At 40.4% G+C, this 144,179-nt stretch overlaps 2 protein-coding genes across 3 annotated transcripts; both read left to right on the forward strand.

Moving 5' to 3' along the window:
- The first annotated feature begins 37,731 nt into the window (after window positions 1-37,731).
- LOC132988374 (CXADR-like membrane protein) lies at window positions 37,732-103,461 on the forward strand. 2 transcript variants are annotated; one of them, XR_009675803.1, is made up of 8 exons: window positions 37,732-38,117; window positions 90,789-90,946; window positions 95,296-95,494; window positions 95,688-95,855; window positions 97,447-97,569; window positions 98,756-98,897; window positions 99,411-102,584; window positions 103,070-103,461. XR_009675803.1 is itself a non-coding variant. In XM_061055740.1 (7 exons), the coding sequence occupies exons 1-7, from the start codon at window positions 38,084-38,086 to the stop codon at window positions 99,784-99,786; spliced, it is 1,200 nt and encodes a 399-aa protein (XP_060911723.1). In that variant the 5' UTR covers window positions 37,732-38,083; the 3' UTR covers window positions 99,787-103,461. The 2 variants fall into 2 exon arrangements, 1 of the variants encoding a protein (XP_060911723.1); XM_061055740.1 differs by having other exon boundaries at window positions 99,411-103,461.
- A 12,921-nt stretch (window positions 103,462-116,382) lies between these two features.
- LOC132988364 (dapper homolog 3-like) lies at window positions 116,383-142,637 on the forward strand. The gene is made up of 3 exons (XM_061055725.1): window positions 116,383-117,000; window positions 130,523-130,649; window positions 135,346-142,637. Exons 1-3 carry the CDS (start codon window positions 116,761-116,763, stop codon window positions 136,995-136,997), a joined length of 2,019 nt encoding a protein of 672 aa, XP_060911708.1. The 5' UTR covers window positions 116,383-116,760; the 3' UTR covers window positions 136,998-142,637.
- The last annotated feature ends 1,542 nt before the right edge of the window (window positions 142,638-144,179 follow it).

Raw genomic sequence — 144,179 nt, forward strand, 5'->3', positions numbered from 1 at the left:
ATAGATCAATCTCTCCTGAGTGAGGGGGATCAGATGAGTGTGGGGTACTGCATGATCACCTCTATGATCATGCAGGCAGACTCCACCTCAGTCTTTATGATTAATGTAGCAAATATTTCGCTGGTTATTTCCAAAGCTGCTGGACATTAATAATTCAAACAGTACGAGCCTCAGGTCATTAGGCCAGTAATCATACCCAGCTGACTTCGCTGTGTTCATCCCTTAAAGGCAACGTTCTGAAGTGAGGCACTGGAGAAGTTCTGCTCATTAGCAGCTGAAAATAAATAAATTGTGTCTTTTCTTTGCCTTCATCTTTATCTTCTGAGGCTAGAGGAGGGACACTGTGTTTTAAATATATCATGGTGGATACATAATTATTTTGTGCACTTTTGAACATTCAAACTGTACTTGTAATGCATCCCTGTAGAGGACAGTTTTACAGACACAACTCACTACAGAGCTTATTATTGGTACAAATATTTCATCGTCTCCTCTGTGATAAGGGGAGGGGGACGGACACACATACTGAGTTTGAGTCAAGGGGCAACCTCCGGTCTTGAAAAATGAAGCCAATGCAGAAGTGCAAAATCCTGCAGTTCGTTGAGTGTCTGCTTGAGGCTGGCTCCAGGAACACTGGAAGTCACATACACACCACAGTTATTAGAGTAGAAATTAACATGTTTGCAGCCTGGTACAAAAAAACGAAATGGGTCTGATTAGATATTATCATCATGGGCACACACTGTACAGGGGGGGAATTAAAAAAATAAAAACTCAGTTCTGATTTGATGAACGGTATGTGTTATCCATAGTTAGGCGCATAGCTGGCCTGATTGACAGGTGGGTGCGATGTAACGGTTCATCAAGAAGCTTAAAAGCCGCCTCAGCTCCAGCTCTCAGACTGCCGTTAGGTTGAGACAGCATTTCCAGGATGGATGGCTGCTGCCGATGAGCCCCCGGTGCAACAGATGGCTGACGTCACTGACCCCCAATCCCCACATACTTAGTGTGTGCTGCGGTCCATCAGCGCCGCACACTAAGCAGTAGTTCGCTGCGACTCTACATTTAGAGTCGCAGCGAACTACGCTGCAAGAAAACGTCAAGCTGGACAGAATATAACAACCCGGACAGGAAGTCAGACAAGGAAACGTCCGTTCAATTTAAAAATAAAACACAATACACAGATTCCTGGTCGTATATTCCATCACTTTATCAACATAACATCAAAACACCAAATGGACAACAAATCATCATCAGAAAGACAGAACAGCATGTTTCCTCTTTATTCCTATGTATTCTTGTAGTTCTGCTGCTCATGGCTGCGCTCATGTTCCTTAAGTGGATCCAGTGGGGCAGGGTGCGCGGCGTCCGACAGAGCAAAACCATTGCGCAGACGGACCGCGCCGCCCGAGTATGTGGTGATTGGGCATCAGGCTTCGTCCATTTGTATTTACAGTCTATGGTTTGAGTCCATAATTGCCTCAATGCAGGCAGTGCTGGACTGGGAAGAAAGTTTGGCCCTGGCTTTTTTGGCTCAAACTGGTCAAACACGACATAACTTTGGACCATCATCGTGTTCCCTTTAACAGTTCTGCCACATTATTTCCCCAATCAATTTGTTCATGTTTCCACCCTGAGGCAAGGCCAACGATTGATTAATGTGTTGATCCAGACATTCAGGATTATCTACAGCAGGCTGTGGAGACATTGGAAGACAGCCTCAGAACGCATTACTATGAAGGAAATAGCTGGGCTTTCGAAATGGACTACTGGAGCCCTTATTTCTATTTTTTACATTATTTTTATGGAGACTTATACGTACATATTTTTTATATTATAAAAGCAGCTCTGAAGCAAACTGTCTCTTGATCTCTTGCTCCCACTTGTTTATTTGGCTGAAGTCATGTCTAAGAGAGAGAAAGTATTAGCCTCTAGACCAGTGTTTTCAAGAAATAGAGCGAGTGTGTCTCCAGTTTCTCAATCTCTAACTTCACCTTCTTTATTAAAAGCCTTCTGTATTCAATCGTTAGCTTCTGCCTTTCAATAGCAAGGAGTATTTTCTTTTATAGATGTTCCGGACATCCTGTGACAGAGGTAATTTGTCACCAAGTATTCAAATATTTTATTGTTAATAGTGAGTAGTAACTGAACTTGCTCCTTGCTAATGGGGAACTTGTTCTGGTGACATCCTGCAGTAAGATGTACAGTTAATAATATGAAATTCTTAAGACTGAAGATACATCCACTGATTTTTATATTTGAGCTTACCTCTGGCATTTCGGTGTCTGCTGACCATGTTTCCTCATCAATGGCTCTGGATGTACTGGGTCCATTGAACTTCAAAAAGAGGAACACTGAATTTGTTGAGGCAAGAGAACTGTATGACATACACAGATATTTTTCTTTAAACCAAAAATAATGTTTACTTACACATGGGTCAGACTGTGGTTGGGGTCTCACTGATAGACATAGGCATACAATTAGTCATTACAATTGAGAGATGGAGACCTCTAAGTAGCGGACAATACCTTTTACACATGTCTCCTGGGCACATGGGGGAATCATTTCTGTGGCAATCCCCCCCTCTACTCCTTCAACCTGAGGCCGTCCTCTGATTGTGTGAGCTCCTCAGGTGGAGGCCCCCCACCAGTAGCACTGGCCTGGGTCTTATTTTTGGTGGCTACAATTCATTCAGTTCATATTTATACATTTAGACAAATAGTGTGACAATAAAATGTACATTTCATTATAGGACACTTACCACTGTGGAAGATATTTTTGTTTTTTATTTTTACCTGTTGCCACGTTCTTTTTTGGCTTCTGAGATTGTTTCTGTTAAGATTTAATAGGGGAGGATGAATAAGTAGGTCAAAGGTCATTATGTCAGTAGGGTACATACCTATAATTAACAGCTTAAATGCACTGTAGTTATGTCGGTTACATGTTGTCCAACAAGTCTTTTGAACATACATATAATCTTGACTTCTGTACTGATAATGAAGTCACACAGTCTACTTGTCTGAAAGTGCATTTATTCTTGAATTGGCGAGGTTACACTATTCGTGCAGCACATCTTATACAGAGGCAATTCAAAGTCGGCGACTTTACGGATGGTAAGTGAATGAAATGGACTGATAATGAAACAATTGTGACAGTTGAATAAATGCATTTATTCTGTCTGCTATTTTTTGCCATGCCATCTCCCTGGCCTTATTAATTGTCGCAGTATTTCCTTTTTTATTAATCACGCTTCTAAATTCTTCATAAACCTCTATCAGCAGCGTTTGTTCCACTGGCGTTAGTTTTAGTCTGACTTTTTCAGCTGAGCTTGGCTTTCTTTAGCTACGTTGATGGAATACCCCCCAGGACTGCACAACATAAACAATACTCTCTCAATTAACAACAAACACATTTTTCTCAAATGTTTCTCTGCGTCTCTTTTGTAGGTGAGAAAAAAGGAGGGCAGTGTTCAGCTTCTGCCGATCTTTTTTAAAATCGGTCGCCCTCAGGTATCCTCCAAAAAGGACGCAGCACCAGCTTCCCTCCAATCACCTGCAGCACAGCAGAGAGACAGACACAGAACACAATAATAACAAAACATTTCAATACACCCCCCAACTAAGATCAAGCATTTCTTCCCCTAAAGAAATTATTGATCCTAGCTCCACGCTCTAGATAGGGCATCGGCAACAATGTTGTCGGCACCTTTAATGTGCCGTACCTCAATGTTAAAGTCCTGCAGCAGCAACGACCACTGTATAAGACGCTGGTTGTTGTTGTGCATGCGTGACAAAAACATGAGGGGGCTGTGGTCAGAATAGACCTGAACTGGTTCAGAGCTGGAACCTTCATACATCTGAAAGTGTTGCAAGGGCCAAAGCAACGCAAGGGCCTGGTGCCTAGTACAGGAGAATCGAGGAATGCCTGAACCTTGGCCGACAGAGGGCGCACTTCCCCCTGGCCGACCTGTTTTCCAAGGTAAGTGTAAACAGCCTTGCCAAATTCAAACTCCACGGATTGGAGATGGGCACAACAAACCCGTTCTCCAGGAGATAATCAACCTCCTTCTGCATAGCGGCATGCTTCACCAGCTTCCCTCCAATCACCTGCAGCACAGCACAGAGACAGACGCACAAACAAGATACACAATAATAACAAAACATTTAAATACACCTGACTCACAGTCATAACACTGTCTCAGAAAGAGCACTAACTTGAGCTCATACTCAAAAACTAGCTAATTTTTGAATGACATTTACTTATTCTGTTTAATATGTGAAACGTTATTAAAGTAAAGTACAACCACAAGCCTGTTGCACCTGGAAATCACTTGTTCGAATTATGTGATTACATTTTCACTTCTCGGCCGAAGGACTACACTTAAATGAAAATGTTATATTATAAGTTTGATTAAAGTTAAATAAATAAAATACATTCAAACTTGCAGCATTTTTTCTCTCATTCCAAATCTCTCTCCTTTGTTACTGCAGTAGTTTTACAAATTTATTTTCAAACTCTCCATCTTTTCACCAGAATTTCTCATTCAAAAGTAGAAAAGTAGGCAGACCTCCTTTTTTCAGCTGTTGCCATGGTGAATCGTAGGCTCCACTGATGTTGCCTTTTTTTTTTCTTTTCTTTTTTAAAGATTTATTTTTGGGCGTTTTTTGTGCCTTTATTGTAGAGATAGGACAGTGAATAGAGTCAGAAATCAGGGAGAGAGAGTGGGGAATGACATGCGGGAAAGGAGACACAAGTCGGATATGAACCTGGGCCGCCCGCTTGGAGGACTACAGCCTCCACACATGGGGTGCAAACTAACCACTGTGCCACCAGCGCCCCTTGATGTTGGCTTTTTAACACAGAAGTGATTGAACCAACTTTAATCCACTGTACTGAGATTGGACATTGAAAGGCTTACATTTCTGCGTAGATATACTCAGAGACTTGTCTTTTCTGGAACTGGCCCCTGAGATCACTGACTGATGGACACGAACTTATACCAGTACAGAAAGTCAAATAAGCTTTGCACTGGATACTGACTAGGCCACAACATCACAACTTACTTTCTTCAAAGGTCATCCATTGATATGACTTGCCTATTTCTGCCTTATATTCCTGTAGAATAAATGGTCTTTGTGTCCAAGGGATATTAATGACTTGAGAGCCATCTGGATACAGAAAGATTAAAGGTCCTTCATCCTAGTGTTTGATTGAGTCCCTACTTTTTTTTTTTTTTTTTACAGCTTGATTAAGCAGACTTGGATCAGTGGTGTCTGTTGGGGTATTGTTAGAGAAATTGTTTTCCCATGTTGTGGCTTGAGACCACCAGTTTGAGTGGCCATAAAGCCACCATTTATCTGAAAACACATGGACCGGTGGGGAGCTATGTTTAATTAAAAATGTTCGTTTGTGCTATGACATTTCCAAATGTTGGGTCCAAAATTGATCACTATTAACTCAAAATGTCACTCAAAGGATGATATCATTGCATAACCAAGTGATTGTTTTGACACTCACATTGTATATCCTCTGGACACTTACTTTATGAGTATAAGCAAACAGAGTGAGAGCCGTGGAGACGGCCTGTGGGAGGCAAACTTTGGCCAGCCAACTGTAATTATAAAGAAGAAAACAACAAATGGGCCACTGCCCCTACTATGTGGCCGGTTACTGGCAAAAAAAAAAAAAAGAAAGATCAAAGATGAATAATACTGGCCCCAAAGTGCATAGGCACACCAGGAAAATACCCAGCATGCCAGATTACCAGTCCAGCCCTGAATGCAGCTGAGCTCGGCACATAATGCTCAGAGTCTGTCAGGTTTCCTGTTTGTCTTTTTAGATTGACATCCCTTCAGTGTTTGGATTCCTGTTTGTCTGTCTCTCTTGGGCTCTGCATCATCTTAATACTTTTACATATGGTATATTTCATTTGTATATTTCAGTGCCATAATATCTTGGTTATAGTGTGTTAGCATGTGATTAAAGGCTCTGATATGCCAACATATTGAAGTGTTACAGAAGTTTTGTAAAGAATACATTTCGATCATTCATTTTTTTTTTTTTTTAAAGACAAGGAAACGCTATTTTTTCCACAAATCTGAATCACGGAGGCAGCTAGAGAGAGACAGGTAAGAGTTCATAGAGATACAGTCAGGATCCCTGTTGTTGTGAATTGATGACCAAAACACTCACTGCTCATTTGCTAACAGTTTCACGAAAGAAAGAGAAAACAACATTGCTAAAGCACAGCTTGTTGTAATGTGGTTTGGAATGGGGATAGAGCATTGGCCAGAGTCTGCACCTCCAGCAGAAACTGTTTAGAAAGCATCCCTGAATCTTTCAGTAGGAATGTACCCGAAGGACTGAACCACAGGGAACAGTTCATCTTTCTGTAAATGTTCCGTTTGTCTAAATATAAGCTCTTTCCTGATGAATCAAGCCAGAATCTGTGCAGTCTGCTGCTCTTCAGATCACGCCCAATTTGACATCAACAGAGCTGAGCTGGGCTGGTGGGTATTCAGTGTGTAACGCTTCACTGACTGAGAGCTATAATGAAGACTTCGTACTGTGTGTGTCCAGGTGGGAATGGGACCAAATATAGCATGGCATATATTTAAAAACAAAGTGAGATGTGAGAGACCCCACTGTTGAGCACTAGGGGTCCATGTGATCATGAGCTATACTTTTCAGGAAGTCAAGTCAAATTATCAAGAAGCACTGAAACATTAAACACTGAATTAACACCTGTCATTATAAAAATAACAAAACATGTCTTATAGCACCAGTTGATTTAGAAACTCAGACGCACATGTTCCTGGATTGAACCCCGGTTTCAATTTTGTTTTAAAAGAAGTTAGGGACTAGAACAGTGTTGAAGTAAAAGGTACTCTCTTTCACTATGAGGACTGGCATAAATATATTTCTTTGTCATACCGAAATGCATAATGTTCAAAATATTTGTCATTTAAAGTGACAGCCAATCTGTCTCAGAACAGAACAACTCCAGAGAACACTATCATTGTTTTATTGTGGGCTGCTTTGCATCTATTTTTTAAAGTGACCTATTATCTGATTCCCCAGTGTTTATCTTCTGAAAAGAGCCCATGAATACATGCATAAGAATCAGATATAGACTCTATTGAGGAGACAGCACTAATAAAAAATGAAGCCAGCTGCAGTCCAGGTTCAGAGTGTGTGAACAGAGCTTGACGGTCTAACAATCTAAGAATTTCTTCACAATCAGCTTGAACAAACCCTTCCCCCCCCCCCAAAAAAAAACATGAGGCATAATGTATGTGTACTTTGAGACTCGATAAGGGTAATTTTAGCTATACATCCGATACGTATGAGGATACAGACAAAGCCTTCTGCTCTTACTTTTAAGTTCAATTCGTATGTAATTCTGTAAGTTTTTTTTTTGTAGATATAACTGGACAATATCAATATTGTATATCACTGGAAGGCCACATCGAGCAATGTAACCAATAGTTCAAGCCACACCAACAAGACACAATGAAGAGGAATACTTTGGGAAAATGGTGGAACTTTTTGAGTAAGGATTGATAAGATAAACAACATGCTGTAAGGAGACCCGGGTTGGACTTGAACCCAGGCTGACCTCTCTCGAGGACTTCAGCACGTGTAGAAATCGTTTTTTATCAGCCATTAATAAGCAAACGGTTAACTGATGTGAAAAAAGTAGATGTTCACTGTCTATCTGTGTTGCCTGTATAAAATTCTTACTCGGGTCGTGTTTTTCCGCAAAAGCTCCAGGAAGTGATGTTATATGCACGTTCTCAACGTCATCCTCACTCCGCTCCGCTTACAGAGATCAACAGTTCAAACTCATCACACACTCCCACTCTTCACCTCCACAGCCAGAGGCCGCCTTCCACTCACTTCTATCCGCCCTAAAAGCTCTGAAAGGCGGACAAACTCATCACACACTGCCACTTTCAGCCAGTGCCTGCCGAGACTGTAGTTTGTAGGATGCAGAATGAATCTTCATATCATAAATGTATCAGTGGTTTGGAATTAGTGCGATGCTTCCTTGCAGACCGTTCAGGCTGTAGCTAGACATCCTGACACTCTGACAGAACTGGAAGGCTGCAGAGAAACAACATTACAGCTCTGCGGTTAAGACTTTTCTCTGACAAAAGCTCTGGCTTTGACTTATGCATTGCTATATTTGATTGTTCAGTTATGTTTTATTCATTCTTTTTTAAATGAGTCCCGACATCACCTACCAGAGAGAACCACAGTCTGGATTAAACATTAAACAGAGCCCCGGATGGTTTGATAAAGGATAATGTATTACAAACACAAATAAAAACTTCAGGGAAAGCTGTGTCGGCACCAGCAGAAGCTGTCTCTTCTTATTTTTAAACACTCAGCTCAAACTTTTTCTCCTTGTGTGGATCAGAACATTTATTCCTGACCTGCAACATTTTCCTCTGTGTGCTTCGTCTTTGGTTTTTATCAAGAAGCCATTGGCTCTTACTGGTTTGTCTACTGGGGTGACCTAAATCCTTTTTTACATCAGAGCCTCAGGGTGGATTCGGATTCTCCCCCCATCCCCTTTCACTATCCACTTTACCTTAACCCCGGGGAAAACGTCATGAGGTTAAGAAAAGATGATAGGAGAATTCATAAAGAACTTAGGGAAAGGCAACCGCGTTGCTCTGAGAATCCAACCGCATTTCCACGAGGCGACTTAACTGTGTGACAGCGGAGGTTAATATGATTGTATGAAGTTAATAGTTCACGTGAACGGTCGGACGCGCAAGTCGCGTTAAATGTTGCAGCCGCAAAGAATTGTGGGACAGCATTATCTCCTGTCCTTTCGCAAAGGATGGTTAAGTGTATCCTATGCTAAAGGAGGTTATAAAGGAAGCACTGAAGCATCTTTCCTTAACTTTTAGAGAATTCGAACGGCTCTTATCATGGCCGCCACTTTTTTTTTTTGATAAGCAAAAAGACTTCAAATGCACCCTCAGTCAACTGCCAATCTCACATTCGAACACATTTCAGCCTTTTTCCTCCAAATAATTCATGGCATAAAAATCACCTTATTAATGTTTAAATGCAATTCTGAAAACTACTCATACCTTGAATCAATCTTCTGAGTGTGTGCATGAAGAAATCACCCCAAAGTTGCAGACTTTTTGGGTGATTGCTGCGGCCTAAAATGCCTGACTTCACGGCAGCTTTTCAAAAGAATGGCAATGCATGTTGCAATGTTTTTAGACGTTTTATTTTTGCAATTAAATTGCGGCCGCAAGCGTAAATTGCAGAACTAGTTGCGATTTTTTTAATGTAAAAAAAAAAATCAAGACTTTTTATTCTTAAACTATTTTCTTACACATACTTCGATGTGATTGAGTGATGCCTATATTTTTAAACTGAACAGAGCCATTAGCTTTGTAAAGTTACATATTCCTCTGCCTCACTCAGTGACGTCTCTCTCTCACACACACACACTCACACCCTTCGTCTGATTTTATCAGAAACGCCCACTGGACTTTAAAGAGGTCATATTATTCCCTTTTTGGGGTTCGTATATTTAATCTATGTACCTACTAAAGTATGTTCACAATAGCTAAAGTTTGTTTTCATGTACTGCCGCTCCATGCACCGGCTCACTTCTGACTCTCTCTCTAAGGCTCTGAAGTGCCCACGTTCAGAGTCCCCACGTCTGCCAAGTCTGATCTGATTGGTCAGCCTGTCGGCTCTGCCGTAATTGGTCAGTCGCTCAGCACGGTTTGTTTCCCGATCAAACAAGCTCTACCCATGCTTATTTATTTTAGTCGCCTGGCTTCTTTCAGCACTTGCTATCGATCTGGATGCAGCAGCCTCTGTCACTGTGATTTGTCTTGTATGTTGTCCGTGCGTTTCAGTCATTCTCCTGGTGTGTGTTTTGCAGTAGATCGATGACTTTCGTTTGTGTCCCACCACAACGTTGCACGGGGTGCAAAAAAGTTTACCCCATATTCCGAGCAGCACATCGGGGAATTGCCTTGCACAGTCCTTAGCTGTCATTTCTGTAGGTAAATGTGCAGCGTTTGTGTCGGACATGTCTGCATCTGCATGTAAAGGAAGTGAGTTTGGTCAATGGTCACCAGACTGTCGTGATGTATGGCTCGCCGTTTTCGCGGGGGACTGCTGTGATTGGTGAAACTTGCAGGGGAAACTGTAATGTTTATGTTTTATGCATGTGATGTTGTAGTTTGGTAATGTTCTGTTTGGCCCACAAGGGGGCCCTCTGTGTTCATGTTGAGAGATGTGTTGGAAAACGAAGAAGAATAACGAGGCTATGCAAGCTGTTACAGGTTAATGTGATGCTACCTGAAAGCTAACTAAAGAACCTTAAAATCATACTCCGCTGTGTGGAATCTTATTCAGAAATTTAACAGAAACTATTTTGATTGGTCAAATTTGCAGAAAGGTTGCGGTGATTGGACAAAATTGCAAGGTTGCCCAGAATTCACGGGGATTGGTTGAACGTGAGAAAATTTTTGCGATTGCGACTTCCTGGAGGGACTGCTCTATGTTCTAGTGTTTTATTGCTGTTACATTCTTGAGTTCTCTGTGTCATAGTGTTCCCTGATTCATGTTGTAGTTCTTGTCATGTTTCTAGTCTTGTATTTCTTCCTGCCTCTGTGTGTGTTTTTCCTCCATTGCCGATTGCCCTCATTACCCTCACCTGTGTTTGATTAACTGTCTATTTAGTCTCAGTGTTCCATCCCTCTTTTGTCAGTTCATTGTTGAATGTGAGTCTACGTCAGTGTCAGATTATCCCCGTGGTCTTACCAGTGGTTTCCTTAGGGCTCCGTGTTTCATCTTTTGGACTTCGATTGGATAGTAAATTTGTTTTGCCTTTTTGTTTAAAAGAAATAGTTTTCTTTAGTTCTGCACTTGGGTCTTCTTTGTTTTCCAACATTCCTCGAACTATGATTTATTAATGGACAAAGCCTGAGGCATGTCACCCGTCTGTTCCTGCAGGTGGCTTTGGAGTCCCATCGATGGCTGTCGCCATGCTGGAAATGCCGTCTCACCCTAACATTCAGTCAACGTAACGACAGGCCAACAGTTGAGGCAGGTTTTAAGCCTCTTAACAGACTGTTACATTGCACCCACCTGCCAATCAGGTAATCTACGCTCCTTATTGTGAAAGACACTTCTAGGTGTTCCCCTCTCTGATGAAAAGACGATCGGCCTGGCCTCTCTCCTCCAGTTTTTAGGCATTACACTCGACTCAGAAGAGAGGAAAGAGAACACATTCGAGAGATCAAAGTCTTTTATTGGTTCAAAAGAAGTCAAAAAACAGAAAAGTGCTCTCTCTACTCGGCCACTGAAATTTTCTCGCTTACTTCAAGGCTGCTGACCATGGCTTTGTCCGTGGCCAATTTGCATGACGTCATTCTGGTAGATGAAGAGTGCAGCTCTGAACTGAGATTCTGGTCTAGTTTACTGACCCATTGGACCGGAGTGACGTTCTTTTATGACGATCTGGTTAATTCCTCTGATGCCAAGTTTTTAACGGACCCAACAGTAGGTTATAGAAGTATTATCCAGGTCAGTGGTTGTCATGAGTTGGTCTGTTTAAGTTTTGTATTTCAGAGTTCTTTGTCTTGTTTTAGTTTTCATTCTTCGCTGGTGTTTGATTCCCTTGTGTGCTTCCTAGTTTAGTTTTTCCTATGTAATTTTGTGTCCTTGTGTCCCTCTATGTTCTAGTGTGTATTGTTACATTCTTAAGTTTTCTGTGTCTTTAGTGTTTCATGATTTACATTGTAGTTCTTGTCCCCAGGGTTTCTTGTCTTGTGTTCATTCCTGCCTCTGTGTGTTTCCCTCCAGTCTCGGTTGCCCTGATTGTCTTCACCTGTGTTTGATTACCCTGTCTATTTTGGGTGCGTTCGAATTGTCCCTCCTATCTCCTTTCACTATCCACTTTACCTTAACCCCGGAAGCATTTAAGTGGCGGCCATGATAAGAGCCGTTCAAATTCTCTAAAAGTTAAGGAAAGGTGGGTCAGTGCTTCCTTTATAACATCCTTTAGCATAGGATACACTGGACCATCCTTTACGAAAGGAGATGAGATATGCCGCCCCACAATTCCTTGCGGCCACAACATTTAAAGCTAGTCGAGCATCCGACCGTTCACGAACATTAACGATGATCGTAAAGTGACACAGATCAAGAGATAAAAAGACATTTTTATCCAGATTAAGTTTTATTCAACATATTTAATTCACTGAAGAATGTTTTGTGCAGTTGTACATTTGTATGCTTAAAACATTATGTGTAGGTTATATCTTACAGAAATGTAACAATTCATTTCATATTTATTTTTGATGTTGATTTCTGAGTGGACAGGAAGGTGATGGTTTCACTTTTCTTACTTGTAGCCTTGTAGTCTATATTGCTTTTATTTCAATCCCAACCTTGTGGTAAATCGGATTATTTCACCGGTAAGAAGACACAGGGGCAAGTTTTTTTAGATGGGTTTTTTGTAGTCCATTTTCTGAACATTGTAGTTTCAACACGGCAGACTCGCGTCATTAACCTCCGCCGGCCCGTCGCATTTAATGATGTGGCCTAGTGGAAAATGTGGTCGGATTGTCAGAGCAACGAGATCTCCTTTCCCTAAGTCCTTTATGAATTCGCCTAACATCTTTCTTAACCTCATGACGTTTTCCCCGGGGTTAAGGTAAAGTGGATAGTGAAAGGAGATAGGAGGGACAATTCGAGCGCACCCTTAGTCTCTGTGTTTCTTCCTTCTGTGTCAGATCATTGTTGGTTGTATGTCAGTTCATGTTAGTTGTTTCCCAGTGTCTTGCTACTTACCTGTGCTTACCAGTTTTGGACCTCATGGCTCCTTTTTGTTAGAAAGTATGTTTTTGTTTGCCTTCTGCCTTTTTCTTTAAAATAAATAGTTTTGTTTTTCTGCAATTGGGTCCACCTCCTCTTGTCTTCCTGAATCCTGACAGAATGATCTGACCAAGTATGAACCCAGCAGGATTTTTTGATTTTTACTGTGATCCTTTTCCCAGACTGGGACAAGGCTCACAATTATTCCCTGTTCCCGTGGCAGGAGGAGAAAAAGGTCAACGGGGCTCACAAAGATGTCCAGACTCGATTGCACTCGAGTGCTCTCGTAGATTTTCTGCTGGACCTCTACTTAGAGCTCAACGGAGCCTCAGTCGCAGCAGCTGCTGAACCAGCTCAAGCCTCAGCCCAGGCCTCATCTGGCCGTCCGCCTGAAGGTCCGGCGTTGTAGCAGTTGTAGGAATTATAAAGGTTGCTGCCATTCATGAGATGCATAGGCTATCTGTACAGTAAAACGTTCTCATCTCAGCCCGTCATGTGCCAGGTCACTTTAACACCATAGCTGATTCTGTATCCCATTTTAATTTTCATGTATTCAGGAGTCTTCCTGGGGTCTTTACATACTAGCAGGTTTTACATGAGGAATCGTCTGGCTGCCTCAACCATTAAGTTAAATGACTTTGCCTCAAAAATGTTTGCAATATTTCTATGAATGTGCCACTAAATCTCATTCCAGTTAATGTTGTTTGTGCTTTTATTTGTCATTGTATGGGTGTGCGCCATTTCAAGCCTCAGTATATAAAGAGGTCTTGTTGTAGACATTCAGTTTAATGCTAGATGCTCTGATCCATCGTTCCCCAGCCTATTAACCAATCCAGCCATCAAACTGATGCTAAAAAGGCATTTCAAAAGTTTCCCCTTCTAACTATCCTCACAGTCCGTCCGCGCCACGGTCGGGCAACGTGCACCCTGCACCACTGGATACGTTTCTGGAACCTCAGAGCATCGGAGACCAGCCATGATCAGCTGTACACACATCACAGGAGAACTACAAGATCATGCGGGAATATAGAGAGAACCGTGTCTTTCTCAGGATGATTTGTTTGTTTGGTGCCGGTTTTGACGCAATGTTGACAAAGTGATGAAAAACAAAATCACAAGTCCGCATATTGAGTCTTGAGTCTCTGAAACAGAGCAGAGCGTAGTGGCACGCTCCAGGCGCTCACTGTGGAAACACAAGTATTGACTAGAGTGGGAGCGAACTACGGCGTAGGGCCCTGTGTGTGGAAATTGGGGGTCAACCTTAAGACAGGGTTGTTTTATTTTTACGTTAATTTCCTCTTGGGTTGTTCTTTTTCTCTTTTTTAGCTTTTTACGGCTTTTGTAAGGATCGGGGGATTTAGCACTCCTTCAATATCTTTTGATCCATCAAATGATGTCACACTCTCAGATACACCTAAGTTTAAACCCACATTTTTTGGTTTGTTTCTGAAACACTCTAAAGCAGACGGTACCTGCTCCGTAATCATTGCTCGCACTGATTCTGAGTTTTGTCCCTTTAAATCCTCGTGTAAATATTTAAAAAACAGACCTCCTTTTCATTCTTTGTGTTACAAGTCGGCACGAGAGTACGGACCAAAAAGCACGACTCCAAACACAGAAGCACAATCCAAACAGTTCTTTAATTGTGCAGCAACTGTGAGGAGTGTCCAAAAATCCTCTTGGAGAGACGGTCGAGCGAGCGGGCCAGTGATCAGGCAGGCAGGCATGAAACACAGGACACTGAGGCAGAGAGACACAGAGGTTAGAATCTGAGCAACAAGCAACACACTAAACTGTAACAAATATGAAGAGCCAAACGAGAATAATACCACAGAGAGATATTGTATACTCAGGCGATGAGTGGTGAAAAACGGGAGTAGATATACTGATGATGATGAGGTAGATTGTCTGCACCTGGGCTGCCTGTTCAGATAACCACACCCACCTGCACTCACACACACAGGGGAGGAGAAACAGAGGGTTGAGACAGACAAGGGAAAACTAACAACATACATGAGGAAGGGAGGGGCTGCTATGGGTGAACCACAACACTTTGGCTCACCTTTTTCTTACTCCGGATAATAATCCTGTGTTAAAATCTTGGTTTGTTGTAATTTAAAGCACTCTTCCAAAATGTAACGTATCATCAAAACATTATTCAGGCCATTTATTTAGAATAGGTGCTGCAACATCTGCAGCAGTACAAAGCCTGTCTACAGCTTCTCAGCAGACAGCTGGGCCGTTGGTCTTCTGCATTCACCTCCGATGTACAGTCAAAACAACCGCCATCATTGAAGCTCAAAGATCTCTAAAATGTATTTAAAAAAGCATGTGGTAAGCAAATGCAAATAACTGATGTTTGGTGTGTTTCATTTCACTATCTGTTTAATCCCATTCCAAAATTCTCTGTGATTCTCTGATTTTTTTGTCAATCACAGCCGATTCAATCCTGCTTGGTAAGTAATCCTTTTTTGGGGGACTCTATGGGCTGTGCTGTCTTGGCTTGCACCCCATTCCTTTAGGGGAATTTATTCTGTGGAAGCTCAGAATTTCCATTCTTAAAACACTTCAACCACCCCATAGAGTCCAAGCACCAAAGTCTTTCTGTCAAATCACATTTCCATGTTATTCATTGTTATAAATAACTTATTCACTTGTCTGTCCTGATTGAAATGAAGGTCTAGCGTAAGTTCAGTCAGGAAGACTAAATAATTGCTTTCATGATCGGGTCTATCGCTCATTCCTCACTCTTCGCACGCTCCCTCACATTTCCACTCTCATTCTAGAGCTCGGTTTATTCTGTCGACGCTCAGAATTGCCGTTCTTTAAACACATCAACCACCCCATAGAGTCCAAGCGCCGAAGTCTTTCTGTCCAGTCACATTTCAATGTTATTGATTGTAATAAATAATAAGTGTCTTTATTCACTAGTCTCTCCTGATTGAAATGTAATTCCTACATCAGGGGAAAATTCTGTCTCGTGTATTTCCATATAAGGAGAGCATTCTAATGTTTAAATATTGTAGGAAATTAATTTATAATGAAATGGATTGGATTAAATTTAAGTTCTAAAATGTCTTCTTTTTCCTCTTCTAATGTAGAATTAAAATATATTTTGCAATATCCAAAAGACAGGGCTAATTTGTTCATGCGTTTTAGTGACCATAGCTTCAAACATCATGGAAAGGTCTTGAACATCTTCCAAAACTTTTGATGCCTTAAATCAACACTGGTAATAGAAATCAATACCCAGCCCTTCCAATAGACAAATAATGAACTTCTTTTAAGACAATAAGCATTTTCCCCATATAAAATTCCATACCAACGTTATGACAACAAGCTTATTGACCCAATTGCAGAAAACCAAAAAATATTTATTTTAAAACAAAAAGGCAAAACAAACTAATTTCAAAAATGTCCAAACTGAAAACTCCAGAGAAGATCTAAAACCCAAGCAGCCACGAGAAATCACAGGGAGCAGGAAAAGTCTGACGACTGACATGGACGGACAACGAATAAACGACAACGATCTGACACAGAAGGGAAGAAACACAGAGACTAAATAGACACAGGGGTAATCAAACACAGGTGAGACTAACGACACAGGTGTAGACAATGAGAGCAATCAAAACTGGAGGGAAACACAGAGAGGCAGGAAGTAAGACAAGAAACACTGATAGTAGAGGAATTAAAAGTTGAGATACCCCTACCCGAGGTAGAACAAAGCACAACCATATTTTTTCATAACTTGAACATGTCTAGTTTATGAAACGGATGGTTGTATAAAAATATTTTACTGCAAAATAACTTTTTTTGGATGTTTTATGCGTCTTACCAAAAAACGAAAATAGGTCAAATTAGGGCTTCTCCAAAAGGGACAGCTAGCCTTATCACATGTATCTCTGGGAATCAGAATCAGAATTACACCAAATTTGGACAGTATGTTCACAGATAGTTATTAGTTACAATTATGCAAAGTTTTTATCAATACCATTTTCAATTTTTCACACTTAAACACACATGTAGTTTAGGCGGAAATTTAAAATTGAAACAAAAATTAAAAAGGTATGTATATCAAAGTCTATAATTTTTTAAGTAAGTACACCAAACATTAAAATATGTCATTTGTATCTTCTTTAGACTGTTATCTCAACATAAAAGCAAGTTATTTGACTTTTCACTTGACCCTATGCTGTCACCAGCCCCTAACAGGAAACTAGTGCAGCCAGGATTTCAGGGCGACCTGCTACAATGGGGCCCTATGGATGTGTATGTGGGAGGAGGTGGCCACAAACAATAGATTAAGACTCAACAACAAGACACAATATAATTGTATTCTGTAATATATATACATAATTAAACATTTTATAGTTATTCCTAATACATTTTGTCTCACATTTTCTATCTTACATATGATTTATATGATGACACTCAGAGTCAACCAGCTGCTTTCAACAATATTGTCACCTATGACATTGTTTCTATTTCATTCTAAAAAATTAAAACATTGTCTTGATATCAGTTGTGAAATATTAATGAACTAAAAAACACTATTGATATATATAACCTTGAGTTCTTAAAAATTAAATATACTTCATATAGTCTATTTGTATATCGCCCATACGGCCTGTTGTAGTTTTTTAAATGTATTTCAGTCATATAAAGATGGTGTGTAGTCACCATATCTCCTGCTTTTAAGAAGAACCCTAGTTACTCCAGAGGATACACTGGATGAAGGGATAGTTTTTATAATACCCTAAGTATGATAAGTTAAAAAAAGCTACAATAGCTATTTTTGTTGAATGATTTATCAGGCAACCAATGGAGCTGGGATACAAAACAATTCTTATGATGGCGTAAATGTGTGTGAGGTGAATTAGGATAACAATCATGCAGACATATTTATAAGAAACTTCTTAATACACTTATTTTACCTCATTATATATAATGACATTTGATTTTAAATGCTAATTACAAAGGATGATTTCCACGTTTAGACAAAATGACTGCGAACCTGAGAGCTTAACACCTTGCATCTAAAAACCTTTGTGTCACACTAAGCATCCCCTGAGAACAAAGTTTTACCTCTTACCTCACAGGAGCTTTAAGAAAAAAAATTTCTGCAATTGCTGCAGAAAATAACCATCAACAAAGTCAACCAACCAAACATCACAAACAAATCAAGACACCATAACTACATCAAGACATCACAACTAAATGAACACACCATAACCAAATCAATCAAGACACCACAACCAAATCAAGACATCACAACCAAATCAAAACACCATAACTAGATCATCAATAGAAAAGATTGCAGATGGCAAAACCTTACGCAGGCATCAAAATCAATTGTACACCCGCTGGCTTTAATCTGATGAGCATTTAGCGTCTGATCAACATTGCCCTGCCTCCAAAGATAATAGCGCCCTTCGGATTCTCCATTCATATAATCTATTCTACGACAAATGACAACATATAACCAAACACACAACTTTTTTGTTTAAAAATACATTTAGCTATGTTCTATTGTCTGTGGCTGGATTGCCTGTAGATGGTAATGCCTTTTCCTTGCATTTTGATGTATTTTTTTGTTGCCTTGTCTTTATTTGGCTGTGTTTGATTGTGGTGAATGCATTTCTACAATTCTACAATTTATTTAGCAGACACTTTTATCCAAAGCAACTTACATCAGAGAATAAGTAAAACAAAAGCGAGGATCTAGAGAGGAGGAAAACGATGTCAGTAAGTGCAAATGAACAGCTTTAAGTCAGATTGGACACTAATGCTGACAGGCAGTGCACAGAGGCAAAGCACAACATTGACAGCTGTTCTTGGGAGCTCAATCAGTATAGAAACCACCTTAAAATCATGGTTATCAAACAAAACCATCGTCATTACCATCATCATCAATAATAATTTGGTTATGTTGTCTTTGGTTGTGGTGTCTTGATTTGGTTATGTTGTCTTGATTTGGTTATGTTGTCCTGATTTGGTTGTGTTGTCCTGATTTAGTTATGGTGTCTTGATTTGGTTATGTTGTCCTGATTTGGTTGTGTTGTCCTGATTTAGTTATGGTGTCTTGATTTGGTTATGTTGTCCTGATTTGGTTGTGTTGTCCTGATTTAGTTATGGTGTCTTGATTTGGTTATGTTGTCCTGATTTGGTTGTGGTGTCTTGATTTGGTTGTGTTGTCTTTGGTTATGTTGTCCTGATTTGGTTGTGTTGTCCTGATTTGGTTGTGTTGTCCTGATTTGGTTATGTTGTCTTGATTTGGTTATGTTGTCCTGATTTGGTTGTGTTGTCCTGATTTGGTTGTGTTATCTTTGTTTGGTTGGTTGACTTTGTTGATGGTTATTTTCTGCAGCAGTTGTTTTCTTAAAGCTCCTGGGAGGATTGTTTTTGTTGGTTATGGAGTGCACTTAAACTTATACTGATATCGTTAAATGGTTTACAAAAGCAAACAAGACCTTAAGATAGAAGATATTTTCTTCTGTGAAGTTATTCTTATTTGTTACTGCTTTCAGCGGGTTTGTGTCATTTTCTACAGCCAAGATTCAGAGTTAGGGATATATTTGATGGTTCAAACTTGGCAGAAGAAGATTTTTCATCAGTAAACACAACTTACACAAGTACAGGACAAGATCAGCGAAGAGGTAAGAGGTAAAACGTTGTTCTCAGGGGATGCTTAAGTGTGACACAAAGGTTTTTAGATGCAAGGTGTTAAGCTCTCAGGTTCGCAGTCATTTTGTCTAAACGTGGAAATCATCCTTTGTAATTAGCACTTAAAATCAAATGTCATTATATATAATGAGGTAAAAATAAGTGTATAAAGAAGTTTCTTATAAATATATTTGCATGATTGTTATCCTAATTCACCTCACACACATTTACGCCATCATACGAATTGTTTTGTATCCCAGCTCCATTGGTTGCCTGATAAATCATTCAACAAAAACAGCTATTGTAGCTTTTTTTTAACACTTTATCATACTTAGGGTATTATAAAAACTATCCCTTCATCCAGTGTATCCTCTGGAGTAACTAGGGTTCTTCTTAAAAGCAGGAGATATGGTGACTACACACCATCTTTATATGACTGAAATACATTTAAAAAACTACAACAGGCTGTATGGGCGATATACAAATAGACTATATGAAGTATATTTAATTTTTAAGAACTCAAGGTTAAATATATCAATAGTGTTTTTTAGTTCATTAATATTTCACAACTGATATCAAGACAATGCTTTAATTTTTTTGAATGAAATAGAAACAATGTCATAGGTGACAATATTGTTGAAAGCAGCTGGTTGACTCTGAGTGTCATCATATAAATCATATGTAAGATAGAAAATGTGAGACAAAATGTATTAGGAATAACTATAAAATGTTTAATTATATATATATTTTACAGAATACAATTATATTGTGTCTTGTTAAGTCTTAATCTATTGTTTGTGGCCACCTCCTCCCACATACACATCCATAGGGCCCCATTGTACCAGGTCGCCCTGAAATCCTGGCTGCACTAGTTTCCTGTTAGGGGCTGGTGACAGCATAGGGTCAAGTGAAAAGTCAAATAACTTGCTTTTATGTTGAGATAACAATCTAAAGAAGATACAAATGACATATTTTAATGTTTGGTGTACTTACTTAAAAAATGACAGACTTTGATATACATACCTTTTAAATTTTTGTTTCAATTTTCAATTTCCGCCTAAACTACATGTGTGTTTAAGTGTGAAAAATTGAAAATGGTATTGGTAAAAACTTTGCATAATTGTAACTAATAACTATCTGTGAACATCCTGTCCAAATTTGTTGAAATTCTGATTCTGATTCCCAGAGATACATGTGATAAGGCTGGAGCTGTACCTTTTGGAGAAGCCCTAATTTGACCTATTTTCGTTTTTTGGTAAGACACATAAAACATCCAAAAAAAGTTATTTTGCAGTAAAATATTTTTATACAACCATCCGTTTCATAAACTAGACATGTTCAAGTTATGAAAAAAATATGGTTGTGTTTTGTTCTACCTCGGGTAGGGGTATCTCGAAAACTAAAGCCTTTTTGGAGGGTTTATTCCTATACTATGAGGAAAACTAACCTAAATGATGAAACACTGAAGACACACAGAGAACTCAAGAATGTAACAAAACACACTAGAACATAGAGAGACACAAGAATAACAAATGAAATCATCACAACAGGAAACACTAAAGACTAAACTAGGACCCACACAAGGGAAACAAACACCAGGGAAGAATGAAACAAAATACAAGAAGATCCAACCTCTGAAAATCTACAAAATAAGACACCAAATCAGACCAAATCATGACACTTATTGTGAACAATTCCTTATTCAGCTTTTCCCCCCTTAAAAACAAATTGACTTTTAATCCTAAAAAAAATAAACAAACATTGAAATAGTTGTAATCAGCTGCTATTATATCGCAATCCACATCTGAACTCATAAAGTTACACACCATTGCATTACAACAAATGATTGCAAAACCAAGAAAATAAGTCAGCCAAATTATTTCAAGGTTGATGTTGACTAAGACTGTATACTAAGAAAGGGGAAATTTAAATTTGAGAAAAAAAAAATGTTGATCTTAAATTCAGAATTCATCTGTAATGTGAGACTATAGTGATAGTCCCTTTATAACTTAATTCAAACACTGGTCAAGTTTTGTGTGTGTGCCCCAATGCTCTTTAAACAATGTTCATAGTGAAGGAGTTACAAGCAAGGGTTACACAACCTTGTCATTTGTGCGTGTGTTACAGCCTAGTTTTTATGTCTGTGTGTGTGTGTGTATGTGTGCCCCTTGCTCTCTAAATAATGTCCATAGTAAAGGAGTTACTGGCCAGTATTTTCTCCATTTCCACACGTAGCTCTGTGGAAAGCCGTTGTGAGGGCAAATCTAAAACTTACATACAGTAGCCTACACCTTAAATTATTTGTGCTTAGTTTTCTCTTCAGTGCTTATTGTGTGATCAAGTTCAGTCACACTGAACCTAATGTCCTGACTCTGGACTTAGACCAAATACTTTAGACTTACTTGTGACTTGAAAAACAATGACTTTGTCCCACCTCTGATTTAAAGAGACCAGCTCCTCCAGACACAAACAAGAATACACGAGGAGGGTTAACTGGTTGCTGATGGTGGTCAAAGAAGATGAGAAATTGTAAAAAAAAAAAAGAAGTGTGTTAGGTGCCTTGGAAAACGGTGAAAACACTACAGGCGGGGAAACAAGGCACTGACAAACAACATTTGTGGTTATTTTTATAGTGCAAATCCATTACAAGTGTTATCTCGAGACGCTTTACAAAAGAGCATATGGGATAATATGCAGGAACGATTTCTTCTTTATTCCTCACGTTCCTGTTGTCCACACTTCCTTGCAACTGAGGTGGAGGTCGGAGCAGGAATGAGGACAGTTGTGGTTGTGGGGACGACACAGTTCGATGGTGGTGGCTGGGTGTCAGGCGGTGGTTGAGGGACGACACAGGTGGTAGTAGTGCCAGATCACCTCGCTGAAGGTTGGGGGAGCTCCGTCCACTCAAGAGCCTGGCTTCTGCTGCAAGGGCAGGGCCTCCTGGGCTTCTGGCACAGAAGGGGGAGGGGGGGTCCTCACCAACAATCCTGAGGAACCTACAAGGCCTGAGAGCTCAGGAGCTCCCAGGAAAATATGTGGTCAGTAACTAAGATTTATAGATAGTGACATGCAGTAATATGATGTGGATGCACAGAGAGGGAGAGGTAGAAGCTCAAGGTGCCAGGTCCCCCGGTAGTCTAAGCCTATAGAAGCGTAACTAGGAGCTGGTCCAGACCTGCGCCAGCTCTCACTATAAGCTTTATCAGGATTTTTTATTTCTATTCTTAAAAGTACAGAGTGTGTCTGCTGCCCGGCGCCTGACTAGTAGATGATTCCAGATGAGAGGAGCCTGATAACTGAGGTTCTACCTCCCAAAGTACATTTACAGACTATAGTTACCACGATCATTCTGGGAGCGTCATGTTCTTGAAGGGTGATACGGCACTATTAGCTCTTTAAGCTCTATATTTCAACACCTATATCTCAACTACAGCCATGGTACAGTAGGCAGTCACATGAATCAAAGAAATAGAACATGGGTGAAAGTCTTCAAAAACAATGATGGTGTTGTCGCACCTATATATAAACTACAGCCAATGAGAAACAGTCACATGAACCAAAGAAAAACAAGACAGGTGAAGCAATTTGAACAGCAATCAGCAGCAAATTGACACAAAAATCTGGTAAATGAATACATATGTCAACAATACAATAAACACACAGAAAGATCCAATTGCCTTTGTATAGGTTTGTTAGAACAACGAAGAAACCCACTGAAGGCATGAACAATAAATTACACAAAGCATGAAAAATCCAAATCCTCATTTTAATCAGGATACTTTAAATCATCCAGTCGAAGTATCCAGAAAGCTTCACTTATGATTGAGTCTCTGGATTCTGTCAGCCCCTCTGATGTGTTCAATGCCCTCTATGCATAATTCTTTTAAAAAATGTATTTAATTTTCCATTTATTTTACCAGGAAAATATTCTCATTGCTAGAGAGAGAGTCCTGGCCAATACAGCAGCAAAAAAAGTTTCAGACATTGAACAAATAACTAACAAATCATTGGCATTGTATGATATACTAAAGTCTCTTGCCATGGGGTAATCCTGATTCCTGGTTTGAATTGGATACTTTTGCTCAGCCAGACGATCCCTCACTTGTCTTTTTGTCCTGTGTGGAAAAAACTTTCTTACTTTGACAAACAAGCGGTATAGATCAAAAATGGTCTTACATGAAGTCTTACAGTGAGGACAATGCATACATTAAAATCACCCACTGGAGGAGAGAAGGTCTGAGGAAGATAACACCAAGATGTTATCAGCTGAAATAAATCTTTCTGATGTTCAATTGATCAAAGAACACTTGTCAGTTTTATCAAAGGGTTTACTTTTACCCCTATACAAACTTATGTTATCAGTGAACTATCCTCAGTAGCATCTGACTGAGGTATTTGTCTTAAATGTGTAATGCTTACTTGGTCTTTTAATATCAAGGTATCTTATTTTTTTATTTGTATTACCTTCTTTACTTAATGTATATCTGAAGTGGTACATTTATTTCTGGTATTGATTTAGTTACATTTGCTCATTTTAAGTTTATTTATGCCTATGTTGTATGTTTATGATTGAGTGATTGTCCTGACTGAAACTTTCAATCTACTGCAACAGGAGTTACGCCTAAATACACTTTCATCGCATTTATACTGCATATAGTACTCTACATTTGATATACATAAATGTAGTGAATTTTGGTGTTTTTTTCTCTAGGCAAAACACTCAAGAAGTGGGACTTAACTTTTCCCGCTGTGTGGCCAGTAATGATGATGCAAATGCAGTTATGTCCTCGGGACCAAAATTGAAGACCAAATGAAATCCAAATACTACAATTCCTCTGTGAGGGTTAGCACCTCCAAGTCCAAGGCCATGGTTCTCTGCCTGAAAACAGTAGATTGCTCTCTCCGGGTGGGGAGTGAGTCTTTGCCCCAAGTGAAGGAGTTCAAGTATCTCGGGGTCTTGTTCACGAGTGAGTGTAGGATGGAACGTGAGATTGACAGACGGATTGGCTCGGCGTCAGCAGTAATGAGCCTGAAGGCAAAGCTCTCGATTTACCGGTCGATCTACGTTCCAACACTCACCTATGGTCATGACCTATGGGGTAGTGACCGAAAGAATAAGATTGCGGATACAAGCGGCCGAAATGAGTTTAGGGTGAGGAGCTCGGACATTCGGGGGGGAGCTCGGAGTAGACCCACTGCTCCTTCGCTTTAAAAGGAGCCAGTTAAGGTGGGGTCCAGGAGGCATCTGTTAAGGATGCCTCCTGGACGCCTCCCTTCAGCAGTTTTCCAGGCACGGCCAACTGGGAGGAGACCCTGGGACAGACCAAGAATACGCTGGAGGGATTATATAGCCCATCTAGCCTGGGAACGCTGTTGCTTGGGAGAGGGAAGTCTGGGTTGACTTGCAGCGCCTGCTACCACCGCGACCCGACCTCGGATAAGCGGAAGAAAATGGATGGGTGGATGGACAGTTCCTCTAACCACCACTGGGGTAAGTTCCCAAAGTGAGTCCTGCCACCATATTTATTGCATGTTTGAGCCAGCGTTGTTTTCTGTGGCAATTTTTTGTGCAATTTTTCTTTACCCTGCTGGTTCCTGCTGTGGACCCTGACGTGGACTCGATGTGCTGCAGTCTGCCACTCACTACAAAGCTTTAATCAGGTCATGATAATAAGTTGCAAACTCCCTCATGTGCCTCTCTTTCCACAAGAAGACCTTCATGAATAATTTGTGGGGGGAGTTGGGGTTGGAGGGGGGCAGGCCAAAGCAGCCAAGCTTTTGAAGTTGTCCATTTCATAAGACAGAGAAAATAATGTAAGCTGAGGATAGAGAGAGTCCCTGGGCGAGCTGGATGAAGATGGCTGTCTGCAGGAATAAAACATTGCATGTCTGAGGACCAGATTTCTGCAGAAGACAAACTCGGTGTCTGGAACTAATGTGTTTGTTTGTGTGCTGCTCAGAAATAACAACCTGTGTCAGTCAGATGTTACACTAAAAAACCTATAATGAGTCATGTAACAGTTGTGTGCTCCCATGATGCATAGTGAGCGACAGATTTAGAGATAAACATTGAGGGATTTTAATGTAAAGAAGCTTTTTCTCTGAATGAAGAGGCTTTTTTTCATGCTCTTGAAGCTTTCAGCTCCCTGCAACTTTTAGTTCTGTTGTGTATCTTATGCAAAATAAAAAAAAAAGGACCATGTCAAATATTTTACAAAAACCTTCCAGTAGTGAAAGTAGTTTTCAACACTTTAGGTACAAATTATTTATTTTTAATCGTCCATTTTCCGCTAGTTTATACATTATTCTTTTTTACAGTCTATGGTTTATACCTCTGCTTCACGACATCTAACAGGGCCATCATGTATTTTTATTCAACCATGTCACTGTGTAAATCTGAAAACAGTATTTGCTTTCACATTCAGATCAATAATACTAAATATCATAACAAAATAGGTAACACTTTACAATAAGGTACACACATTTTGCATTGTTAGTGAGAATGTCACAGTTCTGCTCCTCTGCTCACCTGTCTGCATTCAGTCACTTTTCCACTCACCCTGCCTCTGCTCCACTCTGCCTGCCAGCCACACCCACCTATCAGCCAACTCAACTCACCTGTGCACACAGCTGCCTCTCATCTGCAATCAAGCCAGTATTTTAGCCTCTCCTGTTCACCCACACACTGCCAAATCGTTCTTTACCTCATGCTAGAGTTTCCAGCAACTCTTCTTGGATGGATTACCCGGTTTTGACTCTGCCTGCCTCTGACCCGTCTTCTGCCTTCGCCCTCTTGGAAAGTTTGCTTTTTTGGACTGCTTACCTGTTGCCAACCTTGCTGCTTTCTCGTTTACGTCCTAAGCCTACTGTTACACGGTACTGTTCGCAGAGTTTGAACTGTTGTGTGTGTGTGTGTCAAACTCACACATTAATTTTTGTTTGTTCCTGACTGTTCAGGATTCTGGACTTTTAGGGCTTCTGGTCTCATTGCTGAAATTAACTGTGTTTCTTCTGTATCACTCTGCCAAAGAAGAAAGTAAAGACTTCTGCTATATTTTTGTGTGCTGCTTCTTGGTTCATAACACAACCTGTTACAGAAACTATTCAACCACTAAGTAATGGGTAGATATGGTACACATGTTTTGCATAGTTAGTGGGAAACAAATGTGGAACTAACTATTAAGTACCCATTAGTTAACCCCTAAGTATCAAAGGGTTTAATAACCAACATTAAGAGTCCATCCTTTTTTTTTCTTTTTTTTGATTACTCCTAGGAGGTTTTTAAGTTGAAACATTGAAAAGGTTATTTTTCTTGGTAAAAAAAAAAAACCTGGTACAATTTGTTAATAAAAGCTTTCAAATTTACAATTGTTACTTCTACGCTTGTGTCAGGAATGTTACATGCACTTTGGATTGATCTAAATATAAAGTTATAATGACTGACTTAGTGGTTACCTAATACCTTGTAGTTAGTTTCACACTTATCATTACCTACTCTAGAACATGTGATGAGGAAGTACTCACTATCTACCCATTACTAAGTGGTTAGTTTCCCATTTACTATGCAAAATATGTGTACCTTATTGTAAAGGGTTACCATAAAAGAATATATAAGCAAGTATTGCGCAATACTGGGACATTCAGCTATATTAGTTAAAACAGTAAAGGTAGACCTGTAACACTTAAGTGATTACAACTTTAATCAAATTTCACAGTAAAATATTGTATCATAAATTCCTCTGAAGTGTCTTAACTATTGTCTGCACTGAAGCAGTGTGTGTGTGTACAACAGTGTGTTAGCAGCAGTGTGTCTGAAGTAGCTTTCTGTGTGCAGCAGCAGCAGTTTGTGTCCCCATCAGTGTATCTGTGCTTGCAGCATTGTGTCTGCAGCAGCAGCAGAGTCAAGGTAAACTTGATTATACCTGAGGGACAATTTGTTTTACAGACGGCTGGGATAATACAGGAAAAAAACACTGAGTCACACAGAGCACTGTGTAACACTGAAAACACATGAATGGGATAATGAGACACATGATGCTGTATAGGAGGTTAGTGGTACCAGGGACAAATTAGTTCTTTAATAGACCTGCACCTAGGCAAAATACTGTATATCTGCGACCAGATGGCAGCATCTTGTGCTCAGCATCATATGTCTGCAGCACTGTGTCTGCATCAGCAGTGCATCTGCAACAGAAGACAAAGTTCTCATACGCAGGACTGCTGCGGACATGTATTATTTTTCCTAGGGTATACATGGAACCAGGTTATTGGGGTAATAGAATAAAACTGAGCGTTAAAGCGATGGTTGCACATGTGGGGATTGGACAGAGCTTCACTGTACCATGATGTTGCTCATGAGCTGACTTAATAAGGCCCATCATCACATGAGTCATGTTGCAGTTCAGTACGCAGCAGTGGTCCTACTGCTCTCTGCTTTCATGTAATGAGCAGCTAGCAACACTTTTAAAAGGGGGGAGGGGGTTTGTGGGAGGTCGGTCTACATGAAAGCCACATGAAATTGGCACTGTTTTTTAACTGCATGAAGATTCTGAATTAATTTCACTCAGAGGGCATAAAAATAACATAACGGCACTTTTAACACCCTTCAAAGTAAATCTCACACTGAGATCTGAACAGATGCCCGGGAGACAAATCAAGTCCCAGAGTGGACAAACAGCTCTGCTGTCAGCTCATGTCAGCATCAAATAATAATCTATCAACAAGTACACATGCTGTGTAGTCTCTCGTGTGCAGTCAAACATGGTCCATTTCAGTGTCTTCATGAACAGTCACTCACATCAGCCAAAGACATTGTTCACAAACAGGATTATCTGAATTAGTCCATAATAATGGCTTTATACAATACGAAAAAATAAGTAATCAAATGTGTGGACTACATGTCACAGAGTCTTTATTAGAAATCACACAGCCCCTGACCTTTTGGTTGAGAGATGTCCGACTCTACCAACCGCTCCTTATAAGATTCAAATGTATTTTTTCCTGCTCTGCTAATTCTTAGCTTCTGTTCATTGTATATATATCCCAGTTCAAAAGTTCAGTTTTTCCGGTGAGGGATTAGATCATTGTGCATGTGAATTTCTGAATTTCCTGAGGGAACCTTCCCAAGGGATTAATAAAGTATCTCTATCTATTTATCTATCTTGAGCAGGATGCATCATGGGTAGTTAAGAGGTGCCCATCCTCTCCTCCTGTGTAACCTCTTCCACATCTGCTTCCATCGCTCGTCTCATCTCTTCTTCTCTGAGGGATTCTTCGGGAGATATACTCCAGCTAGTCCTCACAATATCTACGCTCTGTCTGAATCCTGTCCTTTTGATTAATGTGAACTTGAAAGAACACATATGGAAAAACACTGAACCTCCTGTGATGATGTTTGTCTCTTGAATTTGTCAGGACAGAGTACAGAGGGAGGACTGCTCAGCACCGCATAGACCTCAATGGATTAATGAGTGGGAATCATGACGCGCCCATCCTTGTTGTTGGAGCATTTATCAAAGGGGATGATGGGAACTTATTTGCGTGTGCTTTCATGATATATTGTTTCATCGGGCAGCTGTGGCTGCTTTGTCCACGGCGTGTGAATGTGTATGAATGGATTGGTTAATATGGACACTGGCAGCTTCTTGATATGTGTCACTCCAAGTTAATGTGTCAGGAGAGCAAAGGAGAGATCTTATCACAGCTGCTGTGGCAACTTCCTCTGTCCATCGTGTGTGTGTGTGTAGCCTCTGCCATCAGTGTGAATGGGTAAGTGTGACCTGCGGTGTTAAAAGCGCTTTGAGGAGTTAGAAGTGCCAAGCTTAAGTTCCATTAAGCATTGAAGTTAAAGGAATAAGATATCAAAAGTTAACAGAGGGACTGAGTTCAAGTACTTTGAGTGTCACACACACACACACACACAACAGAGGGACTGAGGAAGTTGTCACAGCAGCTGTGATAAAATCTGTCCTTTTGGTCTCGTGGCACCTCAACTCGGAGTGACACATATCAATAAGCTGCCAGAGTGTGTAAGTCTCACATTGAAAACTGAAGCTCACAGAGCTAAAATTACCACTTATATCATGTCTGAATATTTGCAGTCAGGTCACTTGTTTGTGTTGTAACCCTAACACACAGTACACAAAGGAGTGTAAAGATATATGGAGGTGCTGGTTGAAAACGCAGATTTGGATATAACGGCAGTAAAAAAAAAATAAAAGGATTGCGAAAGTAAAGATAATGTCCTCAGCCTTTATTGAGCCATGAAGAATCCCTGAGCTCAGAAAAAAACAGGGCTGCTGTACCCTTGATACATTTTTAATGAGCCTGTCTTTGTTCCGCTCCCTGCTATTTCAGGATGATTTTCACAGTCAACACTCATTTGGTCCTGTACACTCCCTTATTCACTGCAAGGAAAGAGTCAGAGTTTCCACCAAGCAGCATGTTGATACTAATCAATTCCAAACAGAAGTTGGTTCAGACATCTTGGGAGGGAGGACCTAAGCACAAGAGGTTTTAGTCAGACTAGTGCAATTAATTGGTTATTGAATAACCAGGGAGGCAGAAAAATCGATCATTTTAATAAATCAGACAGGCAAGTAAGTCCAGGTTTCAGCATCATCGTCTAAGTTTTGCATCCGGTTTCTCCGTCAGAAAAAGGCAAATGACATCAGTTAAACCTTGCCCTCTGCTGTGTCTCCAAGGCAAAAACTCAACTCCAACTATGATGATTGGTCTGTTTCCTGACAGACGTTGAGTGTGTTTAAATCTTTTATGATTGGTCACAAGAGAAGATACGCAGCCAGTCTGTTTGTCTACATTTGTCATGCTTGTATTTTCTAATTTACTAATCTGACATGCAGATACCCGGGCTGCTTTCCTCACTTGTATGTGCATGGTGTTGAATTTAAATTATATTATCAATAATTCATATTCCATGTGGTATGTTGTTGGTACTTTTTGCTATCGTATGGTCTTTTTACAAATGAATTATGACACACCCTGTTGTAGATGATATGCATAAATTACCCTCTCTGCTCTCTGGGTTAGAGGAAATGATGTTTCTTATTTCTCTTTATCATTCATCATTAAAAATTCTTATTCTTCTTTTGCTTGAGGTTATACATTTTTGCAAGCTGTTTCTGGTCAATTAATTATAGGCCCAATGTTTCTTATGATGATCTCTGTAGATAAATGTAGCAGTGAAGGTATTGTGTGAACTCATTTTAAGGTTCCAAAGTGCCTAGTACATTTCTCACATCTTAACCGTTTATTTCACCCAATAAACCGAGAGAGGAGTACAACCTGCACAAACTAGGGATAAAAGTATCTGACTTATCCTGGATAAGCACCAGAGCCCGTATTCATGAAAGTACAAAGAGTTGCTCCTATAGTGACAAAATTCAAAGAAATTCTTATGATCTTGATGTCTCCTAAGAAATTCCCCTTAACGTTTATTCCAGACAGTGAAATTATTTACAAAGCATCTCAGCCCGTAAGAGTGCTCCTATATGTGAAAAAATGTTCTTAATAGTGAGGAGGAGTTTTTAAGAGGCTTAATAGTTTCTCATGCAGGAGAAAATGACAGAATGACAGTGAGTAAATGAAACGCTACAGACTGGAACTTGCAGGGATCAGATGTTTGTGGCAGATCTCACAAGTGATGGGCTCTCATCTCCCAGCGAATGTAACAATACAATATCACCTGGGCCCTATTTCAGAAAGGGGGATTAGTGGAAATTCTGAATATGTTGAGCCTGAAATGAAGAAAACTCTGGATTTTTCAGTTTCAGAAAGGGAGGTAATGCAAACCCAAAAAAGAGGGGTAACTCATGCCTGTTCCAGAAAGAGAGGTATAACTTTAGCTCTTGAGTCTGTTACATTGGAAACTGAGTCTGTGAACCTAACCTGGTTGGGAGCAGGTTTTCTTTTATGAACCCAGAGTTTCTCTCTGTCTTCTCCTTTTAACCGAGCCAGAAACACTGTTTAATTTTCTCATCCATTCAATACATCCATTCAGTATCACGTGCGTGTAAGTGAAGATTCACGTTTTTTTCTGAATAAAAACCCAGGTTCTTTAATATAATCAGTTTGGCATATAGGCCTACTATTTGAAATTTAGGCTGGTGTATTGTCAAACATGGCATGTCCTTTAGTTCGAGGAGCCTCTATGAAGGGGCTGCATTATGACTCCCCAGGAAGTTACATTAACGTCAGGAGAAGTTAATTCAATTACGAATGAATGAATTAAACAGGGTATAGGTAATATGACCAATATGCTGTAGGCCTGTGAAACCAGCATTATGTTGGGGATAAAGCCAATGTACATTGACATATCAACTCACTGATATTTAGGCTACTTTAAAATGTCAAATATGATTAAAGTAAGGTGCTACCACCATGAGCATTTTATGCCCAAGCCTTTTGTTTAAACTATATAAATATATCTCATTTTTTTCCCACGGCACTTCTCTCTCCTTTAGCATGTGTTGCTTTTCTCTCGGTTTGTCTATACTCGTCGATGTCCGAATGAAGATGTATAGGTTGAGAGGGTTAAAGTATGAGGACCTCTTTTGGTCACCTGTTGCCATGGTGAATTATAGTATCGAGGCTCCATTAATGTTGGCCTTATATAGCCGTGATTCATGCACTGAATTCTGACTGAACCTACTCAGAGTTGATTGAACAAACTCAAATCAATTGTTCTGGAACCAGAAACTCAGGGTTTCCCACCTGAGGATAAATCAATTCATTGCCCAGGGTTGGACTGAGAGTATGTTGCACCTTCTTTCTGAAACAGGCCCTATATATTGACATTGTGCCACGTGTCTAATAGAGTGGGACTAAAAAAGTAACATCGTAATTTAGCGCAAAGTTTATGTTACATGTTGAAGTGACATGAGAACAGCATATTTTGCATTCAAAGAAGAGAAATGAACTGATTTTGAAGATGAAAATTTGAACATGAGATGTCATACAGAAATAGTAACTCTTTTCATTTTGAACTTTCAGTGTCTATAGCAGAAAAGTCGATCTACCTCTTTTTGCTGGACAGGGCTTTTGTTTGATCAAAAAAGGGGACAGAGTGGAACTTGACAGAAGCCATTTCTCCTATTACCAAGGACATGGCTCAGCTTCACATTGTGGGTACTGACTATTGTGACTTTGCTGTCTAGAACAAAGATGACATCTTTTGTAGAGAGGATTTTGCCTGATGACAAGCTCTGGGACAATGTAATTCCCAAAGCACAAGAGTTCCTCACGCAATGCATTCTTCCTGAAGTGATGAAAACAATAGGCAAGATTTGTTTATTGCTTGAGTGAAACATTCCTCTTAAGAATACAGAAGACAAACACAAAAAGGTATCCACGCTATCTATTCTGTTACCTTACAGAAGTTGGCTACCTGTAGCTACAAATTACAAAGGCTTTTTTAACTTTTGAAATGAAACAGGTCGCCTTGTATACCTTTTTGTGTTTACCTAATTTACTCTTTCTAGGACTTTTTTCATCCAAGCTAAACACAAGACATTTCATTCCACCCTCCCCAAAGAGCACCTGTTGGGTGTTCAACTTGATTGTGGACTCGATCAACGCTACTAACATTTGATGTTTTGTACATGTTGGTGTGTCATTCTTCCTGAAGTGTAAGTACAGCAACTTACAAAGTAAAAAGCAGTTATGTTTTAGATGGGGCAACATATCTGAATGTTTCATTTTTTTAAATCAATTTATTGCAATTTAGAAACAAATATTTTCAGGCATGTTTAACAATATCATCCCCAATATGATTTAAATGAATATGAAATGTTTGTATATATGTTAAAATATTTTCAGAAAGAATACTTTTGTTGCAGTACTTTGTATAAAAATAAGTATGTTAATTATAGAGGTTGAAGATTAGTAGCTCAAACATTCACTTTATTATTTATATTAATGATAATAGATGTAAGGTTCCCTTCCCTTTTCTAAAAGCAGGAATCTTTCATAAAGCACAATAAAATCCTACACTAACTGTCCTCTATGTTAAAGTCACGGTCCGCAAGAAACCTTCAGGCAACAAATCCTTCAGAAGTCCACTCTATTCAGTTATTTGCTTGTCACTCACTCACTCTCCCTCCACAAGCATGACAGATGTATGTGACATATCCTTGAGGTGAAATACAAATGACAAATTGGTTAGCACTTCTCGCTCCGGCCACTCTATTATGAACTCAAGTCTTGCAAATGTTAATCACCTTGTGGCAAATTCGAGGAACTGGAAACATTGATGCTCTAAGCAAGATCTTGGAGTGGAAGATTTCATCTCAAACAAATTAAGACCAAAATAAGATGTTCAAATTTGTTGTGCTGACAAAGACGTAGAGGTGATGCTTGACTCATTGAAACACTTGCGTCAAAACTAAGAAATTAGACAACTTGGTCTTGTCAGGGTTTGAGGAAAAACAAAGAGAAGGACCCAGGTGCAGAACTAACAAAACTATTTATTTACCAAAAACAGGGTAAAAGGCAAACAAAAACTCACTAAATAAAAATCCAAAAGGGGAATCAAGGAGCCACGAGGAAAAACAAAGGAAACACGAGTAAAGGTCTGGCATGGGGAAAATCTAAAGATTACCTGACAACAAGAGGGAAGGAACACTAGACAGGGGTAATCAGACACAGGTGAGACTAAAGATAATGAGGGCAATCAGGACTGGAGGGAAACACACATAGGCATGAAGACTAGAAACACAAGAACTACAACATAAACCATGAAACACTGAAGGCACACAGAACTCAAGAATGTATTAAAAATACAAAATAAACAAAACACACAAGGGAAACACGCAACACTAGGATAGACAGGAGAAATTGAAACCTAGACTCTGAAATACACAAAACTAAATAAGACCAAATCATGACAGGTCTTCTCTTTGTTGTTCCCAAAAGCCTCTGAACTACATTCATTTTTTTCCTTACGTCACTCAGCTCACCTGAGGAGTGATTCAGATCATCCTCCTCCTTCACAAGAGCACTCACTCAAGTCCATTTGGCAACCTGCATCTAATTAGAATATATTTGGCAAAGAGAATAAGAGGAAGAAAGAAAGGTTAGTTTTATGATTTACAAATTGTATTTATTAAAGCTGGTCAGGTGGTAATGATTTGCGTTCAATTCTCGTGTTTTTCACGATTTGAGCGGTTGGAACAGCCGTGAACAGGAGTCTCTTCCTGTCCCGCATCTGGAGTTCTTTCCAACTGCAAACAATATATTGGACCACGTTCACAAAGCTGCTGTTCGTGCACTCCAACATCTACTTTACGGAGTGACTGCTACTTCGCCATCAGTGACTGGCCTTGTGATAAATAAATACATGTATGTGTGTGCAGCACGTTCATTGCACAGCACAATTTGTCCTTCACAATGTCTCAGCCTCTAGTCGATCTCTGTAAAAAGCTAGCTGAGGGGCACTGAGTGAGGGAGATCAACCTACTAGTTCAATGGTCTTAAATGCTGGTCATATGGGCGGAAAATATACCTGGCGCGCCTAGGATACCGTGCAGCATCGCTCGATCCCACAGCTCGAGTGTTGCCCGCCCTGCTATGTTTCTGATTGGCTAGTAACGTTTGATTGTTGAGAACGAGAGCTGCATTACTTGCAGAAAATTGGTAGGTGAACTCTATTGAGCCGAACTCAATTACCACGTGTATTTATTGTTGTTTTATATATGTTTTCCACTCACAGCCTCATGCCGGAGATCTTAAGTACTTTAAGCCCTGTTTTAGTCTGTAAGGCTTTTATTAATTCCGCAATCTACTGACCCCACATTAAGCTCCATCATCTACAGTGTGTGGCCAGGTGGTAATACATGAGGGTTATATAGTTTAATCTTTATCATTCATTACTGTGGAGCGCAGTTTGGAACCTACTTTTCAAAATAACAACAAATAAGGAGGGAAAGATAATCCCATGCTAGTTTCATTAGTGATATAATAACCTGTTTTAAATGTAGTTGTCAGTAGATCTTATTTAATTCTCTCGTGTTTTAACAAAATCTGAAGTTTATGGACATGTCGAAAAATAAGAAAAAAATCCTTTGAACAAAGAAGCTTAATGTCCCATGAATTATTCTGATGTAGACTTTTCCTGTATTCCATTAATTTCTTTCACAAGTGTCCATTGTTGAAAATGCCCCAGAAGACAGTTACTGACTGTGTCGAGTGTGTGTGTGTGTGTGTGTGTGTGTGTGTGTGTGTGTGTGTGTGTGTGTGTGTGTGTGTGTGTGTGTGTGTGTGTGTCTCAGGGGTATTGACATTCCAGCAGAGGGAGTTCTGACCAAGCAATCTGATTGGACAAGAGACATTCCATGAGTGCTGATATGAAGTAAAGCATCGCTTGGACTTTTCACAGTATGCATCAATGTTAAACAACGTTTCAGGAGTAAATGAATCAAATAGATATATATATATATATATATATATATGTATTTTTTACATTTGATATTGATTTATTGTCAGATAATCTTTTTGCGCTTGAGATCTACAGGCTGTTCGAAGGTGTCTGCCCTGAGCAGATACTGGTGGAGGTGTTAGCTGAGGATGTCGTCTGAGGAGGTGAAGAGGCTGACCAAACTGCAAAGACTGGGGTTGACGGTATGATGGCTGATGATGTGATCTGATGGGATGAAGGGTTACTCTGATGATACCTCAGAATCACACAACTAACCCTAACCCATCATTTCTCTGGTTGCATGATAAAGTCAAACATTGAGCTCAGCGTTAGTTCAAGCAGGACGACTGGTTTTACAGTATTATCTCACACATGTATTCAATTTCTTCATTCAATTTAGCCACTCCCTCTCTTCCACCTCATCCGTCTCCCTGCTCTGGTGATCAGCTGATTTGGGGCGTTTACTCTTTAAGTAATAATCCAACCCGACTCACAACCTCTCTCCACCAATCATCCTGCAGCTGTCAAATTTTAAAACCTGTTCTCTCTCTTCCACAGTCAGTTTGTCATTTCAGTGCGATCGCTTCGACCCTCCTCCACCCGATTCACCTCCATTCCAGCTCAGCAGAGATCAGATACAGCCTCAGAAACCCACTCCTCATCAGATCCTGCATTCTTTTATCACCAACACCACCAGTGTCTAGACTTCATAATCCTATCCTGTTCTCTGCCTCATTACCCCTCCGAGTACATGAAGTCGTCATGATGGAGTCTATTCCCCAAAGACTTTGCACATTTATTTCATAAATTGTTAAATAAATAATTGTTCATTCTTAATTTAGTTTCTCCTGATTGAAATATAATAATCCAAAGTAACTGGTCAATGCCGTGGAAAGACAAGCTGCAAGAGTGCCGGAGAATGTTTAGGGTTGCTTGGCAACAGTCCATTTTGAGGTATGAAATATGGATTTAGTCGCAAAGAATATGTCTGACTTGAGATATTATTGATCACTACTTCATATTATACAGAATGATAGTTTAAACATATAGCCTAATCAAAATCCTTTAAGTTAAAAAAAAAAAACAGTTTTCCGGGTAAGTTGATCTCAGAGTCTTTCTGATCATTTTGACTTGCATGGGTCATTAAAGTTTGAATTACAAAATGATCAACCTTCATGGGTTTACAAGTAACTCAAAGCAGAATTTCAATTATAGAAATTTATGATTTCATTGTAAAATTACACATTATTTACACAGCATTGTCTCCAAAAAATGTCTGCGGTCCAGGTTCGAATCCCACATGTGGCTCCTTTCCCGCATGCCGTTCCCCACTCTCTCTCTCCCTGATTTCCGTCTCTATCCACTGTCCTGTCTCTCCATTAAAGGCACAAAAAGCCCAAAAATAAATCTTGTGAAAAAATGAAAAATAAAAATAAAATAAATAAAGACAACACTGATTTTCAGAATAAGCTTGTTTGTGACAATGATCCTTCTGGAAACACAGAGAGCTGAAAATCAATCGAAAGGATTTCAACCTTATGCTCCAACAGAGACTTACTGTAGGCTATATTTCCATTCATTTTATTTGAGATCTATTCACTTTAAATTGATAATTATTCCTTCTTGTCATGTCACTATTGATGTTTATCCACTTAATGCAAGGACAGAGATTGTAGTTTGTGGTATGCATTGGTCTGTTTCTGTGTGTAACAGATACTGATAAACAAACATGTCCTATAAAGTATCAGTAAAACAATAAACTGCACTGCAGCCATAAGCACGGTGTCCTCCTGTGTGGACACAGCCATGCCCTTTTTTTTTATGCGCCCACGTCACCTGTAGAGGTCCCCCTTCCACCAGATGCACGCGCACCTTTGTTGCACCTCCTCCTCTGGCTCCAAGCAGCGGAGCGCGGGGCAGGACGTTTTCAGAGGAAACACCCGCAAGAGCTGAGGGTGAGCTCAAGGAGAGAGTCACAGAGGATGCTGCAGCTGACGCGCGGGACTCTTCACTGCTCTTCGCGCTATAGGCTACCTACTGTGAAGTCCATCCGGTTCGTCTCAGAGACCTCCGCGGACCCCCTTGTTCTTCTGCGTGGGTTTGTCCTTGCTGCATGCCGGGATGCCCACCGCACCTCTCCTCGCGCTCTTCTCCGGTAAGTTCCTCCGCGTGCACCGCTGCTGAGCTCAGCTGAAAAACCCCCTGTGTGTGTGTGTGTGTGTGTGTGTGTGTGTGTGTGTGTGTGTGTGTGCGTGAGAGAACTGATATATGATCATAGAGATATGAGAGTGATGTGGTTGTTGAATTAGAAGTTGTAAACAGTATAAAGGCTGCGTTCTGTTCAATAAATCAGTGTCATTGTTAAAATGAGCATGTGATTAGAAAAACTGTGTGTGTGTGTGTGTGTGTGTGTGTGTGTGTGTGTGTGTGTGTGTGTGTGCTTTCAGCTCAGTGCAGTCTTTAAAGAACTGTTTTACCTGACCAGGACCAACTTCCATGTTGTGTAGGTTCAAGCCCCCTCTGTGGAGAAAAGCAGTTCCTCTGGTGTTGTAAAGATCCTGACAAGACTGGTGTGTGTGTGTGTGTGTGTGTGTGTGTGTGGATCTGTTTTGGAAGTGAGACATCTTCAGTAATCACAGCTGTCTGCATGTCAGAGTACTGAAACATTTGTGGTATTTCTAAACCAGCTTTAAGGGTCCTTGGACTTGGTTGATAACCTGGACAGTTCAGGGTCCATGTTTAAATACTGTTATTGAGCAGATGTACTTGCCTGAGGGTTTGGCTGGTTAAAGATGAGAGGTGGGTGCACTGATGGTGAAAATCAGTCCTGATACTAACACTTTGTTTACAAGAAGAATATCACCAAGGTTTATTCATTCCTTCTTTGTAACTCTGTGTTTCAAATGAGCAACGTGCTGGATGTAATTAATGTGTCCTTAGTCCCTCCTCTTGAGATGTCACTGGAACATATCTTACATACATGTCAGTGATCTTTCCCAGAGATGGTGTAAGACTCCAAAAACATTTAATTCACATTGGACCACCATGAAAACTGATCAGAATTGGCCCAACTGGAGACTTCTTCTGCCCTCTAAAAAAACCTCTTCTGCAAAGAGTAGGCTACATGTTACCTCAGTTCTGAGGTAAACAAATGGACTTCTGAGTGGTTCCTTTTGTCTTCAGATAAATAAAACTTGCAATAGTTCTGATCAAGCTCTCATAGATATATCCTTTATCTCTTATCAGTCATTGAAAAGTCATTTATTTTAGTGACCAAACTGAAGATCAGTGTTTAACGGCATTCTCTGTCTTTGCTGCTGTCTCCTGCTCAGTTTGTCAGGTGATTGGTTACTCTTCTTCCTCCCACAGTGACAGGGGCTTAGTGAATTCACAATGTGTGTAGACGGTAGAAACTGAAAGGATTAGCTGCCGTAGCTAGTCTCGATTAGCCTGATAATCTGTAGCTGTCTGCCGGATGGCAGCCCAGAGGAGCCGGGAAGTCGGTTTGTGTTTGTGACCGTCAAAGGAAGCATTTCACTTAGTGGAGGGAGATAACTACCAATTCACATTTCTAACAGTTGCTCTACTATTGTTACTGATAGCACTATGACCAATGAAAATGTAAACTAGCACTGATGGTGGTTCAGACATACAAATGACCAAGTCACAGGTTAACCAGGAGGCTCAATAGATACATCTGATTCCATTATTGCAGGTCACATGCCAGCGAATTAAAGAGTCCTAAAAAATTGTGGTCATAAACTTAAAAGTATGTTTACTGATCAGACCATAACTTATTTTATTCACCAAATAAGATTTTTACCCTCAATAGGCCGATGTGTCTTTTGTATTTTAGGATAAGCCCCTTGAGATGTATCATCTCGTTTTGTAGGCGGTCCTATCAGAAGACAATTTACAACATGCTAAAATGATGAAAATGACAACAATTCGAAAGAGAAAAGAAAAGTAAAATAAAAACAAGACAAAAACAAAATGGTATCCATACACAAACAAACAACAAAATGCAACTCACCAAGACAGAACACTCACTATGGTCACTGAATCAAGATGGCCGCAGTGTGAGTGTGCGCATCCGAAGCTTGAGTCTGCGTTTCACTTTTTCTTATAATAGTGGCTCTCTAAGTCCTTCATCGTTTAGATCAACGCATTGGATGTTATCTACAATCTCGTTTAAAGTCAAGCACGTAACCAAACCACCCTGCCTTCTCAATATACAGTGTTTTGTCACAATGAAAAAGAAACAAATCAAAACCTCGTGTGACTCCATTCAACAACTGAAGACCGACATGCTAATGCATTTTGATGCTAAAACTGCTCAACAAAGCAACATGGCACGTCCCAGGTCTGTCTTGATCAAGTTCCTTACTTTCAGGATAAGGTAAAAATCCTTGGTCTTGCCAGTGAAAAAGTTAAGCTTGAGTATAACGGGACTCGTATCTTCATTTATCCGGACTTCAGTGCTGACTTTGAAGCTCTAAAGCTTCGTAAACTGAATTGGAAGTACTTTCCTTGTTATCCATGCCCGCTGTGTGTTATTGTTGACGGGAAACAACAACGCTTCACTTGCCAAAAAGATGCTGAAGCTTCCTTCATGTCCTCTTATTCTTCTCCGGCTCCATGATCATTAACAAGGTGTTTAACCGGTGTTTTGGCTATCGCTAACTTAGCTTTCCAACTGTATGCACTTGTTAAACATCTTCTCCAGAAGCCATACCAAACTGATGCATCTGCACGGTAGTTGTGTTTTGTGCTTGATGCTTTGAATATTAACTTTCTTTGTTTTGTATTAAACGTGAAACTCAGCAGGCATTGTATCTTAAGCCGTTATTATACGAAGTTTCTGTTTGTTGATATTCTGTGACTATTGCACGTCACTTCCTTTTGACTTTCTTCTTCGTTTGTCTGCTAGTGTATTCTGCCTCTAGCTGTATGTTATAAGTGCTGCCTGCGTTTCACTTCTCTTTTTTCATTCAACACCGACTAAAAAGTGCTTTCAGAGCTACAGAGCTATCACAGATCAGTGGGTGGGACCTCACTCCCAGAATCGAAACTCAACGTCCGCCATATTGCTTGGTAGCTATGCTAACAGGCTCTGTGGACAAAGTTGAGAAGAGCTCGGCTCCTGTGGCTGCTGCAGCCGAGGCACGAGACCTGACTGTCGGCAGCGGTGAGGATGAGGAGCCCGGACCGGCTCGAGCTGGGGCGGTCTGGTAGTGTCGGTGCTCTCACTGTTTGTCTATGGACACAGACATAGAGTCTGTTTTCTGCCAGGAATTTCCAAGATGCCGATTCCTTCTGGAAGAAATCTCGGAATCAGTTGAGGACACGGCCGTATGTGTTGAAGTAAATATGTCTGTAAATAGAGCACCCTAGCTTTAGTGGGAGTGGCCTGCGGTGCTGTGCATTCTGGGAGTTGGTGTCTTTCATCCACATGAGACAAAAAGACACTTTCTGCCTTTTCTCGGTCAAGAAGGCATCAACTTCAAAATGTATTTCACATTTCTACTACATATATGACCCAATGTCAATACAGATTCATGTTTCAACGGGTGAAGTATCCCTTTAACTGATGCACTACTGGTGCATCATAATTCATAATCAGATTATAAGAGTTATGTGGGGAATGTACACCAAACTGTTCTAGCCAGTTTGGACGCCTTGTCTCAGGGGAAGTTTTTAAAATGTTGGAAGAGGACTGGACAACTAGAACATTTATAATCTAAATAAAGTGTCCTATTAGATGAAAAAGTAAACTAGTTTTAACGTCATTCCTCATCTGATTTAGCCTTTCCACTGAGCCAAAGTCAGCCTGTGATTAAAGGAACATTAGAGTGACCTCCATGGACTGTACACAGCAATGTCTCATAATGTGTTTGATAAATAAATCAGACATTTGTACAGAACAGCTGTTCTAGTAGGAGAGAGTTGTGCAAGATCCGTTTCTGACCAAGGTTTCGACCTGCATGGTGACAGTGCTGACTAATATCAGAAATAACAATACACTCTTCACACTAATGGTCTGCCTTGCTGCTGCACTGTACGTCACACAGAGATATCAGCCAGCTACAAACATCTCATGGTGGGTTTAAATGTTTTGACCAGCCATAATACTCTTTTTATGCAGTTTTCTTAGTCCCTGGAACATTGTTGAAACTAAAAGCTTTATATGTTCAGATTGTTACAGTGCCACAAAAGAACTCTTCTATGACAGTGTGAAACAAATCTATAAATATGTTTAATGTGCCTGCTGTACAAAGTTTGAAAAGCTTCATCAGCCTATCAGCCTGTGTGTGTGTTTGTGTGTGTGCATGTGCTGTGACATCAAATCAGTCCAGTTGTCCAGGGGTGATGAGGGGGTTCGTTAGTTGCATTATGGGAGTGAGTGAGATGGGCCGGGTTGTAGCTGATGGCAGTGCCTGTGTCCTCTCTGCTGCAGAAAAAAAGAAACCTCACTTGTGACACATTACAATCAGCTGAATGAACGAGAAAAGGCCAGAGCTAGCCTGCCGTTCTTTATGAAAAATGTTTCTTTCAAACAGCATATTATATGGAAGTTTTTATTATTATGTAATCCTTTCATCCTTGATGTTTCATATCCCTTAAGTCTGTGTCATTTCAAGTTTAAAGGTCAGGGAATAATAGATCTTAGAATTGAGTCATGCTTTGAAAAGGGGAATAATGTGACTTTTATTTCTAAACACAAAAACAGAAGTTTTGTGTACTCTGAATATTTGTTGATCTTTGTGAAGTCTTCCAAAACGTTTTTAACAGTTTGATCTACAATAATGTCATATAGTGTCTTCATTGGTATTTTGGCCTAATACTCTCTTAAACTTCGAACTTTAAATGTTTCATATCCTTCAAATCTGTTAAAATTATGTTTAATTCATGTCACTGGGGATGCAGCAGAACAAAATTAGTTGCAGAAGAGTTACATTTTCCATTTCAGGGGAACTACAAGATCACACGGGAATAAAGAAAACATTGTGCAAACAGCAGATTACTTTGGCTTTCTGAGGTTGATTTGCTGTTCATTCGTTGCCCGTTTTGACATAATGTTGATAAAGTGATTGGATACACAACCTGGAGTCTGTAAATTGTGTTTTATTTTGAAGTTTACTGGATGCTCTATGCAGTCCCTTTTCTGACTTCCTATACATTTCGATCTGCTGTTCTTAGCTTGCTGCATGCTTGCATTGGGCCACGTTGAAAAAAGGCTCTGAGCATAATTGAAGCAGAGCAGAGTGGTGCTTCTGGTACGCCCCAGATACGGACCAGTAAAAACATGACCATTGACTAGAAAGGGATAGATCAGCTGTGGTATGCGCAGCAAGTACCGTACATGGCGCACATGTGTGTTGGTAGATTTCCTAACTTGTGTGAATATGTAAGGTATGAGGATTTTATCCCATTTACAATTTCAGGCCCACATCTTAAAGTTCACATATTATCCTCCTTTTCAAGTATAAATGATTCTCAGAGCTCCCCAAAGTATGTCTGTAAAGCTCTTCCCAAGAATCCAATCTGATCCTGTATTTGATCATGCCTTTAAACCCTCTGTGGCAGCCCTGCTCAGAACAGGCTGTTTCTGTGTCTGTGGGTTTAAATGCATGTGAGCTGTGTTTGACCAAGCCCATCTCGACTGGCTTGGTTGACCTGGGCTCCCCCAGCTGTGGGAGTGTCCCCCACCTGGGGGAGGGGTTATTGCCCTTTTTGATGTCACAACGGGAACATCTCCAAACGGCCTGTTTGAGCACACATTTTCTGAAAACTAGAGCAGGCAAAAGACGAATAGGATGGAGTTTCTCATAAATGGGGTGTTCATAGACAGGCTAGGGACACATATAAGTGTTCCAGAAAACATAGTAAATTGTATTTCGCATATGTGACCTTTAAAATCTTTCCTCTAGAACACTTCATCTATTTATCTCCTTCTTATCTCTTTTTCTTCATCCACTCCTCACTAAACAGTGGAACAAACTCTTACCATGTTACTATATAAACTAAGCTACACATTAAAACTAAATCATCTTCTTAATACCCAGATGTGCGTTGCCTATTTTGAGTATGACAGAGTAATGTTGAATTTTAAATCTGATAGTTAAATAATAGCCATTAACTATGCAAAACATTATCAGATTTGTGAACTAATTGTTTCAATAATCAGTGACTAGTCGACCATCAAAATAGTAGTTAGTTGCAGCACTTTATGTGACTCTAGCTTTAATGACTTTAATCTGTTATCAGTTTTTACAGGATCAGTTTGTGTCCATTCTTAGGAGGATTATGACAGTTAAATGATAACGTGTGGTGGAGGTAGCTGACTTTATAGACGGTGGTTGTGCTAATGTTGCGACCAGCCTGCAGATGCTCTGACCTTCAAAATAAAAGTAACACAGAGTCTGAGGCACAATCTCACCATTTGAAGATTCTTACGAGACTTTGTTGTCCACACTCAAACCTGCAGACGCAGTGTGAGTCAGAGTGACTGATGTCCTGATGGTGTCAGACTGAGCAAAGGTTTTGTGCAGGATGTACGAGTGGAGCGATGAATACGAGGAGAGGGTGTGTGTTTTTGTGCTGGACAACTCTGCTGCTCTCCTTCTCCCTCTTCACACTCTATTTTTAGAACTCTTCCTCTGTGACCTTTATGATGATGATGACCATTATTCTGTGCCTGTTAGATCCTCAGAGCTGTGTGTGTGTGTCTGTGTGTCAGGTGCTGTAACCGTCTCTATATTTAGAGGAGATGACCAGCGGCAGCCACACGATCTGTCAGTGTGGAGATGACAGAAGTCTCCAGAGCCAGAGGTGACCATGTGACAGCACTCTGGACTCAAATCTTAAGCAACCCCACTCCCCCACGCCTCTGCAGTGAGGCTCTGTAGGTGACTTTGACAATCACAGACTCATGGGTACCATATTGTTTGTTCTTCTTTGGGATGTGGGACTGGGCTTCGTCCCAGGTTTCCACCTGACCTATTCTACCAGCATTCTGCCTTCAGTTTAAAACTAGGGCTGTAGTTAACCAAGACAATCTTGGTCAATTGAAATTACACCCCCGCATCAACCAATCGATTGGTCATTGAAAAAACAAACTGTACGTTAGCTTTAGATCAAGCGAATAAGTGACAGTGTAGTCAGTGCACCCTGGCTGGTAGTCTAAATGAACTTAAAAATTCATTAATTTTGCTACAACTTTGCTGCAATTATGAGCAACTGAGGGAAAACAAACGTTGCATCCTCACGCGTAACGGCTTCAGTCCATCTCCACAGATGTGGATAAAGTGTTAAATCACTGACTTAACCCCTGGTTATATCACTAATAGCAATATCAAAGTCATATTTACGGACTTAATATAGGCTACTGATACTTTAGTTTTAAATCAAACAGAGGTGGAATTGTTTTCCTGATCACTGGAAAGTTTGGGTATGACATGACCTCTTATAAATGCTGCTCTCAGCAGCATTTTTTGCTCCGCTCTTAACTGTGTGTTGGTGTTAGCACTGTTTTTTTTGTGAATTAGTGTAGTTCTACTTCCTACTTCTTTTTGCAATGAGGTGTATTTGCACTGAAAGAGGACAGATCTCCCTAAAGATTACTCATTCATTTATGAACAAGTATTCAAATTTTTGATACGTCAGACACGGACCTCCTGGTAGTCCACTATGTTTTCTGTGATATGCCACTCATCAGTACTGCATGTCTTCATGACAGTGGTCAAATCCCAGTTGAGAATCACATAACAAGTGATGGTAACATATGACTCCGTGATTAGAGCTGTCCACCAGTCTGTGGTAACACACACTTAACACACACTTTGCAAACAAGTCACCATAGTGACTGGTCAATCACAATTAGCCCATCGTTAAATCCTCCCCTTCTTTCTGGTCTGTTTGACTCTAAAATGGTACCATAACTTACTTAACGAACATCATGCTGTATTGACTAAGACTTGAAACCAGAGATTGAGACCATAAACTCATAAGGAAAATCTTCACTGAGGGAATAAATAAACTTCTAATAGATTATATCAGACTACTTTTTGTAACCAGTAAAATGACCCTCTACACTGGACATGAAAGATGCAGGTTTAAGGCACATTTTATAAACAATCTGGTCCATATTCAACCAGGAGAATTATGATTGTCTCAGGATCTCACTCAATGTGTGTGTGTGATTGTGTGTGTGTGTGTGTGTGTGTGTACGGTGTGTTTTTGAGCTTTAATTAGCTGAACACAGCAGCAGGAGGTACTGTCTCCTTACTGAGCGCCTCCTCAACCAGCTGACAAAAATCGCTGTGACAACGTCTCCTCGCTCCTCTCTCACCCTTTTCACATCTTACACCCACCCCCACCCCTGCCTTCCCCCTCCCACAGTCCCTCAGTCCAAGCCACACCATCTCTCTATCTCTCTTTCTCTCTTTCTCTCTTTCTCTCTCTCTCTCTCTCTCATTTGGGAGCAGCTCCATAATCCATACACACTGCCGGCTGTGTATATAGGAGCAGACAAACAGCTTGAGGCTCGTATTTATCGCTCAGAGACTCCTCACCAACACACACATTGAGCAGGAGAATCTGCTAATTACTCAATTCAATCAAACACTTCTGTGTTTGTGTTTATCCACACCTGGGGAAACATCAGGAAGAGAACAGGACTTGATGTTTGTCTGCTTTCCATTAGTTTCATCGGAAAATTGTTCATCGCCCCCACATTGTTTAAACCTTGTACACAGTACTGTAAAAGTTCAGATGCCAGAGTCCACACAAACTTGATCATCTGTTTAATATTAACACTGTGTTTTATTCTAAACGTCAGAGCTTGTGAGGATTTCCTCTGAGTTCACACCCTGAGCTGCTCTCCACGGTGAAGTGGGGGAGTGACCGAGGCTCCGCCCAGCTGCTAAGAGAGGTTCTTTGTTTGAGTCCAGAGCGCTGTAATGGAAAGCAGATGTGCTTCATGTTTTCACTGAGACAAATGAGCCTGATAGTCATTTCCAAAATATTTGTCTTTTATTATGAACGTAGATTTACAGGCTGTTTGGGTCCGGCAGGAGTTCACAAATGGAGCAGTGATGAAGGCAGAGCCTGCACGCTGATGCTCGTTAACACTCATCTGGATCACTGTAGACCCACAGCCCACAAGAGTGTGTGTGTGTGTGTGTGTGTGTGTGTGTGTGTGTGTGTGTGTGTGTGTGTGTGTGTGTGTGTGTGTGTGTGTGTGTGTGTGTGTGTGTGTTTCTGCAAAGGGCATATACAGTGTGGTGGCCTTTGTGAATGACAGTTTGTGACACTGCATGAAATGTAATTTATTCCTGTTTCTGTGAGAAGGCCTGACTGATGTTTGTGAGAGTGACACTAGAAATCAACAATATGTGATCAATGTGACAACTGAGCTGCAGGGTGTGTGTGCTGTCTGAAAAGTTCTCTTCATACAAGGACAGACAAACAGCAGACAGTCTAACAAGCTCTAGCATGTGATATTATGAGCACACCTGAAGAACTCCTGATGTGTGTGTGTGTGTGTGTGTGTGTGTGTGTGTGTGTGTGTGTGTCCGATGATTGGTGTGTAATATTTACACTGAAGAGGAAGTGAAAGGAGCTCAGTTGTTCACACTCTGAAGGTGTGTGTGTGTGTGTGTCAGAAACAGTGTAAGTGAAGCTGCAAACACTCACTCTCCGTCCTGGCAGTGAGCGTAGCTTGCTGTTGCAGACATAATGAACAGACTCAGTCGTGTCTGTGGGAGCTGCATGAAGTGTGAGTGCTGTGAGGCAATGCCATCCTCCCTCCTTCTCATTTACTGACTCTCTCCTTCTATCCCTCCTTGTTTTTCTTAATAAAGCCCTCCTCCTCCTCCTCCTCCCTCAGACCTTCAGACTTTTTCTGATGTTTTCTTTATTTTATTTGAAACACATCTCCTCTCTAAATGTAGGTTAACATTTTACAGCCGTGTCCCAGATCAGGGCTGCTCAGAGAGACTCTGCCAGGAAACGCAGCTCCTTTTGTCTGAATATTGGAACAAAACCCAAGTGTCCTTTGCAGAGCTCAGTGTTCCCATAATCCATTTCTGCCATTCAGCATTTCAATGGAGCAATAAACATGTACATTTAATGGACGGATTCACATGGCAATGGGCATCACTGCTCTCACGTTAGTAGTGTAAGACATTCACCTGCCCTCATATCAGAAAACACCAATATACATTGTGAAACATACTTCTACTAATGACTTTTCTTCAAACATTGAGATTACAAATGGATTTGTCTTCCCTTCAATGTCCGTATGTCTGCTGCAGCGAACCACAGAGTTGCAAAGCAAATGAGCTGCATCCAATCACTGTCTGTTATAATGTAATTAGTCTGTTTGTTCATGTTGCATGATGACTGGAGGGGAGATGTATTTCACTTCTTGAACATACAGGGAGGAGAGGGAAAGAGAAGATCGACTGCTGAATACAGTCACATACACGCGCTCACTGTCTCCTTTCTTCACAGTGACCTGATTCCACGTCATGTAGGCTAATAATTAGCTCGCAAGCCGCACAAGGTCGCTAACCAAAACATGAAGAGAAATCTGCCTCAGTTGAAGTTTGATTGTTTCTGCGAAATGTTTAACAGCTGAACAATTTGTACTGCTGCCCTGCCTCTCAATTTTACAGCACTGTGTGTGTGTGTGTGTGTGTGTGTGTGTGTGTGTGTGTGTGTGTGTGTGTGTGTGTCTGTGTGTGTTTAGCCCTGTTTGCAAAACACTAATAGCCAAATCTTTCACCCTGACTTTTTCCTGCCAGCCTTGTAAAATTTTCGTGAGAAGTTTGATGAGCACATCTGACACCGATGTGTGATATATTCACTGAACTTGAGCTACCTAAAAGACCTTAAAAGACCTACAAAAGGTTGTGATGGAGTTGGATGGAAGCAAGCTCTCAACAAAGGTGCAGGTACTAAAATACAAACTGTTTGAATGAACATTACATCTCAAATGGTGGAGGAACTTGGGACCTAGAACTGGACCTTTTGCATCTCTACACTACCTGATAAATCCCTGCCCCAAATGGACAGCCTGAAAAAAAATTCTGATTTTTTTTTTTTTTTTTGCATGGGCTAATTTGTCAGATCTCCCTTTGGCACAATAATTTTGTATGGAAATGTTGTAAAAGTTACTGTTCAGGCCTTGCCTTGATTAACTGATCCACACTGTCAAATTTTGCTCAAGTTGTGATGGACTACATGCTGTTTTCAGTAGTAAATCAGTCTTGAACTTACATTGTTTTGCAGGAATTTGCTCAGCTAAGACCTATGTGGTTTGCTCTGAAGGGTAAGCTACTTAAATTATATCAATTTGATAATGATGCTATTTAGTTAAATATTGCATAGGTACAAAAGCTGTTGTTTTTTACTTACACTAATGTGTACCATATATTCTTAGTCACTGAAGCGGTTTTGCTAAAGTCACTCAGTAGGCTATGAAAGTGATTCTAATCCTTCTCAAAAGTCTTGAACTGGATGATTTTTATGGATAAACTCAAGGATTGGATTACCTGATCTTATTCAATTATGTAATCCTTTTTTTTCTTAGGAATAACCAAATTTCAGAATTGATCAACAACCAGTGAGGGACATGTAAAAAAGAGAAAATCAAGAAGATTTCTGGGCCCTGCTGTCCTGAACTTTTCTAGAAATTTTCTAAATGCATGTGTGAAAAAGGCTTTTTGTCTGTTCATACGTAAAGGTGGATAGGACACAGGTTACAGGGAGAGACTTGTGCACTGACATGCATGCACAGCTACTAGAGATGTTCTGATAACATTGTTTCATGCTCGCACTGGTTCTGGTCCTTAGACTATTGGTTGGTAAACTACCCCCAAATAGTAAAAAATAAAACATTATTAAGTGACCATATTTGCACTATTCAGAATGTTGTTAAGAAAACAAACCGTAACCAAAGGTTGAAGAGCAGGCGGTTGCTAGGGATGCAGCTCATATCACTACTCTTAAAGATTAACTGTAATCATATCATATACCTTTGTTAGAGTAATAATTATGACAAACATCATTTCACAAAACTTCGAAGTCCAGCAGCTAAAGGTGAAGGCTCAGGATGATTGGATGTAGTCATAAAAAACTAACAGATATAACAATAAACAATCAGAGAATTACTGACTGACTCCAGTCTACATGTAACTGAAAAAACTGCTTTGAAAGCATTTGGCCACTTGTGACTGTATGGATTGAATTCTGTTCTCTTCTTCTTCTGTTCCTTCAGTAGAACTTAAGCCCAATTGGAGGTTTCCATTAAGCTGTATGTTTGGTGCAGGTGTTGTTTCCTTTCCTGTTAGCCAGTGTTATCCTCACCAGCTGTCCCTCTCTTGTCTATTCTTGGCCTTTCTACCTTGGTGCACATGCAGGCTGACAGCCTAACTGCAGGGTGCAAGAGTTTAATGTTACCCCTCCTGCTCTCAGATCTACCTTGGCTTTGTCTGCACTGAAAAATAAACAGGCCATTAAAGAGACCATGAGGAAGGGCAAACAGCATCCACTGTGATGGTTTCTCATATTCATGATACAGAGATCTGTAACAGTTATACAGTATTAACCTTACATGCCATCAACTGTCTCCTCATTACACAAACGTGGCCACTTCCTTTCTGTCTCTCAGTCTAGTTATTTATGTCTCCTATTTTATCTAGCAAATTTGAATCATCACATTGGAAAATCTGGATGGAAACAAGAAAATATGTACAAACTCTTACAACTGTAAAAGATTTTAGTTGCTAGAGTTGGCTTTGCCTAAGGAGGAGTTGATGGGATATAGAAACACCTTTGCTGAATAAGTGCTGATGTAGTAAAAAAAAAACATTTAACTCATATACTGACTGATTAACTGTCAGAATTTAAATTTTCCTGAAATCAGAAATATTCTATCAAAACTTCTTTCAAAGAACAAATGTTGACAATTTGTCGACTGTGACAGACCTGACACATCATGAATTCAGAATAGTAATACATCAGCATCATTATGTACTTATTTCAGAAAACTTATCCTTTATTGTAATTCAATCGCAGTAAATCTGTTAAACTGGGTTCATAGTGCTGTAGGAAGACATATTTCAGCCATTGTGTGACTTGTTAGATTTAGTGAATTTGTCACTCAGCAGACAGATAGACAGGAGCTGATATGGGGACCGGAGTTATGCAATGTACTGTAGTAGGATGCCAAACTGTTTAGTGCCTTAAAAACAAACAACAGGATTTTAAAAATAATTATGTAGCTTACAGGCAGCCATTGTAGCCACTGGAGGAAATAATGTGAGTCATGTGATCCCTCTGCCTTTTTTTCACTAGTTGAAGAGGGATAAGGAACAGGACCACAAATGGTTTCATACCACCGAAACATTTGATCGCTTAAGCCAGCTCAGCTGTCTAACGAGGTCTTGGCTGCCATGCCTGCCCATAAGGTCTTTACCGCACTCTCTACAGATGAGGCTACAGACACACTCTGCTCCACACTAGCCTCATCTCTGAACAAACTCTGCCCTCTGGTGTCCAAACCCGCTCGCAAAACCTACCCTAGTCCATGGCTCACTGAAGTCATAAGAGATCAAAGAGCAGGGCTGAGGGCAGCAGGGAGAAAATGGCAAAAATCCAAACAGTCCGCTGACCTCAATGACTATAAGCAAAGACTTATCTCATTTTCCTCCAGCCTGAAAACGGCCAAGACAACATATTATCAGAACAAGATATGCAATGCGACAACCACCTCCTACTCCACCCTCCGATCTGTTCACACCAGACATGTTTGCCTCATATTTTACTGAAAAGGTTGCAACCATCAGTAACCAGTTTTCTGAGCCTGACCAACTCAGCCCAAAGGCACCAACCAAAAGTGCCTCACTCGACTTATTCTCCTCTCTGACCGAGGATGAAGTCTCTAAGCTTGTGCTAGACTCTCGGCCCACCACCTGTCCTCTGGACCCAATACCATCAAGCCTCCTGCAGACCATTTCATCTCCACTTAATGCTGCACTATCATGCATATAAGCAGGCTTGGGTCACCCCTCTGCTCAAAAAACCCACACTCAACCCAGCCCAGGTTGAAAACTACAGAGTGCAATACTGCGCTGTAAACAATACTCGAGCGCACAGTCTTTAATCAAGTCTCTGAGTTTCTGTCCAGAAACGATCTGTTTGACCCAAATCAGTCAGGCTTTAAGTGGGGCCACTCTACTGAAACTGCACTACTGTCAGTAGCAGAATCGCTACGAGCTGCCAGAGCTGCGGGTCAGTCCTCAGTTCTATTACTTCTAGACCTGTCTGCTGCCTTTGACACAGTCAACCATCTAATCCTCCTATCCACGCTCTCTGAACTTGGCATCTCAGGCTCTGCCCTCTGTTGGTTCGTGTCCTACCTCTCCGGGCGATCTTTTAGAGTGTCTTGGAAGGAAGAAGTGTCCAAAGCGCACAGCTTATCCACAGGGGTACCCCAAGGGTCAGTGCTTGGTCCCCTTCTCTTCTCCATATACACGAGCTCACTTGGTTCAATAATCTGCTCTCATGGCTTCTCATACCACTGCTATGCTGACGATACCCAGCTCTTCCCGTCATTCCCGTCAGATGATGTTACAGTCTCAGCAAGAATCTCGTCATGCCTTGCTGATATTTCTAAATGGATGAATGAACGCCACCTTCAACTCAATCTTTCAAAGACTGAGCTCCTTGTCATCCCAGCCAGTCCCTCTATGCAACCACAGATCAATATCCAGCTTGGTACAACCAAACTCATGCCCGCAAAGTCTGCCCGGAACCTGGGTGTCATGATTGATGACCAGCTAACTTTTAAGGTTCAAGTGGCCTCAATTGCCCGGTCATGTCGATTTGCCCTGTACAACATCAGGTAGATCAGACCTTACCTGTTAGAACATGCTACACAGCCCCTGTACAGGCTCTTGTGATATCACACATTGACTATTGCAACTCTCTACTGGCAGGTCTTCCTACATGCACTATCAAACCCCCTGCAGATGATATGAAATGCAGCAGCACGACTGGTCTTCAACCTTCCTAAAAGAGCACATGTCACTCCGCTGTTCATCTACTTACACTGGCTCCCAGTTACTGCTCGTATCAAATTTAAAACTCTGCTGCTCGCTTACAAAACGGCGACAAAAACGGCTCCTCCTTACTTCAACTCTCTCATCCAGGTCTACACTCCCTCCGGCCCACTACGCTCTGCCAATGAAAGGCGTCTGATCCAACCTTCACAACAGGGTCCTAAGACGCTGACTAGACTCTTCTCCTCTGTTGCCCCCCGGTGGTGGAATGAACTTCCAAACTCCATTCAATTCCCTTTGCATCTTTAAGATAAAGCTAAAGACCCAGCTCTTTCAAGAATACCTACTAACTTAATGATGATGGTCTCGATATTATTGATGATGATGATGATGACGATGGTTTTTGTTTGATAACGACGACTTATAAGATGGTTTCTATACTGATTAGAGCTCTCAAGAACTACTGTCAATGTTGTGCTTTGCCTCTGGTCACTTCCTGTCAGCACCTGTGTGTCCAATTGGACTCAAAGCTGATCGTTTGCTCTTACTGACATTGTTCCCTTTTTTCTAGATCCTTGCTTGTGTTGTACTTACTCTCTGATGTACGTCGCTTTGGATAAAAGCGTCTGCTAAGTGAATTGTAGAATTGTAGGACTGTGTGATAATGAGTTGCAGTGAATTAGTTTTTCCAGGAGAGAAGTACAGAGAATGGATCTGAGTTTGGAGATGATGCAGAGCTGCATGAAATTTACCTTTACTACTTTATTGATGTTTGTCAAACTTTAGTTCTGAATTGGACATGACTCCAAGATTTTTTGCATGTGGTTCGATGGAGGAGGCCTGTGAGCCAAGATGTGGTGAGAAACTGTCGGTCAATACTGTGGCCCACATTAAATAACTTGAGGGAAGGAAAAGTGTCATCCGGGATTAGATGTCTTAATGACAGTTATTGAGGTCATTCAGTTTGTGGAAGTTGTTGGTCTCTAGGAGGTGGTAGATTTGTATATCATCTGCATAACAGTAAAAAGAAATGTGTTTTTGAAAAATGTAGCCTATAGGGGAAGCATCTAGATGGAGAAGAGGATTGGACCAAGTATGGAACCTTGGAGGACACCACAGGTTATAGAGGCAGTGGAAGAAGAGTTGCTGATAGAGACACTGAAAGATCTGCTGGACAATACAAAGAATACCAGCTTAGAAAGGGTCACAAACTCTCAGGTAAACTTTTTTTCCCTCTCAGGAGTTCAGAAGCCTGACCTTAGTGAAATTCAGGTTGCAGATTATTGGTCCAGTGTGTCATGCTTCAACACATTCAAATATAATTATTGAGCTTAAAAATTAGCAACAGATGATAAAAGTCTGTTTGTATGCTTGTTATCTGTTTTCTCATTTTTCTTTCCAACTGGTGTGATGAGCTTTAGAACGCATTTTCATTTCAAGCCTTTGGAGTATCACTTCTATCAGAGCAGCCAGATTTGTGTTGACATGTAAGAGCTGGCTTGGGACCATGCTTCATCCAGTTCCACTGACGGATCAGATTATGTGGGGGTTTTGAGGGGCAGTTATCCATGCTGCCCTCTGTATGATAAATCCTTTATGTTTCTCTCTATGATGAAAGCTAACAGCACAAAGTGAGAAAGAGCGGTCAAGGTTTTGTGATGGCTGTCAATTTTTCCTCCTGGGAAGGGATCACAGCTGCCCAGGAGAGCAAATTAACCTGAAATATATGCAAGGAGAAATTACCTGGAAGTGAATTATTTAAAATGTGAATGCAGTTTAAGATAAGGAGCCTTTTGATGTAATGGGACCCGGGTGCACATTGTGCTGTGTGATGACCAGGCAGCTATATCCAAGGAGAAACTATCAGGGAATGAAAGCTTTTACAACGAACCCGGCTGAGTGTGTCAGTAATCATTATTCTGATATGATTCAGTTTCTTTGTCTGTATCTGAACCAACCCTGTAGCTTCCGCTCAGCCTGCACTGTTATGCATGATGTAGTTTGTCAGTACTGAATGTATGTGTTTGTGGAGTAGGGGTGTGTAATAAAATTATATTAGAAAATCAGACCCCTCCCCTCCTTCCCCCACTTTTGATTTACAAAAAGCAGAAAGCCATGGCTGAAAAGGAAACAAAACAGTTAGTCTCTTTTCCGTGCCTCCCCCAACAACATATAAAAGAAACATTATAAAATGATCCTGCCATAAAGCATTTGATTTGTTATTTTTTCCCAACCCAAGTGTAGAGATGACAACACACATGATGCTGTGTGTGTGGAGTCACATGATGCTGTGTGTCAGTAGGCCTAATGACTGACTGACTGACTGTGTGAAGCTCTTTAACTCCTCACACCAGCTAATCAGCTTTTACTTAAAACTACTGATTTTCAAAGCAAATCTAAATAAAAATAAACAATGTATGTCCTATACAGTATTTAATATGGTCTTCCCACCAAATAAAAAACATCAATAGTTGAGTATTAAAGAAGACTCGGATCATTAACTTTATCACAGAAAAATTAACCATCCCCATCACTGTCCTAATTCCAGGATGGTTAAACAAAGTTTGCTATGACTCATGGTCAAAGGAGCGGCTGTAAATACTGTAACTCCCCACAGTGTTTTTAAAAACACAGCTAATTATAGCTACTCGATGGTTCAATACATACATTTTATTTCTTAAAAACAATATTTTCAATAAAAGTCACCAGTACTTTATTGAACTGCTGTTGGGTTTCAGTACCAAAAAATAATACCCTACCCACAAAAAAGTGTGATAATTTTAGGTCATATTACCCATCCCTAGTGTACAGTATATCGATGGTTTGCATAATCTGGATAATCTGTCAGATTGATTCCAACCTGTTTGGTCTTCTGTCACCTGTGAGACTACACAACTGAATGAGAAGGTTAGAAGATGAACAACTGCTGACTAAAGAAATAATGAATGGGTTAACTTCTGTATCAGAGTGATTAGTTGGTAACTTTTTTGCACCACTTGAGCTGTTTTCTCTGAAAGCTGCATGCTGCCTGCATGATGTTTAGAACATCTGTCACAATGAGCAGTACATGTTCACTCTTTATGAAGCGAATAACTGGCCTGACTAAAGAGTTAGAGCACAAATGTGAGCCCGTATTATCACAACACAGACCTTCCTTTCAGACAGTCAGTCTTTTACAGCTCCCAGTGTGTGTGTGTGTGTGTGTGTGTGTGTGTGTGTGTGTGTGTGTGTGTGTGTGTGTGTGTGTGTGTGTGTGTGTGTGTGCCTGTGTATGCGTGTTGACGTGTGATGTCTGAACAGTGTTAAATAGCTGAATTAAAATCAGGAGTATATGAGACAAATATGTCTCCATAGAAACAAGACAAAGTAAACATGTTCAAGGTTTAAGATAATCATCAGCAGCATGTCTTTAACCAACCACATGGTGTGGATCAGACCGTGTGTGTGCTGTGTTCCCATGGTGCACTGCAGCAGTAAGTCCCTGAGTTTCTGTATTTGGGACATAAAAAGGTCGATGACATCACAGTGACACATCTCAGACACAGTGTCAGTATCACACACGGCTCTGTCCAAGATACACACTGCACACTTACACACACTTACAGCTGTGTGCCTCTGTGATATCTGACATCCCTTTCTTCACTCTTTTTTTTTTATTAATGCTGTCAGATGATGAATAAATCTATCAGATTGATTTAATGCCCTTTGATGAATTCAATCAATGAGAAGCATTGTATCACAGGTAGGACTCAGCCTGTCTGTTTCACCCTATAAGATCTAAATATGTGCTGTCTACACACAGAGATCTTTCTGTTCCAGTTTTGTATGTAAAAAAGATTTTTGTTTTTTTCACCAACAGCTCAGTTTTCAGATTGTCAGATGAGCTGTGTTGAGCAGTGTCGGGCTCGTTACTGAAAAAGAGGAATATATTACTCATTACTTGTTACTCTTTTTAAAAGTAATATCATTACTTTACTTGTTACTCCCTGCCAACAGTAATATGTTACACTACACGTTATATTACTTTGTAATAAGCAACAAGTTTCATTAGTTTCTTTTGGCTTGTAGCTGTCCACGATTAAAATCCAGTTTTGGTTGTTTTGGAGGCGTTGTAGGGCTACAGCTATCCTCCACGGCCGCAGAGGGCTCGTTGGTGGGGCAACAAGCTTCACATTGTTGTGCTGTCGTTGTAAGTGCTTAAGGAGGTCTGAGGTCGTGTTTTTTGCAGTAGAAAGAGTCCTAGTACTGGGGCAACATCTGACAACGATGTTCTTGTCATCTTTTCTCTCGACGAAACTATAATAATGGGAATGTTTCCCATAGAGATTGAAGGATGGCAAAAAATAAAGGCTGATTTAATCACAATATATCACATACTACTGCTTAAACAGCCATCCACTATTTCATTGATTCAACATTTTTACTACAATTTGCTTGGATATGAAGTGGGTCCTTCCAATGGATTTTTTTTGGATAACCACTGTTTTGGTCAATCTTTATCAATCAATCTTTATTTGTAAAGGACCAATTAAAATGTTATCTTAAGACACTTTACAAAAGAATAGGCAAAAGATCTAAATCTTATATTATAACCTTTGAGACAAGGGAGCCTCAGGAGCTGCCAGAAAGATATACGGTTAGTAACTTGCATGGTACATGAAGATTTACAGATAGTGACATGCAGTTATATGATGTGAATGCATAGAGAAAGAGAGAGAAAGAGAGAGAGGGACAGGAGCTCACTGATGCTTTAATGGACTCTGGGCAGCTTATTTACATTCATATATTCATCTTAATGATTTTAAATAATTTGACATGCATACCTCACATTTGATTCAAACCTGCTATCATTAATCGTTTAATGATGAGAGCTAGAGAATAACACTCAGAATTCACTTCTTTAGTCACTGCTTTGGAACAATAACATGAGACTGATGTGTGTGTTTCTCCGTGAGAACATGAAGGCTGAGACTTCATCCTCTCCGTCCACTGTAACTTCTATCAGGGTTACAGGAGAGTGATTTAATGAATGAGAGGGCGGCACAGAGACGCTTAAAGGAGCGATGTAGCAGACAGAAAGGTGAGGGAAGAGAAGAGATTTGTGCTTCATTCTCACATACACAAACACACACACACACACACACACACACACACACACACACACACACACACACACACACAAACACACACACACACACACACACACACACACACACACACACACACACACACACACACACACACACACACAAACACACACACAAAGCATTCTGACAGGAAAGCAGATCCTTCACAAATTGAACTCTTCATGTGGTGATCACTTCCCAGCATGCACAGCTGGTCAGGGTCTCCCTCACCACACAATGTAACAGTTTCCTTCTGATTAAATTCTCATTAAAACAAACACACACTCTTTCTGTTTTGATATCAGTTGATATTTTGTGCTTGTAGAAGAGGCCTCTAGTGATGTCTGTGAGTGACAGGGAGATTTTAGAGCCACATGGATTAAAAGGTGTAGCAGCAAACATGGCCGACAACAAGGTGCAGCTTCAAAGCAGAGAGATTACACAAACTTAATGTTCATAATTTCCCCTCATTGCTCGTGGATTTGAAGTTCGAATGTTTTCAGTTTAATAGTCTCCAAATATGAGGTGAGCTTCAGTTAGCTTTGCAAACAAACAGCCAGGAGTAACGTACTTCAGAGGGAATATGTTACAGCACTACAGAGTGTTCTTTTGTCAGCAACAAATCACTGCACCACATTCAGGCTGCGTGTTGATTGGCAGAGGCAAAGACATCAGAGGAAAAAGAAGAGCCACGTGCAGAAAAAAAGACATAAAAGGAGATAAAGCCCCCCCACCCCCCAATACACCTCTGCCACCTCTGCAGAGCTGGCACAGTCCCACCTGTTTTGCAGGACTACTGCTCAAACACACACACACACACACACACACACACACACACACACACACACACACACACACACACACACACACACACACACACACACACACACATACACACACACACACACACACACACATTGACACCTGCAGTCTGATGGTACTCAGCAGGTTACACATTCTCTGTTCATGCTCTGCATGCTGCAGGTCCACAATTGCCCCATGAATGCACCTACACTAACCATGTGTGTGTGTGTGTGTGTGTGTGTGTGTGTGTGTGTGTGTGTGTGTGTGTGTGTGTGTGTGTGTGTGTGTGTGTGTGTGTGTGTGTGATTGGGTGCCTGTGTCTGGGCGTGCATGTGTGTTATCTTTAGGGATTGGTAGCAGTAATGGGCCTCATTAATCATTCAGCAGGGCTATGAATCTGTATAAAATCATTCAGATGCATGGCTAGAGAAAGTGCTTCAGCAGCACCTTCGTCCTGAGCCCTCTGTGTTGTCTGTGTCTCACTTTGCTTTTACTTAACTTTCATTGTTAAATGTTTAATGCATCATGAGCAACAGTAGCAAACAGCCCACACAGGGCTTCAGCATACATTAAGACCTCTCTACCTCTACTGGTGTTCTTAAGAGCTGTGTGGGCGGCTGTGGCAGCAGACCAGACTTTATCCTCCAAAACAGGAACACACACACACACACACACACACACACACACACACACACACACACACACAGACACAGACAGTGTCATGTCCTGTGAGGAGGTTTCTGTGACAGGTTAACCAATTGAGTATCACAAGTATCATTTATTTTTAAAAAGAGCCTTCTTTATTTAGAAAGTTACTCTTCAGCTCTATTCTTGCAGGATGGATCTAACACACACACACACACACACACACACACACACACACACACACACACACACACACACACACACACACACACACACACACACACACACACACACACACACACACACGGTTCCTCACACACACTCTTGGGAGCTGCCCAGTACAGCTCAGCCTGACCTGCTGACCTCTAACGGCTCTGTGGAACAGGTTCAGTAGTTCAGGGTTCAGATCAGATAATGAGGGAGGTTAGGTTCTGATTTGTCAGCCTATATTTACCCTGAGGGTCTGCTGAGATGTTTTCTCAAACACATATTAGAATCTTTGCATCCCAACATTTCTCAGCATTTATTCAAAGATGGAGGATGTTCCTCTTCCTGTTTGAATGACACAAACATTCAGAATATAAACCAGTTCTGGTGCGCTTGCCACCTCCAGGAAATGTTACTGACTTTTTGTATACGGTATGACGACCAGTGATGATTTTTCCACCGTCAGATTGTTATACTGTCAATCTAATTCAAACTAAAACACATTCATTTGTAAAAATGGACCAAGGTCTCATTTATAATAGTTGACCCCACAAAACGGGGCCTGAAGCTGTGCTTAAGCCACTTCTCTCACAAAGCAAACCCGACAGTTATTTGTATGCACAGGATATTGCTGCCAGTCTTTTTTCATTGTTCATCATAATGAACATTCAGATCTGAAATTTCATTTATGAATGTGCTCGTAGTGAGCCATTAAGGAGTACCTTTAAATATGAAAAGACATCAACATTTTTTGAAACAAAGTTCCCCATATAACGGGATGGAGATCATTCATTTTTAATGATACTGGTACCATTATTGACACGTGTTAACGATCCAAGTCTTTAACGATACCACTATTGATACTTATGGATTATTTGGTGGCGAAAACAATGCAGCAATACATTTTAACAGAACTGCTTTTTATTTATTTGAAAACAAACACATTTCGTTCCAAACAACTCTATTTATTCTAGTTTGTCTCTAAAACTTACATTTCTCTTTACCTGACATTTCATTTGAACATATGATGATTTTTTTTTTTTTAACCTTTGCCTAATAGTGATTTTCTGACCCGACTTTTAACACATCATAATGTCAATTTTATGTCAACCCGTTTAGTTGGGTAAACAAGTTTTTATCCTGCTCATTTCAACACAAGCTTAAATGTGCACGTATGTCAATGAGTGTGATTTTAAGATTTTATAAAGATTTCTGTGTTGTAAGAAACAAAGTCTGGAGAGGAATTCTGGACTGCACTAACACAATCATTCAATATCCTTTTATTCAGTCACAGTGCCATGACTAAACCAACACACTAAAAGCTTTCTTTTACAGATCATACTACTTTTACTAATATTCTAGGGTGACCGAGACCGCTGATTGATGTGAGCACTCTAACGTTAGTGAAGAAATTAGTGTGGGTGCTGTACACATATAAAAATTAGTGTATATTAATGAATGGTGAATGTGTTGGCAGTGCAGGAGGACAGCATGAATGCAGCAGCAGCAGCAGCAGCATCGTGGTGTCACTCAGATTTTTCTGTTCACTCTCCTGCATTTTGCAAACAAAAAAAGATGCGTTCTGTACCTTCATTCACGAGCGTCTCCATGTCTGTGTTAGAAACTTTATCGTCTACCTCTTCCTTCCAGTTGTTGCCATGATTCACCTCTGGAAACCTTTGATCTGCCGGCTCGTGTATGCACATTGGATTCACGAGGTGCTCTGGATTGACTATTTATGGTGGCATGTGGGTGTTTGGAGGGTGGGATGTAAGGCTGAACAAGTGCGCACATTAATAGGTGGATCGTGATTTATAAAAGGAGCATTGCATGCAGGTGTGTTTGCATGGTTTTATAAATCTGAACTTTTTAATCTCGGAAATCCTTGCACTGTTTTATACGCTAGCAATAATCCATTGATACCTGTGTCTGATACCTGTGAGTTACTCAGGCTCAACACATAAATCCAATGAATGAAACAGGTATTTCAGTGTTGTTGCTCTGCTGTAAAGTGTATACATAATCATCACCTTGGAAAAGAACACGCACACTGTGCTGTTTGTGCTCTCTCTGTGTAATAAGCCGACATGCTAATGTGCTGAATTTTAAGTGTTTATCTGGTTGTTGTTTGAAGCGGAGGAATCAGCGCCCTCATTATCACCAAACACGGCAACAATGATCAAAGCAGAGCGTCAGTAGGCCGACACTCGCACAGGGCCTCGCTCCACAGAGAGAGGAATCCTCAACCTCTTCAGAGGCCCTTTCTTCTTATTTTTAGTCTATCATTTAACTCTGAGTCCTTACAGATTTACGTGTTTCTGACTTATTCCCGTTCTCTCCTGTGACTCTCTGGGCAGTGCTTTGATTTATGTTTTCTCTGAAAGTGTCGCTCTCTATCTGACACAGTGATGTTCATTCAACCGCTCTGCTGCTATTCACAGCAAGAACCTTTACATTCACAAGATGCTTCTTGAGAATGTTGAATAGGATCAAATGCATCTTAATAATTCAGGATACCCTACAGTGTATTTTTTTTAAGTTTTTTTTTTCTGATAGGAGGACTTAATCCATCCTTTTTCTCATTTATTAAATCTGCATTAAGGTGTTCATATAACAATATTAAACAAGTTTGTTTCCAATACAGAAGGACCAAAACTAGAGCAACTTTAAGGGAACGTTGTTGATCAGTGAATGTTTCAGAATTCTGGTGGATTGATCATATTGGGCTCTTAGTTCATTTATTTTCTGTGTCCTCAGATCAGATGTGAGTAATAGATGTGTGCTTTGCCTCGTAGTGATGTTTACATTTAACAATCAAATGCATATTTAAACATATGGGGCATTCTGGTTTTAAACTACCTGGTGGTGAGAATGAACATAGAGGAGTCTGTCCAGTATTGATTCAAATCTCTTATTTACCGCTGACTTCTTTTCTAACTTCTGCCGGGTAATTAGCAGATGGATGCAGCTCTCCAGGGCACCACAGTGCCTCCGTGAAGGCGGTGAAGATGGGTGGTGGTAGGCTGGCTATTTTAAATATCTGCTGGAAGTGGAGATCATTTTTGCACCTTCTGGACTGCAGAAGGTGAGACCAGGTGAGGTTGTCACAGTGGTGCACACCAGGTGCTCCTGACCCTGAGTAAGTGAAGGTTCTGTTTCCATGGAGACAAACAGAATCTGTGAACAGTTGCTGTAACATTTGTTGGGATGATGCTCTGCTCACTGTAAACATGGCCTTGTTGAACTGAGATCAGTGTGACATCGCTGCGCGTACAGTACCGTCCTCTGCTCATGCTACCATAATAACAGCAGGTGTTTGTCCTCACACCTGGCAGGACAGATGGCCTACTGCTGTTTGCGCTGTCTGCTCTGTTCTCAGGTCAGTCCGTTCACCTGCAGGCCTGGGCTCAAGTCCGGCCTGTGGCTCCTTTCCTGCATGTCATTCCCCTCTCTCTCTCTCTCTCCCTGTTTTCCGGTTCTATCCATTGTCCTATCTCTCCAATAAAGGCACAAAAAGCCAAAAAAAAAATCTTAAAAAAAAAACAAAACACAATTTAGCAGCTTACCACTGTTTGATTTAAAAGAGTTATTTCTTTGTTGTTGTTGTAGTTTTTATACCTTTTCTGTAAAGCACTTTGGTCAGCTAAGGCTTTTTTAAATGTGCTATACAAATAAACTACGCTTGACTTATAGCAGGCCAGCCCGCTAGCTCATATGCTAACCTGTGGTGTTTTTTTGACCCTTTAGAGAGGTCTGGGTGTCTGTCACTGAGTGCATGAAGCGTCAGCTTGCTGGTACAGGACTGTTTTTGAGCACCTTTTTGGATACATGTTCTATAAACCAGTACTAGTGCTGAACGGTATATCGCTTTAATATCACAATTACGATGTGCCCATGTGCAGGGAATCATGTGACCTGAAGCAGGTCATGCTGCCACTTTTCTGTAGTTTGACGAAACAAAAACTATGTCTGATATCACCTCCAGTGATCACAGAACTGACAGTTTTGCATGCAGAGTGTGTCCCAGGATATAAAAAGTACACATACAGGATACGCTGCTGCTGTCAAGGCAGACGCTAATCACATGAGGCGGATTTAAAATAAGTCTATTCCCGCTATCGGCTGCACGGGCAACTCTGTGGACACATATACGGACGGTTAACAGAGCAGATGATTGTTTACTTTAACAGCTGCACTTGAAGTGTTGTGTGAGTCACAGGCAGCTCAAGACGGTGAGCATTTGCTTAATTAGAAGTAACAATTAACTTGCTCATCATGCAAACGAAACATTACTTTGAACATTCTTCAAAATGGTTGATAACCTATAATAACACAATTGTAAACCAAAAGTTTATTTCTTTTAAATTTAAAACAGAAAATGGCTTAAAGACCCCAATAATAAAAAGTACGATAGTTTGATTGAAATTTTAATTGATGTACACAAATAGACAGAGCATTAAACTGGTTTAATTACCTGTTCTTCTTTTTTGAAAAATCGCAATAGATAAGAAAAAAGATCCCAATGGCTAAAATCGTTCAGCCCTAATCAGTAGGGTCACCATCAGTGTCGACTCTGTAGGCCCAGTAGTCCCACAGGAGGAGGTTCAAAGAGTTCAAATAACTTTAGAGTATTTAGATATATTCTTAGTTCATGGTTTGACTTATAGAACCTTTTAGCTGAGGTGTACAGAATTCACTGACATGAAGTGTTAGAAGTAGTAAAAGGTGAAGTAATGTCATTTATCAGAGCTGTGATCTTTTGGTGTTATAAATCTGCCTTTCATCAGAAATCATATACAGACAGTGTGGTTATAACTATTTGTCATGCATGAAATCTCCATGTATAAACATTCTGGATATGGGGCTGAGCCATAAACGTGGATCTTCCCAGATACAGCAGATGAGGAGTAGAGGATCTATGAAGGCAGCAGAGAGAGAAACAGTTGGAACTTGGTATTTGTAATTGAACCATCGGAACAAATGAATGTAAAAGTACAGATTGTCAGGAGACTGAGCAGAGAGAGACCATGAATAATGGACACTGGACAGAGTCAATCTTTCATCTTCTGTTATAAGGATAATTGTTGTAATAAAAATATCACATTTTTATTTACATTCCCTCAAACCATGCAGGAACCGTGATTGAAACCGAAATCCCATCTGTATGGAGATAATAATGCATGCATTAAAAAAGCAGTCAGCTTTAAAATAAACCCCATTCTTATTATACAGCTGTGTGTGTGTGTGTGTGTGTGTGTGTGTGTGTGTGTGTGTGTGTGTGTGTGTGTGTGTGTGTGTGTGTGTGTGTGTGTGTGTGTGTGTGTGTGTGCGTGCACATGTGAGTGTGTTGTGTTTTTGTTATATTTCATCCTGTGAATATTGTCTTTTCTGATTAATGTCTCTGCTGGGACAGAAAACCAGGACACCTCAGATCTACGGCTGTGTGGGTTTGTGTGTGTGTGTGTGTGTGTTTTTGTGTGTGTGTATGTATGTGTGTGTAGGTGTGTGCTGACAGCAGCAGAATGCTGTGGTCTGTCTGATGGATGCAGAGCATTAACCTGACGGCTGCATGTCTTATTGTGATGGTGTTTAAAGGTGCAGGGTGCAGGAGCATCCTCCCTCCCGCAGAGCGTCAGAATAAACAAAGTGTGCTCCCTGAGAGTCACATTCCATCTGTAAGAGATTTATTACATTTGGGACTTCAACGGGACTTCAGTCTGAAGGAAATGTTTGCAAAACTGTGATGGGAATTCAATGTCACCTTATTCAAAGAGTGAAACTCCAGCAAAGCTTCAGATGAGCCAAACTTAAGAGTCGACCTACAAAAGTTATTTAACAGCAGAGAGCAAGGACATTGAAATAAAGTGAACAACCTCCTCGTGAATTCTCTAAATACCTTCGTTTAACTTTGATGTAAGCCGTTTTATCCAACAAACGCACAGCCGTAGATGTGAGGTGTCCTGGCTCAGTGGTAGTGGGCTGTCTTTCATCCCAAAAGTCAGGGATTGGATCCCAAAGCTCCTTCATTCACATGTCTGTGTGTCCTTGGCAAGACACTTAACCCCAAGTTGATCCCAGCGCATGAATGTGTATATGAACGGATGAGTTGATACTGATGGACACTTTACATGGCAGCCTCTGTAAACAGTGTGTGAATAAGTTAGTGTGACCTGCAGTCTTAAAATTGTTGGATTTTCTTTCTAACACATGTAGGACGTGTTGATCTTGTTCTTGTTCTGGGTAAGCAAATAGCACATTCTATAGCACAGTGTTTGTCTATGTTTGTGACGCGTGGACTCTTCCTGTTTACAGTCTCGGAAGTTTGCAGCCTGGGGTTCGAGCTCAATATTTAAAGCTGCATGTTCATAGGAATATTAGAAGTCATCAAATTAAGTGCAGGATAACAACATCACAATTGCATTTCTTTCAGACTATCAAGTCACAGCTGAAGACTTTAATGTTACCCAGTGGTGACTGCAGGGGAGCAGGAGGATTTTACAATCCCGTTTCTTATCTTGAGATAACAAGTGTTATCTCGAGACACGTTACGAAAAGCAGGTAAAAGACCTTACTTATTGCTATATAATTGCAATAATTGCACTTTAGCAAAGCAGCAGAAGTTACATTGGTAAGAAAAAAACTACCTTAATAAAAGGCAGAAATCTTCAGGCCGTATCCCAGGCTCATGACGAAACAGCCTTCACAGGCCTAGACTGTGCCAGGCTTGAAAAAGGGATAGGGGGGGAGATGGGATAAGATGCAGGAAGAGGGATGTGGAACAGTGGGGAGGTGGTGGGGTTGTTGTTCAGGCAGGCCGTCTATCAACGATCCCGAGGGGGGGGGGGGTAGGGGGGGGGGGGGGGGGGGGGTGTTGTTTTATCAACCCATCCCTTGTTTACACTGCAAGGCAAATGACGCGGGACTGATGCGGCTGAAATTTTTCATGACTTTAAAAGTCGGCTCAAACATCTTGTCTGAAACAGCCTCTACTGTTGCCTGGCCAAAGAGTCCGGAAGCCATGCTGTAACCATAAGCAAAAAGTGATTTTCATCCCAACGGATGTCTTACCAGTGACACACACTATGAACTTTCCTGTCTCATACTTTGAACAGATTCAAACTTGTGACATTATATTATATTGAATAAAATGATTTTTTAGAGAGGACTGATGTGTGTTTGTTGTCACAGATAAGAAGAGAGCATGAATGAAAACTATTCTGCTTTTCTCCTGTGCAGCTACAGACAGCAGCATCCAGCTGACCTGGCACACAGTCACATTGCTTTATGTGTCAAACACTGTGGTCTGTCACACACACACACACACACACACACACACACACACACACACACACACACACATCCATGCACACACTCTCTCTCTGCTTTGCTACCCGTGTCCCCACCTCCCAGACTGCATTGCAGCATCAAGCGTGACTTCTGTTCAGTTTCAACTTTTGGGCTTGCACGGAAATATGCAACACAGAGAATGAGTGTGTGTGAGTGTGTGTGTGTGTGTCTGAGTGTGTGTGTATCAGAAAGAGCCTGAGAGAAACATCTACATATTGGGATTAGTTGATAGATATTTCGGATAACCTTCCTTCTCTTTTACCATTGATACACCTTTTTCCCTATAGAATGCCCTTTATTGAAAGCCGTTGGATTGAGCCTTCCTGGAGGTGAAGAATAAATCATACATGGGTCTGCTTATGGCTGTTCAAATTTACTGGCGGGGGCACGAGGTAATAAAGCAGGGTCAGCGGACCGAGCGAGAAATGCTGAGACTTGGAAACGGAGCGATTTATAGGCCCATAAGTCAGAGCAGAGCCAGAGAGAAGCAGGAGGAAGGGGAGACAGATTGCTACAGGGACGAAGAAAAAACAAGGGGAGGAGGGGGACAATCTGCAGTCGCCTTCAGCTAGCAGGAGGCGTCCTGCTGAGCCCCCAACCTTAAAGGAGGAAAGGTTGGACCTAATGAAATGAAATGAATGAAAAAAAGGCTACTCCATGCCTCAAAACAATCATTTAATTGATGACATTATTCCTCATTTTGGCCACATTTACACGAAAAATTATCCACTGAAAACGGAATTGTTTTTTCGTTTGCGTTTTTAAAAAAAGGTTCTGGTTCAGACGACAATATTTTGATAACAACCTCCGTGCACACAGATCAACAAAACGACTAAAAACAACACATGCGAGGCCAGTAGTTGGCGGTGTGACTTTGTAATAAAACAACAAATGTATGGGCACATACTCTCCTCTCAAGAGTGGGGAGGTGTAATCAATACAAAAAATGTCTAATATCTAATCACCTTTTGGCTGCCCTGCGCTGGTGTATATTTGAATTCAGTATTGCACTTGTATGAAATGCTTCTCTGCTTAAGTGACGGTGCAGTAAATCTACAATTGGAAGAGAAGTGTTGTTGAATTCAGCAGGTCAGCAGCCCAGTCTCAGGAACTCAGGAGTCAGTCATTGTTGTTGTAGTCCACCTATACTCGTGCAATGCTATTGATCGGAACCGTAATACACACTTGTCAAATATCTTAGTTTTCGGAATTGGATAATGCCAGTTTACACAATTACACAGATGGTGCCATTTTCAAAAGTTTGCATTATTAAACCCGTTTTCAAAACCCTACATTTTCAGGCACCCAAAACACCTCTTGTATGTGCACTATACAAATAAAAATTGATTGATTGATTTATTAATTGATTGATTGATTGATTGATTGATTGATTGGTTGGTTGGTTGGTTGATTGATTGATTTATTGAGATTGATCAAATCTTTTGAAAAATGGGAACCAAAGCCATATTTCATGACTTTGTGTTTTAGGATGTAGGTTGTACTAAAAAGTCATTATCATTTGAATCTTCTTTAGTGATCACAACTCAAAAGACAATGGACGTAAAATCCATGGAGGGATATCTTTCAAGCAAATGAAACATATTTGTGAAAACATTAGCCAGAGTCAGACGACAGCTTTGTAAGCGTTAAGCCTCTAAAATATGGACTGACTTAATAGGGGCTTAACTGTGGCTCAGTTGGTAGAGTCGTCGTCTCTCAACCGGAAGGTCGAGGGCTTGATCACCAGCTACATGGCGACCCAACCATCAGTGTGTGAATGGGTGTTAATGGGTAGGTGTGACATGCAGTGTAAAAAAGCTTTGAGTAGTCGGAAGTCCATTTACCATTTAAACCACTTTGGCGGTTGCCAGAATACGAAGACGTGCACTGCTCACGTCAACCGCTACCTTCCTGCTTGTGTTTATTAATATTAACTCTGTTTTTTTGTAAACCATCATTCACTGTGCTGACCTCACAGCAGCAGCTGTGGACTGCTTCTTCACACATTTGCAAACATATTTCTGCCAACTTTGCAGTTCAATATCATTCTGCAGCAATAGATACAGATACTATTTCAATCCAAATTTCCAGATTCTTTAAATCTTTTATTTTTCAGTTCAAAAATGTATTGTGCTTCTATAAGGCTGTGATTGTCCTCACATATTAATAGCCTGAGGAGCGATTGAATATATTGCTGGCAACACTGAAGAATGTGTGGTTTTGTCACTGTTTAATACAAAGAAGATTGAGTTGATGGCTCTCACAACAGATACATGCATGCTACAGGAACTACTGTTTTACATTTCTCTTACTATCTAGAGGCATCTAACATGACATACATGACTGCATGTGCCTCCAGAGACAAAGGATCCAGTCAGCTGCCTACTCAGAGGAAAACCAAGTTTCATTCTTAGCACTCATACACAGGTGCTTTTCTCTTCCCACTCCGCAAATGACAATGTTCTATGTCAGAGCATACACTGCTGTACACTGCTGCCAGTGACAGACTGACAAAATAATTAAAATGTTGTATATCTAAATCATTAATCTTTAATGCTTTTTATTCTTATATTTTTATGTAGGCTACACAATGCATCAGAGCAGTGTTTTGTAAAGTCTTGGAAAGTGAACGATCCCTGAAAGAACATAATAACAGCCCATGACACCCTACACCTTCAATCATCGAAAAACAACCTTAAAGGAAACCAAATTTAACCAAAGTTAAATGTTCCGTTAATCATTTGTCAAAGTAAAGTCTGCAGTAAAAATTAATAAAAAATGTAAAGTCTATAATTAACGGTTAATGGATCAACAGAGCTACACCACGTATACCTGTCTGTCAGGTCAGCCATGTGCCTTACTGTAAAATTAATAATCATATCCTTTATTAAAATCAAATCAGATGAGTTATAAAAAAAAAAAAAGTTCTACCCCGTACAGTGTGAACCAATGAAGACATAAAATAAAACCAGAAACAGTTCTCTTTGTACCCGGCTGTAAACATGTTAAGTTATGTTTTCAAACATTGACGTTTTAATATAGGGTGTGTATGCGACTTCCGTCTCTTTTGGTGCCAGCCTGAAGTGGACACTTGAGGGACTGCTGGGTTCTTGCACTTCTGCATTGGCTTCCAGTTTTCAACACCAGAGGTCGCTGCTTGGTTTCAACTACTTTTGCAAATTCACTTGCTTCGTCAATTTCATTAAAAATAAAGCCTCAAATCATTGCAACTTTTATCACAGCTTTTTTTAAGCTACAAAATGAGGCATTTTAGGCTCAAACAATCACAACAAAGCCTGTAAAATCCTGGAGGGACTGAATTATGTTGTATGGTGTTTATAGCAGTTAGATTCTAGCAGCTCTAACATTGGCATTATAACAGTAATAATAAAAGTAAGACTAACATAAATAGTTGTAGCAGCAGTACCACCCTGACTGGTAGATGATTCGAAGGAGTGGGGCCTGATAACTAAAGGCTGTATCTCCCATACTACCACAAGCAGGACTGCATTCTAGGAGCATAATGTTCTAGATGGGTAATACGGCACTAGGAGCTCTTTAAGATGTGATAGGGATGTCACAGGGAAGGTTATGATTTACTTTCCTTAGTATGGTCAGTAAATGTCCTGCAGCATCTTGGAGCTGCTGAAGAATCGTTAGAGACTTATTGGGGCAGCCTCAATCACAATAATTCAACCTAGAGGTAAAATATTGAATAATTATTCTGCATTGTTTTTTAGGCTGCGGATGTGCCTGACTTTAGTAATATTGATAAAGTGAAAAAAGGCTGCTCTTTGAAATTTGTGGGAATTGAAAGACATATGCTTATCAATGAAAACTCCCAGATTCTTAAGGGTGTTGGATGCCAGGCTGATGTCATCAAAGACAGTTGTATAGTTAGAAAATTACTATCTGAGGGGTATTGGGCGGAGTACAATAATTGCGCCATGTCCCTTCATTTAAAACACCTTAAACTGTGATTGTCTTTCAAGGTCACCACCAGTTTTATCCTTCTTTATTTATTCATTTTTTACTTTACACATCTTCTTTCAAGATCTCAAAATGTTTTCCGTATTCATTTAAAATCTAAAATATGTTTATTTCTAATTGTAAACGCTTGCTTTTTTAGGTCCCAAATATCCTATGATGTATTTATAATATTGTTTGAATATAGTTTGTGTCTTTTTTTTAACTTTTTATGTTTTTTACAACACTCAGCACATCATACTTATATCTGTTGTGTTAAAGAATTGTTTTAAAAATCAATAATTCATAATTTTGCATCATTCAGGGGCACCACCTCCTTTAACAAATGAACATTTGTTAACAGGTTAACTAAGCTCATTTTCTTGCTGTCATGTGTTGATTGGCAGTTTCTGCTCAGAGAAATAATATACAGATAACACCTTTGGTGATAAATAATGCCTTTATATTTTAAGAAAATTGTTACAAATGAATGAATAAATAAGGGAATAACAAACAAAAGACAAAACAGACTACTGCTTTTCTAGTCCTCTGACCCCTCACACACACATTCAGACACTGATGACAGAGGCTGCTACATAAAGTGTCCATCAGTATGCCACTCAAGAGCAAGTGGGGATTCAGTGTCTTGCACATGGACAGTAGGACATGTTACTGCAGGAGGTGGGATTGAACTGGGAGAGATATGACAGACTCAACCACTGAACCACAGCTGCCCAAAAAGACATGCCATGCTGGTTTTGAGTAAACATTTGCAAAATGAACACATTTATGCTCAAAACATGCCGGTGCAGACATCCGAGGTGTCTGAATGCTTATCAGAGAATATCATTTTGTGGCAGTAAAGGGTCTTTCCCCACTTACGGTAGATTGTGTTAAATTGTTGTATGTAAGTAACTACAGCGTCGATTGTTTTTGTGTTGTGATCTACTTAATAAGTGTGACTGTGTCTCTAGCCTTTTTTTGTGGAAGGATTATGGGATGGTGTCAGGTTTTTACAAATCGGATTCTGCTGCCAAAGTTATGGGTGTCTGTCACATCATTATTGTGTGCGCATGTGAAGACAGTTTTTGGTCACAAGAAAACCTGATGAAGAACACTGATGAGGTTCTTTTATAGCTTTATGCCCTCGTCGCTGTCTTACTGACCTCTGACCAAGGGCAAATCCTTCCTGTGTTGCGTGACAAGATGGTGATGGGGCTGTGACTAAGTGCTGCAGCAACGGGGGGACAGCAGTGGCGATGATGACAGTGATGATGGTGATGTCTCTGACATGTCACTGCTGTCCTCATCACAAAGCTGAACTCGGGCAAATACAGCGGCTCTTGCTGGACTACTGATAAGCGAGATCAATGAAATACAACATGGCTCATAGGAACAGAGTACAACAGTCACGCGCAGTTTTGTCGTCTGAATGAAGGGAGGGTGTGTGAGTAGTGTTAGTGTTTGTAAGTAGATCCATCATGATCAGAGGCCATTGGAGGCTGTCAGCTCTCTGTAACCCCCTACTCTATTCTTCTCTCCTCCCTGTCTGTCACTTTTTTATAATTCATTTTACAGATCAAGTGGATGTTTTTTCTGGCGATATTAGAGGAATAAAGGGATAGTAAGGTAATAGAGAAGTGGGGTTATATGAGGTACTTGTCAATTTTGAGGGTATTAGCCACAGGAGATACCTGCCAGCTCGGCCCCTATCAGTGGTATTGCAAGCACTGATTACACTGCATACAGGGCGATTTGTACCATGTAATTTATCTAAGGAAAAGAAAAACTAAAAATCAATGATGATGACAGTGTATTTTTTTTTTTTTACATTTTCAGTCACTTTGTTTGAGGACTACTTTGTGATGCACCAAGTATGTGTTTGTGTGCCAGCAGCACACTTATCAGCTAACTAGTAATGAATTAGTTACTTTCCAGATTTGATAACGCTGTTATCATTTCTGACATCAAGCACGCGTTACTTGTTTCTTTATGTGAAACAGCAGACAACAAGCGGGCAAGGTCACACGCTTTTTGAGAGCCCAGTGCTGCAGACACCGGAGACCCAGGTGCAGGTAACAGTAGCTCGTCGGAGGAGGAGACACTCCTCACAAACAGCCGGAGTGATTTAAAACACCGCCTGCCATTAGATTAGATTAGATCTCTGTTGCCTTCAGAGATCTAATTAGCAAAATACCTACAAATAGAAAATGACTTGAGCGTTATTTGAAATATGCGAGTTGCCACAGCACGATTCTGCCACAGCAGCACTAAATAATGTGAACAAAAAATATGAGGATTGAAGCAAAAAAAGTAACGCTAAAGTTGCCTTTACCAAGTAACTATAGTTACTTTACGAAAGCAGCAACTCTGTGATAGTAGTAACTCATTGTCTGAACCACACTCCTCTACTTCTGGGTTTGGATCACTCCAGGATCATTTCAAAGACTTTTATGTCTGTGTTGATATCACCACAGTGTAGAGCTGTGTCTGGGTGAACTTTCCTGTTGATTCCAGCTACTTAAGGTTGACCAGTAGGATCAGTACCAGGATTTCTCTGATGGACACCAACTACTGGCGTCCGGTGTCACCTGGCATGAATTTCTATTGCTGCATGTTATATGCTGTTATGAAAAGTTTGCTTTTTTTTTGGTCATTAAGATTATTGCAGCGGTAAATGCCATGAGAGTAATCAACAATAAAGATAATGATGGTGCTGTGGTGGAAGGAGAAGTTTGTCCTTTACAAACTTGGTTTCAACATTCCCAAGGTTTCACCTCTAAAGGGTCCAGGAGGTGAGATTTGATACTCTCTTGCAGAGAGGTTAAGCCTGATGTTTATGTTTGCATTTTTCTGCTCCTCCCCTCTACATTCCACAACTTCCAGCAACAGAACCATTTTAAATGAGCGGTTATTAGGTTGGATTACACAGAGTTGGCAGAGAAAGCTTCATTTAAGGAATGGGATTGATAAATGTGGGAATATTAGCTAAAGAGAGACGGAGCAGAGGTGGGGGGAGATAAGGGCAGTTCACCCAAAGGGGTCACGGTGAGACATCCCAGCTTGCTCTGTGCTCTGGTTCAGCCCTCCCCTCCCCACAACATGTTACATGTGGTGCTTTCAAAGTTGCACAAAAGTTTCATTCACACATTTTTCATCTGACTTTAGAGGAAATGAAGAAAATGTCTTGCCAGCCGCCTAGTTTGTGTGAAGTCGTGGAGAGCTGATGTGAGAACGCAGCAAGTACACTCTAAAAACAAATGTGTTAAATTAAAAAAAAAAATTAAGACGCACATTTACAGTGGTGTATCAAATTGAGATGTATTTGTGTTCTCAAATCGGATCTTTTTAATATACTGTAAAGAAATGGAATATGCGTAGAACAGAAGCAGCTTGATACCTGTTTTTGTAACTTGCAAGTTGGGCCATTATTCCACTGCATCTGTGACATTCCAACCCTCCCTGAACCAGTAGATGTCAGCCACTGTGTACAAGCACGGGGCTCAGGGGCTCCGAAGCACTGTGCCTTTTAAGACAACGCTTTGTTTTGATTTAAAGGCAAAGAGTATCCTATGGCATCGGACTCCATGGCTTTGTCCACCACTTCCGCGTCATTCTTTTCACATCATTTATGGCCTCCATCCTGTCCGATGGGTAGAGTCTCACACTGTGAGGTGCATGTGTAGGCAGACACGCTTTCACAAACATGTTACATTCTTACCAATTTGTTAAAAATTCAATGCCAAGTTTTCTCGATAATGAGGGCCGTCCACATTGTGTAACCGTGCTTGTACATGATCTGTACTGTGTCGAAGCACACCTCTTCAAAGTGTGCCAGGGCAAAGGAAGTGTACCGTACTTGAGCATGGATCGGCGCACTCACACTGGTCAAACAACAGGGACTTTAGGGGTGAAGAGTGCTTCTAGGCACAGTACAGATTGCCTACTGTGAGTGGGCCCTCAGCGTCTCTGCTGGAGGCATCATGCTGCTTCTCCTTTCAGGCTGCTCAGCTCATTTGGTCTCTGTGCTGGATGTTTGAGCCCTTCGGGATGCTTGGCCCTCAGTCTGACCTACGGAGAGACTACAAGCTGCTGCTCATCATTGCACGCTCACTGAGGCGGCGCTTCATGAGTTATAGGGAAACAGAAAGGAATGTTTCAGAAGTTCTTCTCTGATAGATAAGCCCATAACTGAGATTTTCAGCTGTAGCATTCCTCTGTAATCATCTCACATCTCACATGGACCCTGCTGTCTCCCTCAAGATATCTGACCCCAGTGGCTGAACGAGGCCTGTTATGCTGATCCTACACAGTGACCCCCCCCCCCCCCCCCCCCCACACACACACACACCACACACGCCCACATGCTCTGTTGGTGAAAGTTTAGGGAATGTGTCTGCAGCTGAAGAAGAAAAAAAAGGAATGATGCAGTCACTGCCCCACAACCCCTCCCTCTATTATTTCTGATCTCTGCTGATGGGGTTGTGTTTCTGGGGCTCCTCCGTTGTGTTTGTTCTTCCTCCCTTCCCCCCACCCACTGATCTCCTTATTCAAAGCCTTTACTCGCCCCCACCCTCTCATTTAACATTCATGACTAATCTATATTTTCTTTTCTCTTCTGCCTGTGCTATACAGCTTTGGATTGAATCAAACTTTGATATGATCCAAGTTTTTTTTTTTTTTTTTAAAGTCAGCTGTACAGCTTTATAAAACAAGTGCCATAGATTCACTTTCATATAGCTTTGTCTCCTCTCATGTGCTGATCTCACCTCACCTGTCCTCTTCATCATCCACCCTATTCCTCTCCTCTGAGAGCTGCAGAGGGACAGTCACCATGAGCTGAGCGTGGACGTTTCCCTTCCTGCTGCTGCTGAAGGGAAATCCATTTACTTTAGACTCCAAAGTGTTGTCTCCAGCTAAAAGGCCTGATGCATTGATTACAGTCGCAGTACAGTATAATATCCTAAGTGCTTTGATAGACCCACCCCCCATTCTGCCTCCAGAGTACAATGAAAATAGATCAGGGCTGCATTTAATCACAGAAGGAAGTGAGAAAGGAAATGAGGACAGGAAGAGATTTAGTTGAAAAGAAAATAGGTGGGACCAATGAGGATATTAGAACTTTAACAGGAAACATTGACATTTAATGAAACCCTTTTTTTTTCAATTCTTAATTTCCAGCATATTCTTTCATCTCTGGCTGATGTGTCCCTTGTGACAGTTTCACTTACTTTGCTTTGATACATCTCTTTGGCTGGTGAAAACTAAAAACGAAAGCATAGTCTTCTCAGTTTTTCTGCCGTTGATCAATAGGTCAATTGATCGATGTTCTGAGGTGATTGAAACCTTTTCCACTGTGAGATGAATACAAAAACGTTTTTGAAAAAATAATTTGAAGCTTTCATCATAATGGGCCTAAAAAAACATCCGCTTCACTCTAGAAGTGCAGAGACTTTTGTCAAATAGTCTTTATAAAAGTAGAGGTAGCTGCTGTAACTTGTCTCCTGTATTAAAGTTCTATACAGTCGAGGCTCCGAAATGTTCTGTGTAAATCAGGTGGATCGGGAATGTCTCTGTGCTATGATTCTACTGTTTGTTGTCAGCCATGTTTGCTGCTTCAATTTCATCCATGTGGCTCACATACACCACATTTAGGGCCCTACCATGTTTAAGCACGATTATCCCCCCTCCCCATTCCCCCCTGGCTTGCACTCACACCGATCCAGGACTAACCGGGCCTGAGCATGGTTACCTGTTGTACATAACGTCGTAATACAACACATGCATGACTTTAAGTGATCATGAAGCAAGCTTAGTTAACAAGACAATTAGACAGGTGGACAGTTTTTTTTTTTAAAAGTGCGCGTCCCCATATTGCAGAAACAACTAAGGAGAACATGACAGCTAATCTACTGACTTTGTGGCTTATTTTGAGTCATTTTAGTCAGATACAGCCATAACACTCCGGGATTCCTCGATAATGGAAAGCTGTCCTGTGCTTGTGCTCGTGCATGAACTGTTCCGTGCCGAAGCACACACCTCTTCCAAGCCTGCCAGGTCCAAGGAAGAGTATCGTGCTTGAGCACAGATGGAGCACTCACACTGGTCAAACAAAATGGACTTTAGGGGTGAAGAGTGCTTAGGCACAGTACGGATTGCCTAGTTCGAGTGCGCCCTCAGACCTCTTTGGTCATATGGGGACTCTCTCTCCCTTCCTTGATCTCATAGCCGCCTTGGTTGCTGACCTCATTCATTATACAGTGCATCCAGAAAGTATTCACAGCGCTTCACTTTTTCCACATTTTGTTATGTTACAGCCTTATTCCAAAATGGATTACATTCATTCTACACACAATACCCCAAAATGACAAAGTGGAAGAAGTTTTTTTGACTTATTAAAAATAAAGTTACGAAAATAAACATGTACATAAGTATTCACAGCCTTTGTCATGACACTCAAAATTGAGCTCCGATGCATCCCGTATCCACTGATCATCCTTGAGATGTTTCTACAACTTGATTGGAGTCCACCTGTGGTAAATTCAGTTGAATGGACATGAGTTGGAAAGGCACACACCTGTCTATATAAGGTCCCACAGTTGATAGTGCATGTCAGAGCACAAACCAAGCCATGAGGTCCAAGGAAGTGTCTGTAGACCTCCGAGACAGGATTGTAACGAGGCATGAGCAAAACATTTCTGCAGCATTGAAGGTCCAAATGAGCACAGTGGCCTCCATTATCCGTAAAAAGGAAGAAGTTTGGAACCACCAGGACTCTTCCTAGAGCTGGCCGCCTGGCCAAACTGGGAGATCGGGGTAGAAGGGCCATAGTCAGGGAGTTGACCAAGAACATGATGGTCACTCTGACAGAGCTCCAGCGTTTCTCTGTGGAGAGATAACCTTCCAGGAGGACAACCGTCTCTGCAGCACTCCACCAATCAGGCCTGTATGGTAGAGTGGCCAGACAGAAGCCACTCTTCAGTGAAGAATGCAGCAATGTACAGCGACATCCTTGATGAAAACCTGCTCCAGAGCGCTCTGGACCTCAGACTGGGACGAAGGTTCTTCTTCCAACAGGACAACGACCCTAAGCGCACAGCCAAGATAACAACGGAGTGGCTATGGGACAACTCTGTGAATGTCCTTGAGTGGCCCAGCCAGAGCCCAGACTTGAACCCGATTCAAAATCTCTTGAGAGATCTGAAAATGGCTGTGCACCGACGCTCCCCATCCAACCTGATGGAGCTTGAGAGGTTCTGCAAGGAAGAATGGGAGAAACTGCCCAAAAATAGGTGTGCTTGCAGCATCATACTCAAAAAGACTTGAGGCTATAATTGGTGCCAAAGGTGCTTCAACAAAGTATTGAGCAATTATATATTTGTTCTTTATTCTTTATTTTTAATTAATTAATCAAAAATGAATTTAGCCATTTTGAAATAAGGCTGTAACTTTACAAAATGTAGAAAAAGTGAAGCGTTGTGAATACTTTACGGATGCACTGTGTAGGTGGCAGCTGACATTGGCAACTTCTGGGTTGCATGCTGCAGTAGTAAGCCTTTCTCGCCCTCCAAATTGGCGGTTCCATAAGTGTGCAACATCATGTGACAACTTTGAATATGCACCATTGCAAAACAACTGAAAGAAAACGTTAATACTGAGGCCATTGGCCACTTCAACTGACTTAAATACTCTATTTTGGGTAAATCTTCCTCATTCACTTTTTTATTTTTCCGTTTACAGTATTTAAATGAGCTGTGCTGTGTTTATTCTGGCTGTTATGGACCAGATGGTGCTGAAGAAGCAGAGCGGGATCTTCTCCAGGTGCATGAAGAGTGAAAGGCTTGAAGAAGTCAAAAAGCCTCAGCAACACTTGTAGTATGCAGATCAACTTTATTAACAATTTAGACTTGTGACAAATGTCTTGATAACTTTTAAATTAAGGAAGTGACGTGAATGGTCTATATAATCAGTGAAAACAGGGCCATTATCAGGGTCATCGTTAGAGAGCAGGGACACAATCACTATATCAAATTTGTCATAATCAAATTTGATGATATGAAGCCTTTCATGTAGATATGGCATTCATCGGTGTATAAAATGAATGAAGCGTTGGAAGGCCACATCCCTGTGGTCATCTATTAGAAGAAAGATCAAAATCAGATAAAACTTTAGTTCAAAATTCTTTAAGCCAGCTTATCAGACCCAGATCAATGTTGTCAATGCCCCGTAATTTTTCCGCTAAAATGTGAGGCTGGATACGGTAAAAGATGAAGAAAAATCAAGAAAAAGTAAATGTACAAAAGTTTAACCTTGTACGTGGTGTGTTAATATTATTTTAAGAGCGGTGGCAAAAGCATCATTAACACCCCTGCCTGACCTGTATGCAAACTGATGCGGGTCTAAGTTTGCTTGTACAGTGTTCATACGCTTATCCTTCACTATCATCTCAAATGATTTCATTACAGGGTAAGTGAGCACAACAGGCCTGTAATCGTTATGCAATTTAGCAGCACTAATTTTCAGCAAAGGTACAAGAATAGAGTTCTTCCCGAGACAAGGAACCCTGTGAAGATGAAGTGATAAGTTAGAATAAATAAACATCTGCCAGCTGCACAGAACATTTTTTAAGAACACGACCTACAATGCCATCAGAGTCAAAGCGACTTCTCTTTTATGCCACGGAAAAAGCTTTGAACGTTGGCCTAATCCACATGCACACAGCTCAGAAACATAATCTGTATTCCAAAAAAGGGGGACTTTCTTACTAAAATCATGGACATTAAGCGATTATAAAAAAGAATAAGCTTGGAGAGGTCAAACTCTAACATGCATTTAAAAGACATAATGCATTTCTGGGGCTGCAAACTGCATCTGTTGAGTATGCTTCCTGTGTTTGTGCTGCGGTATTATGTACTGTCCTGTAAAGCAGGAGTCTGTCTGTGTGATTAGATTGTGTCCTTCTATAATAAAATGATGAAAGATTTGTAAATCTTTCTTTATAAGGCAACACTGTTATACTTCTATGAATACCTTCTCATAGGTTCATTAATGACTCTCTTGTCTCATGGGTACATCATGAATGACATTACACAAACTCACCCTGTCTTTGACAGAAGAGCTTTTGGTGTTTTTGCTCCATCATCTTGAACTGCATCTCAAACCGCAAATTCAACATAATCCATGAATGCTATGTACGCCGCTTTCCGTCAGCACACTACAGAGCTGATAGTTTATAGCTAATTGCTCATGTTTCCACAACATACTCTGCTGTCTGTCTCCAGAGTGTGCCAGCAGCATCACTCAAATCTGATCCGTTCCAAAAACCCCGGAGTCCATTTTCAACGGAGCCCAGCTATCGACCAGGACAGGAGGTCAGACAGTAGAACGCACATAGCATCCAAATATACAATAAAAAACAACATTTCATCAAAACAGGCACCCAATGAACAATACATCAACCTTGGAATTATTTTTATTTTTGTATTCCCATTTTGTAGTTTTCCTGTGATCTTGTGAGCCCGTGAGTACGATTCTCTTTATGTGCGGCTGTGTTCACCAGGGCTCCCTTGTAAAATTGGTTTTGTATTTTAATGAGAAAACCTTGTCAAATATAGGTTACATTAAAAAAGGAAATCACTCGGGGTCCCCATGATGGGTTCCTAGTGCGCACGTCCTATATACTGTACAGAGGCTATAGTCCTCCAAGGGGGCGGCCAGGGTTCACTTACTGACATTGTTTCCTTTTTTCAAGATCCTTGCTTGTGTTGTACTTACTCTCTGATGTATGTCCCTTTGGATAAAAGCGTCTGCTAAGTAAATTGTAGAATTGTAGGAGTGCAGATTTGAGATTTTTTTGATTCTCTAAGCACAAAGTTAAAGCACTTACAACTCAGGGGACTCATACCTCAGTGTGCAATACTGAAAAGGAATAACAAGCATCAGACCACTGGTCATTGTGATGCCAATTATCACTACATTTACATAATGTTAAAAAAAAGTTGGGTTTTGTTTTTGTTAGTCCGACTAAAACACGTTAACATGTTAGTCTGACTTAAAATTGTACTTGGTGAATTTCTCAACGTTGGACTAACACACCTAGATAATGCAATTGGGGGTCGATTTACTCTTGCATGTATACATCTTTATCAGACCAATACTGGCCTGTGCGTTCTGAGCACGCTCCATAGTTCCATATGCAGGCTTTAACCGCAAAGTCAAACAGCATAAATACGTAGAAGAAAATAAGACAAAGGTATCAACATGGCGAGAAGCACACATTTTGAGAGATCCAGAAAAGGAGACATCTGAAGGAGAGGGTTGTCGATTGTTTTGTACGGAAAGTTATAGTTTGACTAGGATGTCAATAGTAATTAGGCGGCTGAGGCTCAGTTGGTAGAGTCGGTCGTCTCTCAACAGGAAGGTCGGGGATTTGATCCCAAACTCCTACAGCCACATGTGCGATGTGTCCGATCGGCAAGACACTTAACCCCAAGTTGCTCCTGCGGCGTACGAATGTGTGTACATGAGATTAGTTACTTCTGATGGACACTTAACTGCCATCAGTGTGTAAATGAGGTTGAATGTGTAGGTGTGACCTGCGGTGTAAAAGCGCTTTGAGTAGTCAGAAGACTAGAAAAATGCTATAAAAGCTCAAGTCCATTTACCATTTACCATAACTAGCTGAAAGCGTCACGTGTTACATCTAACACAAAAGATAGGCACTGATAATGCTGCCTATATGAAAAAAACCTTTAACTAATCTGTAATTTAACCCAGCTGTGTCAAATACTTGACTCTGATTGTCTGATTCTAAGGTCTGATATTTACTCTACAAGCCATCAAAACTGTGTTGAGTTAACTGTTATTCATCATGAACAGAAACCAGTCCAGGAAATGAATGCTTCTCCATTGTTCTATTGAAATACTCCCAATATTGTTTGAAAGTTAATTAATTACAAAGGTAATTGTGGGGCAGTTTTGCCTTGATTTATGGGACAAATGATGAAAAGACAGGTAATGTTGGGAGTAGGGAGAGGGGTAGACCTGTGGACCAAAGGGCTGAGGCTGGAAGTTGAACCTGTGGACCTAAGCCTCTGCTCTACTATCTCAGCTAAACCCACTCAGCACCTTTTCACTACAGTATGAAGGAATCAATATTGTGTCTCTGTTTGAAACTCAACATGTCCTGTTAGCTGTGTTGTGTTCACTTTCAGCATCACAATGTCAAACTAATACTGTACATGGACAATATATTACAGTGAGCGTGCAGTGATTGTGGGGGCCTTGGGAAGACCCCTCCCACCCTGCAGAGTCCACTTCCTGTCCTGCTGTCTGCTCAGTGTGAGGAGGACAATGTCCAGATAATGGCAGCTTACTCCATCTGCTGACATAAGGCTGCCAGAAGGAATGTGTATGTGTATGTGGGAGTGGCTGATAAAAAACTGAATTCATGATCTGTCTGAAAACAGAAACTGAGACCATTTTTATTAATTATATATTTTTTAACACTAAAGTAAAGAGTCAATGGTAAAATATTCCATGATAATTAAGTTGAGCTTTTTTTATTTTTTATTTTTAGTTTTTTTAAATATTTGTTTTTGGGCTTTTTGTGCCTTTAATGGATAGATAGGACAGTGGATAGATTTGGAAATCAGGGAGAGAGAGTGGGGAATAACATGTGGGAAGGAGGCCACGGGTGGGAGGTGAACCCGGGCCGCCTGCTTGAGACGACAGCCTCCATGCATGGGGTGCGCGCACTAACCACTGCACCACCAGCGCCCCTAACTTGAGCTTTTATAGCATTTTTCTAGTCTTCTGACTCAAAGGGCTATTGCAGGTCACACTTGACCATTCACACCACATTTTCACACTGATGGCAGAGGCTGCTTTGTAAAGTGTCCATCAGTATTAATCCCATACACAAGGGGACTGAACCCCTAACCTTCTGGCTGAGAGACCACCGACTGTACCACTAAACCACAGCCACCCGTCAAGTAGTCATTGTTTTATTGTCTGAATGCATTGATAAATAATTACTGTCTGTGTCCAGGGGAAGGATTGCAGTGACATGTTCTAACATCAGAGAAGAGGGATAGATACTTCACATGAGCCTCAGTCATCTCACCCTCCACAGACACACGCCCACAGAAGAAGCACTTCACTTTAGTGTTTTATACTCTTGTGTGAATCTAAAAGCCTTCATGTGTCTCTCTTGGCTCATTTGAATCTCATGATGGGAAGTAGACTTAAACCCTTTTCTCACATACGGATATCTCCTGAAAAACTCAGAAGACTATCCGGAGGAGCTGTACATATGAACGCTAACAGCTAACAGCTAACAGCTAACAGCCAAATTATTCTGCCCTCCCTGATGATTGGTGTTTAGTTTGGCAGTTAAACATTTTTTTGAGAAAGGAGAGACTGTTTCTTCTTGGTTTGGCCGTTTATTATATCCTCACAAAGGCACTATGAATACATTATTGATAAATAGTGTATTAGTGTAACACGTGTTTAAACAATGCTCAACTAGATTACTAGCTGCATCCATATGTAGAAAGTTAATGCTAACACATAAAGGAAAGGCTAACAGAATTAGCATCTTATTTGTGAGTATTTCTACAAAAAAAACCAATGTATTTCACATGAAAACAACATAATATACATTCCTATCTACAGGCATATATTCTTGATGCTATTAAAAATGAACTTGACTCGTGACACTCCAGTCTACTACTTTTCAGTATTGAACACAAACAAGCAGAGCAAACGTTTAGGCCTAACTGTAGGGGTAATAAACACAAACAGGCTTTGTTCAGATCCAACCAACATGTCAGCCACCTAGGTTTAATCATTTTTAACCTTGTAGTTAATTGCGTTATCACCAGTTATATACACAAAGTGTATTTTACTGACTTCACAACAGGATAATAGAGGCAGCAGCATTGGAAGCTTTTCTTGAGTTAACTTTAATTTAAAATGAGCATTGACCTTATGACTTAAGCTGTCACACCAACACTATTCAAATTTGAAGGAGCTCAAAGAAACTGGAAAATACTTTGTCTCTGTATCTGTCGCATAGTGACAGGTAGAAAGACCAGCACACATACAGGTTTTTTATTTCCCTGCTGTCCCCACATGATGAGGACAGTTTCAGAGTAGTTTTCTGTTGCTCAGGTTGAGACACAGATAAAGCATTAGGCTGGGAAGTGTTTCCTCCTCTCAGGACAGGCCAGGCAGCTGTAGCAGAAAACATGAAGGATGATTCATTGTGAGTGCCTGTTCCCCTACTCCTCCCCAAGTGTAATAGGCTGCAGAGAAATGACTGCATGCTTCTCAGAGCAGCTAATGTGCAGAGAGACAGGTACAGCAGCAGGGCGGAGACACGTCGCATAACATACATATTAATACTTTCAGCAAGCTTTTACAAATGTTTTATCTTTTCACGTTTAATCGGCTCCTATTTCTAAAAACTATCATTCAAAGAAAGTTTGAAAGAGCTTCTGAATCCATACATTTTTTCTGGTTTATTAGTTAGCGTTCTCAAAAAGCTTAGCCTGTGTTGTAGAGGCTTCACATGAGTACAACAAATGTTAGAGTGCCCTCTATGTTAGGTTGGGTCTGGTTTCCGTCTTAGGGTCATGTAGTGATGACATTTGCTTTTGGTGTCCTGTGAAGTAAGGTCGACAGTATGCACAGATCTTACTTAAAAATTATATTTATTATGATAAATAATAGTGTCAATTATATTTTTATTTTAGAAGTTACTTTGGATCCAAAATACTTCTCTATGGCTGCGTGCAGTTACTGCAATCACCAATACTCACAGTTGCAGGAAGATCTTTTTCCTTAAATTTGAACTCCGGAAAGAGGATGAGATTATTGACAGCTTTATATCCATAGCAGCAGCACATGGAGTCAAAGCACATTTCCTTTATGCAGCTCTCCGGCTTTGCTGCCTCGATGACCCCAATCAACCTCTGCCTCGGTGCTACAGCTGGTCCAGACCTCAGCAGCCACTCTTCCATTGCTGGCTTGATAAATACCGGTACTGAGCTGACCTGCTCCGAGGGCCCTGCAGCCGAAATAAGTGGCTAATCTCCAGAACTACTGCCAGATGCAGAAGTGGCATGCCAGCCGCCCACCACCGCAGCTGTGGATCGATGTGTTAAAGTGCTGGGGCTGCAGAATGATCCTGAGATCGGCACTGGAACTTGGCTCCTGGCTCCAGCTCATAGCTCCATACCAAAGCAAAACCAACCTTCCTTATCAAAGGTGGTACAGCGTAGCAGGAAGAAACGCCTGGTTCTTGGGAGAGTGTCTTCACCACCACTTACTCTCTTCAACCGCTTCATGATCCTGTAGGATGAGACTTCGGCCCAACCTGCTGAGGCAATCCATCTGTCCTGGTAGACCCTATGGATCCTCCCATCACTGCTGCGTCTCCCAATCAGGTGGCCAGTGCTGACCAGGCTTCATGAAGCAACGTAGGATGTTGAAGGAGGCCATCATCAGACCCTCAGAGGGTCTCCCTCAAGAGTCTCCTCTGGTATGCCCATCTGTGCTCCACCAGCAACAACCGTCTCGGCACAGAGTGCAATGTCAAGCTACGGTAACTTCCGCTCATCATCTCCCCGTCCTGTCACCTTCATCCTTCACTTCGCACACAGCTCAGATCACTCCCACTTCCCCTCTAAATAACCTGTGCTCTACCCTGCCACATGAAGTTAGTGTTCTCTCTACCCCCGCCCACTTGTCTTTATCTTCTGCCTCCTAGGTCATCCACTACGTCCACTGGAATCGTCCCCTCTGTCAGAATCACTTAAAACAGACCAAAACCTGTTTCACGGCCAAACTGCAAGACAATAAAAGCAGAGAATTTAATGTCCCATTAAGCACTTTACCAGGATCCACCAGCATACCTGTAAGAATCAGCCTTTTAAATGTACGGTTCTTAACAAACTTCATTAAATAAAAGAATCAACAGGTGTTCAGTGGTATTCAGCCTATAGGATATTATTTATGTGATATTCACGTTATAAGAGCTTGCACACATCTATTTTATCAGTCTTTTTTTCACCTTCACAGCATCACAAAAATCCTGCCTCAAAAATAATGCAGACTAATTAGTCTGTGCCTTTGTTACCTCTTGGTTGAACCATGGCAATTTCCTTTTATCAGGCTGCCCCAAGCAGCATCCTCCAGTTAAGAAATATGAAGCTAATGTGAAATGTTGCAGTTTGTCGAGGGTCCGCTTGACATTGGCTGCAGATGCACCAAAAGTCACATACACATGCGATTAAAAAAAGTCAGTTTTTCTTCATAAAAGACTCGTACATCCCTCAGTGGGTGCTGGATCCAAAAAAATAAATAGATAAGCAAACAAGATCTGCACACCAAGAAGCTTCTGTTTGAAGGATTTATTGATAAGTGACGTTTCAAGCCAAGATGCTCTTCCTCAGACTTGAAAGTGTATTTTGTGAGTCGCCATCTTAATATACATAGACGAGTGGTTCTCAAACTATGGTACGCGTACCACCGGTGGTACGCGGGCTCCCTGTGGTGGTGCGCAAGGGAATCTCCACAATATAAAAGAAAGAAAAACATTCAGCATAAAACGGCAATTTTGTTGTTGTTGTTGTGGGCTGCTCTTATCGTATCTGTCTTATATCTATTAGGTTTGTATTTATATCAAATGTGTTTTCCCTCTAAATTAATTTAGTTTTTTGCAACAACTTTAAGGAGGTATGAGCATGGAATCAATCTGCGAGCAACAGAGGTTGGTTTTTGTTTTTCTCTTAGTCTTGTTCCCTCTCTCTTTTTGCAAGCCCAACACAGTCCCAGCAGATGGCTGCAAAAGTCAAAAAAGTATTGTATTGTTCTGCTCAAGGTGACTGCCTGTTAAAATGAAGTTTTCCCTTGCTACTGTTACTTTGAGCATACAGCTGTTTGTTATACAGAGAAATGTCTGTTTAGCTCTGCCGTAGGGCCCTCTGTTCTTTATATCTTTTATTCAGCTTTTCTTACCAGGAATTCTGTTCTCTCATGCATGAAAATAAACCAAACATACACATATAAACGCCCATGTTAAATCTCCACAGACCCTTGTTTCTTCTCTCTTAAAACAGAACCCACAGGAGCAGTCTTAGTTTTGGTAGTTTTAGTCTTTATATTTTAGTTTAGTGTTAGTCAACCACAATTCAAAACATTTATGTTTAAGTTAATTGAAATTCATTACATTTAAGTCTTGACTTTTATGTGAGCGTATCCCCTCTTTTTAATATTTAAATTAGCCTAATACAGGTGTCAGAAAATGGTATAAAGATGACTGGTTGTATTACAGGTTTTTTTCAAACTCTTTTTCTTTCAACACCTTCAAAACCTAAAGCAATACACATCGGCATAATAGATATCCTATTATAATAAAACCCTCACAAAGAACATATTGCTGCACTACATACCATTTTAGCCCAGAAGAGCTACAGATTTAACCCACTAAACGCTTTGCCATGAATCTTTATAAATGGAAGCCTTAGCCAATACTGTTAGTAATATGAAGATACTATATAGATCATTGTCACTCACTGCTTGGCCAGGTAATTGTTAGTTGTTAATGCAGATTACTGCACCAGCTTGTGCTCTATCTGTTTCTCTGCTCCAGCCATGCACCCTCCTTCTGCTCTCTTCCTGTCGGCGCGCCCACACCTCTCCTGTCTCCTGCTTGTATTTTGATGGACAAAAAGATGAACAGTGGGGGGAAAATATCATGGATTTTGAATGTCCGACAGGACACCACAAACATTCTAGTCAACGTCTCGTCTTTGTCATGAAGAAAAACAGTATTTGACGAGCATTTATTGTCAAGTTGTTGTTAACAAAATTAACAAGGCACAGTGTGGAATTGAAAGCACACTGTGGATCAGTTGTAGAGGGGGTAGGCTCTCAACTGGAGGGTCAGGGGTTTGATCCCCAACTTCTGCAGCCACATTGTCAAAGTGTTCTGCAGGACACTTAACCACAAATTGCCCCTGCTGCTTTGTGATTGTGTGAATGTCTAAGAATAGAATAATGCTGTTGGCTGGTTGGGCAATTTCTGTAGCAGCCCCCGCTGTTACATACAGTGTATTAACTAGGTGTAAATGTGACAACCAGTGTAAAAAGTGCTATGAGTTCTATCTAGTTAGCTGTCTATGCATGTATCTTGGTCTTTGTAAGTAAAGCTACCTGCACGGGTTTGTGGGAGAAACGGTTTTGTAGGGGGGTAAGGGTGTGTGTTAGTTTGTTAAAAAAATATCTTTAAGTTTGACGTTTCATTAACAGGACATTTAATTCAGAGCTACCGTTACATTTCCTGTCTGTGTCAGATGCTCTCTCTCTCACACACACGCACACACACACACACACACACACACACACACACACACACACACACACACACACACACACACACACACACACACACACACACACACACACACAGTTCTAGTTTGGCTCAGTTGTGTCCATCCAGCAGGACATACAGGCCCACACAGTTGATCAGCGTCCAAAGAGAGGAGGAAGAGATAAACGGGAAACAATGTGCGGCTATCATCCTCAGTCTCTGGGTAAATCAAGCCTGGTCTGCACAGCCAGTATCACTGTGTGCAGCTGTGCTCGGTGAACTGATACCCCCACTGGATCTTATGTATCCTCTTTGTAGTGTGGGGGACTTTGAATACTGACTGTAGGTGAAATGAATCCATCCATTCACTTTGTATTTGTTTATTGTGCCCCCTGTTTACTTAAAGTATTCCCGTATTGAGTATTCTTTTGTGTCGATGATAGATCTCCACAGATTGGTTAGCAATAGTTATAAGCAATCATTTTTATCTAGCTTTTGATAAATCCTTACCCCCCATCGCAAAAGTCAACCTCTGTAGAAGTTGAACTCCCAGCTCCTTTCAGATACAGCCTTCTGCGATTTTATTTTCTCCTGGATTCATACATTTCTTCTCATTAACATTACTGATTAAATTTCTGATATCTGATATGGGAGTCACTAAAAGCATACCTTAGGGTTTAACTCATTTCATATTCTGCCAACTTAACCAAGCAGCACAAAGCGGAAAAAAGCAGACTCATTGACTCTTTCCTCGGCCTGGATCCCAAATATGCCTCTGAGTTGTAATGTACTGTACAAGGAACACTTGAGCCTGCAAGCTGAAATTCACCTGCTCTTATCCAAACAAGAAGCTTACTGTGTATGCATTCACAGGTCCGTGGGCTGCGGGCATATTATAAAAACAATAACAAAAGGCAAGTCGTCTGCCTGGCACCAATTAAAACGTCATGCTGCATCGTCTGATTCCACAAATCAGAGAGTCCTTTGGTAACCTGTTATCTGAAACCACTAATGTAAATATAACATTTAGGTCTTTCTATTCTATCCTTTCCTGCCGACAACTACTACGACTACTATGGATCAATTGTTTTAATAGTTTGACAACACACTCAATTAAACCTGAAACTGAAGTTTATTTGGACTCATCAAAGCCCCAGGCCTGGGTGGCTACTCGTTTGAATTTTTCAAAAAACATTGTGACAAACTGGCCCCACCGTTTGGGCATGTACAATGAATCTACTGAACATGGTGCACTACCACCTATTCTCAATCAAGCTTCAATCTCTCTCTTACTTAACAAGGAAAAGGGACTCCACTGCTTAATGTAGATGTCAAAAAGCTAGCAAAGGTGTCGACAGGGCACCTAGAGAAGATCCTTCCTAATATTGTTTCAGTGGAACAGACAAGGTTTATAAGAGGTCAATAGTTTTTCTTGAAAATAAGTACTCTTATGAATATATCTACTTGGGTCAAAACTCAAACATTCTCAAGCTGTGGTATCTTGAGAGCGAAAATGGATATATCCATTTTCTGTTCTTAAAGAAATTGGCATGTTTATGCACTAATGGAGCTCTATCTAGTTTTGCTTTGTCAAGCAGGACTCATTTGGATTGTCCTTTAAGGCCCCTTTTATTTGCTTTATTAATATTGTCCCTTTCAATAGTATTGTGTTCCTCACCTCTTTTGCATGGAATTTGCAGAGATGGCATAGAGCATTGAGTATTGCTATATGCAGATGACCTGCTTCTGTTTATTACAAACCCTTCTATTCCTATTTTGATTTAAATTCTACTTGGCTCTTTCCCTCGTTAAAAGCTCAATTAATAGAAAAGCAATTTTTTTCCCCATTGATCAAAGTATTTCACAGCTACAGCAGTCCAACATCCCATTTCACATTTGCAAGTCAGGGTTCATCTTGGGGTCAACATAACACAGAGAGAAACTCTCATTGAAGAAAACCTGCTCCCAACCAGGTTAGGTTCACAGACTCATCTACCATAGCAACTGACTCAGAGACAAAGTTACCTCTCTTTCTAGACCGGGCTCAAGTTTCCTAATTTTCTCTGGTTTGAGTGACCTCCCTTTCTGAAACGGAAAATCCAGGGTTTCCCTCAATTCAGGGTTAACTGACTCAATGTTTACACTGACCCTGCTCTCTGAAACGGGCCTCAGGGTACACAGCACAGCTTTTTCCCCTTGTTGTTACATACATCTTTGTAGCTCTGCTTTGAATTTTAATATGTGATGCAGAGAAAATTAATCTTGAACCTCCTTTTTCTCCATAGTTTTGCTGGGTGTGCTGACGACATGTGCCCAGACAGAGATGAAGAGGGTCGTTGGAGACAACGCCACACTACCCTGCCACCATCAGTTCTGGGCGGGGGATGACCCCACTCTGGATATTGAGTGGCTGTTTCTCAAGCCAACCAATAGGCAGAGGGTGGTAAGTGTTTGTCAGTGTAGCAGGGGGAATTAATCAATATAACTGATGCCACATACAGCACTTTTAATTTGCAATGTCTTCTACAAGAAAGGTCTTTAAAACACAAAAAACAGCAAATACATAAATAATCACAATTAAAATAATAACAAATCAGTGTAAACGTAGAAAAAGCACAATATCATACATGACTTGCTCATGAGGATATTGTTTAAGTCTCACTTTACAATGATCTCAGTCAGGATCCAGTTTGAGTTTAAATCAATCAATCAATAAAACTTTATTGGTGCATTTTTCATACAGGTATGTGCACACAAAGTGTGTTACATAAAAATGAATCAAACAACAACAACATGTATGTTAAACATAGTGTAGGAGGACTGCTAAAAATAAAGGAGTGATATTCAAAAGATGTGTACTCACCAAATAAAATGTCTTTAAAACCATGTGATGCTAAAAGAATTGTGGCTGTACCCCCAACTCTTCTACCTTTTCTAAAAGAATATGAAAAATCATAATTTGGCGGAGGAGCTTCTATTAGGGGTTGCAGGTCCATCAGTGTTGAACCACGTTTCAGTTAAAACATGCAGTCAATATTATTATCTAAAATCAGGTAATGTATAAGAAATGTCTTTTTTAAAAGAGATCTAACGTTTAAAAGAGCTATGTTCAGTTTGCTTGGTGATGTTTGGGGGGAATCAGCAGGAGGTTTATAAAACATTAAAACAATATCAGTCAGGGTCCAGTTTTAGTTTGAGTTAAATAAAATAAGATCCCTTGATACAGTTTTAAGTTATCCAGCCAGGATCCAATTTGAGTTTGAAGTGATTCCAGTCAAGTTCCAGTTTCAGTTAAAAATTATCACAGTCGAATTCCGGTTTGGGCAAGATGGAGTCTCTCTCCTGCAAATATTCACATTTCCACCTTGCAATACTTCATAAGTTAGACTGAACCGATGAACGAGTGATTATATTGCACCTGAGTTGCAAACCGAGAAGAAATGACAACGTATTCAACTAGACAAAGTGCAAAAGACCAGGGGGAGCCTTACTCCTCTGTCGGGGCTGACGGTGAGTTTGGGGTGGCAGAAGCTCAGTCCGTAGGGACTTGGTTTGGGAACCAGAGGGTCGCCGGTTCAAGTCCCTGTGCGGACAACAATATGGGAGTTGGTCTGGGAGCAGTTAAAACAACTGCTCGAAGATTGTGAAGCCAAGGCGACCTCCAATACGGCTCTACTCCTTGCTGAGGTTTCTAACAAGCAGGCCACAGCAAGGGAAGCCAGGGAAACTTAAGGATGCTCTCCAAACTGAAAAGGAGAAGCGTATGAAGACAGAAGAGTGCCTCACCCAGCAAATAGAGGAGAACTCCAGACTGAAGGTCGGTGTATCCAGGGCTGTCATGGACTTGCAGTACCAGGCTCGCCTGTGGGGACAGGACAGGACCATTCTCCTGGGGGAAATCAACAGATTGCGTGCTGTATTATACCAGGCGCAAAAGTGGGCAGAAGACAGATCTGACCTCCTTGCTGAAGCCTCTTCCATCAAGGCTGCACCCAACCAGCCCCCAGAAGACCTGGAAATCAAAAGCAGCCAGTTGGAAGATGAAAAGTCCTGTCTCCTTGCTGAGGTGACGAATGAAACCTCCACTCTTAAGGCCCTACTCAACCAGGCCCATGAAGACCTGGTGAAAAAGTGCAACCAATGGGAGGAGGAACGATCCAGTCTTCTGTTTGAGAAAGAGGAGGAAACCTGCAGGATAAAAGCTGCTCTGGTCCAGGCTCAGGAGGACCTAAAGCAGCAGAAGCTGCAGTGGGACGAGGAAAGATCCTGTTTACTAGAAGACCAAAAACAGACAACCTGCCGGATAAAGGCTGCTCTGGTCCAGGCCCAGGAGGACCTGAAGCTGCAGTGGGACGAGGAAAGATCCTGTCTCCTAGAAGAACAAGAACAGGCAACCTGCCGGATAAAGGCTGCTCTGGTCCAGGCCCAGGAGGACCTGAAGCAGCAGAAGCTGCAGTGGGGCGTGGAAAGATCCCATCTACTAGAAGACCAAAAACAGACTACGTGCAGGATGGAGGAGAAACTGAAAGAGGCCCAAAAAGACTGGCATTGCCATTGGGAGGAGGACAAGTCACAGCTCATTGAAGGGTTTCTCGTTGAAGAAACCCTCAGGATAAAGGCATCCCTAAACCAGGCACAAGAGGAAATAGAAAATCATCAGCTGCAGTGGCAGAAAGAGAAAGCCTGTCTCCTGGAGTCTGTGAACATCATGAAGCAGACCCTCGAGGAGAAGGATGAAGAGAAAGGCAAATCAACAGAAGGCCTAATGGAAAGACTAGAGAACCTTGAAGTTCAGGTGGAGGAGGCTCAGAAAAAGAAGAAAAGGTCTTTAAAGAAAACATATCTGGGGGGCGGCGGGGGGGGGGGGGGTGTCACTTTTTCCTTCTTTCCCTTCCTTAACCTGTTCACGTTTATATTTTTTGTGTTTTTTGTGGGGAGAAGGAAGAGGGGCTTAACCGTTTTCCCCCTGCCCTAAACCTACTGTTCCCCTTTGTTACGTCATGTCATGTCTTCTTTCTGTTGTTAAATGTACGTAAAGCAAAAAATAAAATTTGATTGGCTTCAAACTTCAAGTGCATCCTATGTTTACTCACTTCAAAATCATTTTGTAAATATGTAAATATAACCTACTGCTGCATTCCTGGTTAATAGCTAGGAAGCTAATATCGTACTTACATTGCTAGCTATGATTATTGTTAGCTAGGAGTATACCCATTTAACATCATTAACATCTTCCCAGCAAGCATTGGAAGACATTTAAGCGACGTCTTTGGGAAGACATTGAGTAAACGTTTATTTTCAAACCAGATTTTAAGAGGAAATCTGCTTCTGTCACAAGAATCATCACAAAGATCTCATATTTATAGTGCCTAAAATTACTGTATAAGTTTATAACAGTAATCTACGCTGGAGTAGACCTGGTTTTGTACTCATAACTCCCTGCAATCAAGTCTAATGCTTCCCACCATCAGCCAGTACCACGTCAGTAAAACTCCAGTTCTGTCAGGTATAAAATTACATTGTCAGCACCCGAAAAATAAAATGCGTTGAACTGACACCTTTGCATGGACGGGATTTAATCCACTGCTGCAAAATGACTTTGGTCGTTAAGCGTTCCAAACTCCTCAAAATATAATGGATGGCTTGATGTATTTTCTATTTTGTGTTGATGATCCCAATTAGGTAACACTTTATATTAAGGTGCTTGTAATAAGCATGAATAATAGGTAATAAGTCACTTATAATACCTTATTAGATTCTTATTAACACAAATAAGTCTGTATAACTGTTAATAGAGGCATAATTAACACATTTATTATGTCTTATAAGACACTTATAGGCTCTTATTAGAAACTTATTAACAGTTTATATACCCTCATAAACAGCAATATCATTCCGGCTGCAGTATGAGATTAAAGTTATCCCAGGAAAGGATCCAATTCGAGTTTATAACAGTTTAATCAATCAATAAATCTTACATTGTATTGCGTCAATTCATGACACATTTGATCTCAAAACACTACAAAAAGAGTAGGTCTAGACTGTACTCTTTGTTATACAAACAACAATTCCCAAAATGTTGGGAGGTTGTTTCAAATGTGAATAAAAACAGAATAAGAGGGGCGCTGGTGGGGCAGTGGTTGGTGCACACCCCATGTACAGAGGCAGTAGTCCTCCAAGCAGGCAGCCCGGGTTCGAATCCGACCTGTGGCTCCTTTCCTACGTGCAATTCCCCACTCTCTCACCCTGCTTTCCGAATCTATCCACTGTCCTTTCTGTCCAATAAAAGCCCAAAAAGCCCCAAAATAAATCTTTAAAAAAAAGAAAATGTGGTGTGTTGATGTGGTTGATGGAGAGATGATTTCTAATTTTTAGTGACTACACACTGTGGTGTATCCAGCAGGTTAAAAAGGCGGCATCAAAAGCTATGGTTTATCCTTAAATTCTATGACATCTGCACCGTGCAGCATAAATGCAATATTATACTCAATATACAGAACCTGGACCTAAACCAGAACAATAGACTGCTGTACCAATAACGGAGATTTTATGAAATACATAAATAAAATACTTTTCTTCATTCAAATAGTTTCGGCAGGAAGTGGTAAGTGATCTGAATGCAGGTCATTAGAAGTAAAGATGGACGTGATGTTCAGTTTTTACATGAATCGAAAAGGAATAACCAAAAAGCCAGTGTGGGGCTGTCATGAAGAGAGTTGTGTAAAGAGAGAAGAAACTGTCTTCCCATCCTCATCACAAATTGTTTTCACCCTGTTTCACCTCTCCCATCAGGTGATCACCTACTTTGCTGGGCGGGTTTTTGACCCAAATGAGGCGGAGCGTGGTCGTGTCGCCTTTGCTGGAGAGTACTTAAAAGGGGATGCGTCCTTGCTGATCAGTGACTTGTCTTTGACTGACTCAGGAGAGTACAGCTGCAAAGTTAAGAATGGTGCACAATACCACTGGAGCACCATCAGCCTCATTGTCCTGGGTAAGTGGCACAAATGGTGCTTTCACACTTGCACGAAACTCCCGAAAACATCCTGAACCGTTGCTACCATCATGCATCTTCTCCGCTATTTTGTCAATATTTGGAACTTGTCAACGTGTCGAACTTCTCATCATAGCGATTTCGAGTTGATCTTTGACGATTGTGTGTATGTGTGTGATCATTTTCTCAACAGTTAAGCCGTCCAAGCCGCGATGTTGGATGGAGGGGAAACTGTTGGAGGGCGGTGATGTTAGGATGAGCTGCAAGTCTGCTGATGGCTCTGACCCCGTCCTCTATAAATGGGAGAGGCTCATGGACAAGGGCAAGTATGTTGGCAAGCTGCCTCCACTGGCCCTCTTAGGTGAGTCTATTCACACTCTGCATCTTAAAAAGCATGATTTTTACTCATGTATCAATTTGATACAAACACAATTCTACATGAAAAAACAAAGGACATGTGATCCCAGCACAGCTGTCTGTTTCACCTCATCAGCTCTGTTAGCAGAAAGCTCAGGGTTGTCATGCTGCTGAAGGTGGACTCAGATACACTTCAACAAATACTGGACTGTGTGCTCTGACATTATTATTGCTTGTTTGACTCTGAGAAAAACAGATTCTTGATGCTGATAGGATTTTTTGTAACGCAGTGTTCTCACTGAACCAGCGTTCTTTATTTCAAGCACTGCTGACTCAGACTTAGACTCAGACTGGAGCTTTTACTGCATTCAGACCCGGAAGATAGAACGGAGAACTCTGATTTTTGTTTCATTAATAAAGCCTGTGTAATTGTTTTTGTAGGTTTTTTACGAGGCCCAAATATGTAATTCAGCTTCCAGTGAAGGCTGACACATGCTAACGGGCTAACGGGCTAACAAGGCCTTAAATTAAAAATTCTGATTAATAACAGGTGGGTAGCAGATATTTTTGAGTTTTTTACACACCTGCAGTGATCCCCATTAAGATAGGTACTGGCGAATTTATGCACAATGCACAGTGCTATAACTTTATGAATAATATGTTCACATACAATGAGAGGAATATCTAAGATCTTATGTTAATAAATTAGATGTGCGTTTTACACCTTTAGGTCCTACAAAGTCAGTCGATGATCATACAGTGAAATCATTTTTAAGGAAACAACAGTGCTCATAAATCCTAAATTCCATCAGAGCTGTCTTTAAAAATGTGTTTTCAATGCTTATGTGTATCAGTCCTACAAGGAGAATTTCTTCTGTCCTGTGAAGTTATTATAGTTTTTAACAGTTTTTAATTTTGCCGCTGAAATGTCCCATGAGATATGCTGCAGTGACATCACTGCACACATGGAAACATGAATAATTACTGATAACACATTTTGTAATCATTTAAAGTAAGCATTTGAAGAAGAAATGTATATATTAACACAAATAAATCAGCTGGTAAGCTTGTACTGCTCAACACAATTTATGATTATTTAATGATAATTTGGATCTGTGCAGCATAGACGCAGAACATAATTACTTTTATATTATACTTTACTAAACTGGAGAACTGAAGCCCATCTTGGAATTTGGCTTGGACTCAACCTTGACGACTCAGACTTGGACTCCACTCAGATTCAGGTAATGGGGCCTCAACTCAGCCTCAACTCGGATTATTCTTTGGTGACTCTGACTCAATTCGGTCTTGATTACTGGGGACTTGAGACTTGACTCAGACTCAAGGTTTGGAAACTCTGGGCTGAACACCTTATTTTACGCATACAATCTTAAACTCTGTCAAAAAAGTCTGTTTTAAACTTTAGTAAAGCTTGGACACCTCTAAAACGTGTGAAGCTCTGAGCAACCGATGTGTTTTTTCTGTTATCCCCTATTTCAAATATTGAACTCAAATCTAATCACATCTATTTGGAACCACACTTAAAGACCAGATTTCAGTGTCATATCCTGTTTTCTCTTTGCTGGTACTCTCAGATCTTAAGAACCCGGAGATTGTAACGTTGAGGAATTTGACCAAAGACAGCACAGGAGTCTATAAGTGCACAGCCAGCAATGATGTTGGCGAGGAGAGCTGCACGCTGGAGGTCAAGATGCACTGTGAGTGGAAAACTTTGACTAATCAATGAAACTTATTTTGTTTCAACTTCTTGCTAACACCAGTATCTCACCAACAAATGACATTCACCCAAGCAGCCCAAGTCCTACGGTGAAACAATCACTGCTAACTTCATTTACTTTGCAGCCTCAGTCGTTTCATCTGTATTCTTTGAACTAACCTCTAGTTGGAATGACTAGAGTTAGACTGACGACATGATTGCAAGATAACATGATTAGAAGACCTTTTTTGAATTTTTTTCATTTCAGAATTGGTTATCTGAAAAGGGTTTTATGTTGCCAAATGTAGAATAGAAACACTAAATGTGTGTTATGAAGGATAAATAAGTAAATGATTTACATTACCATGATTTCTATGGCCAAACAATTAATCCACAAATATGAAGACCACAACACTGAACTCTAACACTGAAATGTGTTAAGCTAATTTCTGACAAGAATTCTGACTTTTGATGATCTGATGAAGTTTTATCTGGTGTATAATTCCCAGACATCAAAAATGATCTGTGCCTTCCCAAATTAAAAGAGACGCTATGAAAATAACACAATTGGCACAGCAGTGTAACTTCAGTGATAAAGAACAACCTGCAGGTTGAAGACCCATGTGAGTCAATTTGTCAGAAGAAATTATGATTTAATTTAGCATATTTTGTACTCAATTTGTAAATTTGAATATTTAGTTGGATTGTTTTCTCTAATGAAACCAACTCTGACTGAATGTTTGCACATTTTGCTAAGTTTTCTAAGGGTTTTTGAATACCCAAAAATATCCAAAATGACACAGTTGGATAATACGATGTACGTTTTAATTCGTTCACCAAAACTGGTTTCAGGCACAGCATTTATTGTATGACAATAATTGAAATTTTCTTAATGTTTGCGATCCCCTTTTATGGTTTTATTAATGATCCTGTAGTTACCTTTAGCTTAAAATGGTGCCTTCTGATACAAGTTGTTAGGTCTCTTGTCTTGTCTGAACTTCTTTGATGTACAACCATACCACCACAACATTGTAATGTAGCATTTATTGGTACACAAATGATACCTGTCACATTTTTTCTTTATTTTATGATATAATTATCATTAATTATAATTATTTTATCTTAGACTATCATTGTGAAACAGATACAATATTTTTCTTTGTGTGTGTTTGTGTGTGTGTGTGTAGATGTCAGGGGAATGGGTGTGGTTGCAGGGGCAGTTGTTGGTGTCTCCTTTGGAGTCCTCCTCATAATCCTAATCATCTGGTTGGTGTTCCGCAAAAAGGAAATGAAGAAATATGAAGAGGAGGAGACCCCAAATGAAATCAGGTACTTCATATAGAGAAATGTTCTCTGCTATCCTTGACCAGACATGGGATCAGGACCTCAGTCCAAACTCTTACTGATGATTACATAGAACACACTTATTTGCTTTGTTTGACCTAAGTAACTTGATATGAATAAAGCAACAAACAAAAACTATAATGAATAAAATAGACTTATATCTACAATGCTAGTTTTGCAGATGACAGCCAAGTGGGGGTTCCCGGTCTCTGGCAACCTAATTTTGGGGGGGTCATGAGCTGCAAATTTAAGAACCCCTGCCAGAAATGACTGCTTAATATTCTGCCACTACTTCTGTCACAGTCACTGACAGTGCAGGATGCTGGGGGTTAGACCCCATCACTAATGAAGCCAAGTTAAGCGAAGTTATGAATACTAACCTTGAGATTTTGAATGTTTAGTGGCTATAAGTGAATGTAGCTGCAGTGTCTTCTATGCTGTTTTAGAAAAGAGTGATTTGATTAAACTTCTCTGAAATTAACCACGTGTTCCTTTCAGGGAGGATGCTGAGGCTCCTAAAGCCAAACTGATGAAGCCCAATTCCCTCTCCTCGTCCCGCTCAGGCAGCTCTCGCTCAGGCACCTCCTCCACCCAGTCAATGGTGCACAACATGGGGCCCCGGGGCACAAGACCATGTATCCCTGCTGTGGCCACCCTCAAGGAAAACTGCCAAGCCTCCACCTTCCCTCAGACTCCACCTGCCTACCATCAGACTGTTCCCAAGACTCCTGAACCCCGTTGCACACTCACCCCCACAGCTACTTCCAACTCCAAGCCCAGCACTCCACCTAAACTGGGTCCTGGGAACCTGACCCGCATGGGGGCTACTCCTGTAATGATCCCAGCCCAAACCAAGGCCTTCCAGACTGTGTAGATAAGAAGGAATCATCCAGAAGACAAAGCAGCCTCAGGAAAGTGCCACCAGTTTAAGATCCAGTTATATAATGGAAATTCATTCTCACCGTACACAGGTTGATGGAGACCTACAGCAGTTTATGCTAAGTTTACAGGAGCAAACTTCCTCTGCCGTTGTATATCGACACACTGTCTCCTGAGCAACATCTGGACCAAGGTGGTGTTTTATGGGAATCAGTGTCGACTAAAGTGAAGCAGAGATGACTGTGTGAAGCAGGTAGTGGGGTGGAGCAGATGAAGTGGACGGAGTGAGAGATTAGAGTTCTTTAGGTAAAAAGACGTATAGAGCACGTCTACAACAGTATGTTTTTAACAACCTTAGACACTTTCTTCATACACATTAAACACCCTGCACCTGAACTGCTGACTGGACTTACACTGTACCATGTTGGAGTACATAAAAGGATGAATGCCTCTGATTGTATAAACAGACTTCTCACACCCATACACACCTCTTTCACACTGTTACATGTGTCTCTGCTTCCTCCGTGCCCACGTGTGCTCATATGTAGACGAGCCGGCTTTTTTTCTTCAGTAGTTGACTGGATTCACTCAGCAAATGTTAATTCTGTCCACACCCGAGGAGTCCTGGCTCGGAGAGAAGTCAGAGCATGACAGACGTTTTTGGATATTTAAATTGCCAGTTGAGGAGTGCTGATCATTTTGTAGATTGTTACAGGGTTTAGATGAGACCCTACTGAGAAAGTGCCACATCATGACGGTTTACATTGGTTTAGTTTCTTCTGTCTTCTTCTTATTCAGTCCACCACTCAAGTAAAGAGAAACTGTATGAATGTGATGCTAAACCATGTGATTTTTTTTTTTCCTCAGCAGTTTGATATGACTGAATTATTTGTCAACACTTCAGAACTTTAAGTAATGTTCCCTTCGACTTTCTCTGGTCACATGCATGCCACACATACCTGCATGTGTGATAATCACACAAGTACATTGCTATTAAATCTGAATCAATTCTCCTTCACAGGGAGCATGACACTTACAGTATGGGGGATAAAGTCTACACCAGCCACGGCCATCTGACAGAGATGCTTTTGCTCTACCAGCACTTCATATACAACAGCTTCATGTGGTCCTACATGTTATAACTTGACGACCTAAAGGTTCTCCTGTAGTGTCAGATATTCACCTGCAGGGCTCCAATTAGCAATTATAGTAACCAATTGAGTTAGTAATTATACATTATGTAACGTCCTGCTATACTCTACAAATGAAGAAATCTAGTGGACAATAATAATAAAGAAACTTCAAGGTACCTTTCAAAACAATGCTGTCAAGATAGTGATACCAAAATAGTAACTCCCACTTTGGCCGGGAATACACTGTATGATTGTAAAAATGTTGTGGTGGAATGTCGTCTCACACTGTTCGAGCCGATCGTTTACAACACACAGCCAAAGCTCTCGATTTATTCCTTCACACTGGACAGTCAGATTGTCAACCATGACCTGAGCTCACACTGAACGTGTACAATTAGGGCAGAGCATTTATTGTACATACAGTTTTATTTGAAAACTCCCACAGACAGGAGTTGAAGCCAGATCGATGTGTATTTTAGTTGTGTCGTATGCGCGACTCAAATATAGACACCGCCAAAAACACTCTCACTCTCTCTCTCACACACTCAGCATTAAACACGAGCTAACTAGCAAGCTAAATCATAGCAAATATTCCCTGGCAGCTGGAGGTCCGCATCCTGTTAAAATCAACATTTCTCTTCTTTATATCTTTAGTGATAGAAGGGGGAAGATGCATCAAACTGGCATCTCTGCTGTTGCCAACTTTTGTGTGTGTGTATTAAGCAGCAACCTCTGGTGAAAAATTAAGCCAATGCAAAAGTCCAAAAAAACTGCAATTGCTCAAACTTCCACTTGAGGTTGACTGCAAAAATCCCAGAAGTCATATACCCATTCTAAAATGCCAATTTTACAGTAGAAACAAACATGATAAGAGCCTGGTACAAACGACGATAGTTCATTTCTTTATTGTCACACACTGAAGACGAGGCAAAACGGCTGATCTAACTGCAAGCGGGCATGTTGTTGTTGTTGTTTGTAAGCAGGGTTAAGGCCTGCCTCAGCTGTATCTCTTTGCCTGTTATTAGGTTGACTGAAAGTTATGTTGAGCTAGAGATAGTATTTTCAATATGGCCAAGTAATTCCCCTTCAGTAACCAATGGTTGACGTTACTGAGACTACATCCATGTTTTATACTACATATGGAGTGTTTGCAGTCATACAACCATAATTTCAAAGATGCCAGAAATTCATCCAACTGGTTGACGGGCATCTGATCTAACTGTGACCGGCACTCATACCCCTCTGTACACTGCACACAGTCCAACTTCAAAATCAGTGATATTAAACTTTGGGTCGAAATGTCCCTGAATTTATCATACAGTGTATGCCCGGCTTCAGAGTTTAAAAACAAAGTAATCTAGACTACAATAAGAAATAAGAAATATTCATCAAGAATGTTATATAAATAACTTAGAAGTGGACTTATTGAAGTCAACAGTGACTGATTGTGTTATATCAGTGTTGAAGTCCAAGGTCCTGGATGTCAGTTCTGTGTTTGACCAATCTATCACCCTCAGTGGGCGTTCCCACGCTTCACACTACATCGCCTGACTTCAACATCTAATCAAGAAAATAAGCTACAAGATAAAGCTAGAAATAATGTCGTCACCCATTTTCTCTTGGTTACATTGTGCCAAAATGATGTCATTTTTTGTGCAGTGTTTATTTGAAATGGACGTGTCATAATATTTGTCTGTCTGCTTAACTTCATTTGAACTTCAGTTGTGACCCGACTCTTTTGAAATCAGGTTTTCTTTTTCCCACTGAACGTTCTGCATTTCTTTATTCAAGATGAAAGCTTTTTTCTGTCTCCCTGTTGCAGTCCTGCTCATTGAATTATTCTGTTTTGTATGTCACCCTGACGTGTTTACTTACAGGGATATGCTTTTTCAGAAACTCCTGATGAACAGAGCGCACTCTCACTTTAGCATGCCGTCATTTTCTTGATTACAAACCACAGTGTGTTTCTCTCTTGTGTTTCCAACCATGTCGCAAAGTTCACCTCAGATTCGAAACTCTAGATTAATTTATAAGAAGAACATAACAGCCAAACAGTTGCTTTTGGTTGGCCAGCTTTTCAGGGGTCAGAAGAAGGATGGCTTTGAATTTCTCTCTTTTTAATTCTTGAAAAAAACAATTGCCAAGATAAGACAACACCTGACTAAAACAATCTCTGATTTCCCTACAATATCCTGTTATAATGAAAGCCATCAGACATCCAATTGAAGAGATGTCAATGTCTTATGGTGCACACATGCAAAACTTCTGAAAACTTATTCAAGTAATATTTCCTGCCAGCCCTCTAATACATTTTCTGCATGAAGTCGGAGAGCTGAATGCAACATAAATATTACGGCAAATTCACTTCAAGCAAACAGAAGGGGGTTGATGACATTTATATCCTGCGACCAGCGCCCAGCCATAGACTGTATGCACGCTTCCGGTGTGATCTCTGTGCACATAATGAAACTGTTCATTACGGTTTTTGTTCAGTATGTTCCATGCTCTTCGGTTGATACTGTTAAAATGTCAAACTTCTCAGCATAGGTATGAAGGCATAAATTGTCATTATATTGTCAAGCTGTTTGCTTCTTCTGGCCCCTCTGCTTCATTGTTTTTACACCATGTACTGCCTCTCGAGGCCGCCATCTGACAGGGATAGTGTGTGTGAACAAGCAGGCCAGGATGATTTCAGGAGCAGCCTGTCTGAATTTTTCTTACAAATTTTAAGGAGTGCATCTGTGAATATGGCTTTATTCAGAAATATTTCACCATTCCACTGTAGATTGTTGGTATCAAACATGTCCAGAGAACCATCACTGAGCCAGTTTTACTGTTTGCCCTTCCTTCTAGCTAACAAGGCAAATATCTTGATTCATGTCCATACTATCTCCAAACACCATCATCACGATGACGGTGCAGCCTGAGGCTCAACCTGCACTCAGAACAAGGTTTAAAGACATCCATAGACTCATATCCACATAAAGACTGAGTATTGATGATTGCATGCATGTTACAGATATTAAACCATAGGAAGGATTTTGTCCATAATTGCCTCAAAAGTTATATTATAAAGATATGATATTTATATAAATAAAATGTAAAGGTCTTATAAGTCAGACAGTTAAGTCAAATGTATGATAATTTGGTTTCATTTTGATTTCTTAATGGTATGCTTTTAAAACAAAGTACTTTGTACTCTCTCTCTCTCTTCTTTTTGTAAATATAGGCTTTTCTTCACTAAAAAGTATGGCAACAACATGGTGCCAAAATGAACTGTTTTTTATTTTTCATGATTTTGTGTCAGACTTTAATTTTGAAGGGAGTTGTGTATAGCCCTCTGCTTGAGTTAAAGAAATGTATATTTTACAGAATATCAAAAACGTGTTTTTATTTCTTTGTTCATTTTTTAAAAATATAATGTTGAATGGAGAAACAGAAAGCTGCTGTGATTATTCCTCATACAATCTCACTGAGTCTTTGCCTTAAAGTCTGGTACACACCAAACAGACAACCAAGGACAAGCTGCAAACCAACTGCTGAGTCATGTTCTGTCCGTCGCTGCCGGGCCAAAAAGTCGCACTGTTCACACTTAACTGATAGCAGTCTAGTGCCAATTAGTTTGTGCATCCATGTTTTATTATGTGAGGCAATACCACTCCATGCCAGCAGGCAGCGGCAGTCTGATATTTTTCACACTACGTGGAAAACCAAAGTTTTTACACTCCTTTAAAGAGGACATATTATCCCCCCTTTTCCACCTTTTCAAACAGTCCCCTGTGGTCTAAATGAAACATCTGTGCTGTGCTTTGTTCAAAATATAACATGAATCAAGCACCAGAGGAGGTTTGTGACCCTGTATAAACCAGCTCTCTCAGAACGCTCTGTTTTGGATGAGCCTGTAGTATATGATGTGCCAAGATTTTCAAATCTTGTAGTGTGAGCATGTTTGAGACTATCTGTTAGGATTCTCCTAAAGCGTGTGATGCTGCCCAAATTCAAAATGGGGAAGGATTGTAAAACTCCTGCATAGGGCTGGGAATCTATGGGTGTCTCACGATTTGTCCCAGTTTCAATTCTTGAGGTCACGATTCGATTCAGAATCTATTTTCGATTCAAAATGATGCTGGATATATGGATCCATGGATTCAAAGTCTATTTTTGAATTAGTACATACTTCACTTTCTACTCCAGTTATTTCTACTCCAGTTACATAAATCGATTTTTTTTTCTCACCTCTATACTCCTGCAGTGTGAGCCAGGCTTTATGGACCATTGTAAAACTGCAACTTGAGCAGTATTCCATCCAAATTCCTCTTTCAAAAAACCCAACAATTTATAGTTTTAAAGATAGAGATAAAATGTAGAAACAGTTTAAAGGTTAATGACAACCAAATACTCATTAAACAACCATTTAAAGTGAAGCAACTTGATCAGGTCAAGTAAATAAATGACCAATAAGTGAACTCTCTAAAATTAAAACGTGAAATCTAGATAATCAAGTGGAAGCAAGGTGACGCAGTAAAATTGACTGTAATGAAATTCTTCTAATTTTAATGATATATGCCATTCATTTATTACAAAGTCTGTAATAAATGAGATACATTTTTTTAATCGATTGACTATGGTGGCCAGTAGGTGCAGAGTCAGCAACGGCTGAAACAACGTACATTTAGAACAATGTGCAGCATATTCAGCAACGCTGCACATTGAAAAGCAAACTCACGAAACAAATACAACGGCTGAAACATGCTGCAAAAGAAAAACACACTCTGCGAAAAGGCCAAGCAACTGCATTAACATCAAATGTGCTGCAAGTACTTAAAGGAAAAAAGTCAAAAACACACATATTCAGAAAACAACTGCCAATATAGAAAAACGCTACAAGTGCTCCAGGCCTGTAGGGGCGCTGTGTGGAACCGTTTATTTACGGGAGAGAGTGAGAGAGACAGTGAACTGACAGTTTTGTTTATCTAGGAAAATTGCATCAATTGATCGACTCAAAACAACAAATTACAAAACAAAAGCTTCTAATGCCTTCGTTTTAATATTTTTTTCCTGTAGCTGCAGCCGACGTTATTCTGGACCCTTGCGGACTGATTCCAAAACACAAGCAGGCGGTGAAATGCACCCTCAGTTGCGCTGCACAGCAAACAGCATATCTGTGCACCGGTGCTGGTTGCTAGTATTTAAATGTAACATTAAGCAGTCATTTCAAACACCCACAATTCATAAACACCCGCTGTTACAGTTAAGAAAAAACATCTGCTGTGACTATGTGGTGACCTCGCAGACAGAAGGATATCACACGTGAACCGCCATACCCCAATCAGGTACGACGTCATTCTGTGGGAAACACTGAACAGTACTGTTTATTTGTGGTGCTGGGTTCCAAAATGCCATGGTTATTGTTCACTGTTTATGGTCCTTAAGTGTACGCCACTTGCTTGGCTTTTTGTGCTTTTGTATGATGTGGAGGCTTATATGAGATAGTTGGTCTTGTGTGGTAGAGAGGAGGGGACCCTCAGCGTATTCCGATTAAAGGCAGGGTTTGTAATTATCAAAAACTAGCATGATTTTGAAAGTAGCATTCCCTCAGTGCTACGTCTACACCCACCCCCTCCCCTCTGTGCTCCCTCAAAAGCCACGCCCCTCACTTACGAGTACTAGCACCGTTGCTCAGGAAGTGGACCTCAGCTCATCGCTCCAGTGTGTAGAAACTCGTCTGATGTCTCATTCAGTGGTAAGTAAACATTATACTTTATGATAATACATGTGTAGTACTTTTTCTTCTAATAACATTGGTAGCAACAGTTAAGACAACGGGATTATATCTGCCTCTGCTTTGTTTTGTTGCAATTCAAAATAGGAGCCTTATCTGTCTACACTCTGCAAATAACTGTTTTTATCCATGTCATGTCTTTGTCACAGACTCCAGATAGCTTCAACACACATCACAAATCAGTGCAAAGTGGGACTTCCATCTATTCTAACTGTCAAGGTACCAAAAACAGCTGCTTTCACATGGCACTCAGCGTCTCATTAATACACAGGGTAACCATTATCCACATAAGAGACATGTAAACACATCTGTGACAATACAGGGCGCTAAAGGAAACTGCTGTTATTGACATAGTAGTGTAAACGAGCTTTCTGGGTTCCTCGGACCTGATACACTTGTTAAGGAAAACAATAAAAAACACATAGACGGGGAGCTTCCACTTTATTCAACACACATGTACAGCCAGCCGGATAACAACGGCCTTGATACCCTTAGAGAGCGCAGACCTCGCTGAGCGGAGAGCAGCCATGAAGGCTCGATCAGTCACATGTAATAAATATATGTGGAGATAAAAGGCAGTCACACATAGCAGTATTCTCTAGCCCAATCCAGGTGGCGATAATCAGCTCGTAACTGTTTGCTAACGGCAGATAAACAACAAACAAAAAAGAAGAAGAAGACACAACAAAACACACGAACAGTGGCAACATGACAGCAGAGCTAAAAGTTTACGACAAGCTACTACTTTATTGTCCCTGAGGGGCAATTTGGTTTGCAATAGAGGTCCAAACAGTCAATACATCCATAAAAAACAGCACAATGACATAAATACATACATATAAAACATAACTACCGTGGATATCACCACGATGGACGTGAGTGAGATAAGGGACAAAAGACCAACAGTCAACATAGTAAAAGTGTACAGGCAACAATACCTACAGCTTATTTAAAAACACAACAGCTGATGGAACAAACAACCTCATATCTATTTGATTTCGACCTCCTTACATAAGTGAGCCTCCGCCCTGTCTGCAGAAGTCTGAACTCTGCATGCAGGGGGTGCTGAGGGTCTTCCAAGATGGCCTTTGCCTTTCGAGTGGCTCTTACTTGAAAAACATGGCCAAGATCATTCAAGTCAACTCCAACTATCTTTTCCTTGTTACAATGTCCGAGCCTGTGTGTACATAAACCAGTCTGTGCTCCCTTACTGCCATCACAAGTGGTGATAATAACTATATGAGGGCTAACTTGAATGAATATTGTAACTTTAAATTGTGAATTTGATTGATCTTGTTTTTTTTTTGTTTTTTTTCTGTATTGTTCTCTTTGTTTAGACCCTAGGAAAAATTGTTGTTACTGCAGTAACAACTAATGGAGATCCAATTTGAATCAAATTAAATGAAAAATCACAAAGATGATAGATCGCTCCCAAACGCACAAATTGTATTTTGTTGTATACGCCATTAACCAGATCAAATCAGGTGTTGTGATGTTATTTATTTCATATAAATATGTATTCATTTCTATGTTGCTCTTTATTTTGCTTCATTTTTGTTTGTTTAACGTTTAATAAGTACATACTTTACCTACTATCAAGTCTATCACTAAAAGCTCTCACTAGAAACTTGTGTTCTAGACCAGGCGTTCCCAAACTTTTCAGCCCGCAACACCCAATATATTGGCGTTAGAGACTGGGGACCCCCATTGTCCCTAGAGGTGGTTTAAACATTTCTTGTTGCCCACACTATTAGGCATATCCAAACACTGGCACTAAAACACAACAGCCTAAACACTGTAATATTATTTTTGTAATTTATGTTAAGAAACTCTAGAAGCAGAACACAAATAACCTTTTGAACTACGTTTTTGTATATATTTTCACAATAAGGGGTCAAATTACTTTTAAAGGTTTTTTTAAAGGAATCTGGCGACCCCCGTCTCAGTGTCTCGCGATCCCCGAGGGGGTCCCGCCCCCCACTTTGGGGACCACTTATCAACATTAATAAGACTACAAGATGTTAATATTAATGCCTCATAAAGATTTATCACTTGCATGTTTTTAGATGGTTTTAATTTGAGTAAGTTGGTTTTAAACACAGGTCTCCCCCTGGGCTGTGTTTGATCTCCTATTCTCTTCTCTGTTTACACTAACATCTCCTGTAACTGTGAAGGAATTGCACTTTTTAAGAATACAGATGACATGTCCCTGGTGGCTCACCTGACTGACACCACTGCTCTGAACCCATACCAGAAGGCAGTCAACAACTTGGTCCAGACATTTGGACTTAAGCTTAACATCACAAAGACTAAAGCCCAACTGCGCCTCCACCTGATGAGGAAACTAAGGACTTTTTATGTCAGCAAACATATTTTAATTCTGGTTAATCGATCTCTTATTCAATCCATCATGTCTTTTAATCCTGGTTCAACTCCCTCATCGCCAAACACAAAACAAAACTGTACCGCATAGTTAATGTCCAGTGATAATTGTTTGTGATGCTGCATGAAGACAACACAAGGTTGTCCACATTAGACAGGAAACAGGTTAAAATAAGTGTTTAGGCAGATCATGAAACAAGAGTAACAGCTCAATTTCAGGAAATTGTCCTTCCTGTTTAGGACAGAAAATACACACATCTACTGTCTTTAATGAAATTGTACACGTGTTTACGGGTGAATAACAGTTATTTAACGGTTGAATAGAATTAGCAGTCTTGGCAGTGGATAAAAGCTGCAAACAAACACTCAGCTCAGCACTGGGTCATGATACTGTCTGACTGCATGACTTTCAGTGAACCAGCTGACTGACAGCAATACAAAGGACCAAAAAGATCTACAGTCAGCTGGAGAATAGACTTTTTGACAGGTCTGTGCCTGATCCAGCAGACATATCACTGACAAATACTAACAAGCATTTTACATTTAAATCACTTGAGTTTAAATCCCATTTACTCATTGTTTCCTGCAATAGCAGCTTTCGACCACTTGAGAGCAGCATTAGCTCCACAATTAATGGTTACATTTGAGTATGATTCTAAACAAGCAGAAGGCAGAACTATCAGAAGCACAAGTTATAGAAGCTTTGAGAACAGAGCTGCTCCCTGAATACACCTACAGCTGAATAACAGTCACCTCAGACAGGGAAAACACTTTTTCTCCTGCAGTGAATAACATAGAACTTCACATGTGGAAGACTTGAACACATCTGGTTTGGGCTCTCTTTTAATATCTGGCTGGATACCATCTTGTGTTCAAGATGAGAGCAAATATCAAGAATTAAAATACGCCTTCCTGTCTAATCCATGATTCTCAAACGTGTAAATGTAAGCTGTGTTCTGATGGCAGCCAACATGTTATCAACAGTCATACTTAAAATGGAAACAGTTGTTCAGCTTTGAGATGTTAAATGATCTAAACCTGGAGCATAACAGCAAGACACAAGAACAACATTTGAGCGTCACTGCAAAGTGGCCGCTGTGGGCTCTAGTGTGTATATTATTTCTTTATCACCCTCAATGAGATGGTGAGCCCACTAAGGTGCAAAATGTGGCCACATTTGTTGGATTTCCCTTTTAATCAAACGTTCCTATCTAGGATTTTGACATTGCTGTTTCTTTAATTAACCCTCTGGGATCGCTCTGGACATTTTTGTCTCAAACATTTTTACCTTTATTTGGCAATCATTTGAACTGTTATTGCATATGGCATGATTTTTGGTAAGGTGTTTTTCTTGATACATTTTGAAATTCCTATTTCACAAATTTTTCATTTGTGCTTTTTTTCTGTGTCTTTGAAGTAGACGGAGAATATGTGAGCTTGACCCAGCTTGATTTTATTGTAAAACTAGTCCTTTGATAATGTCTCTTTAGCACTCTGCCGTACAGGAGACATGGGCCTCTGCTCTCTTGCTGCAGAAAACAAAAACAAAGGTTAGTGTGTTTATGCACCTGGCCAGAGCCATAGTTATACATGTGTGTAGCTTGGCTGGCCATTTAATTCCTGTGACAAGCAACAATCAAGATGAAGAGGCGCATCTGTGGAACAAGCCAGGGACATGGTCACGCAGCCCTTAACTGCAAGCAGGCTGCAGGCTGCAATTCAATCCACATTCCTGCTGCCAGGGCCCATGCGTTATGCCGTCAACCAAAATTCATGATGTGGAATCCTGCTTTGATTTATTTTTTACTGCCTGAGATTCTCCAATTTATTGTTGACATGAGAAACCTGCAGGGGAACCAATCAGTGGTAAACTGGAGTGATGTTGATGCCACAGATGTTCGACATATATCGGGCTCTTTCATTTGGCTGGAGTGTACACGTCCACGGGTGAATCCACCCACACAGCCTTCTGGGCCACCATGAACAACACCAAATTCAGGTTGATCAACTCCACCCTCTGATTTGATGCCAGGACGACCAGACTTTCCTGTTACAAAGAGGACAAGCTTGCCCCCATCGGCTCTATCTGGGGGGAGGTGGATACATCGCACTTTGATGCTTTTCAACCCCGGGATAGATGTGTGTGTTCATGAGTAGCGTGTCTCTTTCATGTGGGCCACTGCAAGTTGTGTCTGTATATGCCAAGCAAGCCAGCTAAGGATGGGCGAAAAACCACAGATGTTGCCACATCTTGTGCCTGGAGGTGCCAGGGGAACACAGGGAAAGCTGACAGCAGTGCTGCCGAGATGGGACAGGGAATAATCCTGGTGATAAAGAAGGAGACAGAGGGGCTCCATGGATCACTGTCACATGTGACAATTACTTTTTTACATCTTATTCACTTGTGCAGGAGTTTCTAGAAAGGTGTGTTTTTCTTCAGCCTCTTGAAGAACAAGAGAACTTTCTGAATCTAAAAAAAACATAAAATAAATCCAATAATCCATATAGGCCCATTTTTGATATTGGTAATTTATTTTCTCCTTTTTGGATTAAGTATGGAAAGAAAAGCTCTTACGTTTTAGCATTCTAAAAGAAAAGCTGTCATGATTTGGTCTTATTTAGTTTTGTATTATGTATATTTTTCAGAGTTTAGATTTTCTTGTTTTAGTTTCTCTTCACTAGTGTTGCTTGTTTCCCTTGTTAATGTTTCATAGTTTAGTCTTCAGTGTTTCCTGTTTTATTTTGTCATTTCTTATTCTTGTGTCTCTTCTGTTTCCCTCCAGTCTTGATTGCCCTGATTGTCTTCACCTGTGTCGTTAGTCTCACCTGTGTCTGATTACCCCTGTGTCTATTTAGTCTCAGGGTGCAATCGAATTGTCCCTCCTATCTCCTTTCACTATCCACTTTACCTTAACCCCGGGGAAAACGTCATGAGGTCAAGGAAAGATGTTAGGAGAATTCATAAAGGACTTAGGGAAAGGAGATCTCGTTGCTCTGCCAATCCGACCACATTTTCCACTAGGCCACGTCATTAACTGCGACGTGCCGGCGGAGGTTAATGACGTGAGTCCGCCGTGTTGAAACTACAATGTTCTGAAAATGGACTACAAAAAGATCATCTAAAAAACTTTTCCCTGTGCCTTCTTACCGGTGAAATAATCCTAATTACCACAAGGTTGGGATTGAAATAAAAGCAATATAGACTACAAGGCTACGAGTAAGAAAAGTGAAACCATCACCTTCCTGTCCACTCAGAAATCAACATCAACATAAATATGAAATGAATTGTTACATTTCTGTAAGATATAACCGACACATAATGTTTGAAGCATACAAATGTACAACTGTACAAAGCATTCTTAATTGAATTAAATATGTTGAATAAAACATGATCTGTGTCACTTTACAATCATCGTTAATGTTCGTGAACAGTCGGATGCTCGACTAGCTTTAAATGTTGCGGCCGCAAGGATTTGTGGGGCGTCATATCTCATCTCCTTTCGTAAAGGATGGTCCAGTGTATCCTATGCTAAAGGATGTTATAAAGGAAGCACTGACCCACCTTTCCTTTAGAGAATTCGAACGGCTCTTATCATGGCCGCCACTTAAATGCTTCCGGGGTTAAGGTAAAGTGGATAGTGAAAGGAGATAGGAGGGACAATTCGAACGCACCCTCAGTGTTCCTTCCCTCTTGTTATCAGTTCATTGTTACATTTTGCCCATGCCAGACCGCTGCTTACCAGTCTTTCCAGTATTTTTCGTCGTGGCTCCTTGTTTTACCTTATGGACTTTGTTTATATATTAAGTTTGTTTTGCCTTTTTTGTTTAAATACAATACTGACAATAAAAACGCTGCACATCCGTCCTGTCTCTATGACAACAGTATGACACTGTATGACCAACACTGCTCCAGTTTCTTTTTATTGTATGTATGATATTTAAGATAGTTTTTTTCCGTTCACTATGAGCATCATAGAGGATGCTTGCCCTCCTACTTTGTCTAGCCATGGAGCGAGGAGGATATGGGTACAGGGCATGATCTGTAGAACACAAAATACAGGGAATACCATACATTTTGAAAACAGTGCCTTTCTACAAAGTTGAAATATTTTCAACTCAAAGCGCCCGAGGTGGATGCAAAAAAAAAGTTGAGGGCTCAGAAAAAAGGCGCTGGTGCTCAGAAAAAAACACCAAGCTTTGCTATTGTGCTATTAACCTCTAACAGCTGATGCTTTTAGTCACAACGCCATAGTTTGCTGAAACTCTAGTCAATCATTGTTTTTCAACAGTGAGCGCAGCGGTCTTTCTCTGGATCATGCCACCAGTGCCACTACGCTCTGCTCCGTTTCAAATACGCTGCAAGTCTATTTTTGACGGAGCCCCCTTTTTTTGTCAATTGCAAAAAAATATATTGTTATTAAAAATTTCACAAAAAATGTTTATGATTGAAAATGTCACACACCTCAGCACTAACAGCCACACACAGAGCCAAGTTAGACAGTAAATCTGTGCCTGTTAAGCTTACACTGTGAAACAATTCCAGCTTTGTATGAACACACAAGTTGAATTGCATACAAATAATGTATAGATGTCATGATTTTAATTCTGGATTAAAAGGGGAAAACAATTACAAAATGTGTGGAGACGGTGTGGAGAAGTTAAGCAGGATGAGGGTGAAACTGGTGAGCCTGGATGAGGTGCTCCGCTGGCTCACTACAGGGACAATTCTACTGTTGAGACAGGCAAGTTTTCAGAAACAATTTCTTTGATGGTGGACAGATGGACTACATTACAACACTCTACAAAAGTAGAACTCAGACAAAAAGAGTCTGTTGTTACCCATAATATTCACTCTTAATTACAACAAGATACAGCAAGCTGAGGCTTGTTCAATATGAAGACCCTGATTAAGAGTCGATCCCGTCTCCATTTGTATAGTCTACCTCACCACACCCTTTCTATTGTGGAGATTATTTTAGGTATCATCCCTTGTTTATCCTTAGGGGAATTTCCACCATCACGTTTCAGGCTTTCCTTATGTTTAATGTTCTCTTGCAACATTTTGATCTATAGACATCCACATCTGAACATGACAGTGTCTCAGCATGGCCTATATAAAAAATTAAATATACATGCCTGAACCACTGAGATAAACAGTTGCCAAAAAAGTCAATATATTCAGGTTGAAATTTTCTAAAAGCAATTTATATTCACCCTTATTTTAGACTTAATCTGAAGAAATAAAAGATAGAAAGAAGTCGGAGTATAAGAGCAGAAGCAGTGCTGCGTTACCGTCACTGCTATGAGATATTAACATAGATGGAAAAGAGAAAAGAGCTTCTCAACACAAGGTTGTAGTTGAAAAATATACCAATTACTGCACAAACATATAAGTATACATTCTCCTCTCCAACCAGCTTGTTTTATTAAAGGACCGTTATAATAAAATGCAATGCAACAGCACATTTTGAATGTAATCTGGAATTTGAATTTAGAAATATATATAATATGAAGTATTTCATAACCAAACCATATAGCTAAACTGAAATGTTATCTAATTTCAAATAAGGCCAGCAGGTGGATTGTTGCTCTTCAGTAAAAATACATGCAAGGAAAGATCTAAAAGATCTAATCTTTCCAGTCATCGTTTAGACAGAATGGTCTTGAAGCAGAACTGGCCTCTTAAATGTGGTCAGGGATTCCCTTCATTTTCTTCAGGTTTATAGTCAACATTAACGGGGCTTTCGGCATAGTCCGCATTTTGTCCTGACTCGTCCATCTCCATCATCCAATTTGAGCGTCAGCAGAATTGTTTATTTTTCTCTTCGATCTACCTGTGTTCCTGACAGTCATGTGGTACACATAAGCCAATCAACTGGCCTGTGTCACACAGAAACGTAAAGCACTGATATCTATGTACAGGTATACGTGATGATTGTCCTCAGAATGTCTTTTTTCCTCTGCTGCTTTACGTTATGAGGTCATAGAATCAACACAACTCTAACCTGAGCTGTCACCCAGGAGTATGAAAGACAGTCAGCCTTCTCAAGCAGCTCTTCTGGTGGCCTTTGCTGGATGAGAAGAATGCCCAAAACAAGTCTTCTCATCACAACCAGAGGGATTACTTTATCCCCTACCTATGCATTGATGGCCATGGTCCCACGTGCTTTGTCTCAGGTATGCCACCTTCCCGAAAGCAATACTGTTTTCTTACAAGCATTGACCGATTTTCCAGAATGGCACATTTTGTCCGTCTGTCTAAATTTCCCTCTGCCAAGGAGGTGGCAGAGTTGATGCTATCTTGTGTTTCCCACTTACATTGACTTGCGGTTTTTGACCAAGGCGCTCAGTTTGCCTCTCATTTCTGAAAGGAGTTTTGCAAATCGATCGGTGCCAAGGCCAGCCTCTCCTCTGGCTTCCTCCCGAAGGCTAATGGCCAAAAAGTGCATTACAACCAGGAGCTGAGGACAGGGCTGCGCTGTATGGTGTCTACCACTTCTATTCAAAGAGAAGAAAGGTGAGGTATTTCCACCTGCTCAGGCTCTTGTGTGCCATTGCCACCTTACCTGGAGGAAGGCTCAGGCTGCGCTGTTTCGGACTTCTGGCCGCTACAGAAAGGCTGCCAGCAACCCAGCCCCTCACGTGTGGGACAGAAGATGTGGCTGTCCACTCAGGATCTTCCCCTCCGAGGAGAATCTTGCAAACTGGCACCCAAGTTTATTGGACCCTTTTCCATCTCCAAGGTAATCAACCCAGTGGCAGTTCAGTTGCAGCTCCCCAAGAACTTGAGGATGCATCCCACCTTCCTGGATATACATAGTCTAATGAAAACACAATTTACACAAACAAGATGACTACAGATGAAGACTTTTAACATCTCTTTAACAAACACACAGTTATCACAGTACACATTCACAGTAGCACTGATTATTGCATTTGCCTCATGCTCTTAAGTTGACGTGAGTTATGGCAGATGTTTTATAAATGAGCAATGTTGTCACTGTTCTGGTCCAAGCAGCTGATTCTGAGACATAGGCCTATGAAAAGGTTTGCTGTTGTGAGTGAGATGAGCTGTTCTAGCCATGCGTTACTCAAGCAGACACTACATAGAGTTTTGAAGTGTCCACAGCGCTGATAGAAAAGAAATCTGTCTTTCAGTGCATGAAGCTGTTCGCACTTACAGCCACTGGGGGTCGTGCCGAGCTCAATAAGGACAGCCAGCTGTCGGTGACTCTCCAAACTGTGGCAGAAGTTCCATTTCTTATCAGTGTGGATGCGTCCTCACACACTGGTCGCACAGCAGGTATGTGCACACCAAACACTCGCAAGGACACCACAGGAGGTTATTTTCATTCACATATTGAGTTCACAATGATAAGAGTAGTAAGAGGCCACAGTGGATCCAGCTGACCGGGGGTGTCAGACTGCATGTCAGAGTCCCTCCCCTCTCCCCCTTCCCCCTGCAGCTGTCTCTCGGAGCCTGCACGCAGAGGAGGGGATGGGTCCGAGGCGGACAGCGGTGAGCTCAGCAGCTGCAGCCTTAAACCACTGCCTCCACAGGAGAGAACCAGCGGAGAGGAAGAGGAGCGAGGCAGGCTTTCATTTGATTAAATTATCTTTGTCTTGAAAAAGAGCAAGAGGACGAAAGTAGTTTCGAGGCTATTTTGAAGTCATGTTCGCGTCGTTCTCCATGCCCATGAAAGCGGAGCGCAGCCGGAACAAGGAGCGGCTGGAAGCCAACCTGGCCGGCCTGTGCGAGCTCGAGCTGCTCAAACAGAGACAGGAGGCCCGGGTGCTGAGCGCTCTCTGTCTCGGGGACTCCCGGGCTCCCGGCCGGCCGCCTTGGGGAGCTCTGCGGTCGGCGCGATGCGCTCTCGACGCACCGAAAGGCGACGCGTCGGATGAGCAACACGTAAGTTGTGTTTCTGTGAACATTGATTGTCTGTGTTGTAGGCCGGGGCAGACTTCTGCAGAGGCGTGAGATGTGTTTGGAAAAGTTTCCATAGGCTATGACTTAGCGTGTTCATGTGCATGGTTACTTTCACATTCCCTCCTACTTTCAGACTACAAAGGAATTGAAGGGTCTAAATGTAAGACGTTTTCAGCAGTCTCATTATTCCTCTAACTGCAGTATCTGTACGATTAGAAACGCAGAGTACGCATAGACTTGACTGCAGAGAGCAGAATGAAAATGCCTCTGAAGAAAAACGTTACCATTTAAGGGCAGACTTGGATGAAGTTTTTTGTTTCATGCTCACTTGATGGATTTAGCAGACATCCGTCGGGTTTGGATAAATGATTACCTGAATGGGATGAATGGTGAAGTTGAGGTCACTGTTCTTCACAGGGAATGGTAGACTTCCATCAAACATCACAGGACTCTTTGAAGAACATTCCTACACCAGCCTCATCCTTTTCAGGTTCACTTTAGAGCCCGTATGGCTCTTTAAAGTCCAGAGCTGAGCCTGGGAACAGCCTGAGGATATAGCCTACGGTTTCAATTCAATATGTAACCAATGTTACAGTACATTACAGTATAATATAAACATGATGAGGGTTTGCAGTTTGAGACATAACTTGTTTCATTTGTGTATTTTGTTGCATTCTGGCTACTTCGATTACAAAAATGAATGTGTTGAAGTATGTGTATTACATTTTTAACATCCCTCTGTTTTAACAGACACTGCTGTCTTTTACTGTAATTCTGCCAAATAATCATTTAAAGCAGCTATGAAACTGCTGCACTATAGTACCACAGAGGGAAGGTACGAATCAGAAGCTGTGTGTTTGAAATTAGGTATATTCAGTCATTTATTTTATGCTGTGTAAACTTTGAAGGAGTTTTCTAAATATGTTTATTTGAAACATTTATGCAGTATCCTTCCAGTTCCTCTCTTTCTCTTTGAGCCTGCAGTGTTGGAGCTCTGTTGTTATGATCTGACCCCTCCCCAGTGACTGAGACATAGAGCTATGTAGGGCTGTCTGTGTGAAGGATCACGAGTGCACCATCATGCTTTTACTAAGATTGGAACTATAGGGCTGCTGTCTTCTTGTTCCCAGACAAAGAAAAAATGAAACAACATACCGGAGAAAAACAAACAGCCTGGCTCTGATATCATCACTGTGAAACCTCATTCCAATCACTTCTCATCTGTCAGAACTGAGAAGTATTAAGAAAAACTTCCTAAATATAAAGTGTTTGCACCAAACAAATTAAAGTAAGAATATAGTTCTTCAGTGAAGGCCAGATTCGTCTACTGAGGAGACACTGTGTCTTACTTTGGGCCTCACTCTGTGTCTGAGTCTTTGTACCACGTTCTGTCTAGCCGTGTCTCAGTTTGCGTATCATTCTAGGTCACTCTGTCTCCCTCTATGTGCTGCTCTGTGTCTCACTTAATGTATTACTCTGTCTCACTTTTTATCTCACTCTGTCTCCTTCTGTCTCTATGTATTAATCTGTCTCACTTAATGTATTACTCTGTCTCACTTAATGTATTACTCTGTCTCCTCCTGTCTCTATGTATTACTCTGTCTCACTTAATGTATTACTCTGTCTCACTTAATGTATTACTCTGTCTCCTCCTGTCTCTATGTATTACTCTGTCTCACTTAATGTATTACTCTGTCTCACTTTGTGTCACTGTCTCCTTCTTTCTCTATGTTTTGCTCTGTCTCACTTAATGTCTAACTCTGTTTCACTTTTTATCGCACTCTGTCTCATTCTGTCTCTGTGTATTACTCTGTCTCACTTTTTCTCTCACTCTGTATCTCCCTTTATGTATTACTCTGTGTCTGACTATTTGGTCTGTGCCTCAGCCTGTCTCACTCCTTGAATATCTTTATCTTGTTCTGCGACTCCCTTTCTGTCTCACTCTAGACTCATTGTCTGACTCTGTGTCTTATTCTGTATTATTCTGTCTAAGTCTGTGTCTCACTGCCGTAGAGACGCAGACTTAGACAGAAAAAGACAGATTCCGGCAGAGTAACTCTTGTAGATGCACACACTGAGACACAGACTTCATAATCCAGAAGCCATACCATGACCAGGCACGTTTGAGCCCCAAAGTCCAGTTTGGTTGACTTTTGTGAGTGCTACACTGTGCTCAAACCAAGCATCAACCTCCGGTCTTGAAAAATGAAGCCAATGCGGAAGTGCAAAATCCTGCAGTTCGTTGAGTGTCCGCTTGAGGCTGGGAACCCTGGAAGTCATATACACACCACAGCCAAAAAAAGCCAGTTTTTACAGCATAAATGAAAATAAAAAACAAAATAGGTCTAATTATTGTCATCATGGGCACACACTGTACAGGGGGTGAATTACAGCTCTGTTTTGATTTTATGAACGTACAGTATGTAACGGTTCATCAAGAGGCTCAGCTCCATCTCTCAGCCTCTCGTTAGGATGACTGAAAATTAGGGTGAGACAGCATTTCCTGCATGGAGGCTGCTGCCGATGATCCTCCAGGGCCCCCTGCTGTAACAGATGTCTGACGTCACTCAGGCTTCATCCACTTATATTAACAGTCTATGGCTCCAACACAGTACACTTCATATAACCCTAACCCTGTAAAAAAACGACCTGAAATGTTTAAAAGAAAAAAGAAATAAAATACCAAATTTAATAATTGGTCAATAATGTAACAAGATGCTGAGCCAAAAACGTAATAACTTTTGGCCCAAAACAGTTATTACACTATGGAGCAGGCAAAATATTTTTCTCCTAATAATGTAATAATTGTATTACATCATAGAGTGAGTGTACATCAAAAATGTATTACGTTTTGGGCCTAGCATTTTTGTTACATTATCGACCAGTTATTACATTTTGGGTTTTATTAAAAAAAAATGTATTACATTTCGGGCTCAGCATTGTTGTTACATTATTGAGCAATTATTATTTCGGGTTGTTGTTACATTTCGGGTCTTGTTACATTTCGGGCTCTTATAGGCCCTGGCACTATGGATGGGTACCTGAAACCGGTACCAGTTATGTGGTTGGCCAGTAACAGGAGTACCGTTAAGTTTATGGACTCCATGGGGCTTTTATCAATATTTATGTTAGTCCCTCTTGTTCAATGCGGGGCTTTCCATAATCGCTGGCTGTCAGCCAAACAGCGGATGCATCACAAAGAACATTGTAGACTATTTATTACACATTAATGGCCTTATGAAATGGTAAAAACAAAGTCTAACAATTAGAGTTCTTATGCTACCGTCAGAGTTTCAGAGTTTACTTTAATGGTTTGTGGAGTGTTTTGGAAATGGCATGATTTTGACATAATGAGTGAGAAAAGAGAAGAAGGTGCCAGCTCTGTTCGCATTGCTAGATATCCCAGCATGCTTTGAGCAGCAAATTTTACAAAGCCATACTGTGACGCATTCAGTGAGTCAGTCTCAGCTGACTGTATACCATGGAGCCACACGGAACCAATTCACTTCAACTTGTGTCCTCCTACCTCCACTGGTCACTTGTTGTGTTGAACTGAGGAGCCTTTTCAATTAAACCAGCATCTTATAAGGTTTCCCAGCATGCTTTAAACAGCAAACCAGCCACTTACAATACATGATGAAATCTGGGGAAACGGCATAAATCACAAAATGCGAGAAGAGCAAGAATACAAGGTCATTTAGTTCACAGAGTCACTGCAATGTGAGTACAGGATTACTTCTCATGGCCAGGGAATGCACTTAGCCAGCGCACGTACACACAAACGCATCAGAGAACTTGTTTGTGTCATAAGATGAAGCACCAATGGTTGTTAGAATGTTACAAATAAGTGAGAAGAGAGTCTAATTGTCATTGTCATTTCTTCTCATGTTCTAATAGATCCAAACAGAGGCTTAAAAAAAGTCCCAATTAAAAAATGTTTTTTGTCTTTGTTGAATTTGAGTACATTTTACATTTACATTGTGTGCGTTCATGATTTTGCTTTGTCTGTCAAAGCACTTTGTAAAAATCTTTATTTTTAAGTCGCTATGTAAATAAAGTTATTATTATTATTATTATTTATGCTTCTAATAAAACATTGCATTAACGATCATTTTGGCATGTCTTGATGAACCTTAAGGTGAAGCTCTGATATACTGTAATTGGTAAAAATGAATGAATAGGTCTAAAATCCGATCAGTCAAAAATAGGCATTGTTTTTCAAATGAAAAGCTGTTTAAAGACTACGGGGGCATGGAATGGGTTAAAACACACAATTATTATCCTTTGAATTTGGTTTGCGCACGCAGTATATATGATAGAATGGTGGAATTAAAATGTGCCAGAAACCTCTTTCTGGGGATGCATGCCACTGGATTCAACTAGCTGCCTACTAACCCTGATCCCTAAAAAAATAATTCTGATCATTTAGTATTTTAACAGTTTCTTTGTGTGTGACATATATAATGTGTGTGATGGTTCTGGAGCCCTGACATCCCTTGTTGGTTATGGTTAATTTAAAAGAATGCATGTAGTGTGTGTGTGTGTGTGTGTGTGTGTGTGTGTGTGTGTGTGTGTGTGTGTGTGTGTGTGTGTGTGTGTGTGTGTCTGTGTCTGTGTGAGTTTTCTTCAGCTGGACCTGCTGACAGCCATGTGACAGCCCACAGCAGCTGAAGAAGCAGCCCAAACTTCACTGTGGCCTCCTGCATGTCAGGGGGGCTAATGAGGGGCATGCTGAGATCTCTGTGTGTGTGTGTGTGTGTGTGTGTGTGTGTGTGTGTGTGTGTGTGTGTGTGTGTGTGTGTGTGTGTGTGTGTGTGTGTGTGTGTGTGTGTGTGTGTGTGTGTTTGCTGTATAGTCACATAACAATGATCATCATACAAGAGCACACAGTGCCGTTGATTTTGTTGCAGTGAGTTGTTGTGCTGAGCAAAAGCAGGATTACACATGCAAAGTAGTTTTTTAAACTGCAGAGCACCTGACTAAACATTAATGTAGTGAGGGCTGGATTCCCATCATGCTTTGTGTTTGATTCTTGAGGGCTGTCAGATGATTACATTTTGTAAATGTGATTAATTACTTAATTTCAATAGTTAAATAATTTTAATGATTTTTTATTGCATGTTTAAAATGTCATTATGTTGGATTTGAAAAATACAAATTGAAGGCTTTTCTTTTCATGTTCTGTCTTAAGATAAGAGAAACTTTTAGACTTTGGGAAATTTTCCTTGGACTCCATCCAGCTGGAATTTACAAGTAATGTAATACAGAATATAGAATGATTCTACAGAAAAATACAAAATAAGAAACGACTGGCAGTTTGCAACAGACAAGGGAAAAATGAACAATTTCACAGAAATTGAATTCAGAGCATATGCTTGTCCACACATACAATATTTACACATCCACACATTATTGCAGTACTTACAGATAAGTATTGTAGTCACGTTGAGCAGATTAGCCTACTATTGCAAAGGTTCTGCATATATTTCTGTAACATATTGCATTGTTTTTTTTGTATCTCATATTACACTGCCCACATGGCCTATGTTAGTGGTATTGAGTAGTTTAATTGACATGGGTACAAAAGAGCTTTTGTAGTGGTTCAGCCTGCATTCGGGGACTCTGAATCTCCTGTCGGTAGGTAAAGGCTGGAACTCCTGGTGTAGAATGTGAGATGGGTCTAACATGGTAGACTTTCATCAAACTCCCCAGGACTCCTTGAAGAACATTCCTAAAACAGCCTCAGCCTTTTGAGATTCACTTTATTTTTAAAGGACCTGTAAAGTCCAGAGCTGAGCATGCTGGGAGTACTGCTCGTAAAGAATTTGGAGATTATTTTTAACCCCATGATCTTCATAACAGTCTGCACCGGACAGGGGATTAGTGACCTCAGCTGTACTGTCAATTTACCATACCAGACTGGGATGCCGTATCTCGACCCAGTAAAAGAATAAGATGTCTTCTGCTCCGCTCTATAGACTTGAAGTCTACGCAGAAAATACATCAACTGTTGGACTTTTGGAGCAGAGAGCTCCAACATGTACCCTCCAGCTGAGAGTGTCATTGGGACCATACCTGCATGATTTAACCTGTGTGATAAGAGCATCTTTAACGACCACAGGACCGGTGGTCTTTAAGAGTGCACTATTTAGTTCTTTGGCTGGGTAGCACATACCTGGGGACGAGTTTTAGGCATATGGATAAACAACAGCGTTTCCATTGTTTATATGGGCACCATTCTGTCTAAAATGTGAATCATGATTTTTCTCCCTGAGACTTAAGATCACAATTCTCTCACACAACTGTCACTTTTTAAACTTTTAGGTGACATTTGCGTCTGGGGTTCTCTCCCAAAAATTGTTTTTTTCCTGCATTCTGATATTTTTTTAAACACCAATTTGTGCCTTTTCTGCACCACTTTATAGTTATGATATATCCTTATTGTCCCTTTTTGTGCCCTTTTCAAATCTCTTTCAGACATATGCTTACCCAATGATAAATCCAGACTTTGATTAATTCTGACAATGGGCATGCAGGGAAGACCTAATCTTTCTTATTTTAATGGGTTCTTGTTTTTGTCTTGTTTTAAGTGGGGTCAGGATAGATGACAGAAACACTTGCACCTGCCTTCAGGTAGATGGATTAATAGAGAGAGAGAAATAGAGAAAGAGAGAGATGACATGCTGCACCTAAAAAAATCCCAAAGTCTGGGCCTCGCTAAGCGCACAGACTTGTAAAGCGTGGGTGTGGATTTGAAAAAGGCATTTCATTTTTCCTTAACTCAGCCTTCTCCGTGCAACATAACAAAACTCCTGTTATAAGAAGTTTCTCTCGTGTCTCCATTATCACAACAGGTTAGCCTCCTGTACAGGGAGGCTAACCTGGAATCATATATTCAGCAAACAGCTGCAGAAAAATATTGAAACTGAGGCGTGAGAAACTTCAGTTTTGGCACGACAGAAGCGCTGCGCCTCAATCAGTGCAATAACAGGATGGATGTACAGATAGTAAACCTCTCTCTCTCTCTCTCGGGCGGTAATTTTATAGATAGATAAAAATGTAATCAAAGAAAGGTCAGAAATATAGGCTTCTTGGGCAGCTAGAAATATACCTTGGCAGCCTGCCCGAGAATCTTCTGCGTGTGGTAAACACTGATGTGAATGCAGCTTGTTCTGAATGCATAGGAAATAGTTGCCATCACGTAGAATCTTCCTAAAAACTGTATAAGTGGGTTTTAAGAACAAATGAATTCTTAAGAACAGTTGTTGAATGAGGCCCACAATGAGCAGAGTGTACATCATGTACATATGAGCTGTAATCAAAGAGTACTGCTTACATTTCATGTTAGCTGTTTGTAGGGAAGGTGGGTGAGCTGGCGGGGGGGGGGGGGGGGGGGGGGGGGGGGTCCTTTGTTACTTCCCCAAAGCAAACAGTAGGACTTGATTACTCAAAGTCACAGCTGTGAAGCTTTAGTCTAAGTTTTTCAGTTTAAAACACACTTAATGCCACCAAACAACCACCGTGGAAAGAGGAGGAATGTGAAGTAAACAGAGAAAAAGAAGAAAAAGACATCATTCAAACTGCATGCAGGCTTACAGACGGATGGAAACCACTGCCTGTAATTAATGTTGACAGTTTGTCCTAAAACTGATGGGAGTGTGAAAAATGAAAACGTTTTGCTACATGTATAAAACATGTTTATGTGAAAAACAACTTAATCTACAAGGGATGGGCAATAAAACATGTAATCATGATGTTGTCTATAATTAAATGGTATTGAGTTTGACATTGCTGCCAGTCTTAAGGAAGATCCTGGCTGATAATACCTTAAGTCTGCAGAAAGCAGCCTTTAAGAAATCACACAGGTGTTGTTGTAACAAAGTAAACAAATAAATAACACTAAAACACTGCAAATTTGTCACAATTCCTCCAGCAGGGCAGGGATAATTAAAATGTTTGTAGATACAAATCAGAAAGTAATGCAGTATTTTCACCATATTTCATAAGTCCTCTGACTGTACTGTAGTCCTACAAATGTACTTCAACTGAGCTGAAGCATTTCTGCTTAAGTTCTCTGCTCATCCGATCCATCTATAAGTCAAAGTTTGACATTTACTAAATAGTTTGTGTTATTATTAAAATTATGCAGTTTTAATTTTCCTTTTCTCTGACTCTTCAGCTGCTGTAAAAGGGGATTTTCCCATGGGTTGGAATTTCTAATGTTGATCTTATAATCTTATTATGTACAATATATAGTTATCATCATCATCATCATCTTCATGTTGTTGCTCTTTTCTTCATCACCAGGGCTTTTTACTTTTCTTTAACTGCTTCAAAAAGTTCAACAACGTGAACTGCCCGATGATCTGCACCTCCCTAAAGCAGGCTACACTTACCACCATATAGTACTTTACCACAATTTTGAAATACTTCATCTTTACTTTAGTACTCCTATATCCTGCTGCTTTGTACATTTAACCTTCTAATTTATCTAATATATATATATTGCATTTTCTGAAAGTATGTACTCAGTATGTAGTAAAAATTAAGTACTTTTGCTGGAGTCATCTGGATGTATGGTATACTGTAGCACTTCTGATTTTTATGTAATTGAGTATTGGCTGCAAAAGTCTTTTGACTGTTCATTAGAACTTTTACTAAAATTCTCTGACTGTTCTGCAGTTCTCCTGTACTGCAGAAACTATATAAAAAGCATGATTTCCAAATGCAAAAAATTAACAATGATGTGTGAAAAATACACAAAGAATACACATTCAAAAAAGCCTTGTAGAGAAGCTCAGTGTATGTTTGTTATTGACTCGAGAGCAAAGCAAATTGATGCTCAGATCTAAATTAGCCACGCAGCCACAGTAACAAGAGGACTCTGCTTGGTGGCTGAGCACAGGCAATAGGCCTGCGATCACAAATATGACCTCCCCTCGATCAAAGAAATGTGATTGACAGTGATGATTTATGTATAAAATATTCGGTCAACCCATTGAAAACCATATTTAAAAAAATACATGACCCTATTTCCATTATTTTAAATTATGTTTAAAGATACAATATGTGGAATTTTTAAACTGAATCTTCTTAACTTATTAAAAATGGACTAAACTTATGTTAAATATGAATATTGTTCTTGTTCAGTACTTAGGTACATTACCTCAAATATGTCCCACAGTCATCAAAGCGAGATAAATCCTTAAGTTTATAGTTGTAACAGACATGACATGGTAATGTTGCCGTGGAAACACTGGATGTTATGTCAAAGTCTATTTGTTTCTGTGATATAAAAAAAAAATTACGTGACGGAAATTGGATACATCGTCAGTAAACATAGTCTCTTCCTCAGGTCTGTTTCGCCCGTTCTTCTTGACTACAGTCAACACAGAGTTCCTTTTTGATTGAAGGCCCCCTTTACATACTGTGATTTTTATATCATGTATTTTCTATTGTATTAATGTTTGTATTACATGGGCAACAGCTTTTATCATGCTTCCCTTCAGTTCTCTTCTCCGCACACACACACACACACACACACACTCAGTCTGCAAGCGGCTGCAGCGGCTTCCCCTGCCATGCCTCTCTTTACCTGTAAACTTCTCTGTTGGCAACATTCATCAACGATAGCCTATTTTCTACTACTTTCTAACGTTTGATGGGGCAGTCAAGTAAAGACTGAGATTTCTTGAAGGAGCTGCAGTGGGAGTCTTTGTTTTCATTCTTTTGAAACATTCCCACCATTAATCCATGTTTCCTGTTTCTCTTCCCCATGTAGGTTTTCCCCTCTTCTCCTCTTTACTTGCTTTAGAAGGGAACGTTTTTTTTTTCCTTTCCAAAATGTTACCTCTCTGTCTTTAGGTCTTTGTTGTCAGTGGCTGCTCTTAGAAACTTAAAAAATCCCAAATGTTTTTATTTTATTTATAGGGTTATTCTCAAAGATTGCTTAGGATTGAAACGGCAACACAAACGCACACACACACACACACACACACACACACACACACACACACACACACACACACACACACACTGCATAAGACCACACTGTGAAAAGGCCTTTCATGGAGACAACACTTCACCAAACATCCAGACCCCCACTTAACCACATATTAACACTGTTTATCTGCTTGTCATTCAGACCATACTGTATGTGTCCATTAAACATTTGTCATTTCATTCTGTCTCCATGCTACTTCGAGGTTCTATTCGGTGTAAATGGAAACTTACCTCCTTTAAAGTATCAGTCTATTTTCATTTCATTCTAAAATGCATATTTGCTAAACATATGTGGTGAGCAGAGAGTCTGTGATTGTAGTATATAAATTCATTTCATTCTTTGCCATAAATTGGTGTTATTTATCAACGGGGTCAGTGTTATGAATGCTTGTGTTAGTGTTGTTTATTTCAGGCCGTGCAGGACATTTTGAATTTCCCTCGGGATCAATAAAGTATCTATCTATCTATCTATCTATCTATCTATCTATCTATCTATCTATCTATTCTTATTGCTGGACATTGGAGCACGAGTGACTATTATTCTGGTTAGCTTATCAGACTTACTCTAGAATCTTTCTGTTAGAAAAAAACACATAATGAAAGCAGGATAAATAATAGTACAAAGTGAACACACAGATTGATGCACTGATATGTTAAAGAGACCTGAGTGTTCATGATGTGGGAGCTCAGAACCACTGTGGGTCTGACTATCTGCTTAAGAGCTCATAGATTCAGTTTAATTGGCGGTGCGTTCACTCGTGTGAATTTGTAACGTCTTGAGCATGTGTGTGTGAGCGTGCACCCACAGGAGGAAAACAAGCCGCTATTCAGACAGTGTGGTCTCATGTAAGAAGCTGCTTAAACCCACACACAGTCCCCTTTATACAGTGCATGCCTGACACACAAACTCTCTCACACACACACACACACACACACACACACACACACACGCGCACACACACACACACACACACACACACACACACACACACACACACACACACACACACACACACACAGTGAGTGAAAGCCTTGTGATGGTTTGAATTGGTTTGAACATTTGTAGCTTCCTCAATTGTAAACATATGGCAATGACATCGGTCTTTCTTTTTCTCATTATTCTTAACTTGAGTGGAATGACGAGGATAATAAGTAACATCTTCTTTTAATGATGTAATAAATAAATAAATCCATCAGTCTTCATTTGTATAGCACCTATTCATAACAAATGTTATTTCAAGACACTTTAGCAAGAAGACATGGTGAGGGCGATAAGGAGCAGGATGGAGGTAAGGTATTAGTCAACCTGCAGAGGCAAGAGCAGTTCAGATCTACCAGCCCCACACTTCCCCCTCCCTCCGAGGATAACAGGAGCCAAACCTAGAAAGAAAAACACCTCTGTATTCTCAGTAGTCAAACTGACCCCTGCTGGTCTTGGGGGGCTGGGTTCGGTCCTGGCCTGGCTCTCCCCCTAGGCTGTTTAATGTTGTTACATGAGCAGATGTTCTCATTATTATTCTATTTCCATGAGTAATGTCAGTTTTCTGTGTCTTCCAATATCAAAAGAACAGACATCTGTGTGTTTTAAAGACTTCATAATAAAGGACTATGGTAAATACTGGGTGTTTAAAGACTTGAGCTGACCTGACTAAGAACGTAAAATGATCAAGTGCCCTGTCATTTTAAACGTCAATAGTCAGAGACCCGGAAGGGCTGCATGTGATTGACTTAATGCAATGAAGACAGTGATTTATATTCATTATCCATCAGCTTCAAACCCCCACAGAAACAGGAAAACCAGTCATTCAAAGGTTAATTTCATCAAGATCCTTTGTAATGAGGTCCACAATCAAGCTAATGTGACTCATCTGTCTCATTATCTAACTACTTAGCTAGCAAGTTATTATTCATATAGTATGCCCAAGTGATTACTTTAACATCATCAATCACAGCGTTACAACAAAATCCACTGGAGCTTCTATAGAAGGAAAAAATCAAAGCCAGAGATGATAAAGACAAAGTCATTCATTTACACTGGGAGATTTATATTACTTCAGCAGAGACTCTTCAAAGAACAAAAACATCTTAGTTACAAAAAGGTTATTATAAATGACTGGATGCTACGAAGCAACAATATGTAGGAATTTGGTTTGGTGCACATTAATGAAGGTCTCGGAATACAACTACTGCTGTAAGACTAATAGGCAACATGCAGAGGGTAAGAAGCCTGCAAAGACATTGTAAGAAGCCGAACCGAAACCTTGTCGACTAACAAGGTGCAGTAATGTTACCAGATGTTTTGCCAATATAAGCATCTTCAGGCCATTGTTTGCATGTGTAGTATGTGTACGTGTATCCAGCTGTTGTCATGATATTTATTGGCTTTGGCTTAATGGCTACTGGAGAGGGTAATTATTGGCATCCTATATGAGGTAGGTTTGTATGGTTCCAAACTTATGAAGTTATAAAGATTAACAAGGAAACAGACAACTTTTTTGTGTAGGATGGATTTTTAGCTTCTTTTTTTTTTAAAATGCAAACCTGAAACATAACTTAGATGACTTTATGCATCCGGGAAAAGCTGCTAAACATGAGACAACGATGACATCTATCACCATCTTCTTAGCCTCAGTCATTGTATCAAACCGTACAGAGACGGGCTAGCTGACTTCTTTTTATACCTAAAGGCTTGTGTGTGAAATAATGCATAAACCGTATGCACTTCTTATAAGATGATCTCAGCCCGCTGCAAAAGTGACATACTGCAGTAAATAGGATCAGACCAAGTTGTGTACATTTGAGAGACGGCATTCTCCCTGTTGAAAGTTATTGTCCTATTACATTTCTCTTTGAAACTAATATTTTAAAATGGTTTAAATAAAAAATAAATAAGTTACATGTAGTAGCTCTAAATTATCTAATGCAAAAATAATGAGTTGCTGAATCATGCAAATTAATAATTTGAAAAAGATGATTAACTTTCAGAAGAATTTTTTGAAATGTCTAGATTCACTTTCAGATCTGTGAATCTGATAAGGTTTTTTGTGCGTTTATGATTAAACGTGAATTTCAAAAATATTTAAAAAATCTCCCATACTGCTAATGGTGTAGGGTAAGAGTTGCATTTGAAAGAGTCCCAGCACCATTGATATGAACACAATTTTGACTTTTATATTGACATTATCAGTTTTCCCACTTCTGCCGGTAGCTTTTTGTCCTGCTTAAGATAAGTTTCTTCAGGACTTTCTTTCATGAAACTTTCCTACAACCACTGCACATTCTAAGGCCATGACGCAAATATGAATAAGGACAGAGGCATTATATAATTTATAAAGACCTTTTCTGTAAATCTTGGTGAGGTTTTCAAACATTAGGTCCTGACAGTGAAAACACTTGAATTTGGTGTTCTTGTTCTCTGGGCTGTATTGTTCTTGCTTTTGAAAAATATTCCCATCTGTGTGCAATGTGTTGATTTGGTTCTGTCTCTTCCTTTGTATTTCAGAGCAGTCTCCAGTGTACACCATGGAGTATTAAGACATCTTTAGAGCAACAAGTAGCAGAGCTGAATGTTAACTCTGAGGTCAAATCCGCAGATCCGGCTGATCTGGAGGACAACCAACTGAGCTCAGGTAAATAAATTAACATTAACCTAAAGTTTCACCCCAAAAATGGTCATTTAAAAGCCAGTGGTTTTTGTGCTTTGTGACTGTTTGATGTCCCTTTTGTGCATCTTTGTGTGTTTTGTTTTTTGCAGATACTGGACAAACCTACCCCTACATTGCAAAATATGAATCACTAAACTATTATTAATTTCCATCACTTTGACTTGTAAGAGTACTGAAACTCTGTACAAAAGGTACAAGTACTGTTATGTTACTCTGTTACAAGTACTGGTGTAAGAACATACTTTAGTAAAAGTGCAAAGTATTCTTCTCAAAAACTCCTCATATATACATTTTAACAGTTAATCCTAAATGCATCAATATCAGGCATTAAATCAAAGAGGTTTCAGCTTCTTTAAATCGTCATTCTAAATGACATCCAACTCCTGTGCTGTTCTGTTCAGTCGTCACAGTCACCTCCACAAACCTCCACATCTCATTCTCAACTCATCACATACCGACTATTTGTCAGCAACCCTCTGTTAATCATACAGACAGCATCCATTCACATCTGAATGTGGTGCAGCGGAATTTTCAAGTGACTTCATGTAAAACCTTTGTAGCTGTATGAGGACTGTTACGTTTTCCATATATTTAACCATTCATCTTTCTGCTTCACACATAGTGTATTTCCTTTTCTCTCAATTAGGTGTTGATATAATGTTGATATGATTCTGTGTCTCTTTGAATTGCAGATACCTATTATGGTTCTAATTATTCCACTCTTATCTAAATTTATATCATGCTTTATTATTCTGTTAAAAAAGTCCCTCAACTGCAATTATCTGGTCCTGGTTGTTTAATGAGTTTCTTTGTTTCAGCTCCTGGAATGTCATGAAACTCCCATCTTTTATAACCTTACATAGTGCTGTTATGCCGCTTATAACCATTCTTTAAACCTCTGATCCAAAGTGCTTGGGAAGTAATCTATGAGTTATTTCTCAAATCTATACTAGATAGTGAATAAGATTAAATCACAATTTAAGAGTGTATTGAGTGACAATATCTATGTCTTCATCTCCATTGAGGCTTTGTATTTCCCTTCCTTCACATCACACGTCCTCCTAAGAAACGTGATATCGTGCAGCCCTAAATGACAGTGTTTTAATATTATCTATTACTTCTAACTGCAGAGACATGTTGCAATCTAAACCCAAGCATAAAAAGAATATATGAACGACAGAATATCAGTTGAACAAAGAACTTTGTGACTTCCACAGAAAACGATGAGTTCTGCCATCCCTTTTGTTCACTGTTGGTGGGAGGAAGGTTAAGTGCCTGTTTACTAAAGGGGCCCTCCTTGGTAGTGAGAAAATACCCCCTTCAACTTGAACATTCAGTGCCTAACATAAAAAAACTCCTGTTTGTTTCCCAAAATGATGAAGTCATAAGCCTTTCATGTTGTGTGGCCCAATATTTCACTATTTACAAATACTCAAGTCCAAAACAGAAATACATTGATCATTGTAGCTGAAATGATAAAGAGGCATGGTGTTCTGCACAACATAAATGAGAACTTGATTTTCATAAAGCATTAATCAAATGGAAATACAATTCAAACAATTGCCATAACTGGGCTCATTCAAATAACAAAAATTGTACCTCTCTCGCCCCAGGTGGCTTTTCAAAATGGGCTGCTTATGTTTTTTAACCATTTGGACCACATTTGGCTCTAAAGTCTCTCCAGTTTGAATGCCACATGCTCCTTCTGCCTCTCTCTAATATTACATTAAATAAAAGGTGCAGAGATTACCTGGAATTTCCTCTGGCATTTTCTGTGTAATAGCCATGAATCAGTGCTGCAAAATGCAGGACTGCCTGTTTCTATTTAATTTCATAATAAAATGATCAATTATAATACATTAAGAGACTGTAGGTACCACAAGCAGGCCTGCATTCTGGGAGCGTAATGTTCTTTAAAGGTAATCGGGCATTATTAGCTCTTTAAGATAAGTTGTGCCTGGCCAATAAGAGCCTTGTAAGTGAGTTAACCAATGTAAAGAGGCACTGTGATCACCTTGAAACACTTTTGGTAATTTCTATGTGATAACCATGAATCAGTGCTTCAAAATGCAAAAAAAACCTTTTTCTATTTCATTTCAGGGTAATATATAAAATTGTTTATAATGAAAGCCCACCAGCATCTTTAAACTCACAAAAGGCTAATATATCTACTCAACAAAAAAAGGATACAGACACATCACAAAGTCACATTCCATTTTTTTGTTTTTAACATGCAGTGTACTAACCTATGCTTGAGAATTCATTTTCACTAATTCGCTAGCGTTTCAAAACCTCCCGCTTCTTGCAGACTACTTCATTGCTAACAGTTACAGACAGACATCCTATCATCCGACCCACTCAAATAATTTTCCAATCGACTCTTAAAGAATGCATGACGTATCACTGGGGCTACGAGCTGTGAGCCCCATTTGCCACCATTTACTGTGATTTACATTTAATCACCAACACTCTGAGCATGCGTATAAGCATTTTCCCCCGTTCAAAACACATTCCACTGTGAGGGTGGGGGCTGGCTTTCATTGACCCTACGGCCAGAGTAGTTCTACTGCAGACACAAACCGGGAGAAGACCAATAAACATGAACTTAAATGGCATTTAAACTTTTTTTTTGTTTTGTTTTTTTTAATTAAAAGAAATGAAATGTAAGGACGGACATGCTAATCATAGCTAATAAATGATGACAGATAATATTATGTGACAATTAATGACAGCTTGATTTGTTTGCAGTTCTTTCTGTTGCCAACACCTGTCATTAGGGGACCGGTCGCCACTTCAGTCGAATTTGGTTCCTTTTGGGGTGTTGCCCAAAGTACTCAGGGTTACTGAACTGTACCAGTCAAATGATTTGATCATTTTTGGAGACAGGTCCAGGAATTAATGTTTTTTTTTTGTGGTTTGGCTGCAGCTGATTGGCTTTTGCTTAATCACTACCACAGCGTTTGGTCATTTGGTGAAGTCAATTCCCAAATTACAATACCCAAATTATGATCTTATTGTTCAGTTTTACACAGTCATTTAACATTTTTTTTTATATATATATATATACAGATTAAATGTCCAAACCTAACCTCACAAGTAGTTTACATATTTGAATGACTTCAATGTGATCAAGTAGCCAACCACCAATAGTTGTGAAAATCAAATGACCCTCTTGTGAACAATTTAACCACATTAAAACAGATACTTGTTTATGTTCATCATTGGCCTTTAAGCCTTTATATGGCTTTTGGCATTTAAAGTAATGCCAATGTTTAGGTTAATGAAATTGTGTTCATGCGTCATATTTGTCAATTAGGTAAGGAGTCTAGATGACCCTGATGAAGGACACAAGCCAAAACATGTTGGTCTAATTTGTTAATAAAGTTGATCTTCGTGCTACAAGTGTTGCTGGAGCTTTTTGACCTCTTCTAAGCCTTTCACTTTTCATGCACCTTGGTAGTTGGTGAAGTTGAGCCAGGAAATCCTCTACTTCTTCAATTAGGTAAGGAGGCAGAGCTAAATTTCAGTCTGCATTGTATAAGCTCAATTATGAAACAAATATGTTGGTCTCCACTTTTGAGTAAATCACATTTGAGTAGCATACATAAGGCTACTGTGTTACAATATCAGAACTAGAACATACCTTTTACATCATGTGAACTACATTAGAGTAAACTTTTAGACCTTTGGGCCAAACTTTAGTAGAGCTCTTTACATTTTTGATCCAATGAATTTCAATGGGTTTTTATGATAACAAACAGACAACCACACTGAACTGTAGTGGTTCAGCCTTACTATTTTGAGATTTTACGTAAAACCCATGGTCAAGGGGTTGGAATTTTGTGTTGTGTTGATTCCTTACAGATTTCAATCTATGTTGACATGATAGAATCATACAATTTTGGCTGATTTATTGGATACACATCCATGATGTGAATCAGCAGCAACACTCAGGTATGCAGTGCAGACATGGGAGTAAGTCACACATATACAAGTCACAAGGAAGTCTCAAGTCTCAACCTTCAAGTCTCTAGCAAGTCGCAAGTCACTGCTGTGAGAATCAAGCAAGTCAAGTCATTACTCAGGTCAAGCAAGTATGGGCTACCTAGAAATAGTAGTTGGAAAAAGGGCAAAATAGCAAAAAGCATCTTGATGGACGGACTTGCCTCACAGACTACTATGGTAGGGTTTTTAGAACAGGGATGGCTTTTGGCTGGAAACTACTTGTGAATGGAAGGTCTGATATACACATTTCTTTGCATAGTGTTTGTTCTATTTCTATCCAAGAGTTGTCTGATGCGACGGGATTGGTCCATTTGTGTATGTATTGCAGTTGGTGAGCGATTAAATAATAGGGAAATGACGAATGAACTGTAGCTTGTTAAGCCCTTTTATAGTCTGACAACTCAAATTGTTTTTTTCAATGCATATCACACCTAACCATTCACACCTCTTCACACACTGATGGCAGAGGTTTCTATTTAAATTGTCTAACAGAAGTAACTCATCCCATTCATACTGTACACAAATCGGACAGGAGCCGGGGATCGAACCTTCCGGTTGAGAGACGACAGACTCTACCAACTGAGCCACAAAATTTTAATTGAAATTTTAACTGCAACAATGTATCTAATCACTTTGTCTTTGCTGTCTTTGTCAGGTGGGGTCCTTGTTGAACAGCAGAATAGATCTCCTGAATCAAATGACTGCCCTGTAGTCCTGCGCTCCCTCTCAGCCACTGAGGGAACAGGGAAGATGGAGACAGGAGATACATGGCAGGCAGACTCAAGAGGGGCCGCGGCTTTTGTGGAGATGAGAGTTGTTTACCCAAGTCAGGAAGATTTTCAACAAGCCCAGAAGGTAAAGACTTATATACTTGGATTGATCCAACGCCGAGCACTATCCACACGACCATCAAAGCCCCGAACTAGCCTGGCACATGAAGCCCGAGGTGCCACTGTGGTGAGACAGAGTAGTGTCTGCTGCAAGGAAGAGCCACATACTCAGAAACAGATGCCTGTTCTAGATATCTCTCCTCCATCCCAGTGTTTAGAGGAAACTGCTCCACAGTCTTGCCATTACATAGAGCAGGAGTGTAACTTCAGGGCAGGATTTACAGAAAGTCCTCCACCCCCTTATCACCACCATCCCCTCCAGCAAAGTGTCCAGCATCAACCAGGACTTTACCACATGCTCAGACAGGCCTCCACGATGAATACCTCCTGCTCAACCTTGCTGGACTATCCATCTTTCAGAGTGCTGCAAGCCCACCAAGACTCAAGCAATAGTGAGCCTGATTCGCCTCAGCAATACCATTGTAACTATCCACCTCCAACTCCGTCTACCCCTCTCCAACAGCCTTTACCTGATGAGCAGCTGGTGAACGCTGAGTATATTCCGGCCCAGCCCTGCCGAGCATCTACCAGAGCTTATGCTCATCACCACTCCAACCCGAACAAGGGCTCTGGGGTGAACAAACCCAACCAAAGCACTTACTCTCCAGAAAGAGGCCATCATCATCATCATCATCAAGAGCAGCAGCTAACAGAATCTCAGACCCAACCCTCCAGATCCCGAGGGGGTGCAAAGAAGTGTCGCTCTAATGAAGACAGAAGTGGTGCCAGCAGGAAGTCGGGGAAGAAGGCATGTAGGTCCCAGTCAGAGAACAGCCTGCAAAGGGTTCCAGAGCGGAAGTACAATACAGTAGAGAGGGACGGTGGAGGAAGTGGAAGCGGTGGAAGGGGAAGCCGTAGTAGTCAATCCAGGAGCAAGAAACATCCGCACGGAGGGGCGAACTACCGCCGCTGGCAGTCCACACAGGAGCTAAGCCAGGATGAGGCTGACCAAACACCTGTGCAGGCTCCTATGCAGGGGTCATCAGCTTCAAACCAAAGGGATCATTGTGGAAGACGGACAAGGAAATCTCGCTCTACGCAAGCACCATTTGCCTACCAACATCACCATCACTCACGCCATCATCAACATATGGAGTACCAGTTTGAGAGGGACCAAGTGCACCCGTGTCAGCAGCCTAGTAAGGACTACCCTCACCAAGGTCAGGGTGAGACTGAGTCCAGCATGAGTGAGGCTGATTCTCCAAATTCCAGCTCTTTGTCAAGTGACTCAGACGAAAGTGGTGGTCTGGTTTGGCCCCAACAACTACCCCCTCATCTTTCCCTCCCATCACCTTCCGCCCAATCTGGAGCCCCACTCCAGCCAAAGGCTTTTGTCAAGATTAAAGCTTCCCATGCCCTGAAAAAGAAGATCTTACGCTTCCGCACTGGTTCTCTGAAAGTAATGACCACTGTTTAAAGTGTAACTCTTTTTTAACTGAAAGAATCAGGGGCCGGGTTCACAAATCCTTTTTAAGAAAAAAAAAAAACTTCTTAAGTGCTGCTTTCTTCTTAACTTTGATATTCATGAATAAAGTGGTTTTTATTTTCTTCACTTTCTTCTTATGTTTCTTCCTAAGAAAAAACATAAGAATGAACAAGATTCTTGAAATCAAAGTTCTTACATTTCTTTGTAATTTTTTTCGTAACTTTAAGATCATACCACACCTGTCCTAAAATTGTAAGAGTGAAAAAGTAAGCCTTTAAATTCATTAATTTAAACACAATTTTAGCTTGCTACTACTGTTTTTGGTGTAAGTCTCCTGTCTCTGGTACTCCTTATAAATAAGTTAGCAAATTGGACAGTTAATTTACCTTTACCCAGAGAAACTAACTAATTTTGAAATCTTTTCCTTTACTCAAAGTTATTTATTTAAGTAAATCATAAATATGGTTGTCACTTATACATATTCTAACTGTTTTCTACATGGAAGTACTTTGGGTTGCAGCTAGGGAGGAAAATATAGGCATAGGCCTGCTCTATAGCACCTGAGAGGTTCGTAAGTAAGAAAATTAAGAGTTTAATTCATGAATGTTTTCTTAAGAACAGTGTCATTTCTTGAAAACCTTTTTATTTTCTTACTAACGAACTTCTCAGATGCTATAGGGCAGGTATGTGTGCCCTTATAATAGGTCTATGCCTATGCATAGGCCTATATACATTGTGTGTAGCACCATTGACTAAAGCACCGAAATGTTTTAAATTAAAATAAACATGTTTGTCAACATCGTTGCAATCGGTTAGTTATCAGTCTTAAAAAAAACATTAGTTGACTTGAGAATTGAAACATTAGTTTCTCTGAGTAAAGGCAAATTAGTTTAAAATGAACTGTCAAATTTGCTAGCTTATTTTTAAGCAGTACCAGAGACATAACTTACACCCAAAACAATAGTGGCAAGTTAAAATTAACAATAAATGTTAGACAAATTTACTAAAACTGAAAATCTAAATCAATTGTCTTAAATTAATTTAGAGGCTTACATTTTCACTCTAACAATTTTAGGGCAAGTGTAGCGTGGCCTTAAAGTTACAAAGAAAATTAGAAATAAATTTGTTTTCAAGAATCTCATCCATTCTTAAGTTTTTTCTCAGGAAGAAACATAAGAAGAAAGTTAAAAAGAATAAAAATGCACTTTATTTATGAATATCAAATCTTCTTTACTTTTGTCTTAAGACTGAAGTTAAGAAGAAAGCAGCATTTAAGACTTTCTTAAGAAGGTTTTTTTTAATCCTGACCATGAGCTGCAGTGCCTTGATCGATGTAGAACAATGGGCCGAACATTTAAGATAGTAATGTGAGCATGCGGGTACGCTGATCTTGGCCAACAGAATTGATTGGATGGTTTTATATCAGATTTAACTAAAAGTTAAAAAGGAAATGACCATCATTATATCAGCCCTTTGTCCTGCATTTCTTGTATATCTTGTGAAAAGTTCTGTCGCCCTTATTTAGGCACATTTTTCCCAATATCCATCTAAATGTAAATAGCATCTTCCTTCAATTAGACCAATAAGTTGTGACTAGGCACAGATAACTCTTGATTGTTCTAACCATTAGTTTAGGTAGGGATATAAAGCCTCAGTGTTACAAGTCAGAAACAGCACAATGTTCGAATGCTAGTTCATGCCAAAGATTTGCGACAAGATCAGTTTAAACTTGCAGCTACTTGCAAAGCAATGTGCTTGTCTACACAATCTAAATACTGCCGACAACAATGCAACTTAACCAGACGTTACTCGTTTCTGTCTTTATCATGGAAGTAACATACAGCAATGAGCTGCAGGTCTGTTCAGTTATTTGATGAAAAATCATGCAGAACTGCAGACATGCAGAGAAGAGAGATCAGAGAGGCAGGATGAATCTTTGACTTAATTGACACAAAATGTTGCTTCACCTTACTTCCTGCATGGTTTTGTAGGGTTAGAATCATGTTATATGTGTTCTAGAAATCACTTTCACACAATCAGAAAATGTAATCAAACTTTCTGATTCACTGCTTTTTTTCTTTTAGTCAATGCTGCTCTATGAGCTGGAAGGAGGGGCAGCCTGTGAATGTTGGGTTAATTAAGAGCAGTGGCTCATTATAAACATTGCTACTCCTAAAACACATTTTCAAGATGATTCCCTCTTCATCTAAAACTCTACTCTACTCTACTTGCTGACTTAGTTACATACTAATTGTCTGTTGAAAAATACAATTGGCCTTTTGATCTAAATCCAGCCTATAGTGACTTAAGGCTGCCCGTAGCAAAGTAAAATTACAGATAAGATCTTATTTATGTCTTATCTTTGTCTCCTAGACAAAAATGATCACTATTTAAGACCAAAACAAGTTTTTTGATTCTGAGAAATTTAAATAGTTTGTCTCACAGTGGGCCCTGAGTGAGATCCCTTATTTTTCTTACAGGTGCCTCATTCCAAAATCTAAGCTAAAAGAAAAATGTAATTACTGTGAGCTCTCAGATTTGAGATTTTGTCAAATTTTGTCAAATTTCTTTTAATTGTCTTACAGTTGTCTCATTTCAAGCGCTCAGCGAAGATGTCTCATTCATAGATCTGAGCTTAAAGAAAAGTGAGACAAGTGTGAGATCTCAAATATGTCTCAATATGACCAAAACTAAGATAAAGATAAGACACATAAGAGACAAAGATATCTCCAGTTATGTTTCTTATATTATCCTCATGAACTTCTCTTGAGAAAAAAATCTTTCTTGTCAGTCTTATAAATTAATTGTCTCATTTTCGTCTGATTATATGCTCTTAAAGGTTTCCTTGGAGCAAAGATTCTGACAGAAAAAATACACAATAAAGACAAAAATTGGATTTTCTTAGATTTGTAGCTATGGGTATTACACCGCAAACGGACAACAAGGAACAACCTGCGATGAAACGGACTGCTGCGTCTGTCAGTGTTCTGTCAGGCACCAAAGTCATACTGCTCACACCAAACTGATGACAGCCTACTGCCAATTCATTTTTGGGAGAGACAATAACACTCCTTATAAGCAGGTTGCGGCAGTCTGATGTTTTTCACGCAAAGCAGAAAACTGCAAGTGTCGAACCAAGGATATACTAATGGCAGGGTATTTACACTGGTTTATCATTTTTCTGCTGAGCGTGTTTGTAATTACCTCCACTTGAGAAAATGTCAGAAGTTATGGAAATGGTACTGGCTTTACATGAGAACAGACTTCTGGGCTTGTCCTCTTGACTTGTTTTTTTTTCCTTTGTGACTTCTGTTTTTCTTCTCGTGCCCTGATATTTTTGCTCAGAGTAATTTGTCTCCCCGACTGGTCGCAGCTGGTTCTACACATTGAATCAGGCTAAAAGCCTCTGACAAGCCTCGAGCAGCACCAAAGCTGCTTTTCACACCACACCGAGCATAACCACTGACTCTCACTGACACTTGACAAGCCCTGATCCCTGACGGTCGGCCCAGTGTGTACCTTTAGCCTGCTGAGACCCAGGCTCTCCCGACAGCCAGCATGAGTCAGGCTAAGACACAAGGCTGCACCTTCTCTCTGCAATGTTTTAAAATTATTGTACTATATAGTAACAAATCCATGGCCGAAACTTTGCTTGATTTTACTCATGAGTAGCTCCACATTTTACATTTTATCATTTATAGAACAACATTGTTTCCACTGAAGTATAACTGCTTCTTTAAAGCAGGGTTTGTTTCCAGGTAGTCAGCCTCTATTACACATAACACAACACAAAAGGCTCCTTTTCTCCAAGCTTTCCACATATTTTTTCTATTATCTTTACCAACCAATTACTCATGAGCTCACAGGCAACGTATGGTTTAGGAATTGGGGGGCTACAATGCAGAAACAAACCACAAACTTTCATATTTGTTGACATAATAAATGTCTTATTGTGTTTAAAGCAACAATATGTAACCTTTCAACCTTTGAACAGCAGTTTCAAAGGTCAATTTAATAGCACAATAACTTTCAACATAGAGAATCTTGTCTCTCCCATGCCCACAGCGCAACCGATCCCCAGTTTACTGCGGTATGTAAATTTGCCAGCAGGTCTACAAATTAATCATAAATCCATCTTACAATGTTGGCACTTTCCTTGTACATGGTAATTGGCATTGAGCTTGTATAGCGCCATTTTACATTGCAGGTCACGTCTACACATTATCACAGCCCAGACAAGGCATGCGGAGCATCTTGGGTTTAAGTGTCTTGTCCATGGACAAATCAACATGTGATTGCAGGAGCTGGGGATCGAATCCCCCAACATCCCATTTGATAGACAACCGACTCTTCCACTGAACCACAGTCACCCTATTTGATCTTAAGTTACCTTTATAAGTTAGAAACTTTAGAATTTTGGAACCTTACCCATTCAACCTATCTCAACAAACATGTAGTAAATGACTCTCCCCAATGAAGCCGTTAAGCCACAGCCCTAGATATTATTTAGTGTTGCTGTGGCAGAATTGAGCTGTGACAACTCGCACATTTCAAAAACATTGTAATCTTTTTCAGTTATTCTACTAATTAGATCTCTTAGGAAACAAGCTCAACAGTTGAAGTTGAAGCATGTTGCCGACAACATACCTGCCTATCAGTCCACTAGTCTGGTTTACACATCATAGAGCTGGCTGTGTTTAAAATCAGGGCTGTTTGTATGGAGTGTCTCCTCCTTGGTTTGCAGAGCTAACTTGAGCTGCAACCAGGTCTCCGGTGTTTGCAGCGGAGGGCTCTCTACTAGTTTAGTAGAAACTTTTTGTTGTTTTGCTCAGTGCTTCGTTTCTGTAAGAGAAGTTTTCCTTCCGACACATAGACTATAACTCAGCGCTATATTCTTATTGTTTAACTCGAGTAGGGGGAAATGATGTCTGTATTTCTGAAAGAGAGAGCTCACAGCTCAATGATTCCTGTTATTTGTGCAAAATCCGGTAACACTGTATTACTGCACCTTGTTAGTCGACATGGTTGTTTCTCACAACATCTTTTCCAACTTTGCATCCTCTGCTTGTGAACAAATGCATAATGTCGATGAGGTATAGTCGGAACCGCACTATTTGTGTCTTACAACAATGCAGTGATGGTACTCAGAGACCGATCCACAGCAAACCAAATTCCTACATATTGTTGCTTTAAATAAGAGTTTAACTTAAGAAAAAAAAAAAAGATCTCTCCTAATAATTTGGGGTTAAAGAAAATGAAGTCGGACATGGGGGAATGTGACCACAGCATATAAAATGAGAATTTTTGGATGTTGCATCGTTAGTACATTTGTATGGTATACAGGGGAGATATTTAATCCAGCTGTAAAAAAAATGTCTGTGAATCATTGATATTTTCTGTGTTGGCAGACACAAAACATCAAGTAACTAAAGTAGTAATCATATGACTTAGTCAAGAAATCTCTGAAGTAGGAACTCTTTCTACTATTTTCAATGAATGAGCCTGTCCAAAGAATGTATTAACTAGTACATTGTCACTTTGAAATGTTCCCAGTATTATCATTAAAGCTAACCATAAGCTTATTTTTGTATTACATGTATCAAATTAAAATGTTCCCACTGCATATACAAACCATGACTTGATCTTTTTGGAATCTTTCAAATGATTGCTGCATCAACCAGTATGTTAACGGACATGTTTTTCATTTCGCTAGGTGTTACTAAATGACCTGATCGTGAAAGTGTCGGCGGGCAGACCACACACACTCAGCACACGGCCGGGTGTTCGTAATAAGGAGTTCTGTGTAGGTTCAGTCATCCAGTTCATGTTAAATTGAAGCTTTATCCAAAGGTACCTGGACTTCTTGAAGACCTTGAAGATGTTTCACCTCTCCTCTGAAAGGCTTCTTCAGTTCTGAACTAACTGGTGGACGAGGCTAGAAATACAAGCCTCTGTGGATCATCAGCATGCTATTTATCAAGGATGGTAACATTGGAGTCGTTAGGTGAGTGGATGACCTAGTTTCACCAAGAGTCTTTAACACCCCTGCTTATCTGTTGGTTGTTAGGGTCACATGTTCCAAGGTCGCACTAGGGCTTCAGTGTTTTGAGAGAGAATTTAAAACAGCATTGTGAGTTGGTGTCTCAGACCACCACCTCTGCAAAGGGATGGCTTTTCAACCTTGACATGAATGGCTTCTTTAACTCTCCTTTCAAACCAACAGATGTGCACCTTGCAATCTGCAAAGGAGTGTCTTTGGTCCTTTAGATGTCAGTGGACAGCAGAAACGTGTCCTGAAGAGCTGGCTTTCCTATGCTGTGCCATGTGTCTGTGTAGTGGTTGTTTAGTCTCTACAAAGTATAATCCCTGCATTCTTCACTGCACTGGATAGCGTAAAAAACATTGCTTTGCTTATGCCTGGGAGTTTTGTTGTTGGGGTTGACCCAACTTCTGCCTCAAGGTGTTGGAGTAAACCAAGATGTTGTGTCTGTAAAATATCCTCTTGAGTTTCACAGATAGTCCAAACAAGTATGGAATAACAGTGCTGAGATGTATGTTTTTCTTCTCTTCCCTGTCAGTGCTGTGTTTCTTGAAAGTCTTGACGAAGGCCAATTTCAGGTAACCACCTTATTGTGAATAACACTTATCCTTAATAAATTCAAAATGGATAAGTAATCAAAAAATTAATCCCCCGACAGTTTGTGCTGATCAGGACATGAGCTAATGAGACCTATTTGTTTTTTTTAACCAGGCTGTAATAATGTTAATTACTGCTGTAGAAACAGGCTTTTTTGAATGGGCATGTATGTGACTTCCGTGCTTCTGCAGCCAGCCTGAAGTGGACACTCGACAAACTGCAGGATTTTGAACTTCCTCATCGGATTCATTTTTCAACACCGGAGGTTGACGCTTAGGTTTGAAGCAGATGTGTGGACTCGTGTCACATGACTTGGATTCGAGTCAGATAATAAACCAATAATAATCCCTGAACGCCCATGAAGGTCCAAAATGAACCAGCAGCTCGCAAAACCTGGGTAAAAATGTCATTTGGGGAATAAGATAAGTGAGGTTGGGGTTGATGCTCTCATCAGTGCTGTCAATAATTGCATCGCATCTTACAGTAGGTTCCCCCTCCCTCTTATTCCCACTGCTTTGAACAGCTCAATTTATGTA

Source organism: Labrus mixtus, chromosome 14, assembly GCF_963584025.1.
Source record: "Labrus mixtus chromosome 14, fLabMix1.1, whole genome shotgun sequence".
Classification (NCBI taxonomy): Eukaryota; Metazoa; Chordata; class Actinopteri; order Labriformes; family Labridae; genus Labrus; species Labrus mixtus.

What these genes read in the sequence shown, in the direction of transcription:
- LOC132988364 (XM_061055725.1), top strand. Translation starts at nt 116,761, where the DNA reads ATGTTCGCGTCGTTCTCCATGCCCATGAAAGCGGAGCGCAGCCGGAAC. An exon ending in ACGCGTCGGATGAGCAACAC is followed by an intron (nt 117,001 to 130,522) that starts GTAAGTTGTGTT and finishes TTTGTATTTCAG; the next exon opens with AGCAGTCTCCAGTGTACACC. An exon ending in GGACAACCAACTGAGCTCAG is followed by an intron (nt 130,650 to 135,345) that starts GTAAATAAATTA and finishes TGTCTTTGTCAG; the next exon opens with GTGGGGTCCTTGTTGAACAG.
- LOC132988374 (XM_061055740.1), top strand. Translation starts at nt 38,084, where the DNA reads ATGCCCACCGCACCTCTCCTCGCGCTCTTCTCCG. An exon ending in CATCAGCCTCATTGTCCTGG is followed by an intron (nt 95,495 to 95,687) that starts GTAAGTGGCACA and finishes TTTTCTCAACAG; the next exon opens with TTAAGCCGTCCAAGCCGCGA. An exon ending in GCCTCCACTGGCCCTCTTAG is followed by an intron (nt 95,856 to 97,446) that starts GTGAGTCTATTC and finishes TGGTACTCTCAG; the next exon opens with ATCTTAAGAACCCGGAGATT.